Source organism: Dromiciops gliroides, chromosome 1 (assembly GCF_019393635.1).
Source record: "Dromiciops gliroides isolate mDroGli1 chromosome 1, mDroGli1.pri, whole genome shotgun sequence".
NCBI lineage: Eukaryota > Metazoa > Chordata > Mammalia > Microbiotheria > Microbiotheriidae > Dromiciops > Dromiciops gliroides.
This window is the reverse complement of record NC_057861.1, coordinates 502,177,756-502,321,934: the sequence shown is the minus strand read 5'-3', so window position 1 is coordinate 502,321,934 and position 144,179 is coordinate 502,177,756. Positions and strand designations below refer to the sequence as shown.

Sequence of the window (144,179 nt, the reverse complement as noted above, 5' to 3'; positions counted from 1 at the left end):
AGGTAGGGGTAGCTAGATGGTGCAGTGGATAAAGCACTGGCCTTGGATTCAGGAGGACCTGAGTTCAAATCCCCACACTTGACACTTAACTAGCTGTGTGATCCTGGGCAAGTCACTTAACCCTCATTGCCCTGAAAAAAAAAAAAAAGAAACTCAGGTAACAAACAGCTCAAATAGTGTTGTGCAGCTCAAGTGTTAGCAGCTCAAGTTTTGCTAGCAGCTCGAAGCTCAAAGAATCCAAGCAGGCAGCAGAGGGTGGGTGAAGGCTTCTTTATTCATCTTTGAGAAGATGGGCATTCTTTTTTTTTTTTTTTTGGTGAGGCAATTAGGGTTAACTGACTTGCCCAGGGTCATATAGCTAGTAAGTGTTAAATGTCTGAGGTAGAATTTGAACTCAGATCCTCCTGAATCCAGGGCCAGTTTATCCACTGTGCCACCTAGCCGCCCCGTAAGATGGGCATTCTTCTGAATGTGTCAAAGAGTACACTGAAGTGAGGTTCCAGACCTGTGATTTGTAGCCCCAAGGGGTCCCTCCTGACCAATCACATTACAGTATAATACCTTATTTACACCCAATAAACCAATCAGATTCTACCAAGTAGACCACTCACAGTGCTAAAAGCCAATCAGGTGGTAACAGTTGGCCAATCAGATTGCAACACTAGGCCTTGACCTTATTCTGGGCAAGAATGTCCACTCCTCACTAGAACAGTGCTATGTGAACATACATAAACATACATAACTTGTCAAGAAACAAAACTTAAATCAGGGTTTGAACACCGGAGTCATGTGGGAATCACCTCGGGCACCTCAAGGTGAACTCCCAGCTTAGCTCGGCTCCCACAAAGTGCAGGTCAGGTTCCAAGCCCTCCTTGGGCCTAGGTCCCAGGGACCTTGGCTTCTCAGAGCCTTGTGTGCTGGGGTGGCCCCCTGCTGGGAAGTTCCGGCAACAAAAGGGTGGGTCTTGAAACTAGACTCACTCTCCATCTTTAGGGCTCTGAGAAGAGTCCAAGTATGGTCTTTTCTCTCAACAGAAGAGCGCCCATCTTCTTGCAAAATTAGGAGGTTGAATTAGAAAGCTTCTAAGGTACCTCCCTGCTCTACATCTATGATGCTTTATCTAAAAGTTAAGTCATCACTCATCTTCCCATTATGATATTGTTAAAAGAGAGCTTCATAAATTATTACTAAGCTGCAACTCACACCAGACTTCTCAGATTCTAGAATATAAAGAGCCAGGAAGAAAGAAGAAGAGAGAAGGACAGAAACAATGACAGGGAGAGAAAAGAGAGAGTCTACAGCACTAGCAATTGCAAGAAGAGGAGCAAGTGTCTCTGCCTTCCTTCAAGTCTCAGATAAAATCCTACCTATTGCAAGAAGCCTTGGTGATTCCCCTGAATGCCAGTGCCTTCCCTTTGTTGATTCTCTCTAATTTATTTTAGGATTTATTTAAAACAAATTTTTTTTTAGTGAGGCAATTGGGGTTAAGTGACTTGCCCAGGGTCACACAGCTAGTTAAGTATTAAGTGTCTGAGGCCGGATTTGAACTCAGGTACTCCTGACTCCAGGGCCGGTGCTCTATCCACTGAGTCATCTAGCTGCCCCCTCTAATTTATTTTATATTTATCTCATTTGTATATCATTGTTTCTGTGTTGTCTCTTCCATTAGACTGTGAGCTTCTCAAGGGCAGGTCCTGTCTTTTATCTTTCTGTGTATCCTCAGCATTTAGCTTAGTGCTTGGCACAAAGCAGGTATTTAACAAATGCCTGTTGACTTGAGAGAGAGTCATAGAATCCTAGAGTTGGAAATTACCTTGCAGGTCATCTATTCTTCCCTCACTCAATGCAAGAATCATCTCTAATGCTAGGCATTACTGACATTTACGCAGTGCTGTAAGGGATAAACTATTATTTTATTCTAATTGGATTTCTGTGCTAGAGGGTGTAATTCTTTTTTTTTGGTGAGGCAATTGGGGTTAAGTGACTTGCCCAGGGTCACATAGCTAGTTAAGTGTCAAGTGTCTGAGGCCGCATTTGAACTCAGGTCCTCCTGAATCCAGGGCCGGTGCTCTATCCACTGTGCTACCTAGCTGTCCCTGTAACTATATCTGAATATATAAACTTTCTGTTTTATATATTTTGTTTTTATATATTTGTATATATATATATACATGTATATATATATAAATGTGTTTATATATAAATATATACATATAAATATATTTACATTACTTGGACTTCCAGCGAAACCTTCAGGATATTGCATGAATCTCTTTGAATTGGTGGAAAGAATGATGACCTAACATTGCCTGCCTGTGTGAGGGGTGAAGTTGGCATGAAAGCTTTGGAAAGGAAATAGTCTTCGTTTCTTCAAGAGAGAGAACGTATGTGGTTTCAGACTCTCTTCAGGACCAACTTCAGGGAGGAGGGGGAAAAAAAGACTTTGGAAGCAGCAAACATATAGGAGAAGATGATACCTCAACATGTCTCTGATTTCCAGTTTACCTCCCCAGAGACTTGGAGATTGGGGCCTCTCTCTTGGTTGAATGAGATATCATCTTGTTCCCATCTACTGAGCTCATTCACTCTTCTATATTTTCCAGTATATTCTAATCTGAGGGACTTCTCCAATTTCTATGTGCTATCAATTCAGATAAATGTGTTTTACTCATTATTCACTCTTTGTGATGGTTTTCTATGTAACTAGTATTTGTGGAAAGGGGCCAAGTTAGTGGATATAAGCTTGGGACACCCTCCCTTTTTAAGAGATAATTGCCTACAAAGTAGCCTGAACCTAAAAATTGTGTCCCTAGATTAGTGTGTGTGTGTGTGTGTGGTGGGGACCACAGATTCGATTTAATTCCAGTCTGGTACCATTCTCTCTCATTGGGGAACAAAGCAGCCAACCTCAAGGTTCTTTGTCCTCCAGGCAGAAATACAGTCTCCCTCAGAAAAGAGTGATTAAGATTCCAAAGATATCTGTGTACTCATGTCTCCCTTCATATCACCTCTCTATACATTTAGACATTCCATGTAGATGTACAAAATATAACCTAGAACAGCAACACACCTTACATAAAGAACTCCCTGAAATAATCTTTGCTGTCACCATCATCATAATAGCTAGCATTTAAATAGTGCTTTGAGTTTATAAAGTGTTTTACAAATATCTCATTCTATCATCACAACAATCCTGGAAGGTAGATGCTATTATTATCTCCATATTGCAGATCAGGAAACTGAGGCAGACAGAGATCAAAGTGACTTGTCCAGGGTTTGTTGTTGTCATTCAGTCATTTTTTTCAGTCATGTCTGATTCTTCATGACCCCATTTAGAGTTTTCTTGGCAAAGATACTGGAGTTGTTTGCTGTTTTCCTTTCCAGCTCATTTTACAGAAGAGCAAACTGAGGAATACGGGGTGTAAGGGGCTAAAATTCTAGCTAGTCTGTCTAAAATATCTAATGAGTGGCCGCCAATAATTTATAAGCTTTAGCAAGAGTTAGACTTTTAAGCATTTATTAAGGAGAATAAGAATTTGGTAAAGAGAGAGAGAAAGGCCTAGATTCATCTATCTATTAAAGGGAGAGAGCATTCCTAGCTCCACTCTCAACCAGAGTCCTGACGAAAGACAGTGAGAGTGCCAGCCTCACCTCCTCTTCCTCTCACAAGCAAACGTCACTTCCTGATGCCAAAGAGCCGCATGTCTTGCCCTCAGACACCTTCTTCTCATGGCAGAGCGTCCTGCAGTAAGTCTCCAGCAGGTGGCGTCATTCCAATCATTACAAGGGTTAAGTGACTTGCTCAGGGTCACACAGCTAGTGCCTGAAGCTGGATTTGAACTCAGGTTTTCCTGACTCTAGGCCCAGTTCTCTATCCACTGAGCCATCTAGCTGCCTCCGAACCACATACCAATAAGAGATTGATCATCATATGAACCTTCCTCTTATCTAAAATGGACAAAGGAGTTATATCACACATGCACACATATTTTGATGTAGAAATACATCATATTCAACAAATAAATAAGTGTGGATGGGGTGGGATGAGCTACCCAAGTCCAAAACTGAAAACCACTGGCTGCCTAGCAGATGATCCAACACATCCTGTACTTGTGGCATAGTATACCAGTTCACTTTAGTCTTTTTGTTCAAAATTTGATATTTTACACACATCTGTACCTTTCCATTTTTCATAGGCAGCACCACTGTGAGTGATGCATATTGGCTGCTATGGTTGGGTTCTGGGATGATGTCATCCATCTGAGATGTTCCATCTTAGAAGGAAGAATCCTCCCAGATGTTGCTCTGAATCATCAGTTCTTATGCTCACTTGACTGTTTTGTGTTATGTTCATGCTATAGCAATGCCTGTTAATTGTTTTGTATATATGCTACTGCTTATATTTGGATTTGCTTTATTGTGATTGGTTTCTCATAAAGTCACTAGCTTGCATTTGTTCAATCCTAATTCTTAGGCAATTATTTTCTGTAGAGAACTTTTGTATCTCTTTTTCCATTTGTCTTTTCAAGCTGTTGACTTTTTTCTCATGACCCTCCTTCATTACTCTCATTTCTCTTTCCATTTTTTCCTCTACCTCTCTTACTTTTCCCTCTACTTCTCTTACTTTATCTTCAAAGTCCTTTTTGAGCATCTCTATGGCCTGAGACCAATTCATATTTTTCTTGGAAGCTTTGGATGCCCTGACATTGCTATCCTCTTCTGGGGGTACACCTTGATCTTCCTTGTCACTAAAGAAACTTTCTATGGTTTGCACCTTTCTCTGTCTGCTTATCTTGCCTGTCTTTTACTTGACTTTTAACTCCTTCTTAAAGTGGGGCCCTGCTTCCAGGCTGCACTATCGCAAGTGGTACGATTTAAGGCTACTGCTCATATTTAAGTTATGTTTTACATATAGGCCCTATTGAAAGTGTTACTGTTGCAATTAGCTACCTTTGCTTCATTAGTCATCTTATTGCTTGATTGCATGGACTAGATATAGATGTACCTTTGAAATGTGCAAGTGTTATATCCTGTATGTAGTTAGGCAGATTGTCACTGTAGGATCCTCCCAAGTGATGCTCTATATAGTGCCATGTACTACTACATCTTCTGCTTTTTGTTTTTGTTTCTGTGGGGCAATGAGGGTTAAGTGACTTGCTCAGAATCACACAGCTAGTAAGTGTCAAGTATCTGAGGCCAGATTTGAACTCAGGTCCTCCTGAACCCAGGGCCAGTACTTTATCCACTGCGCCACCACATCTTCTGTTAATATGGATTTGTTTTATCTCAGTTTCAATGATATCAAAGATGTTACCAGGAAAATCACCCTTGTTTTAAAGTGCTATTTTGTGTTTATACCATATAGTTACAGGTTTTGAATTTGCCTCAGCTGATCTTTGCAAGGGACTACAAACAGTTTCAGCACAGGGGAGGCATGTAACCTGAGCTCCAAAGCCCATTGGTGGAGATCAATGTCCTATGCCTGTGAAGGGAAGGGCAAAGCAGGAGAGAGGAGAGATGTTTTCGATCTCTTTGGGGCCTCCAGTCTCTTCAGGGTTCTTCTGGCTTCCAGCTTTGAGGAAAAAAAGTAGATGATCCCAACCCCACTTTAAAAAGGGAGAGAAATAAAGAGGCAGAAAGGGGGAGGGAGAAAGAAAGGAAGAAAGAAAAAAGGAAGAGAGAAAAAAGAGGGAGAAAGAAAGAAAGGAGAAGAGGGAAAGAGGGAAGGAAGGAAAGATGGAAAGAAGGAAGGAAAGAAAAAGAGAGAAAGAACTCATCAGAATTCAAACAAAATGGATCCACACAGTACCCTTGTCCAAAAATGTATCTTTGCAACCTGAGTTCATTTCTTTGTCATGAAGTGAACAACATATTTCATCATAAATCCTCTTAGAATCATGGTTGGTAGGGGGCAGCTAGGTGGCCCAGTGGATAAAGCACTGGCCCTGGATTCAGGAGGACCTGAGTTCAAATCCGCCCCCAGACACTTGACACTTCCTAGCTGTGTCACCCTGGGCAAGTCATTTAACCCTCATTGCCCTACACAAAAAAAATATAAATTTAAAAAAATAGAATCATGGCCAGTCAGTGCATTGATCAGAGTTCTTAAGCCTTTTAAAGTTTCATTCTTTATGGTTTTATTGTCTGTATAAATTGTTTTCTTGGTTCTGATCACTCTGAATCAGCTCATAATCTCCAGGATTTTGTAAAGTTATCTCTTTTGTAATTTCTTGTGGCACAATGTTATTCCATTCCATTCATTCAATTTGTTCAGCCATTCACCAATTGTCTAAGAGGGAATCTAAAGCACTTGTTTAGGTTCTAGTTATTTTCTTTTCTGTCTTCTTCTCTTTTTAGACCTCTCTCTTCAGGATCATGAAGGCTGTGATGTTATTATCCTCCCTCCACTATAACACCGCCCCATCTCCAACTTGTTTCCTTGTTTCATCTGATGTACTTCTACACCATAATATGTGTGTGTGTATGTGTGTGTGTGATACTTAACTCTCCTTTGTCCATTTTAGATAAATGGAGGTTTGTCTGATGCTCACTCTTATTGTGAGAGGGTTTTAGATGCACTCACATGATCACACGATTGGTAACTCACAATGGGTTAAAAAACACTTCTCTACAGTTCAACAGTTTTAATTTTTTACCTGATCTGAGGGCTAATAGGAAGTGTCTGTTCTTCCATAAATAAGGAACTGACCTCAGGCAGATTTAGAAAGAAACCTGATAGGCCATTGTGTTCTGAAAATTCATTTGTAAGTTGGTTGTTTGGACAATATGACACATTTGCCCATAGAAACACCCGTCAGCCCACAAAAGCACTGGACAAGTAATTGGAATTTTATTTTGCAAGTCCTCTAGTAGATTATTTATAAATACTGGCCTAGTCAGGATTCCCACTTACATTTCTTTATTCAGAGAAGTACTTACTTATCCTTACCTTTTATTTCTTATACAATTCTTTATCAGAGACTCTTCTCCCCAGTTTAAGTAATTTGGAGATAATTAATTCTCCTCTTTGACACAATTTCATTATTTAATTCAGTTGGTTCCATTTGTTTTCAAAAAGGGAAAGAAGATGGATCCTTCCAGCTATAGGCTAGTGAGCTTGGCTTAATTTTGGCAAAACTGACTTAATTTCCAGTAAAATCCTAGAACATATTATTAAAAGGATTTTCCCAGAATGCTTAAAAAGGAAAGTCATCATAAAGTACCAATATGGCTCCATCAGTATACACAGGCTTGGTTGGCCCTGGAGATGAATTGAGAAAATGCACCTCTTTTTTCTCTTCAGAGGTGGGGAACTAGACATGTAAAACATTATATATACTGTCAGTTGATGTATTGGTTAATTTTGCTGAATTTATTTCTTTTTTCTTTTTTATTCTTTTTTTTTAAAATAAGGGGTGGCACTCTAGGGAAGGAAGAGATATTCATAATTTAAGGTGATATAAAAAAGATCTCAATAAAAAATAACACATCATGTCAAATTTACTTAATTTCCTATTTTTTATAAGGTTATTAGACAAGAAGATTGGGAGAATATGATAGTAGATAGATAGGATGGATAGATAGATAGATAGATAGATGATAGATAGATAGATAGATAAATAGATAGATAGATAGATAGATAGATAGATAGATAGATAGAGAGAGATAGATAGATAGATAGATAGATAGATAGATAGATAGATAGATAGATGGATGGATGGATGGATGGATAGATAGATGAGAGAGTGAGTGAGTGAGTGAGTGTGAGCGGGTGAGTGAGTGAGCATTTCTCAAGAACTTTCTATGTGTTAACATTGGAGCTTCAAATATAAAAAAAGCAAAACAGTCTCTGTGCTTGAGGAACTTAATTCTAATGGGGAAAGACTTGAAATAAAGGACACAAGGAAAGGGAGCCCTGGTGTAGAAATGTCTAGGAAGTAATATGGTAGCCTGGTTCTGGGCAAGATAAGTCAAAAGATCAGCTGACAGAACCAGGTGATCCAGGGGCAGTTAGGTGGATACATTGCCAGGCCTGGAGTGAGGAAGACTCATCTCTACCCTGCTCTGACATACCTGTGGTCATAGGATGGATAATCCCTACCCTCAAGGAGTTTTCAGTCTAACAAGGGGAGTGGCAGCAAAGTGACACAGTGGATAGAATGCTGGACCTGAAATCAGGAAGACTCATCTTCCTGAGTTCAAATTCAGCCTCAGACACTTCTTAGCTGTGTCGCCCTGGGTAAGTCACTTGCTCCTCAGTTTTCTCATCTGTAAAATGAGATGGAGAAGGAAGTAGCAAACCACTCTGGTATCTTTGGCAAGAAATAACCCTAAATGGGATCACCAAGAATCAGACATGACTCAACAACAACAACAACAACAACCAAGGGGAGATGAAAATGATAGTCATAAACTTGGAAGCTGGTCTCTAATAGAACTCCACAATGTCCTAATGTCCTCTACCTCACCTTGCCTATTTAAAATCTTTCTCAGTTACTCTGATGAAGGCTATAAATGGCATATTTATCAAATTTGTGGGTGATCTGAAGCTGAGTGACATAGCTAACATGTCATCAAAAAAGAATCAAAACCCTTTAATTGCCAGCAAAATCCTAAAACATTTTGTGCTCCTGCCTGACCTGGGACATCCACCCAAGACTTTGACCTGGATCCTAGTATGGGTGAAACAACAGAGTCCTGCGTCAGTGCTGGTAAAGAGTCCCCTGTAATCTCCTTCTGGCCAAGTGATCAACCCTCTTACTTTCTGTGGGCTGAGTTCCAGAAACAGTTGCTGCCCCTGCTGATTTAGAGGTTTCTGACATATACTAGCAGTGTGACCCTAGGCAAGTAACTTAACCTCTCAGTGACCCACATGACCCTCTTAAGTCCATTTTGGTAGGTTTCTTTTCTTATTCTTTTGGGCTGGGACTGACTTAGGCCAATCCCCTTATAGTTAAGGTTCTATATTGGAACAAAATTAAATACTTATAGGTTATCTGAGAGTTAACAAAAAGAGATTTATGTAACCATAGCAGGAAAAGGATATTCAACAAGGATGGGCATGGAGGATACTTAGAGTTAATTTAGCTGGGAGAAGATTCCCTTGCCTGTTGTCCACTTTGATCTACCAGCCAAGCATTAGAGCGTGCCCTTGGAGTTCCTGAGGGCTGCTTTGTACTCAGCTGATGAGGAAATGATCTCAACAGTCTAAACCTTTATTCTTTAAGCCAATTAAGTCTTGAGAAAGGTCTCTATATTATTTTTTAGGAAAAACTAGTTTAACTGGCATGGGACGGAGAGGTTTGTATATTGCTCCTCTCACCTTTACACTTAGGAAATCACAGGCCTGAATTAAACAAAAACATTTATATAATACCATTTATTCAGTCATTTTCCTCCCTTTCCCTCCAAATCAGTGGATACCCACTTTATTTCCAGTTCTGTGCCAACACAATAGTGCTTCCATAAATGTTGTATATATGGGACCTTTATTTTTTACTTTTCCCTCCCATAATTCAAAATTATTTTTCAGAATGATCGAACCAATCCACAGTTCAATCAAATAGAATTGTTTCGGGGTGGCTAGGTGGCGCAGTGGATAAAGCACCGGCCCTGGAGTCAGGAGTACCTGAGTTCAAATCCGGCCTCAGACACTTAACACTTACTAGCTGTGTGACCCTGGGCAAGTCACTTAACCCCAATTGCCTCACTAAAAAAAAAAAAAAATAGAGTTGTTTCCTCTGTCTCCTTCAGCTTTGACTACTTCTACCTCACTATCTTTGCCAGTTAGCTGGGTGTAAGGTAAAACTTCAGAGCTGTTCTTACTTATACTTCTTTTATTCCTGGTAAATTGGAATAATCTTTCATATGGTTGTTAATAGTTTGCAATTCTTTTGGAAACTATTTGTCCTTTTACCACTTATTAAGGAATTATATATTTGTGTTTATTTCTTATGTATTTTGGACATCAAAGCTATTTGATGCTAAGATTTTTTTTAGCCAGTTGAAATCTTCCTTTCTGATCCTATCTAAATTTTGTTTGTGCAAAAGCTTTTCAACTTCATGTAATTAAAATGATCCATTTTCTCTTTTATGATGTTTTGTCCTTTTTCCCTTTTGGTTGTGAATTTTCCCCTTAGCCATAGTTGTGAAAGGTACCTACTTTCATTTTCTTGTGATTTTAAAATTATGTGGCTGTTCATATTTAGGTAGAATATGTATTCAGAATTTATTGCAGTGTATGGTGTAAGTTGCTGGTCTAAAACCTTTTTTTGTTTTTTGGTCAAACTGTTTTCCCCAGCAGTTCTTGAGGAATGAGTTCTCCCCCAAGTAGTTGATGTTCTTAAACATGTTTAATGTTAAGAACATATATTCTCAGACATGTTTATGTTCTTAAAGTATTTCCCAAACAATACACTATTGAGTCTGATTGTTTATGATCCCAGTTCATCTTGTCTGTTCTATTGATCTACACTCTTTTTAACCAGTACCAAATCATTTTGACGCTTACTGGTTTTTTGTTGTTGTTGTTGTTGTTTACTTTGGGTTTTGGAAGTGCTATCCCACTTCCCTCCCTCCATTCTACTTCTTTTTTTCATTATTTCCCTTGAGAATCTAGACTCTTTTGTTTTTTCTCCAATGAATTTTGTTTTTATTTTGTCTATTTATATAAATTAGCTTCCTGGTAGTTTGATTGGTATAAGACTGAATCTATAAATTCTCAATTGATTATTTTTCTACTTTCAAAAAGGTACCCATTTTTTCCCCCTCTGGTGGCTTCTTTTTCTTGACTACATAGGGCTTTTCTTTTAGTAATACATCTTTTTTTGATCCATAGCATGTATTTTAGGATTTCCAGTAGTGGTTCAGGATTCCTGTTGCTTTACTCTAGAATCATAGAACTGAAAGGCACATTAGAGGTTCCCTAGATCAATCCCTGGCTTATCTTTTGTTTTGTTTTGGGTTTTTGGGAGGAAGTCAGGGTTAAATGACTTCCTCAGGGTCATACAGCTAGTAAGTATCTGAGGTCCTCCTGACTCCAGGCCTGGTGCTATAACCACTGCACCACCTGGCTGTCCCAACCCATAACCTATCAATCTCCACTATAACTTTCTTCTCTATTGCCATCCATTGTTTTTCCTAGTGAATAAATGCCTATGGTCAAAATTCCCTTTTTTTCAGTCAACTAAATAATTTATTTTGGCTTTTCTTTTCCTGCCAGAAATTGCGACTTAATTGTGGCTTATTACACAATGGTTTGCCTCTAACAGTTCCTACTCACTACCTAGAATTAAGATCATTGTGTTTTTTCCTTATGTGTTCTCAGACATCTTATTCTAGGAAGTACTCAGTCATGTTATCCACAAATTTTAACTAAACCTGATGGCCAGATGTGGAATTTCTCTAACTGAAATACACAACTGAAGTCTTTCATTCTTTTTTTTTTTTTTGGCTGGAGCAATGAGGGTTAACTGACTTGTCCAGGGTCACACAGCTAATGTGTCAAGTGTCTGAGGTCGGATTTGAACTCAGGTCCTCCTGAATCCAGGGCCAGTGCTTTATCCACTGCACCACCTAGCTGCCCCCAGTCTTTCATTCTTATACTTGTACTTTTAGCTTCCCCAATATTATTTCCTATTTCTTTCTCAATCACCTTATCATGATCAGGCACATAAGCTTTATATTTTTTATTCTTTAGATATGGAATTTCTATTATCACAATTACTATCATTTAATGGAGTGATACAATATAACAAATGTCATTTTACAAAGTTCTAATTGGTCAATGCTTCTCTTGTTTTCAAAAAGTCCTTCCCCAGGGGCAGCTAGGTGGTGCAATGGATAGAGTACTGGCCCTGGAGTCAGGAGTACCTGAGTTCAAATCCAACCTCAGACACTTAACACTTACTAGCTGTGTGATCCTGGGCAAGTCACTCAACCCCAATTGCCTCACCAAAAAAAAAAAAAAAGTCCTTCCCCAACACAAAAAACAATAAAGAAAAGAAGGAAAAGAAATTAAGCCTCTCTTCTCAGAGGGAAAGCTTGATCCCTTACAGAATTCCCTGAGTTTGTGGGGCTCTTCCCACAGGGATTAGGCACTGGGGGTTGACTGGAAATCACTCCCTCATCTTTTACGTGAAAAACTCAATCAGTTTGGTTTGGTACTTTGGTAACAACACTGGACCTTTTTTCGAATGAAGAGTATGTACTGTGGGAGAGGGATGAAATATAACAAAATTGGCCTTCAAGTAGTTAGGGGCTGGATAGTGAGTATCACATTGTAATTAACTGTGATTTCTTTTTTTTTTGGGGGGGGGGGGACAATGAGGGTTAAGTGACTTGCCCAGGGTCACATAGCTAGTAAGTGTCAAGTGTCTAAGGCCAGATTAGAACTCAGGTACTCCTGAATGCAGGACTGGTGCTTTATCCACTGCACCATCTAGTTGCCTACTGTGATTTCTAACTTTATAAAATTCTCTTCAAGTTCTTGACATTTTTCTTATATTTTATCACATTTGTCTGGGTCTGAAAGGAGCACATGAAGGTGCCCAACTATCATAGTGGTGCTATTTCTCCCCATTATTCTTTTTTTTCAATAACAAATATTTACTCAACATCTGTTGTGCATACAACAATGAAAAACATGAGGAAGATTTTCAGTCATTTTTCAGTAATATCTGAATTTTAGTGACCCCATTGGGTTTTTTTAATTTAGAATTTTATTTTATGCCAAATTACATGTAAAAACAAAATTTGACATCAATTTGTAAAATTTTCATGTTCCAATTTCTCTTCCTCCCTCCCCACCCCATCCCCCCGAAACTAAAGCAATTCAATATAAGTTCTCCCAATTATTTAATTAGCTTTCTGTTTAAGTGCTTAGATGCTATGCTATTTGTGATTATATATTATTTTATCTGGTGCCTTCAAGCATAATATAATTTAATTACTCATCTCTTTTAGCTATTTCCACTTTTACTATTTTCTCATCTGAGATTATGGCTGCTACTCTTGATATCTGATATTTGACTGAAGCATCATAAATTCTGCTCTAGATCTTCATTTTAATTCTGAATGAGTCCATATGTTGCAAATACGCATCTTGTAAATAACATATTATTGGATTCTGCTTGCTAACCCATTTTGCTCCCCTCTGTTTTCTGAGTGATACTCTCTCTCTCATGTTCATGGTATGATGGATAATTGTTGTATTTCCCTCAGTCATATCCTCTTCTACTTTTTATTCTCTATTCCTCCTGTTCTCCTCCTTGTAAAGAATAAGGAATGTTTCCTGGATATATTCTGGCTTGTTTTTCCAATGACACAGCACTGGAACAACATATAGCACCGCAGATGTGGTCGGACCAGGGCAATGTAGAGTGGAACTATTCTTCTCACTAGTCTTGGAAAATACATTTCTTATATTTCAGTCTAAGCTTCCAGTTGTTAAGAGGTTCCAGCCCACTAAAACCCACAGATCTTTGTCAAGCAAACCACTGAAACAATAGGATATTTGCCTCCCTCTAATCTTATAATACCTCTATAATTTTTCATCATTTACATATATATGGTGTTGTATAGAATATATAATTATTTATTATAGTATAATTATTATACTCATATGTATATACATACACACACATATACATTCTATATAGAGAGACAGAGAGAAACAGAGAGAGAGAGAGAGAGATGTTCATTGTTTCAGTTGTGTCCAACTATCTATGACCCTATTTAGGGGTTATCTTGGTAGAGATACCAAAGTGGTTCGACATTTCCTTCTCCAGTTAATTTTACAGATGAGAAACTGAGGCAAACAGGATTAAGTAACTTACCCAGGATCACACTGCTAGTAAGTGTCTGAGGCTAAATTTGAACTCAGGAAGTCTTTCACAAGCACTACCTAGCTGCCTTTCCAAATATATATTTATGTATATATGTATGTATGTGGATAGATGTACAATATGCATATACATACACATATATGCATATACACACATATATAGTTATTCTGAACTTGTCAAAAATTGACAAACATGAGGATTTCAGATACAAAGTATATTAAAAAATGCATATGAAGCCCTGCATCTCCACTATGTATGGTTTACATTTCTTTTCAAAATCATATAAGCTCGAAATGCTTCAAAGACATCCTGCTTGTTTGTCTCCTGAACCTCCTTCTACTGATTAAAAAAAAATGCTGAGTCTTTTTCCCCCTCTTTTTTTTTCCTCTTTATTTTTTTGTCCAGTTACATGTAAGGGTACTTTTCAACATTCATTTTCATAAGATTTAGAGTTCCACATTTTTCTCCCTCCCTTTCCTCCCCCCTCCACAAGATTGCAACCAGGTTATATTTGTACAATCCACAAGTGTTCTTTTTATCAGTTCTTTCTATGGGGGTGCATAGTAAGCTTAATCATTAGTTCCTTGGGATTGTCTTGGATCATTGCATTGCTGAGAGTAGTTAAGTCATTCAGAATTGCTCATTGAACAATACTGCTATCACTATGCACAATGTCCTCCCAGCTCTGCTCACATCACTATACATTGAGGTTCATTAGTCTTTCCAGGTTTTTCTGGGATCATCCTGTTTGTCATTTCCTGTAGCACAAGACCATTCCACTACAATCATATAGCACAGCTTTTCCCATCATTCCTCAATTGATGGACATTCCCTTGATTCTCAATTCTTAGCCTCCACCAAGAGTTGCTATAAATATTTCTTGTACAATTTTCCCCCTTTTCTCTTTTTCATGATTACTATTGTTAACTATTTCCCTTCCATCCTATTCCCTTCCCCATGATATTTATTTTATTATCCATCTCCTTTCATCCTATCACTCTTCAAAAGGGATTTGTTTCTGTCTGTCCCCTCCCCCACTCTGCCCTTCCTTCTTTTGCCCCTCTCTCTTTATCCCCTTCCCCTCCTATTTTCCTGCAGGGTTAGAGAGATTACTCCACCTAATTGAGTGTGTACATTATTCCCTCCCTGAGCCAATTCTAATGAGATTGAGGTCTTTGAGCCAATTCTGATGAGTATTAGGCTCATTTACTGCCCAGATTAAATGGATTACTCCACCCAGTTGGGTGTGTGTTAGTCCCTCCTTGAGGCAGCTGTGATGAGTTTAAGGTCTTTGAGCCTTTTCTGATGAGTGTAAAATTCATTTACTGCCCTGATCCTCTCCCATCTTTTCCCCCACTCTATAAGCCTTTTCCTGTTTCTTTCATGTAGGATTTCACCTCTGCCCTTCCCCCTCCCCCAGTGAATTCCCTTCGCCCCTCAATTTAACCCTAAAGATGTCATTACCTAGCTGAGTGACACAGTGGACAAAGCATCACCCCTGGACCCAGGGGGATCCCAGCCAAAACCCGGCCTCAGACATGACAGTCGCCTGCTGTATGACCCCAGGTATGTCTCCCAACTCCAATTTTTTATGGTTTTCTAGGGTATTGTATTTGAAAGTCAAATTTGCCATTCAGTTCAGGTCTTTTCATCACAAATATCTGAAAGTCTTCTTTTTCATTAAAGTCCCATTTTTTCTGCTGAAAGATTATGCTGAGTTTTGCTGGGTATGTGATTCTTGGTTGTAATTCCATTTCCTTTGCCCTTTGGAATATCATATTCCATGCCCTCCAGTCCTTTAATGTAGAAGCTGCTAGATCTTGTGCTATCCCAACTGGGGTTCCACAGTAATTGAATTCTTTCTTTTTGGCAGCTTGCAATATTTTCTCCTTGACCTGAGAGCTATGGAATTTGGCTATAATATTCCTAGGAGTTTTCTTTTTGGAATCTCTTTTTGGAGGTAATCGGTGGATTCTTTCAATTTCTATTTTAGCTTCTTCTTCTAGAATTTCAGGGCAATTTTCCCCGAGAATATCTTGGAAGATGGTTTCTAAGCTCTTTCCTTGATCATGGTTTTCAGGTAGGCCAATAATTTTCAAATTATCTCTCTTGAACCTATTTTCCAGGTCAGCAGTTTTTTCCAGAAGATATTTCACATTGCCCTCTATTTTTTTATTCATTTGGATTTGCTTTATTGTGTCTTGGTTTCTCATAAAGTCACTGGCTTCCATTTGTTCAATCCTCATTCTTAGGCAATTATTTTCATCAGAGAGCTTTTGTACCTCCTTTTCCATTTGGCTAATTTGACTTTTCAAACTGTTGACTTTTTTCTCATGTCTTTCCTGCATCACCCTCATTTCTCTTTCCATTTTTTCCTCTACCTCTCTAACTTTATCTTCAAAGTCCTTTTTGAGCACCTCTATGGCCTGAGATCAATTCATATTTTTCCTGGAAGCTTTAGATTTAGGGGCCCTGATGTTGACATCTTCCTCTGAGGGTGCCCCTTGGTCTTCCTTGTTACTGAAGAAACTGTCTATGGTCCTAACCTTTCTCTGTTGGCTCATCTTGCCTTTCTTTTACTAGACTTTTAGCTCCTTAAAGTGGGGCACTGTTTCCAGGCTGCAGTATCCCAAGCTTAAGAAGCCCCAGGTGGTATGATTTAAGGAGAATCAGGTTCTTCACTTGCCTGGCCTGTTCCCTGGTCCTAGATGACCCCAGACCAACTTGCTAATCAACCAGTTTTGTGTGTTGTGGTTGTCAGCTCCAAGGAGCCTGTGCCCCTCCCTCACCTGGGCCACTGCTACTCGAGCCTACCCCCTGGTGCTCAGCAGGGGTGTAAAATCCAAGTTCTGGCTCAGCACCAGCATAGACCCCTGTAGTCTCCCCCCTGCCCAGGGCTCAGCCCACTCACCAGACTGTGAGCTTAGTTCTAGACAACACTGGCACTTCAGCTGATTCAGAGGCTCTGGGGGTCTCCTTCTCTGGTGAGGCCTTCCTGGGACTGGATCTGTGTCAGGGTGACTGTGGGGTTGGACTTGACTCCTGTATCAGCACAGCAGCTCCCTCCTTCTGACCTTCCAAGCCGTTCTTGGTTAGAAGATAATTTCAGCACGTTCTTCTGTGAGTTTTGCTGCTCCAGGCATTTTCCTATGGCGTTATTTGGATTTTTTTGGAGCAATCATGTCATGAGTTTAGGCACTCACTGCCTTTCCTCTGCCATCTTGGCTCTGCCCCTTTCCCCCTCTTTTTTAAAGTATCATTATCATTACTATTCTGCTTCTCCTCAAAGTCTACTCCCTCTATCATTAAAGAAACAAAAAACCCTTATAAAAAACAAATACAGTCAAGCAAAACAAAGTCACATATTGGCAAAGTCTTTTTTTTTTTTTGGCTAAGTCTTAAATGTATGTTTCAATGCACACCTGAAGTCCCCCCAGATCTTTGTCAGGTGGTAGATAGCATACTTTATTATCATTTCTCTAGAGTCATGATCAGTCATTGCATTCATCAGAGTTCTTGTCTGTCCAATTTATTTTTCTTTACATTGTTCTAGTCATTTTATAAATTATGATTCTGGCTCTGCTCATTTTATTCTGTATCAGTTTGTCCATTTTAATTAATATTTGAGTTTTACTGGCCCATAAGTGGACAAAATAGTTTTAAATAATTTCTTTCATTTGTTGTGAGGTCTCTTTTTTCATTTTTGACCAAGGTAAAGTGTTTTTTCTCTATCCTCTTCACTAGTTAATGGTTTATCTGTTTTATTAGGTTTATGAGTTTAGTGGGATTTTTTTTTGCTTTCAACTATGTTCTTTTAGTGGTTAGTTGGACTTCTTGATTTGTTACTTTTCTAATTTTTTAAAAAGTTGGATGCTTAAATCATTTGTGTGTTTTTTTCTTTTGTTGATTTAAGTATTTAGAGATATGATTTTCCTCTAAGGACTGCTATGGCTGCCTTCCAAAAGTGTTGGCATGTCGTCTCACTGTTTTCATTTTCTTTGATGAAATTGTTTGTGGTTTCTTTGATTTATCCTTTGACCTAACAATTCTTTAGGGTTAAATTATTTAATCTTCATTTAAATGTAAGTTTTCATGGTCTCGTGGTCAATAAAGGATTTGGTGACTATTTCTGCTTTTTTGAATTTATTCATGAAGTTTTTATGTTTAGTTTTTGTAAAGGTGTCATGAACTGCTGAGAAATACATCTGCATAGTACAGACCCTGAGGTTTTCTCTCCTAATCCCCACTAGAACTGGCAGGTCAGGTACTCTGAGTGAGGCTGGCTACTTCTCCCCTCAGGGTTCTAGGGATAATCCTAAGGGGCTGGAGGAGGGTAGTTTCTAATATAATCTTTTATGAGCCTTCAACCTAACTCATTATCATTTAACTAATTCTCATTGATTAGCTCTTCCAAAAGGAAATTTACTGAAAAGGTACACCAAGTATTGAAGGACAACAACTTCCAAATGAAATACACTCTCTTCTACCACCTAAATACCCAGGAAGAGTGGGCTCAAATTGTCTTAAAAAACCAAAAACTGGGGCAGCTAGGTGGCACAATGGATAGAGCACCAACCCTGGATTCAGGAGGACCTGAGTTCAAATCTGGCCTCAGACACTTAACACTAGCTGCGTGACCCTGGGCAAGTCACTTAACCCCAATTGCCTCACCCCCCAAAAAAAAAAAGAATAAAAAAACCAAAAACCAAAAACATTCCCTTTACCAAATTCACTTCCAGATGTGGAAAAGCCTATGAATGAGAAGATCTCTTGCTTTCAAGAATTATGTTTCATCTGTCAGGCCAATTTGCTGCTAGGCTGGGTTAATAAGCAAGTCATTCCTCAAGACCAGCCTCCCTGGTTTCAGCTATTGCTTCTACCAGCTCTAGGGGCTAAGAGGCCCATTTATGGCTTATGCAATATTTCAAAGCTCACAAAGCTATAACCTAGTTTGTCCTATCTCTGATACTCATTCACCTAAGATCAGGAAAGAATGCAACACAAAAGTGACAGAAGACAGAAGCATCATGCATTCATAGACACATGGCAGCCAGATAAGGAGAAAAGGTGCAAAACTCCTCCCCAACCTAGAGACCAATAGTTTCTTATTTCGCATGCAGCCAGGGAAGAAAGAGATTTCATCTATTTAAGCTTTTAGTATGCACTCAATTTTGATTCAGCACACAATTAAAAGACCTTCTGTCATTACTCAATAAGCTGACAAGAAATACTCAAGAGACTAACTATGAATACTCAGAAATCAGGAGGGAAAGGGCCCCTCAAGTATGAATTTCTGGAAGCTGACTTAAACCTCCACATGAATGTGTTTTAAAGACTGGACTCTTATTGGGCAGACCCTCCAATATGTATATATTTTTTTCAATTCTCTCATTCAGTAATTGCCAGAGATTTATTTTTCTAACTTTTCTAAAATTCTCTGCAGGTCCTTAATTTTTAAAAAATTTCTTACCTTTTGCTAAATTTGTAGATGGCTGAATGGGATGCAATGAGATTCTTTTATTATAATTTTGTAGTCTATTTCTCTTTGTAATTCTAACTTTTCCTTTAAGTATGTAGGTGCTATGCCACTCAGTGCTTTTACATGAATTATTGACATAATTTCATTGTCTATGGCACCTTAAGGAATAATATAGTTTTACCATTTATCTCTCAACATTGTCTGCTTTTTTTTTTTGTTTGTTTGCAGGGCAATGAGGGTTAAGTGACTTGCCCAGGGTCACACAGCTAGTGTCAAGTGTCTGAGGCTGAATTTGAACTCAGGTCCTCCTGAATCCAGGGTCGGTGCTTTATCCACTGTGCCACCTAACTGCCCCAACATTGTCTGTTTTTACTCTTGCCTTATCTAAGGTTATGGTTGCTATACCTGCTTTGTTGAGTTCACCTGAGATATGAAAAGTTATCCTTCAATTCTTTATTTTAAGTCTGTGCAAATCTTTCTATTTCAAATATCTTTCTTGTAAATAACATATTGTTGGGCTCTGCCCACTCTGCTATGATCCTATATTTTATGAGTTCATCCCATTAAGATTCATGGTTATGGGCAGCTAGATGGCGCAGTGGTAAAGCACCGGCCCTGGATTCAGGAGTACCTGAGTTCAAATCCGGCCTCAGACACTCGACACTTACACTTGCTAGCTGTGTGACCCTGGGCAAGTCACTTAACCCTCATTGCCCTGCAAAAAAACAAAAAACCCCCAAAAAACCAAAACCAAAAAGATTCATGGTTATGATTGCTAATTATGTATTTACCTCTGAACTATTCTCTTGTATTTTATTTTCTCTTTACCTTTCACCAAGCACTCTATAAAGTGTTAAAGGGCTATAATTCTAGCAAGTCTGTCTAAAATATCTAATGAGTGGTCGCCAATAAATTATAAGCTTTAGCAAGAGTTATGCTTTTAAGCATTTATTAAGGAGAATAAGAATTTGGTAAAGGGAGAGAGAAAGGCCTACATTCATCTATCTATTAAAGGGAGAGCGCATTTCTAGCTCCCCTCTCCACCAGAGTCCACAAGAAAAGAGAGGGAGTCAGAGTGCCAGGATCCCCCTTTTTCCTCCCACAAGCAAATGTCACTTCCTGACGCCAAAGAAAAGATGCATGGTCTTGCCCTCAAAGACCTTCACCTCATGGGCAGAGCTCTTCTACAGTAAGTCTCCAGCAGGTGGCATCATTCCAATCGTTACAAAAGATGGTGACAGAATTGGAGTAATTTATTCAATTGTCCCTCTTCTCCTTCCCCAGACACCAATCACTGGTTCTTATCATCTGTTTTTCTTTTAATCCCTACTCCATGATTCATACTCTGAAGTTAAAGTTTGTTTTGCTTATTACTATTTCCTCTATAATTCTATCCTTTCCTCTTAAAATTCCTTCTTCCCTCTCCCTGTCTCTAGTTTCCATGTTGTTTAATGTATTTCTATGCAAAAATCATAATGTGTGTAATTCAGATAAGAGTGAATTTCTCATGGTGCCTACCATCCTGATTTCTTTTTGTGTGTGTGGAGGGCAATGAGGGTTATGTGACTTGCCCAGGGTCACACAGCTATCAAGTGTCAAGTGTCTGAGGCCGGATTTGAACCCAGGTCCTCCTGAATCCAGGGCCAGTGCTTTATCCACTGTGCCACCTAGCTGCCCCCTACCATCCTGATTTCTTCTGCCATGTTTTTCTATTATTCTGGCACACTTGATTATGAGAAATCTCCTTCTTCTTCCTTTATTCTGTAGTGCATTCCCTTTCCTCTTCTTTTTCTTTCCTCTCTGTCCACTATCAAGACAGAACATATCCATTCCTTAGTTTCTGTTTGTCTTAATTTTTTCTATGATCTTTGAAGACATTAAAGTCTTGAATGGATACTTTAATTTTTCCCACTATTAGAATATGACTACTTCATTATAGTAGCTCAAACATATTTGCCTTTCTCAGTTTCTCTTTATTTCTGTGATTTTATTTCAATGTTTCTATTCAGGTCTGATCTTTTCATGAGGAATTTTCAATACTATTCAACTCCATTAAAGGCCTTTTCCCCCTTCTATAGGATTAAAATGGCTTAACAGGATAAGTTATTCTTGGTTTCATGTTTTTTTTGCCTTTTGGAATGTCATATTCCCAGATCTTCTCTTCTTTAAGTGATAACTACCAAGTCTTGTGTGATCCTAACTGAAGTTCTTTGATACTTATACCTTTCTATCTGGCTGCTTTTTGAGTGACTGTATTTTTATTTGACCCCAAAGCTCTGGATTCCACTCCCTCCCCCATGATTTTCAGGTAGCCTGAAGAGTCTTAAATGATATCTCTTTGACCTATTTTCCAGGTGGGTTGTTTTTGATAGTAGATATCTTATACTTTTTTAATCTTTTGGTTTTGTTCTAATATTTCTTGCTGTTAGAATATGAGTTCTGTTTTGCCCATTCTAATTTTCAGGGAGTCTGTTGCTTGGGTCAAGTTTGCCATGGTTTGTTCTAAACTATATATTCTCCTGCCAAATCTTCCCTTCATAGCTCTCCTTTCATTTACATTCAAATTCTCTATCTTTTGCTTCATTTCATTCCGGTACTCCTGTAATCCTTGTGACCAAACCATTTTTTTTTTCTCTGAGGTTATGTTTGCAGTTGGGGGTATGAAATTATTCTTTTCTCCTGAGTTGGGCTCCTGGGCTTCTCTGGATTGATCTATGTATCTATCTATACATCTATCTATCTATGTATCTATTTATCTACCTACCTACGTACCTATCTTGGTCAGTGCTTTCTTCTATTTACTTTTATCTCCATCACAGTTCTTGAATTGGAACATTGTGACAGTGCTAGGCTCCGCCCCTATTCTTCACTCTTGAGTGGTGTGATTTTTGCCTACTTCATCTGGATCTAAATTACCTGGGCTCATTCTGCTAGCTTCCACTTCTTGCTATGTATATGCCCTTGTAGTCCCATTATATTTTATATATCATAAGCCCTTTGTCATCAGGATTCAGAGTAATGGATCTTCTCAGCTCATGTCAGTACCACAGACTTCAAGATCTCACAGGGACTGAGTATGACTGGCCCATTCCCAATAACATGCTCCACACCAACATGCCTTAATTTACCACTGCCAGCTCCCAAGTCCACATATAAGGCTATACCAATACACCATGACTCACAGGCATCAGTTCCTGACCCCTGTCCAAAGCCACACTGCCTCAGCTCTGTAACCACAGTGAACCTTCTTGCCTCAGCCTAATGGTCCCTTCATTCCTAGGCACAGAGTGCTACAGACTCTAAATGTTCCTGGAGGGTTCCTGGTCTCCAGGGGCAGGTTTATATATATATATATATATATATATATATATATATATATATATATTTGCTTCCCCTCATGATGGCTTTTCCTGTAGCTCCCTTTCTAGCTTATGGCTGACTTACTATATAGGATTGTACTAGATGAAGACACTTATAGTTTCCTTATTAGATTTATTGATTATTATTCATTTTAGTGTCATTTTAAAGTTTTTCCTGGGATACATGAATTACGGCTGAGTGGTTTTTCAGCAACTCACTCTGCTATTTTATCTAGATGTCCCTATAATCTTTCAAAGAATATCAGCTCATAAAACAAGAATAGGAAGAGATCTCAGAGATTATTTAGTTCAATGTCCTCATTTTATAGATGAAGGCACGAAGGTCCAAGTGAGCCAAATGACTACTCTGAGGTCACACAGATAAGAAGGGACAGAGGTAAGATTTGAATCCAGATCCTCTGATTATAGTCGGTGCTATTTTAACAGTACTATAATACCTTCTAATCATGCATAATGGCAAAATAATTACATCTATCACTTCTTTTAGTACTTTGTTTATGTCGCAATTCATCTGGGCCTAATGACAAACTCATCAATTATAACAGGTGTTCTTTTACCATGCCTCTATTTTGAGTATCTGCCTCATATTAGCCATTTTTTTCCTGCCCTTTCCAGTCCAAAGATCATTCTTTTGGGGGGGGGGTTGTTTTTGTGGGGCAATGAGGATTAAGTGACTTGCCCAGGGTCACACAGCTAGTAAGAGTCAAGTATCTGAGGCCAGATTTGAACTCAGATCCTCCTGAATCCAGGGCCAGTGCTTTATCCACTGCACCAGCTAGCTGCCCCCAAAGATCATTCTCTTTTGTCAGAAAAGACAGAAAATTAGAATTTAATAGCCATGGCTTCTTTCTGTCAGAAGTTGCTATTGTTCCATTCACCCTAATTAGTGATTTTGTCTTCAGATTTCTTTATCAGTCTTAGTTCATTCTAAGTTTTAGTCCTTCTGAACTTATTTTTTGTTTTGCTTAATATAATTAATTCATTATATAAAAATTTTTCTCTCCCTGATTCCCCTCTCTGTCTTGCCATTGAATAATAAAAACCCCAAAATATAAAAAACTTCAGAACAAATATGCATAATCCAGCTAAACAAAGTCCCCCATTAGCTATATCCAGCAATGTTGATTTCATTCTGCATTTTGGGTGGCATATTACATCTTTAGTCCTCTGGACTCATGATTTATTATTGCATTGACAAAAGTTCTAAAGTCTTTCACAATTTTTTCTTCATAATTAGAGTGAAGTGGGTTGAACTAGGAGAACAATTTGTACAATGTATAGTCAATGAAAACTAACTTCCACATTGTCCATCTAAAGAAAAATGGTCTCATTCTGTATTCTACTTCACCTCTCTCTCATGAAGTGGGTAGCGAGAAATTAGGGTTAGGGTTAGGGTTAGGGACTGCATCGTTTGTCCTCTGGAATCTTGACCGGTAATTATGCTGATGAGTTCCTAACTAATTCTTTCAAAGTTACATAGTATGTGTGTGTGTGTGTGTGTGTGTGTGTGTATACTATAGTATAGTAAAAGCTAGCTTTTACTATAACATTGTCAGACTATTCTTGATAGTTTCCCAGCTGTCCTGGATTCATATCTCTTGTGAAATTTTTAGGCTATGAGATCCCATTTTTTTCTGAGCCCTTTGAAATCTTCTTTCCCCAAACCTAAGATGGATACAAAAAACTCTTGCCCACTTTCCTTTCAATTATCACAAATTTTAAGAAGTGGTTTCTTTTTCCCAAGGCTCCCATTGTTTACACCCCAGTAATTACTTCTTATTTTGAGTCACATTCAGATGAGCATTTTCCCCTTGTTGGTTCCTTCGCTTTTTGAAAGATGAAATTATGATTAAGGCAAGGCAAGAAATGATTAGCTGGTCTGTTTTTGGCAGGGGAAGAGATCCAACAGATGTCTAAGTAACTGAATGGCTGTGGATCTCACTGAGGAAATTCTCTATTATTTGGGGATTTGATGGAATAAACACAGTGTCATCAGCCAACAGAACTATGTGAAGCACAGCATCTATGGGGAATTCCTTTTCCATTTGGACTCTGAGTAGAATATCCTTCATGAGATTGATGAAAACCTTTGGCAAGCATATGTTTCCATGTTTTATGCTTAGCTTGATGTTACAAATTGGAGGCTCACTGAATACAATTCTCTGCAGTTGCATCTATCAAGAAATCTTACATGGCCTTAACTTGTACATAGGAGGCACCTTGTTGAAGGAGACCCTTTAAAGGAGTTTTCCAAATGTCTTTGATTCAAGCTGCCTTAGGTTAAAAGAAATAGCTAACAGTTCTTTAGTTAGGTAGAATATTTAAAATGTGTGTGTGTGTGTGTGTGTGTGTGTGTGTGTGTGTGTGTGTGTGTGTAGCAATGAGGGCTAAATGACTTGCCCAAGGTCACACAGCTAGTAAGTGTCAAGTGTCTGAGGCTAGATTTGAACTCAGGTCCTCCTGAATCCAAGGCCAGTGCTTTATCCACTACGCCACCTAGCTGCCCCTAGGTCGAATATTTTAAATATTCTATGGCTGCCCTGTGAATTCACTGATAGGATGGTGCATAGTTTTGAGAATTGTGGCTTTCAGGTGCTACATTTTGTGAGTCAGATGGCTTTTAAAAATATAATAAAATAAGCAGAATCTTTTATTTACTATTTTCTTTCATGCATTTGTGTAACTTTTAAAATATGGTTTGCAGTGGGAAGTCTTTTCTGTAAAACTCTTTCAACATTTTCATAAAGACTTTATAAAGATTAAAAAGTAGGTATATGGTGCAGCTAGGTGGTTGTATAGAATTAATTGTTATTTGAGGTTTTTATGATCCCATCTTTTGGCTAGAATTTTAACGAAACATTTTATTTTTATTTTATTTTATTTTTGCAGGGCAATGGGGGTTAAGTGACTTGCCCAGGGTCACACAGCTAGTAAGTGTCAAAGGCTGGATTTGAACTCAGGTACTCCTGAATCCAGGGCTGGCGCTTTATCTACTGCGCCACCTAGCTGCCCCCTGGCTAGAATTAAAAAAACCCCAGTGTGCTCTCTGGCCTAGGGCTCAGGCCAGCTCCTTCGGAAAACGGAATGGTGCTCCACCCACTGGATGTAGCTGCCGCCATGGTGCTGGCACCTCATGCCATCACCACTTGCCGATGCCTACATGGGCCTGGCAAAATTATAATGACTGCAAGCCCAGTGAGGGCAGTCATGTGACTGTCAGTCAGAGCTGCCAGCTAATTGGCTTGGGGCTATGTGTGGTCAGCCTGGGGTCTGCTGGGAAGAAGGGAGGTTTTTTGCCATTCTAGCTTGAAGCTGGAAGGCGACAGGACGCTGTTGTGTATTCTTAGCTGATTCTTGGGCAGTAGTGTTATTCAGGTTGTATTATTTCCCTTTCCCCATTTTATTTCCTTTCCCTTACTCCTACTAATCCTGTTTGTGTTTTTTTAAGTTCATTCTTGTTAAATAAATTCTGCTAAAAAAAAAAAATTCTGCTGTTTTGAGGGAGGCTGTCGATCTCCTTCCGTGCCCCAATATTGCGGCGAGCCGCCTAGCTAACACTCCCCAATTATAATTGGTCCCTACATGGTATAGTGGATAGAGCATCAGCACTGAAGTGAGGAGGTCCTGGGTTCAAATCTGATCTTAGACACTTGACACTTGTTAGTTGTGTGACCCTGGGCAAGTCACTTAACCTCCATCGCCTTGCCAAAACAACAACAACAACAACAAAAGTTGGCATATGGTTCAATAGTTATTGATGTCATCCCAATTCTCCTCCCCTTTCTCCCCAAGATCATAGCAGACCTTTTCCAATAGCTGCCTCCACTATCATGCTCATTCTCTCTTTTATCTTTAGTCTCCATATACTTGCTGCTTATAAACATAACCAAGTAGTGCAGTAGATAGAGCACTGGCCCAGAAGTTGGGAGAACCTGAGTTCAAATCTCACTTCAGACACTAGCTGTGTGACCCCAGGCAAGTCACTTAACCCCAGTTGCCTTAAACATCCAGGGCCATCTGCAGTCGTCCTGATGTATATCTTGCCACTAGACCCAGATGGCTCTGGAGGAGAGAGTGAGGTTGGTGACCCTGCACAGCCCTCCCTCACTTAAACCCAATTTAGTGCAAGTCATGACATCACCTTCCCAAAGTAATGGTCCTATTTGAAAATGAAGGACAAGGGCAGTTAGGTGGCACAGTGGATAGAGCACTGGCCCTGGAGTCAGGAGGACCTGAATTCAAATCTGGCCTCAGACCCTTAACACTTACTAGCTGTGTGACCCTGGGCAAGTCACTTAACCCCAATTGCCTCACAAAAAAATAAAAGAAAATAAAAAGAAAATGAATGACAAACAACAATAACAAATGTAACCATATAGTTTCCCTCCTTCTTAAAAAACCCTCACTTGATCCAACCAAACCTGCTATTATTGTATAAATCTGCCTCCCTTTCTCAGCTAAGCTCCTTGAGAAAGCTGTCTTAGCTGCCTCTGCTTTTCTTCTCATTCTCTTCTAAATCCTCTGGTTTCCAGCCTCATAATTGGAGGTTGGATGAAGTGGTGAGATTACCCCTATCCAAAGTTACCAATGATTTCTCAGTTACCAGCCCTAATGGTCTTTTCTTTGTCTTCACCCTTTGTCTCTGTAGCATTTAACACTGTTGACCACCTCTCCCATTCTCTTCTCTCTGGGTTCTCATGACACTGCTCTCCTGATTTTCCTGCCTCCAATTGTACCTTAGTCTCTTATATTAGTTCTTCATCCATATCATGTCCACTAACTATAAGCGTTTTACAAGGCTTTATCTTGGGCCTTCTCACTCTATACTATTTCATTTATTGATCTCATTAGCTTCTATGGGTTCAGCTGTCATTTCTATGAATATGATTCCTACATTTATACATCTGTGATGTCTAAAATCTAAATTGTGGTCGCCTTGAATCAGAAGCTTCAGCTCCAGTCTAGTCTAGTCTAGAGTTCCAGCCTGGTTGGTTTCTTCCTGAAGTCCTCCTCCATGAGCCTGCCTTAATCAAGAACCCCTTAGCAAGCTGTTTGTGGAAGCTTTTTTATAGATCTGGAACAGAGGCGGTCCTTACACACTGCTTCAAGGTGATTGGTTGGCATCATCCAAATTCATTGTCTTTGAAGGTGTTCTCGAGTTCACAGTCTAGTTTCTGAGAATAATACCTTCTTAAGGGATAGCCAGGTGTGATTACAATTCAATTAACTTGAAGTAGGCTTAATCAGCAGTCAATCACTCTCACTTGATTCAATCAGTATAGATTAATCTTCAGGTGGGTCTTTGAGTATCTGCTAAATCCCATTATTTCATCACACATCTGGTTTTTGTCTCTCGATTGAGCATCATCATGCATCACCACCTGTCTTTTAGAAAAACTTGGGAAGACTTATATGACCTGATGCAAAATGAAATGAGCAGAACCAGGTGACTTTTGTACACAATAACAGCAATGTTGTACAATGATCAACTGTGAATGACTTACTATATTCTTAGCAATACAGCGATCCAAGACAATTTTGAAGGACTTATGATGAAAAAAGCTATCCACCTCTAGTGAAAGAACTGATGGAGTTTGAATGCAGATTGAAACATATTTTTTAAACTTTATTATTCTTGGGAGTTTTGTCTGTTTTCTTTTTTTAATAACATATTTATTAATTTCCCCCTGATTACGTGTTAAGACCACTTTTAAACATTTGTTTGTTTGTTTGTTTGTTTAAGTTTTGAGTCCCAAATTTTATCCCTCCTTCCCCTCTTTCCTCCCTGAGATGGTAAGCAATCTGATATGCGCAATTATGTAAAATATTTCCATATTAGTAATTTTGTACAAGACAAAGAAAGAAAGAAAGAAAAGAGAAGGAAAGAAAGAAAGAAAGGAAAGAGAGCATGCTTCAATCTATCTTCAGTCAATATCAGTTCTTTCTCTTGAGTCGGATAGTATGCTTCATCATGAGTCCTTGGTCTGTGTTTTCTTTTGCAACATGGCTAATGTGGAAATGTTTCACATGACTGTACATGTATAATCTGTATCAAATTGTTTGCCTTCCCAAGGAAGGGGGAGAAGAGGGAGAAGAGGGAGAAAGGGAGGGAGGGAGGGAGGGAGAGGATTTGGAATTCAAATTTTTTTAAAAAAAGGTCAAAAGTTTTTCTTTACATGTAATTGAGAAAAAAATAAATAAATAAAAAAGTACAAGTCTGATCACGTCACCTTCCTTCTCAACAAACTCCTGGATCCTTATTACCTCCAGGAGCCAATATGAAATCCTCTGTTATTTAAAGCTCTTCATGATCTGGCCCCTTCCTACCTTTCTGAATTTATACATGTTATAACTGAGCTATTCTGGCCTACTTGCTGTTCCTTATACACAATACTCCATCCCTGAGCTTGGTGCCTGTGCATTGATGACCAGGCATTCCTGAAATATTGTTCTTCCTCACCTTTGCCTCTTAGTTTCCCTGACTGTCTTAAGACTTAGCTCAAGTCCCAACTTCTACAGGAGGCGTTTGCTTTTCCTCTGAGATTACCTTTCATCTATTCTTTAAAAAAAAAATTTTTTTTTAGTGAGGCAATTGGGGTTAAGTGACTTGCCCAGGGTCACACAGCTAGTAAGTGTTAAGTGTCTGAGGCTGGATTTGAACTCAGGTGCTCCTGACTCCAGGGCCGGTGCTCTATCCACTGGGCCACCTAGCTGTATCTTTTTACATGTACTTAGTTATTTTCATAGTGAGAGAAAAGACTCTATTTGGACTCTTCTCAGAGCCCTAGGGACAGAGAGTGAGTCTGATTTCAGGCTCTACAGCTTTGTTGCCCAAACCTCCCAGTAGGGAGCCATCCAGCACATGAGGCTCTGAGGAGCCCAGGCTCCTGGGCCTTGGGCCTGAGCAGGGCCTGAAACAGGGCCTGGGTTTTGTGGGAGTCAGGCTGGGAGAGTTCACCTTGAAATGCCTGAGGTGATCCCCATGTGACTTGGAGCTCAAGCCCAGACTTGGGTTTTGTTTTGTTTTGAAAGGTTATGCTTACACAAATACTGTTTTAGTGAGGAATGGGGACATTCTTACTCCAGCATAGGGTTGGGGCCTAAGGCTGCAATCTGATTGGTCAAACCCTGAGTCAGGTTTTCTTTCTTGAAGAGTTATGCACATTAACACAGCATTGTTCTAAGGAAGAGCTGACATCCTTGCCCAGAATAGGTCAAGGCCTGGTATCATAGTTTATAAAATCTGATTGGTCTACTGGTACCACCTGACTAGTTTCTAGCACTGTGATTGGTCCACTTGGTACAATGTGATTGGTTGTTTTTGTTATGCTGTATGTTGATAGGGGGAAAGTATGTAAATAAGGACTTGTAAAATGCTGTAATGTGGTTAGTCGGAGGGGACCCCTTGAGGTGTATAAATAGAGGTGAGGGAGCTCACTTCAGTGTACTCTCCAGCACATTCAGAAGATTGCCCATCTTTGAGAAGATGAATAAAGAAGCCTTCACCCACCAACTGCTGCCTGCTTGAATTCTTTGAGTGTCAACCTGCTAGCAACACTCGAGCTGCACATTATTTGAGCTGTTAGCCACATTTCTTTTCTTTTTTTCTTTTGGGTGAGACAATTGGGGTTAAGTGACTTGCCCAGGGTCACACAGCTAGTAATTGTTAAGTGTCTGAGGCCGGATTTGAACTCAGGTCCTCCTGAATCCAGGGCCAGTTCTCTATCCACTGTGCCACCTAGCTGCCCCATTAGCCACATTTCTAACAATAGGGTTAGGGTTAGGATTAAGTGACTTACCCAGGATCACAAAATTAGTGTCCAAGGCTGGATTTAAACTCATGTCTTCCCAACTCGAGGTATGTCATTCTTTTCACTGCATCACATAGCAGTGAAAAAAAAAGTATAAAATAATTTTAGAAAGAGTTATAGGAGACCACTGTGATCTTAGAATATCAAGACAAATACTACCATTACTGTTAATATTTATGGCATGGGGTTTAGGATAAATTCGGCGAAGTTTCTTCTGTGAGAAGCAAAACCAAAGATGACCAGATAACAGGACAGACATATTGAGGATTCAAGGGACTATTAAAAGTTTAGATTGACCAACTAGATAACAAGACAGACACACCTAAGAAGTAAAGGGGAGATAAGATTCTGTAATAGGAAAATCAATTAGGCATGGCTACTACCTGACCTGAGCTAGGAGACAGAGGTAAGATAACTCCAAAAGTCTGGACCATCATTTTAAAAAATCCACCAGGAGTGGCTAGGTGGTGCAGTGGATAAAGCACTGGCCCTGGATTCAGGAGTACCTGAATTCAAATCTGGCCTCAGACACTTGACGCTTACTAGCTGTGTGACCCTAGCTGTGTGACCCTGGGAAAGTCACTTAACCCCCATTGCCCTGAAAAAAAAAAATCCACCTTTGTTCTCAGGAACATGATAAGCATCCAAGCTTTCCCCACCCTACACCAAAAGGGAAGTTTCAGTTTTCAAGTGGACACTCCATCTATCCTTTATATAAAAGTTTTTGCCTTTCCTCCGTTCTAGGAGGAGAATGTTTCTAAGCCCTCCTCCCTGAGGGGTGAAGTCTTTGACTTCCCACTTGGTCACTTTCTCTAGGGCCAAATAAAAGACCATGTTCTAAATGAACTGTGTTTGAGAATGTAATTCTTTATTGAGGAATACCTAAGGACCACCACAAACCCCCCCCCCCCCCCCGTGACAATTTATATGACAAATTCTTGTTGCAAATGGGTGATCAAAGCAATGGCTTAAGCCTTAATTAGGAGATCCTATGACTGTGGCACCATACCTAATACAGGTTGAATTCATCTGAAAATGCACACACTGCCCCTTATAAAAGGTTAACTCTGCAAGCTTTGTTGGATAAGATGACAGGGCTGAGGTCTTACAATTTAAGAGTCCCATTCCCCGCCCAATTGGGAGCTTGAATTATCTTTTATTTTATTTTTGGAGACTGGGTCTCCCTATCTTGTCCAGGCTGGAAGTACAGCAGCCACTGATGGCCCAACCTCATCAACACAGAAGCCTTGACCCACCCCATTTCTAACCTGGGCTGGTTTGTACCTTCTTAGGGCAGCTCAGTGATTGGCTCCTCATTCCCGGGGGTAGGGTGTTGCTGAGTCATTTCCATCATATCCAAATTTCTGTGACCATGTTTGCAATTTTCTTGGCAAAGATACTGGAGTGGTTTGTCATTTTCTTCAGCTCATTTTACAGATGAGAAATCTGAGGCAAACAGGGCTAAATGACTTTCCCAAGGTCACACAGCTAGTAAGTATCTGAGGGCAGATTTGAACTCAAGTCCTCCTGATTCAAGAACTGGTACTCTATCCATTTCGCCATCTAGGTATCACTCTATTGATGCTGGACTTAATGCAGACACTCATTCAGCTTTAGCCTTACTACAGTTTAGAACTCAATCAACTCCCAGTCTCAGCCTTCCCCAGCAGCAGGGATTAAATAAAGAGATGAATCTCTTTGTTTGCATTCTGTCCAGCACTCAATCGCCTCCCTCCTCTTCACCAATATTAGAAGCCCATCTCCTTTACTCCACCAGCCTCTTCCCCTTTCCTTCATCTAGTTCTGATCCTTCCCATCTTCTAGGACTAGGGCCTATTCACTAACACATGCACAAGCTTTATAAATGTGTCACTGTGTAAGAGATATTGGCATAACTGGATTGCCTCATTCTTTTTAAGTTCAGTGAGTGTCTGTTTATTGGTTATTTCTGGTGGTTCTCTGTTCAGCCACCCACAGCAGATGCACAAACTAGAAGGCTAGATGGAAGGTGGAAGATGGGAGGGACCCTTTCCAAAAGCAGTCCACTAATGTTTCTGTTACCATCTACACTAGAATTGGGCATCATAATAGGTGGCACAGTGGACACTTATACCCAGAGTCAAGAAGACCAGAGTTCAAATCTGTCCACAGACACATATTAGCCTGTCTGACCTTGGGCAAGTCACTTATCCTCCCTACCTCAGTTTCCTCATCTGCAAAATAGCACCTACTTCCCAGGGTTATAGTGAGGATCAAATGAGATGCTTGAAAAGCACTTTGACTTTGTGAAACCATAAAGTGCTATATAAATGTTAACTATTATTATTTATTGATTATTGATGTCTTACTGTATACTTAGGTCTTTTCCAAGGCATAGACTGATTATACCACCTCTTTAGCTATTTTATATATGACCAATCATTGCCTAAAGCAGCTAAGTGGCTTAGTGTATAGAGGGCTGGGCCTGGAGTCATGTTCAAATGAAGCCTCAAGATAGTTAATAACCCTGTGATCCTGGGCAAGTCATTTAACTTCTGTTTATCTCAATTTTCTTATCTGTAAATGGGGATAATCCTTTCCAGGACTGGTGTGAGGATAAAAATGAGATAATAATTGTAAAGTGTTTAGTACAATGCATGGCACACAGTAATAATCACAATATAAATTTAACTACTGGGGCAGCTAGTTGGCGCAGTGGATAGAGCACCAGCCCTGGATTCAGGAGGACCTGAGCTCAAATCTGACCTCAGACACTTAATTACTAGCTGTGTGACCCTGGGCAAGTCACTTAACTCTAATTGCCTCACCAAAAAAAAAAAAAAAGTAATTATTATTGTTAATTTTTCTTATAGCATTTAGAATAATGCCTAGAACATTGTAAGTGCCATATAAATGTTAGCTATTATTAAAGATGATACCAGAAAGGCATTAAACTCATAAACCAGTCCAATAATAATAATAATAATAATAGACCATACACAAAAAATTTATAAAGATAAGCTCATTTATTCAAGTCATTAATGAATTTAAAGACAAAAAAAATACAGTTCTCATTTGTTATGAATATCAAGGCTGGAATACCCATTCTCCCAGCTCTTACAATTGTATATATACACACATATACACGTGCACACACACAAAAGTTAACAAAAAAAGTGCAAAGCAGAATTAGGATTTGAAGACAAACCAAATGACCCCGTAAAAAGCTACCGTAATGTTTACAGTTCAAAATAACAGCATAACATACCTGACTCTGAGTACAGGCTCGAGAAAAAACAGGCACTTGTACTTTATGCTGAAATCATGTTGTGTGTATTTTTCATCAGTTTCTTAAAGACCTTTTCAGTTAGCAACGGAAGGGGTGAAATAATGGAAACACAAACGATAGTTTCACAGTCACAATTCACTTTTGGATAAAAAAAAAAAAGCTCATAGAAAACTAGACCCTGAAAGATCCCAGAGAGAGACAATAATGACTGCATTTCATGGACTGGTGGAGTCCAATAGGAATTTCACAGTCTGACAGATGCATCCCATGAACTGATTCAGCGACAGCTAACTCTCCTAATGAATCCCTAGAAGGCCAGGAAATGGGTAAGGACTGGAAAGATGTTTGTTTTCCCTTGTGCAGAGAATGATCCCCACACTCAAATGTTTCAAAGTGACATGAAGGAATAAGAAATAGACCATGAATAAGGTTTTAGGGTTTGGTATTTAAATTAAAATAGGCACCAGAGAAGTTGCTATTCTGGGTTTTTGTTCCTTTAAAAAAATTTTTTTTTAAATTAAGGCACTTTATAAAATAGCCCTGGTCATGATGTGACCTGAGAAAGAGAGAACATGAATTCTTAAGATTTACATCACCCTCTCTCCCAAAGCTAGCATTTCTGGCTCTGAGAACACAGCCATTAGGATTAAAAATCTCACAGAACAATTTCTTTGCATTACATAGCTGTTGTGGTAGTAGAAAACATTTTTTAAAAATAGTAATAAAAAAATAATAATAATAAAAGTTTCCTGGGGAGAAAAAAAGTTAAAACAACAAATTATTCCAGTTGGGTAAGTGAGAACCACAGCTATGATTTAAGAGACTGGGAGTAGGGTATCCACTGGTATTTGGGGGCCAGGCAATTGTTACACTTGAAAGGAAGTGGAAACAGTCTTTAGTTTTCCAGGCATAGCAAGATTTCCAATGGTTCTCCTCTGTTCAGTCACCGCAGCAGATGGGCAAGTTGGAAGGCCAGGATGTGGGAGATGGGAGGCACCCTAAAGACCACATCCCTCATTTTACACAGGAATAAACCATGGTCAATTTAAGGCTAGTGTTCTAAGGTCACACAGGGAGTAAAAAACAGAGAGCTGGGTCTAGAACTTGGGCCTCCTGACACCTAAGCCTCTGCTCTAGAGTTAGTCTTTGGGCAACAATTATACCTTTGAACCTAGTCTGTTTAACCAGTCTTAGCTCAGGCTGAATATTCAGGGATTTCTGGGTGGAAAATTTCTCATTTGACCTCCTGTTCTGATGTGCTAAAATCCCAAGGAACAGGTTTAGAGTAACAGCATAGTGCTAATAAGGCTTACAAAGTGATTAACAAACAATTATCTCAACCCTCACAACAACCCTGTGAGGTAGGTACGGTAGATATCATTTATCTCTATTTTACAAAGAGAAAAGTAAGGCTTAAATGACTTGCCTTGAAGGGTCACATAGCTTGGAGAGCCAGTACTGTTGGAATTTCCAAACCAGAATTCTTTCCCCCACACCAGACAACTACTATTGTGGGTTACCGGATCTTACAGATTATTTACACCATTATGAAAACCACTGTAGAAAAACTTGAGGGGTTGAAGAAAGTTTTAGGCACCTGAGTGAAGCTTGGGCTACAGTTTGTGAGGACAGGGGAGATGCTGAATGGCTGAAAGATACCATTAGCAATCTTAGGAAACAGGTCTGTGGCCAGAAGGAAAAACTGAGTTGGGGGGAGGGGGGGTGTAGAGAACGTGACGGGAAGAAAGATGACAACGGAAGAGGGAAGTTGGAGGGAGAAGAGTGCAAGAAACAAGAAAAAATTGGTCTGGTAGGGGCTGATCTTGACAATGCAATGCTGTAAACTTATTCCTAGATTACAAAGAAATTATGGGCCCTAAAAGGCTGTAAAGAAGTCTGGGGATATATACTAAAAACAGCATTACCATTAGCTTCTGTAATGGAACAGGGTACTCCTAGTTCTGGGAAAGAGCAGATTTGTGGAGACTGATGACTATCTCAGGACACTGTCTGCCCAGGTAGGTTTTCACTTCATAATTAAGAAGTGATTTCTCAAAGGGAAAAAAAAAAAGATGCTCTCATCTCTTTAACCATGAGGCAAATTTCAGACCTTCCTATGGCCTACTCTGAAAAGGGAAGTAAGTCCCTGTCTCAGAGGTTTAGCGACCTACCTGTGCTAACAAAGGGAAGGTGGTCGACTCTCCAACATGCCTGGCAAACCAAAGATGTGGATATAATAAAAGAGACATCCCATAGCCTCATTTGAAAGGTTTTTAAATTATCTTTTCTCTCAGTAAAATTAAAAGGCATTAATACTGAATACAGCATACACATATTTTTGCCCCAACAATTCTTAACCTCAATGACATTTAAAACATTACAATTAAAGTGTATATAGGAAATTCAAGTTTCTGTCACGCTACTAGAAGAGCACATCCTCTCCATGATCTAAAGAATACTAAGCATTTGTGTAAAACCTGAATCAAAACAGATCACTTTATCCCACAATTATAACCCGATTTGTTCATTTTAAACAATACAAACTGCTATTAAAACATATCTATCGGTCCTTAAAGAAATAAGGCAAGTTAGAGACTGAGCACTGAACAATCTAGCAACCACCATTTGCTTTGAGGGCTAAAATGCCTTAGAATTAAAATTTGGGGGAGATTAAAAAATATCTAATGCTACAATGATTGCTGTAGTTGAATTAAACTTTTGAACATTACTTGAAAAGAAAATTGAACAGGGTTATTTAAATTGCACTCATTCTCCATAAAATTTTGGTATCTGTAAATAATGTGAAAAACAAAATATTATCACCTACAATGTAGTCAAAGAAAAGACTTATAGCATCACCTGGGGGTACAGCTCTGGTATAGACAGGCCTAACTAGAGCTGAGGAGTTGGGAGGTTCATAGGTTTTTCTGGTACAATCAGAGGAGGCAGAGGCCCCTTCCATAAGGGCAGGGAATAAACCCAGTGCCTTGAGCAATACTGGGAGAAGCACCCAAGAGGCAGAGGAAGCACAAAGGTCAAGTACAAGGGAACAAGAAAGTAGCTCAATATAGTCAATGGGACAGAGAATGGTTTCTATTTACAATGGGGGGCTTGGTTGGGTTGGGGGGGCGGAGAGAAGAGGTACTTACAAATGGAATCGATGATGTAGACAGAATGATACAAGGCCAGAAGGGAATAAGATAGAGAACAGGAATAAGGACTAGGCCAAAGGTCAAGAGTTAAAGAAAGATGGACAAAAAGGGGCCAAGAAAGTTGGTTAGAGGCAAATTGCAGATATACAAGAATCAGCAGAAGTGAGCACCTTTTAATGAGTCTGGCAAATTTGTATCTCTTTGGTTCTTAAAGGATCTTGGGCCCTTCTTATATTTGCCCCCCTCAGACTTGAGCTTGGCAGAGAAGCCCTGTTAAGACTGCCTTTGCCTTCAGTAGTCTGAGTATCTCCATATACAAGTCAGTTCCTAGTTCTCTCTACCTCGTGTAGCTGCCATATTGGTCATGAGTCAAGGACGGTCTATATCACAAACTTTGCTTTTCCCAAGATCCACAGCAGTAGGTGTGTAGACAAGATAGTAATAGTAGGTGGAAGGATGAGCCCATTTAAACCCCATGAAGAAGAATGGTAGGAGAAGAAAAAGGCCAATGGTTTCATGATCCAGAGTAGGAGAATGGTTCAGTGTTTTGGGGAAGGACACACTGAATATAGGTGGTGGGTACTGAGCTATCCCTGGTCCTCCACTTATAAGGCCTCTCCATAATTTATATGCTATTTATAGTCTACCTTTGTTTACTGTCTGATAGTCTGAATAGCATCTAGTTCCCTCAAGTAATTATACACTAGGGGGAAAGGGGAGAGAGAGAAATTGTAGAAGAGGGGTAAAAGTCATACTTGGAGTGAATAATGAGGAGTTTGAGTGAGGACATCAATAGTGATTATGCAGTTAAAAAGGCTAGAGCAGGTGAGGAATCAGGCTATTTTTGTTAGGGTGACCTACACTGCTACAGTGATAGCACTAGAGCCTTAAAGATGATTTTCTTTTAAAAAGAAGAAAAAAAGATTCATCATGGGGCAGCTAGGTGGCGCAGTAGATAGAGCACTGGCCCTGGAGTCAGGAAGACCTGAGTTCAAATCCGGCCTCAGACACTTAACACTTACTAGCTGTGTGACCCTGGGTAAGTAAGTCACTTAACCCCAATTGCCTCACTAAAAAACAAAACAAAACAGATTCATCATAAGACCCAGGGATGTTATGGCCCATGGTCTGGGTAGGGGAGGCGGGGGAAGGAAAGGAAGCTTAATAGAAAGCAGAGCTATAGAAGACTGTTGAGTTTCCTAGTTCAATCTTTGGCAAGATGAAATTCAAAAGGGATAAACGCAAAGTTTTGTACTTGGGTTGCAAAAACAAAACCAACAAGCAACCAGGATAGTGAAGGATCTTGAGGAAATGATCAGTTGAAAGAACTGAGCATGTTCAACCTGGAAAAGACCTAGGGGGTGATACACCAGCTGACTTCAAGTAGACAGAGGATTATCCTGTGGAGAGGGGAATAGATATGTTGCTTGGTCCCAGAAGACTGAATCAGTGGCGATGGGCAGAAGCTGCGCAGGCAAATTTAGGCTCGATATCAGGAAAAATTTCCTATCAGTGAAAGTAGTCTAAAAGTGGAATAGGTACGATGCCCTGAGGTGATAGGTTTCCCCTCCTTGGAGGTCTTCAAGGTGAGCCTGAATGACCACTTGTTCAGTAGAATGAGGATTCCTTTCATGTATGAGGTTTTGTTTTTTAATTCTTTTTTTGGAGGGAGGGAGGGAGGACGGACGATCATGGTTATGTGACTTGCTCAGGGTAACACAACTAGTAAGTATCTGAGGCCATATTTGAACTGGGGTCCTCCTGACTCCAGGGCCAGTGCTCTCATGTACGAGGTTCTAGGATTCTGTGTTGATGTTGAGGCAGGATTATGGCCACTGGAAGTCCCCCTTGACCATGTGGATAGTTTTGAAGAAGCCAACGTGACCTTCAGGAAAGATTCTGTAGCAAAAGTCCTTTCCCTATCAAAACCATACTTTTGAAATTTAAAAACTCACATATTCTGCCAAAACCAAGAAGGTCTAGTTAAATGGTTTGCTTGATGGTCTGGGTCCTGGAAATAAATTTCAATGTTATCCAGATAAGATGATGGCCTTTATAGGTCTAATAACATTTAAGAAAATAAAGATAATCAAGTAGCTGGAAGATGCTAGAGACCCTGCAAAGGCTGCATGGTTTGACCATGCATTTTATGCTCAAACTGAAGTGAACTGTAAGGTACAGTTTTCAGCTCCTTTTCCTCTCTTACAGACAATTGGTTTGGAGGATTTCCACAGTCTGAGTTTTAAAAAACTCAAACGTATCTGAGCAAGTATGGAATTTAGAGGAGAGGATATGTCTCATACCACAATGGCATTTAAAGGCTTGGTGGGAAGGACTATGACATCATTTCTCCCATTAACATAGCCCAGTAAGTGTCTCATACAGATGAATTCCTAGTACATGATGGCTTCTGGGTGACACCGAGTATTTGAGACCCTCAGGTAAGACCTAGGATGGAGTTGAAGAGTTTGTGTTTCCTGAGAAATTGTCCTAGATATTAAAGACCACGTGTGTATGGCCTCTATTACTACGGAGATGGATCTGGGGCAAATGGAGAAGCTGCTCTCATTGGACTACAATTTAGGCAACCCAAAGGCTTGGGTCCAGGACCTCTTTTTGTCAGGCAGCTGAGTTTTAAGGGGAAAGAGGAGGTACCCAGTAGGGAAAGGATGGACACCTGAGAAATGGCTTCATTGGATTTTACTGAACAATATGTTCCTTTCCTTTGAAGTTTCCTCTTGCACTTAGTTTTTCTGGACCACTGGCCAGCCAGAGCAGTTTAATTTCAATTTAGATGCTAGCTCAACAACAAAAGGGATGGCACAACTCCCATAATGAACCTTGTTCTTTCTGTAGCTACTGGACTGATAGATGGGTGGAGGTTGGTCTGGGTCTAGGTTTGTTCAACTGTAGCCCACCCTCGTTGATGAAAAAGTTGAATGGATTCAGAGACAGGCAGGAAGACCACAGTATTATTGCAGGCAGAAAACAACCATCCATTGATGGCAGATGAATAAGGCAGCTGAGGAGAATCCCATTTAGAGATAGTCTATGGAATAGTTCATATGTTAAGAGGTGCATGGATAGCTACAGTAAAGCTTTAAAAAACTGGAAAGTTCCTCTGTCCTCCTGTTTAATCTTCCAGGAAGAATATCAGTACAGGAAGCTAGAAGGCTGGGAGGAAATGCAGAGTAGGTGACATCTGAAGCTGGAATCGGAGAACTTCAGGACTCTTTGGCAAAGAAGACAGCCTAGGACTGTTGGGCCAATTTATCCTCAAATCAGACCCACTGATGGCTAGAATTCTCCCTAGGTACAGTAACATTTTCAGGCCTGTAATGCATGAAGGGAATCTGTGAGATTCTCCATACCACCAACCAATCACCAGTCTACATCTACGCTAAACCATGTCGGAGCTCTGGGACAGACAGGTTTCACTGGTGCCAGGAGGGGGCAACGAAGACCCACTGGGGACTGCTGATGAGTCAACTAGGCTTACCTGTGGCCCAAGGAACAAAAAGAGGCATGTTCAATTCAAGTACTAGGGAATCTACCTATAGTGAGAGAAGATACAGAGACCAATCTGACAAGGCCAGCCAAGAAGATTCAATCAAGGCACAATTTGGGAGCCAGAGACCTAAGATCACAGCAGTAGAGGAAGGAATAAAGATGTGGAAGAGTCAGTAGAGAGGAGGTTCAGAGGTTGATGAATGACAGGATGATTACAGATGATGCCAACTAAAGTCTAAGGTAGGAACCTGCAAAAGGGGACTTTTTCTAATACCTCCTTTGGTTCTTAAAGGGCCATAGCCCTTACTAGCTGGTTGGGACCTGACAACTGATTTCCCAAAGTGTAAACTTGTAAACCAATTTTAGCAGCATTTTCCAGTCCTTCATAAAATTAAATATTACAACAAATTTAAAGCAAAATCCTTATATATTACATGAAAATTTGGCAGATTGATCCTTGGGAATTAACCAGTAATCACTGAAGCTAGAACGCAGTGATTTTTAGCTGTTCACAATTGTCAGCTTATTGTAGGGTGAGCTGTTAAGAAAGAACCATAATCAGATAGTCTCCAACAAGGGTATAAATAACCAACAATGCTTATATACAGTCTCTAAAACTTACAGCTAGAAAAGTCGTGTGCTGAGTCAAGTTGGGGGCAAGAAGTCCCGCTCGTCCTAGTGATTTGGAAAAGTTTTTGAATAATTACACGAGGCATTCCTGTTCATTCTGATTGTAGTAAAACAAAAGGCAAAAATGGAAAAAAATCCAGCAAGTTTACAAAGAGAGTCAACATAGGTCCTTGATTGTTTTCAGGTCTTTTATTGAGCTCACTGAGATGCTAACTTGGTGACCCAATATCCACTGTGATTTTAGTATACAGAGGGTATTTCTGAATTTCCAAACGTTGGTACTGAAGTGAATTCAAACCATCAGAGTTCATGGTCTGCCTAGTGTGTGCAATTCTGTCAAATCTATAAACAGAAAAACAAACAACGGTGTCAAAATCCGAGCTATGAAACTCTTCCTTCCCCTTTTCCTTCCCACATTTCCCTGTGCCTAGAATGACCTCCAGGAGCTGGTGTCTGAATTAGTCTAGCTAGAAGTAGAGGGAAAATATTCTTCTTAGTTCCCAGAGCTCAAGACAGACCAAAACATCTCAGATAAGAGTTACCTCATGCCATGAACATAGCAAACTGTCAAATTGTCTACCTAGGGTGTTATTCTAGTACTCCTCCCACTCTCTTCTCAAATAACCAGCTCTTGAATACCTAAATGCCATCAATTTAAACTATCTACATAAAAGGAATTGAAAACTAGGAACATACCTTTGTGGATTAGGTTCATTTTTTTGGTCTCTTGAATGGCGGATCATCCGACATTTTCCAATGAGAGCATTTGGGCGTGATATAGACATGCCTTTATAAACTAATCTGTAAGTGTTAAAAATAGGACATTCATTCTTATGAGGAAGTAGAAAACAATTAAAATAAGCATAATCTACACTAATCTCTTAAATACTGGTTAACATGGTGCAATGATTTGCTAAGTATTCCTTGTTAGGATTTAACTTCATATTACAGTACAATGTTTTGTAGTTAAATTAATTTATCAAACAGGAAGATGATCGAACTTAGTGTGACCAGTGAAAACTCTTTTTCCCCTTGCCAAGAGGCACTTCATGCTGTGAGTTGAAATTCTACTATTTTTATTTTTAAAATAAAAGTTTTCCGTTTAACTTGTGAAGCATGGTAATCTCTGTGTGATCAAAGATGACAAAAGTTATATCATGCCTTTTTCATTAAATTCTTCCTTTTTCTATTGTAACTCTTCCTACAAAGCCACCACACATTTAGCACTTACTCATGGTTTCTTGGAATCCAATGATTCAGTCAAGAGATGTTTATTTGGCATCTATTCTGTGCACAGGGCATTCTACTGTGTACAGCAGGAGACACAAAACTAAGATACTACTCTCCTCGTTTGCCATTTCAGGGAGGGGATGGGGGAGGGAGGGAAAAAGGGATAAAAATTGGAACCCAAAACTATAAATAAAAATGTTTATTACCAAAAAAAAAAAGGAAAGATGGGTAGGATTTCAATAAGCAGATGTTTGGACCATGAGCATAATCATTCTCGCCAAAGGAAATTGTGTTAGCAAAGGTAGATAAAAGGGGCAAGAGGGTATTTACATAAGAGATGGCTGGGGCACGAAACATGAAGGGGAGCATTTTGAGATAAGGTTGGCAATGTGGGCTGGAGGCAAACTGCCAGGGCCCTTGAATGCCCTGGCATTCAAAAAGTTTGATATCTCTCTCTCAGACACATTGATTCACTATATGACTGAGGATGACAAGTTAAATCTAAATTATGTATGTATAAATGTAAACATGACACATAGTAAGGCTGGATTTGAACTCAGGTCCTCCTGGATCCAGGGCCAGTGCTTTATCCACTGCACCACCTAGCTGCCCCCATGAGTGATGTTTTTTAAACCCACTCAAAATACCCACTATTCAACATTTCCGAAATTGCTATTAAAATAGACTTGGATCTTATGGACAAAGGTAAATTTCACTAGTGCATAACTGATGAGTTTTACTAAACTGTATGTGGTTCAATTGCAAATTTTCAGTTGCTAAAATAACAACAACCCTTTAGGATATCACTTTAAATCCACTAGAATGACAAAGAAATGTCAAAAGCCATTAAAATTCAATGTGGGGAAACAGAAACTCCACTACATTGTTAGTGGGACTAGAGACTGAAGCAAATATTTTGAAACAACCAACAAAATCACAAAACCAATCATACCATTTTATTTAAGAATTTCAATGCCAGCAAGGCCTCTATTTGAAAATAGGATTAAAAGGGGGGGAAAAAAGGACCTACTTGAATATAAATATTCAGTTGCTTTATTTTCTATAATTAAAAAAATAGAAAAACTTACATGTCTAAAAATTGGAAGACAGAGGAATAAATCATGGTCTACTGACAGAATGGAATCTCATGATGTCATATAAATGATATATGTGAGACTCATGAGGAAATATGGAATGATAAAGATGAAGTGTGAAATCAGCTCAACTATAATTTTTTATATAAGAAAATTAGAAAAAAAGGAAAATGAGGCTAAAGATGATTGACTTTCTGATGAGTCTAGAAGTAGATAAACTATAGAAAGCATTTTGTTTGCTTGTTTATTATTTGTTAGCTCTTTTGCTCCTGCTTCATTAAAGGCTATGGAATTTGGGTAAGATTTTGTCCCTTCTTTTGGATGCTTATTTGATTGCTTATAATAATTAATAGCATAATAATTTTAGAAGTTTTTTTTTAAGCTCTTTTAGGGTGACCCAGCACTGGAGATCCAAAATTTGGAAATGACCAAGTGAAGGAAGAAATGCACTTTCTAAGGGTGGCAGATATTTTTTTTCATGGCTATTTAACATAGAGAATAAATATTTACCTATTATAAATATCATCATCTTCGCCTCCCCAACCCCAGTAGTTATTAGGAAATCCATTTATTTTGAGGAATTGTTCTTTACTTAAAGCAGAGACACCTCCAAAATACTGGTTATAAGGTAAGCTAGAAGGGAGAAAAGTAAATAGATCATTAGTACAATTGACTTTACATCTCTGAAAGAAACTTAAGTGACCAGTAATCCATATACCTGAACAATGATTTTGTCACAGATTTTATAAACAATCCAATTCAACATAGATGTTTTGAGTCACTAAAATCTTTAAAGATATTACCTGAGACATCAGGCCTCACAACATGTAAGGATGTCAAATCAGAATTATCTTACTTTTAGAAAAGGTAACTTTTGAAGAAACTTATGAAAGGTTTTGTTAAGAGTTAGTGGTTGGGGTGGGATATAAACCCACTTTTCCCTCATTCCAAGGTTCAGGGATCTATCTCTCTCTCAAGATTGCTGTTTTCCTAGGGTAACTAGAAGTATGAAATTATTGTCTATGAGTTCCTACTACAAAAGATTTATGACAATGAGGATTGGGGAGAGAGATTCAGGACTAGCCACCCCACCTCCCCCAAGAAACTTCATAGAAAATGAAAATACACTTGGGGGTGGGGACGAGAGATGCAACCTGTGATTTCTTTGGGGCAAGGAATTCTGGAGTGGAACATCTTAACTTCTACCAACACAACTTATCTCTAGCAACTTAAGAGTATTACTGAAACGCCTGGAGGTACTGATGGTTAAGCAACTAACTGTAAAGTCAACATATCTTAAACATATCTTACTCCAAAGCCAGCCCCCTACCCACTACAACAACTGGCTTCTACATTTTTGTATTTTTTCATGTAAATCCTTGATCGGCTAGGCTATATCTTGATGACAAAAATTAAATGGCTGAAGGGGGTTGCATTAGCTCCTTTTATCTTAAATCTTTTAGAAGACATACCCATCTGACCCAGATGCCCTTCAAGGCCTGTGGCTATGTGATTATATTGCACACAAAACCCTGGCTGGGTAGATAGCTTCACTGCAGAGAGGAAGAGAGACAGAAATTCAAAATATAAAAACTAAAGAGAAAGAAAACCCACACACCTAAAATAGAATTTCAGTAAATGAAATCTTTTTTAAACCACACTTAATATTTTCACATATAGGAAGTCATCTTCTTAAAGTGTTGCAAAGTATCATCACCATTTTACAGATAAGGAAACTGGGGCTCAGAAGTGAAGTGCCATGCCTCTGATAACAGATTTAAAGCTTAGTACCCCCCCCCCCCCAAAAAGGCTTAGTACCTCTGGCCTCAATCTGTAAAATGTAGGAATTGAACTGGATGGTCTCTTGGGTTCCTTCCAGTTCTAAAACTATGAGCCTATCAGAGCTAGGCCTTCAAGTCCAGTGGTTTGTTATTTTTCTCCTACTAAACTACTTTATATTTGGGGGAAAAAACCACCAACAAAACACCATCTAATAAGGGTATTTTACTTCTATCTGTGAAAGTGACTTTTAAAAAAGTCACGAGGAATATTATTGACAGTCATAGTTACTATTTAAACAAAACCAATAAACAAGACAAGCATGGGGAAATTATTTGCAGAAAACCTTAAAAACAGATTCTAGTTAAATTGTTGTATGCTTATATTGGAAGAGGAAGGGAATAAGAACATATTAGTCAACATGGAACCCTTAAAATGATGAAATAAAATAATTACTACAAACACCACAAAGCATTTCAAGAACAACAACAAAATTAATCTTTTCATGTTCATTAGAGAAGGGCCATCATTCTTCTTTAATAATTGATTGGAGGGAAACTTAGCAGTATGATGCACTTCATATAGGACTTTATTTTCTTTAGCTAAAGTAGTTTACTATTAGATTCAAAGAAGTATTGGGTTTTTAAAAATAGTTTTTAAATGCCCTGCTTTTAAAAAAGATACATATTTTAGTAAATAAAGAAATAATATTAATCTCTACTTTGGGAAGTTGTCCAATCAATGATCCTATCAACTGTGTCTGAGAGAAGAGGTAATAAATAGTCCATACTCATAATCTCCATCCTTGATCATTATAATAAACATAATGGTATTCTTAAACATGTAATAAGATGGGAGACGAATGAATGAATACAATTCAGCCCTTTTTTGCCTGAAAGATATCTTACCTAAATCCAAATTTATCCATTGATACAGAGAGGTGCCGGGGCTGTTCGAAACACTTATAGGTATTCCGGTCATCCATAGGTATCAAATCTACATCACTAAATACAAAGCAGTCATAATCATAGTCTTTCAAGGCTTCTTGAAAGCCTATATTCAGAAGTTTAGCTCGATTGAATGTTTCTTCACCATCCTAGTTTAAAAATAAAATAAACAAGCACTCATTAAAACAACAAAAATTCCCCTTTGGCAGGGACATTCAGCAGCATGGGCCTATCTTATTGGTTCTCTGATCCATTTACCCCTGGCTAATAAGTATACTCACCTGGGTATTTTTACTACAAAATGGCATGACAGCTCAAAGGAAGGGCTAATTAGGAACACCTGTCGTTCAGTCCTCCAAGGTGACTGTTCTACATATTGCAACCACTTTCAGCAAAATGTTACAAAAGGATCTTTATTTTATTGAGCTAATGATCGTGATTCTGATCTACCAACAATCACAAAGATCATTCTGAGCATTCCTTTATCTTTGACTTTACAATGGCCCAGGGCAGAACTCTTAAAGACTAAATCTGAGATATAAAAAAGCATGGTGAAGATGTAATGTTCTTTTTTACATACCTCCAGCAAATGCTACTGAACAACTCCAGAGAGCTACTAAGAACAAAGCATATTAGTCTCAATGTAAAAAAAAAAAAATCTAGTGAAAGCAAAAGGAGGGGAAGCCCCTGAACATCTGTTAAAAAAAAAAAAAAGGATCCTACTAGCTACTCAAAAGGAGCTAATACTAGAATAGATTGGTTACAGTCCAATTATATACAATCTACTCTCTTCATCTAGTTTTTATTTGGTCAGGTAATCGCGCTTAATATAACTTGCCCTTGATATAACTTTAAAAATACAAACTGCCAAAATAACTAATGCTACATTATATTATCCAACCTCTTTATCTTTAAAACATGAGGAAAAACCCTAGCAGCTGCTCTGCCTATCTCACAAAGTGATAGTGTATAGAGATGGTATTTAAATGTTTGCCTTGGGATTCTGGAATTCCTTGGTATTTGCTAAGAGGGACCTGTGATGGATGGGGTTTCATTTTGAAATAGCACAAAGGCATTGGGTTTTTCCAGGCAAACTTTTCCTAGGCTTGACTGGGATATTCAAACACTCAAATCAATGAAGAGGTAGACTAACCCCCCCCCCCAACTTCCTGGAACCTCTGGGTATTCGCTGATATTATAAAAATGTCAGATAAACTTAATGGAAACTTCCTTAAGTGTAAAGGTCAGTATAACCTTTTTTAAAAAAATAATGTTAAAAAAAATAAGATTTCTACCCTGGGTATTTTTGCAATTTAAGTTATTTCTTTCTTGGCTTTGTGGGACCAAGTTGTTCCCTACCTTGGTAGAGCATAACTTCTGGACTTAGATTTGGGAAGACCTGGTCTGAATCCTAACTCGATACAACTCACTTGCCATATGACCATAGATGAGTCACTTAATTCACTGAACTCTCCTTTTTTTAAGCTGTAAAATCAGAATAGTAAGCAATACTCACCTTAATGAGCATCAAATAAAATAACCACCCAGGTTTGTAAATTTATAAATGGGAGTTATTATTGGTTTTAAAATTTTGAACAATATGATATGAACAGTTCTCAAAAGAATTGCAAACTATTAACCATTTCAAAGAATGCTCCAAATCACTAATAAGAGCAATGCAAATCAAAACAATTTGAGGTTACACCAGATTCTTGGCAAACTGGCAAAGATGACAAAAAGGACTAGTGAATGCTGGAGGGGCTGTAGAAAGTCAGGCACAATAATACATTACTGATAGAGCTGCGAACTGACTCAACCATTTTGGAAAGCAATCCAGAATTATGCAAACAATAAAAATGTCCCAGAGCCTTTGAAGGAGAGCTTCCACTGCTAGCAATATACCCAAAGGAGGTCTCTGACAAAAAGAAAGACTCTGTATGCCCCCAAATATTGATAGCAACACTTTTTTATAGTAGCAAAGAATGAGAAACCAAGTATCTAGTGAGGAAAGCCTAACAAAGAGTGGTAAGTGACTACCATGGAATATTACTGTTCTGTAAGAAAAAAATGAACATGATGAATGTATGGAAACATGGAAAGACTTACATGAACTGATACAGAGTGGAGTAATCAGAGTCAGGAAAACAATATATATCAAGACTACAACAATTAAAGACAAAGAACAAACCACTCCAACACAACTGAAAATTAATGCTCACAAGTGACAAAGAACAAACTTGACTTCAAAGACAAAATATGAGGAGACACTTCCCTCAATTCCTTTGCCTCTAGAGATGGGGAGGAGGGAGGAGTTTGTTCACAGGTGTGGAATATTACATATGTCAGATTCCCCCTCCATGATATTGATCTCTTTTGCTATTTTTTTCTTTTAAAAAAATTCTTTATTACAGGAGATGCCTCAGGGGAGGAGAGATGGGGAAATACAGGTGATATAAAAACAAAGGATTTCAATAAGAATCTACATTTTTTTTAAGTCACTTCACTTTCCCTGGGACTTAGTTTCATTCTCAGTAGAATGAAGGGAATAATATCCAAGGTCCCTCCCAGTTCTAAATCCCACGATGCAACATCATTGGAAAATAGCTTTACATGTGTTTTATGAGCTGTAAAGTATTATACAAATACAAATATAAGATATCATTCCTAGTTAAATAGGTTGATAAACATTATTAGTCATCTTTCCAATGCCAGGTGTACCAGTAAAAAGATTTTTCTAAAAAACCCCACTTTCTAAAGGCCAACAGTTAAGCCCTGGAACAAAGGATTCCTTTGGTCAATATTAGAAGTATTCAATTCCCAGCATGACCTCCTGTGTGAAATCAACCCATATAAATAAGCAAATATGCACATTTTTTGTTTTCCAAAGCAGTGGCTTTTTCATAACTCATGCCTACATACAGTGTTTTAAAACATTACAATCTAAAGTTCATGTATCTGGATTGGTTTCACTGAACTGAATTTTTTATCCCTTTCTTTGAAAAATTCTGTAATACAAAGAATAGTTTACTAGATGTGGCAGGTGACAGAGACATATTCAGAAACGAAGGTGAAGTACAAGTAAGAGATACCAACAGAAAACTAAATTTTTGCCTGATACCACAATCTAACCAGACTACTATGATTGCCAGGGCATGTTTAACATCTAGCAGGTGGCTTTATCCATGTACACCCTTCAAAACAGAGTTAACGAAGGCAGAAAGCAGCTAGCTGGCCAAGAGATTAACATTCACAGACTTTTTTTTTTTTTTTGCACCAATCTTATGATGAAATGATAAGTAATCTGTGTTGAGCACTAAAGGACACTCTGGGGAAACCCTCTCAGACTTCACAACAATTTGCCTATTGGTCTTATCACCTCCTCAGACAAGGATCCCAGGCTATTTGCTTGGAAAGCACATGACATACTGTGTCCCAGAAGCATGCTTCTCACTTACTCCTCTCCTAGATGTGACTTCAGGACAAAACACCTTTGGTCCTAGCACAGTGGCCCCAGTAATGGCAGACTTACTTAGTGGGGATTGCTTAAAGCCTAGATTATTAAACTGTGTATAATGACCCCATGTGGAGCCACATAACTGAATGTGGGGGTCTCAAAAACTTTGGCAATAGAATATCTATTTTTTATACCTATATACTGGGGTCACTTAAAAAAATTTCCCGGAAGAAAAGAGGTCAAGAGAGGAAAAAGTTTAAGAAGTCCTGTCTTAAGGGACCTGAAGACCTTTCAATGAAAAAGTAATTAGAGGGGTAGCTGGGTGGTGCAATGGATAGAGCACTGGCCCTGGAGTCAGGAGTACCCGAGTTCAAATCCGGCCTCAGACACTTAACACTTACTAGCTGTGTGACCCTGGGCAAGTCACTTAACCCCAACTGCCTCACTTAAAAAGGATGACCTCATGACTGGTAGTTCTCAAGGGCTACACCAAAGATCTAAAAAGGGCCCAAGGCTAAAAGAAATCCAAAGAGAAAATCCAAATAGCTTCATAATAGCCTAGCACTGAACAAAAAAGACAACCAGAAGCTTGAAGGCACAGGGAGAGGGGTTTGACAGAAAAGCTAGCAAGAGGAAAAGTAAGCCAGAAGACTTCATATAGACCAGAGATGCTAGGATTAGGATGCTCCAGGGAAGGAAGAAACAGCAGCAGGAGCAACAATAGCAGCAGCACTTTGACCTCACGGAACCCAGGGGTCAGAAAACCCTCAGACCACAGACAAGGAAAGTTCTCAGCATTCTGACCAGGGCTTAGAAAAGGAACAAGCATCTATTTATTATGTACCTACTATGTCCAAGCACTGTGCAAAATACTTTAAAAATATTTCACAACAACCCTGTGAAGAAGGTGCTGTTAATGAACCCCATTTTGTAACTGAGGAAAATGAGGTAGATGGAGGTGAAGAGACAAGCACAGGTTGGGGGGGAGGGGTCGGAGTTGTTCTGCTTTGATGGTCATAATATAGGAAAGAAAAGAGAGGGCCCAAGGAATACACTAAGTTATAAAAGAGGAAGAAAGGGATGGAACTTCCTATTTCTCATGATCAGGTATACAAAAGAATATACAAATATGAAGGAGGAGAAGAGATAGCACATATATCTCACTTTTATCTGAACCATAAAAGGAAGGTGACTGTGTGTGTGTATGTATGTGTGTATGTGTATCTGTCTGTCTGGCGCTCTCTCTCTCTCTCTCTCTCTCTCTCTCTCTCTCTCTCTCTCTCTCTCTCTCTCTCTCTCACACACACACACACACACACACACACACACACACACACACAGAGTTTGGTGTAGAAGTAACCAAACTCAACGAGGGAATAGCTGGATAAAAGGAGAGTGGGGTCTTAAAAGACAGGAGATATTCAGGGAGAGAAGTGTCACAAGGAAAACAAACTTAAATTTATGAGGATGGATGTTGAAAGGAAAAGTAAGGACCCGTTATCAGGGTCTAGCCAAGAAGAAAAGAGGAGAAGCAACAGAACAGAAGCAGATCATTTCAATTGTAGGTTATTACTAAAAATCATACTCAACTTTTATTCTTTGAAGGGAGGAGGGTGACTGGACAAAGAGATGAAAAAGTAGAACTACCATAATCATGAATGTGAATGGGATGAACTCATCCATAAAAGAGGAAAAGAGTAGAATGGAATAGAAAGCAGAACCCAGTAACATTTTTATTTACAAGAATTATACTTGAAATAAAGATTCCCAAAGTTGATCATGATGGGCTGGAGTAGAATTTATCCTGCCTAAGGTGAATTGAAAAAAGAAGAGATAGCAATCACAATTTCAGAAACAGCAATAAAAATATATGTAGTTGAAAGAAGTTAGTAGGAAAACTACATTATTCTTGGAGGCACTATAGATGATAAAATAACATCCATATATGCAACATATAAACTAGCACCTAAATATTTGAAGGAAAAAGTAAACTAAGTACAAAGAGAAAAAAAGTAAATATTTGGGGAACCCTTTTAGTCCAAACAAATTTAATAAGATTAAACAAGAAAGAAGTTCAGGTCTTTGGCAGAATTTTAGCAAAATTAGGTACGACAGATTTCCTGTAGTTACTGAATGGGAAGAAAAAGAAAAATACATATTTTCAGCTGTGCATGGCACCTTTATAAAAACTGAGTCAGGGCTTAAGACATACATAACAAATGAAGAAAAGATGAAGTATTAAACCAGCAGTGTCAAAGTCAAACTGAAACAGATCCTTGAAGGCTGCTGTTAACTTAGAAAACTACAAATAAAGATTATGTTGTACTGTGCTTTTATTTATTTTGCTAAACATTTTCCTATGGCATTTTAAGATGGTCCTGCAGTATTTGTTTTGCTAGCTCTAAGTTTGAGATCCTGTATTAAATACATCCTTTACTGACCATAATGCAATAAAAATTATAACCACTAAAGAATCTTTTTAAGAAAGGATTCAAATTTAAATAAAGGCCAAATAATTTAATCTTTAAAGAATTGGTGAATCAAAGAACAAATCAACAGATAATTTCAACAAAGAAAATGACAGCAATGAGTCAATACACCGAACATTTAGGATGAAGCCAAAGGTGTTTTTAGGAAAACAAGAAAAAGCGGTTCTGAACTGGAGGACAAATGTGCTGATTTTCAAAAAAGGTAAGAGAATAACAGAATCTGCAAACTACAATTCAATGAGCTTAATTTAGAGTCTTGATAAAATTCCAGGAATTATTAAAAGCCATCTGTCTAGAAAAGGAAGTAAGAGATTACAAAGTATCAGCATGACTTCATCTAGAACAGCTTACGTCAGACTTATTTCCTCTTTCTGACAACCTGGTAAATCAGCAAAATGCTACAGATATAGCCAGATTTTATTAGAGTCAGCTTGAACCACCAAAAGCCACTGATTATCAAATTTTCAGTGTGAGCATTCACACAATTGGAAACATTACAAACCAGGGCCTGGTTTATTGTTTTATTTAATGGTTTCCTAATAGGGGTTATTAGGTCCCTGCCACATAGAATTCTTTTTCCCTAAAAGGGCAATGACACTGTTCTTGAGATTTAACTGGTCCCAAGAACCAGGGCTTCACAGTCACCTAAGGCAGGGCTTCTTAAACTTTTTCCCCTCATGATCCCTTTTTGCCCAAGAAATTTTTAAGTAACCCGAGTATATAGGGATATAAAATAGGGGGTGGTGGTGGTGGACAGGGTGTGAAATTCATCACCTCCATTGCCTATGACCAGCCTGGTGGCAATTAGATCCTGCCTTCTGGGCAGAGCCTCACCTAAGTGGTGCCAAGCTTTAGCATCGGCTCCTCCATCACACCACCATGTGGGTTTGTGCAGACCAACTCATAAAATTAAAAGTGAGAGATCAGTAGAGACAAAGCACCTATCTGGGAATATAGGGCTTTATAAGTAAATGGCAGGATGAGGTGTGGCCCACTAATGTGAGATTTGTATATAGCTCTTGAAATGTGGCTTGGTATCCAAACAGGGCAGCTAGGTGACTCACTGAATAAAGTGTTGGGCCTGGAGTCAGGAAGTTTCATCTTCCTGCATTCAAATCTGGCCTCAGATAATTACTACCTGTGTAATCCTGGGCAAGTCATTTAACCTTGTGTGCCTCAGTTTTCTCTTCTGTGAAATGAGTTAGAGAAAGAAAAAGCTAACCGCTTCAGTATCTTTGCCAAGAAAAGTCAGACAAGACTGAAAGCAATTAAACAACAAAATGGTATTCAAGCCTAGGGAGGTGATAGTCCTGCTCTAAGCCACTTGGTGGGATATACGCCACACAGATGCAGCACTATGTTCTTTTTTAGGGGTTTACATTTTAAGAATCTTGTTAAGGGCAGCTAGGTGGCACAGTGGATAGAGCACTGGCCCTGGAGTCAGGAGCACCTGAGTTCAAATCCAGCCTCAGACACTTAACACTTACTAGCTGTGTGACCCTGGGCAAGTCACTTAACCCCAATTGCCTCACCACCACCCCTACCCAAAAAATCTTGTTAAGCTGGAAGTTGTCTAGAAAAAGGCCAAGATGGTGAAAGGCCTTGAGACCATACAACATCAGGCTCATTAAGAACTGGGCTTGTTTAGCCTGGGTAAGAGAAGATTGTGGAACTAGAATAGCTTGGGGGGGGGAAGGATTTGGAGACCTGTCATGTGGAAAGGAGATTAGATTTTCTTCTGTTTGGCTCCCTGAGAGAAGAACTAAAAGCAATGGAGGATAGAACCTGCAAAGATGATTGACGTAAAAATAGACTTCCTAACAAATAAAGTTCTCCTAAACCAGATTCAATGAACTTAGGAGGCATCAGGCTTCCCCCCTCACTGGAAGTTTTCCAAGCAAAAGCTGCATCTGTCATCCGGGTATACGATAGAAGAGTTTCTTTTTCAGATATGGTTTGAACTAGTTTCCCTCTGAGCCCCCTTCCAACTCTGTGATCACAGAATACTGCTGATATCACAGGAATTTATATAGCATCACACGGCTGGGTATGTGGGAAGGATGCCAGTGTCTAACTGGCATAACGGTGGTTTCGAAACAGCTGACAACAGAGGGTGGTGGCCCTATCAGTAGTGGCCCTATCAGAAGTCAAGGCTGGTAAACAGAGTCCTGGGGAAGAACAATGCTATTTCAGGCTATACATAATGGAAAGGAACACATGTTTTTCAGGGGCTCCAGTCATTGATTAAATGGTCACCATGGCCAAGGAAGGGGCAGACACGCTATTCCTTGTTTGGAAAAGTGTAGCTTACTCATGTATAACTTGTATTGAATTGCTTGAGTTCTTGGGGGGGGGGGAGGGTTGTGGAGGGAGGGAGAAAGAGAAGTTGGAACACAAAGTTTTAAAAAATTTATTTCAAAATTTGTTTTTACATGTAATTTGGAAAAACAAAATTCTAAATAAATATTTTTTTAAAAAAAAAGAAAGTGTAGCTTATAATTAGAGATTAAAGCTGTCAAATTAGACATTAAACAGATAACTCATGGTAGCAATGTGAGTTTATCTGTGCTATATAGACATATATGTGTGCATACATACACACGCTGTAATTTGATCCTCTTTTATAAATAAACCCTTCTAAAATTCATTCTGGTCATCGTCATAGCCAAATGGCTAGATCTGCATACTCTATCTAGGGTGTGGGAAGAATGCCAGGATCATGGTGGCATCCTGTGTATGTGTGAGGAGGCTAAGGGTGGGGACACAGGACTAAGGAGGAACAGATGCTGGTGTTCACTCAGTTCTGGCCCTGCCCTGGTCCAGGTCCTCACTGTATCATGCCTGGACTATTGCAAGAGCCATTTTGTTGGTCTCCCCATCTCAATTCAATCCCCACTCCAGTCAATCCACTCAACACTTAGCACAGTCCCTGGAACAAAGGAGAAGTTTAATAAATGTTTATTGAGTCATCTATCAGAATATTTTTTCTAAAGCACAAGTCTAACCATGTCACCCCCCTGTTCAATAAGTAGTTCCCTATTATTTCCAGATTCAGATTTTTAAAAAAAAATCCTGTTCAAATCTGGCCTAAGACACTTACTAGCTATGTGACCCTGGGTAAGTCATTTAACACTGTTTATCTGTTTCTTCATCTGTAAAATGAACTGGAGAAGGGCGTGGCAAACCACTCCAGTATCTCTGCCAAGCAAACCTCAAATGGGGTCATGAAGTGTTAGATTTGGACATGACTGAACAACAACAACTAGTCAAAGAATCCATCAATAAGCCTGTCTGTATTTACTGATACTGGGGCAATAGACACTGGGGTAGTTGAGAAAATGATCCTTTCCCAAAATCTGAATGGTAAGAAAGAGACAACTGCTTCTATACACGATAAGAAAGAAAAGGAAAAACACCAAGCTGCCTGGCTTCAAAATTCAAATTCTGAAGAGAGGAGAAATATGAGAAATCTCCTAAAAGATGAAGTATAATATGGGTCCCCAACCATGTCAGCTCTTAAGCCAGCATCTAAGATGATATGTGAAATCTGATAGTCTTCACAATATATGGAAATATGAAAAGGAAATAAATACCACACTCAGGAAAAGAAATAAGATTTGGGCTTGTAAACAGCACAAAAGGTGCATTCATATGCCAACAGGCACTGAATTTTGCTGTCAATGAACCCTGAAGAAGTAAGAGGATGATAAAAAAAAAATCCGGTAGTGTTATGGTATTTGTTTCGTTTTAAGGACAAGAGACAACCAACCAAAACCTTAAAAAAACAACAACAAACTTTTAAAGATTTTTACCACCCATACAAGCAGGCTTTTTTTTTTTTTTGGTGAGGCAATTGGGGTTAAGTGTCTGAGGTCGGACTTGAACTCAAGTCCTCCTGACTCCAGGGCCAGCGCTCTATCCACTGCGCCACTTAGCTGCCCCCTGCAAGCAGACTTTTTAACAGGTGTTTTTTGTTTGTTTGGGTGAGGCAATCTGGATAAAATGACTTGCCCAGGGTCACCCAGCTAGTAAGGTTGATGAACAAAAGCTAGAAATATAAAAAACACCACAAAATTATGGAAATCCCCACCAAATAGGAATTAATTAATTAATAGGGCTGACTGTCCACCAACAAACTGTCCATAGCGAGATTGAAAGGAAATTGTGGAAGATTTCAGGGCTAATACCAGACACAGATGAAGATGTTCTAATAGTCCATTAATTTCTGTTGAGGTAGGGGGAGAAGACTAAAAAGCATTACATGGCTCCAAAGGAAAAAATTTTAATGAATCTTCAGGCACAAAGAAGGTCTATAAAAAAGAAGATATCCAGAAATGTACATGTGTATTGCTCAGTATCTCTAAAAAATGGGGAAACAAATGCTTGAAAAGTCTTCAGGGAATAGTGGGAGTGGGGGAAACCCACCATATTATACATTGTTAAAAAAAAATCCTGCCCATTTATGTGTTGGATATATGTGAATATAAAACATACATAATTTTTTAATCATCTCCATCACTGAACCTCTCAAATAGGAGAGGCAGATAAGAATTAACCAGGCTAGATTTTTCCAAAGATCCTAGAAAACATTAGTATGACATGCACACATTAAAATCATAAATTTAAGAGACTAAGTGAAAATATCAACAGGAAGACAGGTTGCAGAGTGAACAGAATTTGACTTATAGCCCGGATGACCTGAGTTCACACCTTGCTTCAGACACTTAGTTATGGGACTACTAGGCAAAGTCACTTAACCACTATCTGCCTTGGTCTCCTCAGCTGTAATATGGAGATAATATTAGCAACTACCTCACAGGGTTGTTGTGAATACCAAATGAGATATGTAAAGCACTTTCCAAATCATAAAGTTATATAAATACTGTTATTCTTTTATCATTTTATTCTTTTTTTGTGTTTTGTTTTGTTTTTTGGGGTTTTTTTGCGGGGCAATGGGGGTTAAGTGACTTGCCCAGGGTCACACAGCTAGTAAGTGTCAAGTGTCTGAGGCTGGATTTGAACTCAGGTCCTCCTGAATCCAGAGCCGTTGCTTTATCCACTGCGCTACCTAGCCGCCCCCATTTTATTCTTTTAATATTCTATTGAAGATGGATACATTTTAGCATACTTTTCATATGCTGCAACAGTAGCTCTAATTTTATCTATGAAATCTCAAACATTTTAAGTCCTTGCACATTTACATATAATTACAACAAAGGAGTTGCCAAATATAAAGACAGAGGTAAAAACTGGGCCCAATTAGATATCTGAGTCCTTACCTCCCCCTCAATTTCCCACAAATGCTATATATATATATATATATATATTTTTTTTTTTTTTTGCCTCTTCCCCTACAGGGACAAGGCTAGTGGGGCAGGGCAGCACTCCTGGGTGTGATATTAAAGGTGTCACAAAGTAAAGAGAGACTTGATCTTTCTAGCAAACCAGGCTGGAATTAGTTCAGGGGAGGTAGAGGGGTAATCCTTAGAATTTGCTCAATAAAAGCTAGCTATTTATGCCTTTCTTCCTACTTGACATTTTTAATAACTCCTCATATACACAGTGATACTTGGTGCTGAGGACAGAAAGACATAAATGAAACAGGATCCTGTCCTGTCCCCTGGGAGTTCATATTCTAAGCTTCTTCCTGCCAACAAAATATAGTTTTTTAACATCAATATATTCTAGGTGGAAAAGTTGAAGTGTGCTGGTTTTGAAGGCACAGGTCCTGAGTTCAAATCTCAGCTCTGACTCTTAGTGGCCAAATGCCTTCGAGAAAGTAATGTGACCTGATTGAGCCCTGGCTCCACCTGTAAAATGAGGAAATAGAACTTATTGAATTGTGTAGATAGCTGGCTAGTTTTAACAGAAGAGGGAAGGAATATAGCCAAATATCTCTCCTAACTCACCCATTAGCAGAAGCAGCTTTCACTGTAGAAAACTAAGCTCCAAGGCCAATGGGTAAGAAATTGGTAGGAGAATAAAGAACCCAGTTCTCTGAGTGCAGTCATTAAACATTTTCTTAAAGCAGTACCTCACCAGAGTAAAAAAATCTGCATTCTCCATACAACTCAAATCTGTCTGTAGCTACATAATGTATGCTTGTAGCTATAAATATAAACTTATATACTTGTAAATATAAATTTTATTAGGTGCTGATCATGTGCCAGGAACAAACACAATTAAGCAAATTGTTGGACAAGGAAATAAGTGACGAGAGAGAGGAAGATGAGGCAGAGTTGGGGTATACTGATAAGAGACCATAAAGCCAGTCCTATTTTTAAAGCTTCGAGATTAATGTTGGTTTATTAAGAATGTTTCTATGGGGCAGTTAGGTGGTGCAGTGGATAAAGCACCAGCCCTGGATTCAGGAGGACCTGAGTTCAAATCCGGCCTCAGACACTTGACACTTACTAGCTGTTTGACCCTGGGCAAGTCACTTAACCCCCATTGCCCCACAAAACAAAACAAATTAAATTATTAAAAAAAAAAGAATGTTTTTATGCTATGTGACCCTGGGCAAATCACTTAACCCTTGGGCAGCTAGGTGGCGCAGTGGATAGAGCACTGGCCCTGGATTCAGGAGTACCTGAGTTCAAATCTAGCCTCAGACACTTGACACTTACTAGCTGTGTGACCCTGGGCAAGTCACTTAACCCCCATTTCCTCCCCCCACACAAAAAAAATCACTTAACCATCATTTCCCTGCCAAAAAAAACAAAAACAAAAACAAAACAGAAAAGAAAAGAAAAGAAAAAGAAAGAAAGAATGCTTCTGCTTACTAACATGAAGGGTCACTAAGCCAGGTTCTTAAGACTTCAGATTGAGATCTAGAAGGGACTTCCTAGGCCATCTAGCCCAAACCACCCATTTTATAGGCAAGGAAACGGGTCCAGGGAAGCCAAATGACTTGATATTAGCATGCCAACATAACATGAATTAATAGGGAAGCCAAATGACTTGATATTAGCATGCCAACATAACGTGAATTAAATTTTTTGGCAAAGCTATATAAGCAGGATGCAAGAGAGGGAAAAAATTGCTTTGGAAATAGATTTCCACTCATATTATGAGGAATCTAGGTATGTGTTCTGATTCTATCATGTCCCTTTTCTAATCAGCCATTGTATCTAAATAACCTTCCTGGACATAATTCAGCATATGCTAAATGTTCCTGTGCTTTCTAAATTTCAGTAACAAATGAGGATGATTTAATGGTATGACTTAATGTTCTTGGGGGCAGCTAGGTGGCACAGTGGATAGAGCATCAGCCCTGGATTCAGGAGGACCTGAGTTCAAATCCAACCTCAGACACTTGACACTTACTAGCTGTGTGACCCTGGGCAAGTCACTTAACCCTCATTGCCCTGCCCAAAAAAATAAAAAAATTAATTAAAAAAAATTAATGTTCTTTGCTCTTTAAAGAAAAACGTTTGTGGACATTACCAGGGCAGGAGCAGCAGCAGCAGCAGCAAGGACCAGGCACACCTTCTTTCTAGGAGATGGAGAGGACAGGAGAGAACGTGGGTGGAGAGTAAGAACCAGTTCACACACAGTAACTCTTTCTTCAGGTTTGCTTTGCTACACAGACAGGATTAACAAGTAAAAGCAACATTCCCCCGCTAAAAGGAAGGGGGGAAAACACAAAGAGGAAGGGCAGATGCAAGGAGAGAGAGAGACAAGAAAAAATTGTCAAGACAGCAAAGAAATAAGGTGCTTTCCTATCGAATCTCTGTCAAAATAGAAAACACATTTCAAATAATCCTTACTAGGTTGGGGATAAGAGGGGAAGAAAAAAAAACCCAAAACAAACCACTTATTTTAGTTAGGTTAGGTTAGTAGAATGGACAGCAAACATAAGTTTTTGTCAGAAGAACAAAATCTCTAGGGAAGCATTTTCTTTGGGTCTGTAAGTAAAGGGACATGTTTCCACTAAGAAATCAGAGCAAATATTAAAGACTGCTTAGGACATAGGGACTTGGTGGCTGAGATACAAAAGCATATTTGTGTCATATTCATTTGATTTTTTTTTCTTTCTTTCTTTTTTTTTTTTTAGTGAGGCAATGGGGGTTAAGTGACTTGCCCAGGGTCACACAGCTAGTAAGTGTTAAGTGTCTGAGGCCATATTTGAACTCAGGTACTCCTGACTCCAGGGCCTGTGCTCTATCCACTGTGCCACCTAGCTGCCCCGTTCATTCGCTTTTTGATCTGTTATCTATGTCAACTGCCTGCCACTTCTAGGGCACTAAAGAAGAAGGCTGGCCTTCTCCCGGAAGAGAAGTCTGAAAAAAATAATGATTCTCTTCTTCCTTTCTACACGTCTTTATCACACAACAGTGTCTGTGTTAGGGATGGGGGGAAAACGATTGGGAAATAATTGGTCGCCTCTCTCTGCTTAAGAGATGGGAAACCTGAGGGTTCCTTAGAAACAACAACAAATGGTACTGGAAACAGTATCAGGCCATCTGTAGGAAGATCTGAGGTGGGCCCAAGGTGGAAGGGAGCATCTAACCCAAGGGGGAAACAGAGATTACTTTGAATGACCAAGTTTGTAAATAAGCATAGCTCACGACCTGTTTTAATTCATAGTATCTGCTGAACGTATATCATCAAGGGTGGTATCTGAGAAAGGTCACTGTTAAGAGTGGAAACACCTTCCCAAAAGAAATATCAAGTACCATGAAGACAGCTAGGGGAAATGGGAGGTGGGAAAAAGTGGACAGGGAGAAAGGGGAGGGGGAATACCAACCAACCAACAGCTTACAGGTTTAGCCAAAACTTATCAAGTGACTTTATCTTGTCTTCATGAAGGCTGTCCCTTATTTCTGAAGGAAAAGTTACTTCCCCGGCTAGACAAGTACTGGTGAAAAGGCAAAATCGGAAAAAAAAAAATGAAAACAAGACAAAAAACTTCTCAGAAAAATCCAAGGAGGTAAGGATATTTCTAAAGTTAATGAACGAAGAGTTCTGTATCACAAACCTGGATTGGTGTGGCAATGTGGAATCATGAATAGAGAGTGGCTTCAGAGTCAGGAAGAGCAAAGTTCAAATCCAGCCTCTGACAAAGGACTAGTATTCACAAGAAAAACTCACTTAACCTCTTGATGCCCTGGGCATCTAGCATTCTAAGTGGTGGAAGGGTTACCAATCTGCACTGGTACAAAGAGATTCCTGAACTGGGAATTTCCTTCACCAATGAAATCATAGGGTCAAGTTAAAAAAACAAAACAAAAACAATAAAATGTCCAATCATGGGGGTGGAAAGGAATTAGCCCAGAACTGCGCTATTAACCTGTTTTTCCTCCCACCCCTTTCCCAGTGTTCTTCCAAACACAACAATACATACCTTACCTTTTTGATGTTTAAATCCAAAGCACTGAACAATATGAACTTATTAATAAAGTTGTATTTTACTTTCTTACATTCTAGGACAGGTTTTTGATTAAAACAAAAAACACAGTAACCTCAAATAGAGCAACTGCTTGAAATAAGGATTAAGAATGAGATTAAGAAATACTGTATAACTTTAAGATAACAGTAACAAAAAAAATGTGCAGTGTTGCAAAATTACAAAAAACAAACATGACTCCAAAGAAGAGATGAGAAGGCAGCCTCACCCCATTCCTGTGTGTGTGTGTGTGTGTGTGTGTGTGTGTGTGTGTGTGTGCATGGGATGGGTGTGTCCAGTATAGAACATTGCTTATATTCAGATTTTAAAAAATGTATTCATTAGTTTTGCTGATTTTTTTTTCTTCCTCTTTTTCCTTTAAAAATATTATTTATTATATGAGATGGCTCTGGCAAGGGCTGATGGGGGAGAGAGGGAAGGATGTTTGGAGAAATTCTGGTGGTATAAAAAACAAAAGATATCAATAACATTTTATTTTTAAAAATTTCAAACATTTTAGGGTATCATCTAGGCTCTATGTTTCTTTAGAAGGGAAAAATCGATTCCCACACTTTCTTTCTTTTTTTTTTTTGGGCAGGGCAATGGGGGTTAAGTGACTTGCCCAGGGTCACACAGCTAGTAAGTGTCAAGTGTCTGAGGCCGGATTTGAACTCAGGTACTTCTGAATCCAGGGCCGGTGCTTTATCCACTGCGCCACCTAGCCGCCCCCCACACTTTCACCTAGCTCCTACCAGGTGCTCAGAGTAGGCTCAGATTTGTTGGAAAATACTGAATGTACTACAGTCATCCCTTCCATATCTTGGGGGCCGGGGCGAGGCTCCGCACAATCTGGAAAATCCAGGTAAAATTTTCTCTGACCTTACCTTTATACCAGAGAAGTCTGAATTTTTTCTTTCTCTTTTATGGGGTGTTTACAGTACCTTATTGTAAACTTTGGGTTGGTATTATACAATACTATACATGTCTTTTATGAATTTCTGAATTTTCTGTGTCGTTGGCTGGCCTTTATATGTCATCTGTGGCTTCTGCAAAACTCCCCCAAAATTCCCATTTAATTTTTTATGCTGATCCACAATACATGGAAACCTCAATGGGGAAAATCACAACGTGGAAGGGATGACTATGTAAAGCATGGTCCCCGGCATCCTGGACAAGTGCTTAAGACAGACCATAACACAAAGAAAAATTAAACGGCTAAACTGTATATTTTAACGCTGATTAAAAGGACAGATACAAATCTGGAGCAGAATGATCCAGCAGAAGATGGTGTTCTTCGTCAAATATGGATTGCCTTGTATGAATTCTTAGCTTCCTTCTAACTGGGGAGGTGATGAGCATTATTTGTCAAGATAATTTCTGTCCAAGAAAGTACACCTATTGTGCATGAGGCACCATGCTAGACACTGGGGGTGGGGGGAAAATAAAGTAATCTTTTGACTTCTCTCTGGTCCCCCACCATCCAGTCAGTCACCAAGTTTGGTTCATTGCATCTCTACAATGTCTATCCTTCACTCCTTCCTCACCATCTGTGTCAATGGAAGGCTGTGTGGTATAGTGGAAAGAGCACTGGTCTGGGAGCCAGGAGAGACCTGTTCAAATGCCATCTCTGATACTTAGTAGCTGTACAATGCTGAGCAAGTCACTTAATTTCTCTTAGTCTCAGTTTCCTTATCTGTAAAATGGGGGAGGGGGGGAGGAGAGGGGGAGAGGTACAACAAACACACAATACATGTAATCACCGTAAAGCCTAAATGAGAAAGTGTATTTAAAGTGAGTTGTAAACATTAAGCTATCAGTGAATAGAATACCAGCTGCTATTATTCCCACCTCCACTATTAAAGTTCAGGCGTTCATTAGCTCTCATCCAGGCTATTGCAGCAGTCCCCTAACTAGTCTCCTTCACCTGCAGTTTCTCTCTAGGGCACCTTGCATGGCTGTCATATCAACTTTACTAATAAAACCTAACTTTCCATTGTCCCCCAAATCATAGTCCCAATTCTCCTTGGCCTGGCATTCTGTATCCTCCACAGCTGGACTCCCAATATATCTTTTTTAGCCCTGTCTCCTCCATCATGTCTGCCCTAAGCTAGTCTACACTCGGACAAAATTGGAGTGTAGAGCAACCAACTCACCATCCTAGAATAATCTATGTTTTCTTCCCTCCACACCACTGTTACTGCTGACCCTGGGCTTGGATTTCCTCCCCATCTTCCAGGCACAAGTCAATTACTACCTCCCTTATTAAACAATGCTTAATCGACTCAACCAGAAGTAGTTTCCCTCCTAAAGTAGCTCCTCTCAGAGTACCTTATTCATGCCTTACATCCTTTTTTTTTTTTTAAACATCTTAAGTTGTATAGAAGTTTTATTGGTCTCAGGCTCCCCCCTCCCCCGCCAACTCTTAAAATTTTGTTGTTGTTGTTGTTAAGTCATTTCAGGCACATATCGCTCTTCATAACACCACTTTGGATTTTCTTGGCAGAGAAACTGGAGTGCTCTATCATTTCCTTCTCCAACTCATTTTACAGATGAAGAACTGAAGCAAACAGAGTGAAGTGACTTGCCAAGGACCACACAGCTAGAAAGTGTCTGAGGCCAGATTAGACTCAGGTCTTCCTGATTCCAGGCTGGGCGCTCTATCCTATGACCTAGCTGTTCAAAATTACTGAGGATCAAAATGTAACTGGAAAATATTTAACAAATAAAAAAAATTTTTTTTTAAATTACTAAGGATCCCTCCTCCCCTAAGAGTTTTTATGTGGGTTATATCTATCATTGTTTGCTGCATCAGAAATCTAAATATCTTATTATTATGAAAATAGTTTTGACCTTATAGGCCCTCTGAAAGGATTCTTGCGGGCCCCCAGACCACACCTTGAGAACACTTGCTACAAGCAGTAGGGAGCCAGAGTAGATGTTTGGGCAAATCAGTAACATGATACAGATGGTGTTTTAGGAAAATAGATTAATCTGACAATGGTATTCTGGACACTCTGGAGGAAGCAGGAATCTTTAGGCTGAGAAGGCTTTTGCAGTTATCCGGTGAGAGGTAACAAGACCCTAAAGAAAGTGGTGGCAGTTAGAAACAGAGAGGAGGGAATAAAAATTTAAGAGAGACATTTTGATAGAACAATCTGTAGCAATTGGTAACAAGCTGAATGTAGCTGATGAGGGGAAAAAGCTAAGAGTGCCATGGTTTCTAACCTCAGACACTGGGAAACTGATGGATCCACAGACAGAATTAGGGAGGTTGAGAAGCGATACCCTTAATAAGAGCTAATAGCCCATGATATTTAATTTAAAATATTATGCACAAATGTCAAAGATGCTACAATTGATTAAAGAATATCATTTTAGTGGTCAAAGGAAACTTAAAGGACACCCACAATTTACAAATTAGAAACTCTTCTATACACCTGATGGACTTTGGTGTTATTGAATGTTTATAACTAGGATGCCTATCTCCCAACAGGCATCTGTAACAAAAGTGGATGTTTCACTATCTGCTCAAACTGAAAAAAAAAATCATATTCCCTTCAAAGGTAGTTTCCCTTCTAATTCATCTAGTTTTATCAATAAAACCACTATGGTTATCACTGCTGATATTTTAATAATACTTCAGCCAGGTACTGAGTGACACATCAGAAAACTCTGAGATTAGGTACTAAGTGTTATTCTCCTCTTTTTAGAGACAAGGAAATTGGGGCTCAAAGATTTTTAGGGGCTTTCCAGTTGTCACACAGCTTGTATGAGAAGTAGGATTTGAACCCAGGACTTTCCTGACTCCATCTTCTAACCATCATGTCAAGTGGCCTCTCCCAATTTATTCAATCCATTTATTCTCCCAGTAATCTATTCTTAAACTTTTGGGCCTAAAAATCTCTGTCCCCCATTATGTATTCATCAAGTTTTTGATTCTTCCACTTTTTTCAGACTCTTCTAATTAGATAATTACTTTAGATCAGGGGCCTAACACCTCTTATGTAAACTGTATCAAGAACCTTTGAGTTCTTTCCTCTGCCTCCAGTCTATTTCCTCCTACCAAGTCCTTTTACATACTACCACAAAACTGATTGTCCTAAATTTTCATCATGTTACTTCCTTTCTCAAAAACCTTATATTGGGGGCAGCTAGGTGGTGCAGTAGATAAAGTACTGGCCCTGGATTCAGGAGGACCTGAGTTCAAATCTGGCCTCAGACACTTGACACTTACTGTGTGACCTCGGGCAAGTCACTTAACCCTCATCGCCCAGCAAAAACCAACCAACCAACCAAAAAACAACTTTACATGGCTCCCTACTGCCTGATGCACAAAGTCTAACTCCTCTGCCTGGCACAGGCGTTTCTCTACCACCTACCCCATCCCCCCTCAGTTCTCTTCCCTGCCTCCCCCCCCCCCCAGCTACCCCTCTCACTTCATTCTTTCATTACTCTATAATGTCAGGCTGAGGCCTTTCTTAACCATCCAAAGCTACACTGACATCTTCCATTTCTGAACTTGCCCAATCTATTATTCGATTCCATCATATACTAACTTGGGGTGTGATTTTGATAAAATTATAAAACTTCAGAGTTAGAGAGACTTTACACAGTCTATAGTTCAATCCTTTTACTTTTACAAATAAGGAAACTGGAGTATATATAGGGAGGTTAAGCGATACCATAACTAGGTGACCCAGCAAATTATTTTTTGTCTCAATGTCTTATCTTGGAGGTTGGATTATAAATACCCCACAGAAGAACTTAGTGCAATGCATGTATATAACAGAAGCTCAACTGAAGTCACTCAGCCATATGTATTTGTCTACTTGTGTCTTGATAACTTTGTTGATATTCACTGGTTTTGATTAAGGCTTTTACACTATAAAATGGCACTAAGATGCTATAAGTTCAAAAGAAAATGGTGGCCAATACATCTTAAAAAGAACATTTCTGTTGTTTCTAAGAAATTCCAATGAAAATGGCATACAGGCAGAGATCAGACCTATGACTGCACTGAGTTAGGTCACAACTTACTAGTAATTTATATAAAGAAAAAAATCAAGCATAAATAAACTAAAAAGAAAATTACATTCATCCACCAAGAGACAAGAAATAAGCAACCATTTATAAATAAATGTCTTCATGATCAACCTTTTCCTCTAAGTCAAATGAATTATGAGAGGGTAAAAAGCAAAAGGTGAGTTTTCTCTTAAGCATTAATATCACAAGCAGGAATAATGCTTAATGTCACCCATATGGGAGAGATATTCAACATTAAAATTTATTTTTTCCATCCATTTAATGGATATAAATTTCAACCCATTCATCGGCCTGTGACAAATAAATTCCCCAAAGATATTAAGAGTGCTTCTGACATTAAATCTAAATTCCAGGATAGCTTACAAATACAAGAAATACATTTCCCCTTTATTATCACTTAACTTTAGTACTAAAGTCTAAATTCAAAGTAACTAAGTCTGGTTCAAATTCAACCTCAGACACTTAACACTTACTAGCTGTGTGACCCTGGGCAAGTCACTTAACCCTCATTGCCCTGCAACCCCCAAAAAAGATGACCTGGTTCCAGCTCTGTGTGCAGTTGGGCAATTGACAGTTTCCCTTTTCTAGGCCTTAACCTTCCTCCTCTACAAAGTTCAATCTCTGATTAAACAATTTCAAAGGTCCCTTCCACCTACAAGCTCTGTGATCCTAAACAAGAAAATGAATGAGCTAGGCTAAAATGGTTAAAGAAGTAAAAGCCACTTTTGAATAGAAAAACAGTTCAGTGAATGTGGGTTTGCATTTCTGCTTCCAATTTATGAATTTCCTCCTCTTTACCCACTCTTTTTTCTGCAACACTAAGAGTATCAAAGCTCCTTTCCCAATTAATTTGGTAAATACCTTATTGCACTTTTAATCTCCTTGAAGCAGCAGCCAATAACATCTTTTCTCTCTTACCTGATTTATGACATATATCCCATAATCTAGTTGCTGACGCTGAAGGAAGGGATGGAGGTAATAGAGCCAATAACGTAGATGTTCCTCCCGGTTCCTGAAGGGGATAATAACAGCCACTTTTTGAAGCGCTGTACAGTCCTCTGGGGAAAATCGGCCTCCTTTCCTCAATTTAGGGTTTTCCTTCTGTATGCTTTCCAGATTCACGGGGCGCACAAATTCCACATTTAATGGACCAACTGAAAAAATGTAACAAAGACAGAACCTATTAGCAGATTGAAGAATGGCATGGGTTCATTTATGAAATATTTACTAGCACCATTCAAATAAAAATGCATTCTTTTCCCCAGCTTATTTGAAATATACTCCAAATGATCAATGTCAAGACATGGGTGGCAATTCTCTCCCCTTCATCTTTGTTCAGTTCAACAAAGGCACACCATGAAACTATTCTACACCTGAAAGTGTATTTGATATTTGGATCTGGGGGTTGGAGACAAAAACCTTTGGAATAGTCTACTCTTTTAAGTATACTGGAGAATGAAGGCTGGTTGTATTCATTAACCATGAGAAAAAGGACTGTACATGAAACCTGGAACAAGTAAGACGTTTGGCAAGTGTTCGATTAAATATAATAACCTGTCAAGCATATGAGGCAATAAATGCCATGGACTGTCTGGAGGATAGGAAATTGGTATCATCTGGAATATAGGAGAAAAGGCTTCCTGGACAGGGTGAGAAGAGGGGAAGTGAACATTATGGAACAAAAAAAGAACAGTATGTTGAACATGGAGGCCAGGAAAGAGAGAGATTGAGTTCAACTTAAGCTTAACTCAACAAATATTTACTGTTTTCCCAGCTAAGAAAACAGTAAGCACTTAATAGATGTTTTCTTCCTTCCCTCCTTTTCCTTCTTAAGGACCCACTATGTAGAAGACACTGTGATAGGAGCTGATGATACAAAGATAAAAATAAAAGGAATCCCTGTCCTTGAGGACCTCACATTCTACTGGTTTCATCAAATCGTTTATATTATGGAATAAGACAAAGTGACATATTGAAAGATGTCTATGTGAGCATATCTATGTGAGCATGTGCATACATATGTGGACCAGGGTATAGAGGGCCTTAAATGACAAAACAGAACATAAGAATACAAGCCATTCCCCAATTGATAAATGATCAAAGGATATGAACAGGCAATTTTCAGATGAAGAAACCAAAGCTATCTATCTATAATGATATTTTTTAAATGCTCTAAATTACTAATGATTAAAGACACTAATGCATTTTTAGTGGAGTTGTGAACTGATCCAACATCTGGAGAGCCATTTGGAACTATGCCCGAAGGGCTATAAATGTGTGCATTCCCTTTTACCCAGCAATACCACTACTAGGTCTGTATCCCAAAGGGATTAAAGTAAAAATTAAAGGACCTAAATGTACACAAATATTTATAGCAGCTCTTTTAGTAGTGGCAAAGAATTGGAAATTGAGGGGATGCCCACCAATTGGGTAATGGTTAAATAAATTGTGGCATGATTGTGACAGAATTACTATTGTGTTCTAAGAAATGATGAACAGGAAGCTTTTGGGAAAACCTGGAAAGACTTACATGAATTGATGCATTGAAATAAGCAGAACCAGGGGCATTGTATACAGTAATAGCAATACTGTACGATGATAAATTGTGAATGACTTAGTTATTCTCAGCAATACAAAGATCCAAGACAATTTGAAAGACTCTTTCTTTCTTTCTTTCTTTCTTTCTTTCTTTCTTTCTTTCTTTCTTTCTTTCTTTCTTTCTTTCTTTCTTTCTTTCTTTCTTTCTTCCTTTTTGGTGAGGCAATTGGGGTTAAGTTACTTGCCCAGGATCACACAGCTAGTAAGTGTTAAGTGTCTGAGGCCAGATTTGAACTCAGGTACTCCTGAATCCAGGGCCAGTGCTCTATCCACTGTGCCACCTAGCTGCCCCCCCAAAATTTTGGCTGCATTGCTTCTGTTTGTACAAAAACTTTTTACTTTAATGTAATCAAAGTCTTCCATCTTGCATTTCATAATATTCTCTATCTCTTGGACATAAATTGTTTTCCTCTCCATAGATCTGAGAGGTAAACTAATTTATCTATGGTATCTCCCTTTATGTCTAAATCTTGTTCCCATTTTGACCTTATTTTGGTATATCGTGTAAGATCTTGGTCTATGCCTGGTTTCTGCCATACTATCTTCCTAATTACATGTAATTAGAAAAAAAAAAATCAAATGCCAAGGGAGAGAGGGATAGACTTTGGAACTCAAATTATTATTTTTAAATGTCAACATATAATGGGGGGGGGAAATAAAATATTATTTTTAAAAATTTGAATGCCAAAATAAGGAATCTGGATATAACAATAAGAGAAAATAAAAGTGGTCTTTCAAGAAGATTTTTCTATTAAAGAAATGCATAATTGATGACGGAAAATGAAAACTGAAATCAGGTAAAATGGTGATATATATCTGGACTAATGAAATAATTTCCCAGGCAGGTCTTCTCACTTCCATTCTGCTCACTCCAATCTAGCCTTAAGATTAATCCCTACAATAATAACAACCTTCATGGTATTTTATTGTGTAATTCTCCAAAGCACCATACATTGCATGTTACAGCTGTTTGTGTTTATGAATGAACAAAAAAACATTAAGTACTAAGCTGGAAATGCAAGACAGTCCCTGATCTCAAGGAACTCATAGTCTAATGGGGAGAGAAAATAAGAGATTTCAACCATAAGTTGGATGGAAAGGCCTCATTAATGACCCTTAGGATGCAGTGGCAAAGCAGAGTTAACCTATTTTCTTTAATGTCATTTCCATCAATAAAATGGTTTGGTTTGACAGGGTCAAAGATTTTGGTGGTAAAAACGTTCTTTTCTGGGTCTTTTAGTAGCAGTGGCTGCTGAGGAGGAAGGGGCTCCATCCAGCACCTGCAGAGGGAGTTGTCATGTCCTATTTCTACAAGGGTTGTTTATGTCCCTCTTACCCCCTAATCCCCAGGGACTAAGCCTTGAATCACCTGCTCTACTTCCTCATCCTGCCAAGCACCTGGTCCAGTGCTGTGCAGATGGTAGAAACTTTAAAAGTGTTTGTTTCATTGAATAAGACCTCCAGGAACCAAAGACTATAGATATGGAAGTGGGAATGAAGAGGAAAGAGGGGGAAAAAAAAGATCATTTCAAAGGAAGAATGAATAGGATGTGACAGATAAAATGTAAGGGATGGAGAAAAGGTAGGACTCCAATATGAAGTTTCCTAATCTAAAATACCTGGATTCAAGCCCCAACCTCACCTTTTACTAGCTATATAACTGTGGGAAAAAGCTGTTAATCTCTGAGTCCCAGTATCCTCAGCTATAAAATACTAATGAGACTAACTCACAGCACCTACCTCTATGAGATTGTTGTGAGAAAAGGGCTTTGTAAACCATAAAACACCATCAATGGAAAGAAATGGGGAAATTTGAGAACAGGAGCTGGCTTGGGAGGAAAAACGGTTTTATTTTTCAGATGTGCTGAGTTTGAAATATCAACAAGACAACCAGGTAGATAAGTATTTGGAGTCAGAGATTCCAGGAGCACAGAGCATGAAAATGGAAGCACAGAGAAAAGACAGTAGAGTTACCGTGTCTAAGCCCCTCTTTTTACAGATGATGTTAAATGATTCTTCTAAGAACAAGCAGCAAGTTAGTGACAGCACCATGGCTAACACTCAAATATCCCAATTCCTTCAGGGCATTCTTTGTATCTAGTCTGATCAAATCTACAGCTCCAACAATATATTTGGAGCAAGTACCTTCGGTTTCTTTTTGCGTGTGCTGTTTTCATTCTGAATTTTAACACCAAATAAAATAAGTATTTCCATATGCCTAGTAGAATAGAAAAAAAGGACTGTACATGAAACTTGGAGCAAATAAAAGATTATCACTATTGTGCTATTATAAGAGCAGGATACTCTCAGAAAAACCTGGAAAAGTTTACATTAACTGACGCAAAGTGAAATGAACAAAACCAGGAGAATACTGTACACAATCACAGCAATATTATATGACAATCTACTGTGAATAATTTAGCTATTCTCAGCAATACAATGATCTGGGACAATTCTGAAGGACTTATGATGAAAGGCGCTGTCCATCTCGAGAGAAAGAGCTGGTGGAGCCTTAATGCAGATTTTGAAGATACTTTTTCTTCACTTTATTTTTCTTGGGTTTTTTTTTTTTGGTTCTGTTTTCTTTCTTTCACAGCATGACTTACAGTAACAAGAAACTGACAGATGGTATGGAATGAGAGTGTGGTCCTTGATCACAAATGCCCTCTCTCATTCTAATGTCCATGGGTATGTGTGTGGAGGGGAAGGGAGGGGAGGGCAAAGAGGAAAGTCACATTTCAAAGTTCTGTCCTAAAGATCTGGAAGGATGTAGACTCATGATTTACCCACTCTCTATCCCACCAGCTGAAGTATATATTATTATGTACCATAATATACAATACAAAACTAAAACTGCAACTACTCAGGGAAACAGAAGAAGTACTGTCCTATGTCAGTGTCAAAACGCACTTTTTCTATAGCATTTAAAAGTAAAAGTTACAAACTAAACTGGGCCTTAGATAAAAACTGAACTTATCAATTAATAATTCCTATTTTTCTTTTCTATGTCCTCATCTGTCTACTTCCTTCCCAGGCCATTCCCTTTCCCCTTCACCTCTTCACTGCCAATCTTGGCTTCTTTCGACCACCTCCCTCCTCATTTTACCTTCTACTTTCTATTTCTCTCCAAGGTCACAAGCTCCATTTATCCTCATTTGCCCTCAACCAATCATCAATGAAGTAAGGAAATCAAGGATTTGATTAAAAACTCTAAGGGCACTCAGGATAAGAGGTCATTAACAGACTACTGAGTCAATCCATGGTTGTGGCTTTAATAGCTAATCTTAATTCCAGGAAATATGTTCAAAGGTTTCAGGAGGGTTAGTATTAACTCTTTTTTTTTTTTTTAAGTGAGGCAATTGGGGTTAAGTGACTTGCCCAGGGTCACACAGCCAGTAAGTGTTAAGTGTCTGAGGCTGGATTTGAACTCAGGTCTTCCTGACTCCAGGGCCAGTGCTCTATCCACTGCGCCACCTAGCTGCCCCTCCCACTTTATTATTATGAATTTGAAAAACATCAAGCAACATGACCATTTCTCATTCGCACAAAGAAATAGAAAAAGAAAACTGCACATGAGACCATGAATCTCTATAATAGCTAACATTTATATAGAGCTCACTCTATGCCAGGCACTCTGTTAAATGATCTTCACAACAATCCTGTGACAAGGTAGGTGCTGTTATTGCCCCCGTTTTACAGAGGAGGAAACCAAGGCAGGGGTGAAGTGACTTGCCCAGATCAAAGGTTAATAAGTGGATTTGAACTTGGGTCTCCCTGACTCCAGGCCTGGTTCTCTTTCCATTGTACTGCTGGTTGACTTGCATTTTTTAGGAAATGTAATACCCTTTCTTAGCTCAGTCTCCCTACTCACATTAGACTCTAAGGTCCCAGAGGGCAAAGATTATTTCCTTAGAAGGATACTAGGGAGTCTGTCACCCTTGAGGGGCTGAGATTTTTGGTATTCTTGTTCTCAAACTCCCTCCCCACCCCGCTTGGCTCTGTCAGCTAGCCAACATTATTTATTCTTTACACCCTTTTTTGCACATTTATTTATATATTTTAAAGATTTTAACTTCATTTTTCTTTTCAGTCCCAAGACACAGTCACCACGGTTATGAAAGGAAAAGCAGAATAACTAAGGGTGGGGGTATCATGAAGGTTAACATGACATGTGAATGTGGGCCAAGCCTTAAAGAAAAGCAGGGACTCAATAGTTGTTAAGTGAGAAAGAAATGCATTCCCTGAATGGAGAACAGCCAGTGTAACCATTTGGAGATGGAGTAGGTGGAACCTCTCTTGTTAGGCCAATATGACTAGTCTACAAAGTAAGGAATGGGAATATATATAAGAAGACTGGGAAGTAGGAAGGAGCTGTGTTATAAAGAACTTATATTTAACAATATAAACAATAGGAAGCCACTGGATTTTGGAGGAGCTGGAGATGGGGAAGAGGTGGCACAGTGGATAGAGTGTCAGGCCTGAGTTAGGAAGATTCAACATCTTTGTGAGTTCAAATCCAGTCTCAGACATTTCATAGCTATGTACACTTGGGGAAGTCATATAACCCTGTTTGACTCAGTTTCCTCATCTGTAAAATGAGCCAAAAAAGGAGATGACAGACCACTCCAGTATCTTTGCCAAGAAAACCCCAAAAGGAGTCATGAAGAGTTGGACATGACTGAAAATGACCAAACAATGAAAGTCACAATACACCTAGATTTTAGGAGAATTATTTATATGGCTATTTGAAGGATAGACTAGAGTCGGGGAGACCTCATAGGAAGTGATTACAATAGTCCAGACCAGGGCGATATGGGTGGCAGATGTGTGAATGGAGATGAAATGATGTATAAGCAAGGGATCTCATGGAGAAGGAAGTGACAAGGTTTGACTACTAATTAATTGGATATGTAGGGTGAGGGTAAGTGAAGAGTTAGGGATTCATGCCTGAGTTGCAAACGTGGGTTACTTCTACTTTGTTCTATAATAATGGGAAAGTGGGGAAGAAAGAGGGGATTTGGGGTGAAAGATAATGAGTTCTATTTTGAACGTGTTGTGTTCAGATGCCTCTAGGACATACTATTCAAAATGGCCAATTAAACAGTTGGTTATGCATGACTGGATCCCAGGAAAGAGCTTAAGGCAGGATGTCTAGATCTGAGTCATCTGCACAGAGATGGTAATTGAATCTATGTGTCTCACATGAGTTCACCAGGTGAGAAAAAGAAAACAGGACCCCAAACAGATCCGTGGGCTACCTCTAAGAAGAAACTCGAAAAGGAGCAATCAGATAGATTTGAGGAGAAAGCTGAAAACCCAGTTAGGAGACCATAGTCAGCAGTGCCAAATGCAGCAGAGAGAGATGAAGGAGGTCAAGGTCAAGGAGGATGAGAATAAAGAAGAGGCCAATGATCTGATAAGGATTGTGGATGACTTTCAAGAATGGTTCCAGTTGAAATTGTTAGGGAGTTCTTTTGAGTTGTCTTCTTGAGCTGTCCAACTCAGAATTTTCTTTGTTTCCTTTGTTCTGTTAACTGCAGTTACCCCTTCCACATCGAAGGGGGTTAGTACACAGTGCCCCTTAGATCTGGAAAATGCTCATAAAATTTTTTTGGCCCTCTCTTTGTACCAGAGAAGAAGTCTGATTTTTTTTCTTTTTCTTTTGGGGGGCATTTACAATACCTTATTGTAAGATTTGGGTTAAGTATTTGGTCATATTTTAACTTTGAAAAAGAAATTGTATATATTTATGGTATTAAATGACAAAAATATATTGATAATATACTATACATATAGTTTATGCATTTCTGAGTTTCTAAACTTTTTCTGTGTCATCTGCTGGCCTTCGAATGTCTTGATGGCTTCTAAGGTTCCTTCCAACTGATTGGGAACAGCTGTTCTAAAAGTATGTATGGTCTAGGGACCGCTGTGGCTTCTGCAACCTTCCATGTCATTCTCTTAACCAAAATCTAGAGGGAGTTCTACTCAGCTGTAGGTTGGACTGGATGACCTCTTTTGAATTCTCTTCCAATGCTTAGGTTAAGTGTCTACTGTGTGTCAGTAAAGGCAGCTGGTGGCTCAATGGATAGGGTGCTGGGCTTGGAGTGAGGAAGACCTGAGTTCATATCCAGCCTCAGACCCTTGACACTTACTAGCTGTGTGACCCTGGGCAAGTCACTACCTCATTGCTCCACAAAAATAAATGAATGAATGAATAAATAAATGGGTGGATAACTAAATATACATTTAACATTCGAGGATTCAAAAACCTCATCAGAATTTGATGCAACTAATATCCTGTGCCTTTTAAACATAAAATTCACTTCCAGTTATGGGAAAACAACTTTTTTACAATTAAATATAGCCTGCTTATGGTGGTACTGTTATCTCCATATGATAAACTTGTTTTTTTTTTTTTAAAAACAAGTGCAAAAAAAAAAAACATTAAAAAATTAAAAACCAAAAAAAAAAAAAAAACCAACCAACCAAGTACTTTAAGTAGAAGTTGTGAATAAGACCTCAACAATACATTGGCTTGTTTATTATCTGAAAAACTTCACTTCTTGGAGCATGATGTTACTGTTCCCTACTGGCCATAGAGTCTGTGGATTATATTGCCTATGGGATTTTAAGAATTAGCTGGTTTTTATGAGTATAATTGTGAAATAATTCAGTTTCTGCTGTTTCCTGATTTCTTCCAAGCTATACTCAAAAAGAACTGCCTAAGCCTGTATAATAGCAAGCATTGAAGATAATGAATCATATATTTAGCAGCTTTGAAAGTAATTATTTTCTTCTTCTTCCTTTTTTTTTTTCAGGGCAATGAGGGTAAAATGACTTGCCCAGGGACACACAGCTAGTAAGTATCAAGTGTCTGAGGCCGGATTTGAACTCAGGTCCTCCTGAATTCAGGGCCAATGCTTTATTCACTGCACCACCTAGCTGTCCCTGAAAGTAATTATTTTCAATATTTGATTTTTTAAAAATTATTTTGGTTTTTTACCTTTTTTTGGTGTCAATCCTGCACTGTGTCAACTTTGGGTAGAAAGTCACAAGAACCAAAGCTTCTATTCACATTCAAGACCGTTTCTTTAAAAAATTGAGCTCTGGAATATCACAGAATTTGATGCAACTCACCATCCTGGATCCCTTATGCTTCCATGCATTTATCCTTCCAACTACCAAAAAATAGAAACATTTTTATTAACTTTGTTTGTTTGGGTTTTTTGTTGTTTTTTTTTGGGGGGGGGTTGTTTTTTGTTTGTTTTGCTTGGGCAATTGGGGTTAAGTGACTTGCCCAGGGTCTCACAGCTAGTAAGTGTTAAGTGTCCGAGGCTGGATTTGAACTCAGGTCCTCCTAAATCCAGGGCAGGTGCTCTATCCACTGCGCCATCTAGCTGCCCCATTTTTATTAACTTTTACAAAGCAGTTTACATGTTTTTTATTTGATCCCCTCTATAACCCACAAGTATTGTCCCTGTTTTCAGATGAAGAAACTGGGGCACAGTTTTTGACTCTGGAGTAAACACTGGTAGGTAAAATCAAGATCTAAGATAAAACCATTCTTAGCACCGGCCCAGGAGTCAGGAGGACCTGAGTTCAAATCTGGCCTCAGATACTTGCCAACTTACTAGCTGTGTGACTCTGGGCAAGTCACTTAACCCCAATTGCCTCACCAAAAAAAAAAGAAAAAAAAATATGAGACCATTTTTATGTGTAGCTGTGGTGAAGGAGATCACAGAAGCTGAAGAACAAGTCACCACCTCTACCTTCACTATAAAATGGAGATAATAAGAGCGTTTGTCTCCTCATAGGATTGTAGTGAAGATCACATCGCACAGTGGCTGCCACATAGTAAGCACTATGTAAATGTTGGCTACTGTAGAGACTCCTGGTCTCACGTTCAATCCTTTTTCCTACTTTGTGAGTGTGTGAGTGTGTGTGTGAGTGTGGAAATGGTCATATTGGTTGATATCTTTCAAGTTCATAATAATAATAAAGTTAGGGTAAAAATCTCCTCTACAAAGCAATTGAGCAAGCTAATTCACTATCCCTCATGGTCCTTAGTTAGCCTAAGGTAGGGCCCCAAAAGTACTCTGTGAGGTGATACCGTTTGAGGGGACCTCAATTGTATATTGAAGTGTAGTACAAGAGAAGGAGTGTGTGAGCCAGAAACTGAGAGGGAAAAAAAATCTTAAGGGCTGATGTCCAACTGCCCCGGGGATCTGGATTGGGTGGGAACAGACTAAATCACAGTTATGTTGAATGACTGCAGGGAAAGGAGATCTGAAAATTAATCTGGGGAGCAAGGAGTACCCCATCTCCAAGGAGGTAGGAGAGAAAGTACTGGAGAGGATGACCGGGGGGCCAGTGCCATCCAGAGGATGTCAGGTCTTTGTGAGTGCCAAAAGATGGAAAGTCTACAAGAGGAAAAAGTCTAAATGAAGGAAAGGTTTTTTAAAAATAAGTGATTCCAAAGGACACAATGAAGGAGAGTAACTCAGGAGTAACCATTTCAAATCTGTTACTCAAAGGAAAGAGGGGTGGGGGTTGTACTTTTAGAGGTTTTACTCTGGTGAAGAAAACAGGAAGAGAAAAACTCTTGGGGACTTTTCATTTTGAAGCATACCCAAAATACCTGAAACTAATTCATCTTTTAGATCTTCAGTTCTAAAGAAGAGGCTAAACATAGCCCCATTTTCAGGAATCCAACTGGCATATGGACCGGCCATGTGCCTACCCATTAAAAAAAATATATTTTTTAACTGCATTAATAGTCAGACCCAGCCATGGAGTCAGCCTTACTTTTTTCTTCGTTACAAGGGAGGGCAAATCCGGAAATGAATGATATAAAAACAAAAGACAAAGATTTAAAAAAAAAATTTCTAAACTGAACTTAAAACAAAAAAAAACCCGCAAAACACCACCAAATTTTGGTGCCAATTTCCTTTGCTTCATATTGTTTTGTGGTAGGGTTTTGTTTGTTCCAATTTCCTTTATCACTTTTGTTAAAACCTCTATTCAAAAGGGCCACCAACTCCACCAAACCATTACTGTGGAGTACGTGGGAAAAAATGTGATAAAATGATTATTGAAAACTTTCCACCTTAAAAATAGCAAACTTTGTAACCATTTCAGACCTTCTCCATGTTAATGATTAAAATCTCTTCAAAATGCAGGTAGAAAAATCACCTTTTCTTTTTGACAATGCTATAAGTGAAGTCACAGCTTCAATAAAATCCTAGTGAAAAGGAGGAAAAAAAAGAGGGTCCACTGAAGTATGTTTTTAAATGGATAGAAGTTATATTTTATGTGAATGTACATATATAACCTATATCAGATTGTTTTCTGTCTTGGGGAGGGGGGAGGGAAGGGAGGGAGAAAAATTTGGAACTCAAAATCTTATAAAACCAAATGTTGAAAAAATGAATAGAAGAGGGGAAAAGGCCAGAAACAATGAGAGACAAGCAGCAGAGCTTTGAGAGTTACACGCTGATTTTATTGTGTATTTAAAAAGAAAAGCAAGCTGTACGTAATAAAGATCATATACAATCCTCTTTTTCTCTTCTACTATGTCTATGGAAATGCTTGCGTTATTTGGTGCTTGTTAAGCTCAGACTTAAAAAAAATGTTTTGAATAAAATCCCAGTAAAATCCTCATTCTTAATTCCAAGTAACTAAAATGGGAAGTTAAATGAAAACAAATGGAAACTAATAAGAATCCCTAGTTTTCCACACTCCCCCCCCTTCAGCAAAGAGTAAGAAAGTGCCCACTATGAGTGATGCTGTTGGCATTTCACCCCTCACCCCAACTCAAGTCACCTTCCTCGTTAATCCATACCCAGCACTCTTTACCATACCTACTACCTTTCTACTCTCATGTCAACCCACCCCAAATTACTCTTGTTCTTGCCCTCCTCCGAGTTCTCCTGTGCCCCAAAGAACTTACTCCTTCCACATACTGACTTTTATGTTAACCCTAAGACTCTCTTCTTTCTTCCACTCCTAGTAGGTATCACATCACAGTGGACAAGAATACTGGGCCTCGAGTCAGGAAGACCTAAGCTCAAATCCAGCCTCAGATATTAACTAACTGTGTGACATTGGGCAAGTGACTTGACTTGTCTGCCTCCATTTCCTCAAACTGTAAATTATAGAAAACAGCAACTACCTCCCAGGGTTGTTGTGAGGGTCAAATGAAAAGTACTTAGCACAGTGCGGGCATTTAGTTGATGTTTAATAAATGATTATCCATTGCCCCTACCCCTTCCATCCCCTAAAATGAAACTTAGCTTATTTTAGATGATTTTTTATCCTGAACAAAAAGATTGCTTATTCTCAAATCTTTGCTCATCTGGGAACTAGAACAAAAAAATTAAGTGGGTCTGTTATTTTTCAAAGTGACTAATTTGAAATTATGACTGACAAATCAAATTTCAATCACAACTACTGTTATCTATCTTCTAGGCTTTAGGTTTTCCTCAACCATAAAAATAAGGGAATATAAAAATGAAGGGAGGAAGGGAGGGGAGTAAAATACTTCTAATTCTAAAACTGTAATTCTATGAATCAGAAGTTGAGACAATCTTAAAACATCGTACTATACTCACATATCTGTAATTTGCATGACTTCCCCCTGCCTATTTATCTGCTCTCATTCATTTTAAATTTTACTTACCAATCTTTTCCTCCTCAAATCCATCTAATTTTCATTCCTTTGACCAGTCCCTCTTACCCTTGTCCAGACTACCATGTTCTCCACCTCAGAGCCCATTATCTTTCCCTTAACCATACCCTTTGATATTCCCCAGCTTCTAAGGAGGGCATCGCCATCCTTCCAATCACCCAGGTTCCCAACCTAGGAGACCTCAGTTCTTCACTTGCCCTCATCTTTCCTATTCTGTCAGCAGCAGAAGCATGTAATTCCATCTCCATAGAAATCTACCCCCTTTCCCATAATCCATCTCTACTCCCAGGCCACCCACCCTACCTCAATCCCTTATCTCCTTTTCTCATGAGAATTACTTCAACAGTTTCCTCCACTTTGTCCCTTCTCTAAGGGATGCCGAAGTAACCTTAAAAGCAAAAGCCTGACAGCCTTACTCCACTGCTTAAAGGACTTCAGGGGCTGCCTGGAGGTCAAGATACAAATTCTTCAGCCTGATCATTTAAAGCCCTTCCTTATGTGGTTCCACAGCCTACCTACCAGCCCCTCCCCCCCAATTCTGCTTCTTTCAAGGATTCTATATTCTAGCAAAATTGTTCTGTTTGCTTTGCCCCATGCCCAAGAATATGGACCCTCCTCAATTTCTGCCACCCAATTTTCAGCTTTCTTCAAATCTCAGTTCAGGGGTCTTCTAGGGGATCCTTTCCTGATTCCTTAAGAGTCTGAGCTCCTTGAGGGCAGAGAATGGAGTTTTTTTGTCTTTGGATCCTCGTCCCTAAGAACAGTCCCTTGCACTCAAACAGGTGTTTAATAAAGAATTGCCCTGAAAACAACAACTACCCATCTGCAAAGACAAAAAAAAAAAAACCTCCTAGAATTGCATCCATTTTGAGATTCAAAATTATTTTCGCATAGATTTCACTTAAATGGATGGTTATTTTTGCCCCAGCTGAATCTTTAGGCTACCGGATGTGATATTCCTCTGTCAGCTTTGTAATTTAAGGGCAGGCTTACATCGTCCACACTCTGACAAGCATGACCTGTCTTTATTTGGTGGCTTGGTTTGCTCCTAATTGTGTTTTAAATGAGCTCCCCATGCTTGATTATAATCAAGTGAGATTTTAGGATCCCAGATCTAGAACCAGAAGGGAAACCAGAGACCACTGGATTTGACTTCCTCTGGAGAAACCAAGGCACAGATAATTAGTTAAGTGAAGTGATTTGCCTAGGGTCACATAACTGGTTTATATATGAGGTGGCATTTGAATCCAGGTCTTCCTGACTCTAGTTGTTGTTCAGGAGTGTCTAACTTTTTGTGATCTCATTTGGGTTTTTCTTGGCAAAAATACTGGAGTAGTTTAGCCATTTCTTTCTTCAGCTCATTTTTACAGATAAGGAAACTGAGGCAAACAGGGTTAAGTAATTTGCCCAGGGTGACACAGCTACTAAGTGTCTGAGGATGGATCCAAACTCAGGTCCTCCTGACTCTAGGGCCAGAGCTCTGTCCACTGCATTATCAACTAGGCTCCAAGTCCAGCCTTCTATTTACACCACCCTGCCTCTCCTTTCTGGTTCCCTAAGTTTTATAAATAGAGGGCAGATTCCTAGAATGTTCCAAGAATGAGGTTAAATGTCTTGTTTTGTTTTGCGGGACAATGAGGGTTAAGTGACTTGCCCAGGGTCACACAGCTAGTAAGTGTCAAGTGTCTGAGGCCAGATTTGAACTCAGGTCCTCCTGAATCCAGGGCCGGTACTTTATCCACTGTGCCACCTAGCTGCCCCTGAATATCAATTTAATTGACAATGTATCAAGAGCACCTCTGTCAAGCTTCAAAAATCCCTTTGTGGGGTGGCTAGGTGGCACAGTGGATAAAGTACTGGCGCTGGATTCAGGAAGACCTGAGTTCAAATCTGGCCTCAGACAGTTACTAGATATGTGACCCTGGGCAAGTCACTTAACACTGACTGCCTCAAAAAAAACCCCAACCAAACAAAAAACCCACAACCCTTTTGTGAGGTGCTGAGTGGCCAGACATTGAGCACAGCTGATGATTCATACAGATGTTATGACTTTGTTGAATATCTAAAATTATAGTGACTTGACTGTAGTGGTCCATGACTCGAAGTCATATAACAGCATGGGAATAATACTGGCATTAATTAGGTGGCCCTATACTTCAGGCAGCTGCTTGCAGTCTCTTAACACTGCAATTTACTTCCCAAAGACAACCAAGGCTGCCCTTTTCCTTCTGTTCACACTCCTAGATGGGGAAACAAAATGCTAAGTGCCAAATGAGCTTCACAGATGTTGTTGTCATTGTTCAGTCTTTTCAGTTGTGTCTAAACTTTTATGGCCTCATTTGGGGTTTCCTTGGCACAGATACTGGAGCGGTTTTGCCATTTCCTTCTCCGGCTTATTTTACAGATGAGGAAACTGAGGCAAACAGCCTCAGGGTCACACAGCCAGTAAGTGTCTGAGGCTGGATTTGAACTCAGGTCTTTCTGCCTCCAGGCCTGGTGCTTTATCCAGTGGGCCACCCAGCTGTCCCCAGCTTTATAGTGGATGAGGGAAGGAGGAGAGAGGAAGGGAGGGAAGGAGAGGAAAGGGGATTTTTTTTTTCTCCTGCAAAACACAAGGGAAAAAATACTACAAGGGCAAGGTCATGGAGACATGGGCAAGGTTCTTTTGAATATTGCCTTGAAAGAAGCACAAGATAAGCTACAAAACTAGGAGAGAGAATATTCAAGATAAAGAGAACAGAGAGTTGGTAATATGACTGGTATGTTGAAACACCAACAAACAGACCTGAGGTTTGGGAGAAGATTCTTGGGATTAGGAGGCTCTTGGAATAGAGAGAAAGTTGGAGGAATAAACAGGAACCAGTCTGTGGATAGTCTTAATTCCAGGTTAAGATGCTAAGAATAGGTTCTTATAGGTAATGGGGAGCTACTGAAGGTTAGAATACAATCCTCATTCTTTGGAAGATAAGTCTGCAAGCTGTGTAGATTTGAGAGGAGAGGACTGAGGCAGAGAGACCAAAAATGGGGGTTTTTATAGTCCCTGATTAAACTGAGGAGGGCCAAGAACGTGGGCTAAGGAAAGTGGAAGGGAATAAAACCAAGACAACATGAGAGGGAGAAAAATTTGGAACTCAAAATCTTGTAAGAATGAATGCTAAAAATTATCTTGACATAGAGAAGATAATACTTATTTTAAATTTAAAATAAAATTTAAAAAACTTAAAAAAAAGATGCTTATTTGAATGAATTTTTAAAAAGAAAAGAAAACCGAGACAACATGAAAGAAGAATCAATCCAATTTGACGACTGACTGGATTCCGGAAGAAGAGTCAGGGATAACTCATGTTTTGAGTCTGAATGGCAGAGGTAAAATGAAGCTGGAAGACAGACAGCTAACAATAATAGATTTTAGTCTAGATCCAAAAAGATCCTGACAGTTTAAAGATCTGAGGACGACAGTGGACAGCAAGCTCAATATGAGTCAGTATAGTAAATAAGGTAGCCAGGAAAATAAATGGAAGCTTGGGTTGCATCAAGAGAAACACAAGCGTGCAGGAGAGATGGGACAATGAGGCCTCCCTCAGCCTAAGTCAGAACCCACAGGGAATACTGTATTCCATTTTGGCCAATATATTTTCCAAAGGACAAGGATAATTTGAAGAGCATCAATTAATAGGGAAACTGGGAATGATGAAAGGACTTAATCTCATACTATAAGGAAGGTTTATTATCCTGGAGAAGAGAAAACTTAGTAGGGTAATGACAGCTGTCACCTAGGTCTCTCCTGTGGAATATGATTCAAAAATGGAATATGGTTCAAATGACTTTTTTTTTTTATAATTTGTTTTTTTTTTTTTTTGCAGGCAACGGGGGTAAAGTGACTTGCCCACAGTCACACGGCTAGTAAGTGTCAAGTGTCTGAGGCCGGATTTGAATTCAGGTACTCCTGAATCCAGGGCCGGTGCTTAACCACTGCGCCATCTAGCTGCCCCAAATGACTTCTTAGTCCTAAAAGGCAGAACTAAGACAAAATGAGTGGATGGTATAGAAAAGTAGATCACAGATCAACATCTGCATCCCCAGAATTTAGCATAGTGCATGACACATAAGAATTTTTAAAATGCTTGTTGACTTGATGAAAGAGGACTTAAGAGAAAGTTAATTGACTTGCCACACAGCTAGTGTGTAGTCCCTACATCCAGCCTGGTGAGGCTGGATTAGAACTCAGGCTTTTCTGACACCAAAGCCCAGCATGTAGCTAGGTGGCACAATGGGTTAAGTGTTTTATAATAAGAGTCCTTGAAACTGTCTAGTAAAAGCCAGGCCTGAGTGGGGGACAGTCCCTGCCCTCAAGGACTTTACATTCTACTGGGGAAGGACAACACATAAAGAAGGACTGAAAGGAGTGTTGGGAGGGGAAGGGGGGAGAAGGTACCCGGCATTAGGGCCTGGCATCAAAGTGCAGAGAGTAAAGCTCCCTTGGTTTGGGCTCTTCTTCAAAATGAAGGCTCTGGGGAGGAACTCAACAGCAGAACAAGGGAGCTAGTGGAGAAAGAGGCAGCCAAAGCATATTGGCAAAGTCTGTAGAGCCTCTGTATTCTCATCTTTAAAATGGGGATAGTAGGGGGCAGCTAGGTGGTGCAGTGGATAGAGCACTGGCCCTTGGATTCAGGAGGACCTGAGTTCAAATCCAGCCTCAGACACTTGACACTAGCTATGTGACCCTGGGCAAGTCACTTTACCCTCATTGCCCTGCAAAAAAAAAAAAAATATATATATATATATATATATATATATAAATATATAATAAAATGGGGGTAGTAATAGAACCCACCTTAAAAGTTGTGAGAATCAAATGAGAGAACCTACATAAAAGGCTTGGCAAACTTTTAAAATTCTACATAAATAACAGCTATTCTTTTTTTTTAATGTTCTTTTTTTCTTTTTTTTTTAGTAAGGCAATTGGGGTTAAGTGACTTGCCCAGGATCACACAGCTAGTAATTGTTAAGTGTCTGAGGCCGGATTTGAACTCAGGTACTCCTGACTCCAGGGCCGGTGCTCTATCCACTGAGCCACCTAGCTGCCCCAATAACAGCTATTCTTAAGCTACATATAGTTGGCCAGTTTGGGGGATTCAGACTGTAGCTATGCAGTAGCAAACATTTCATAGAAAGATGTGAGCCTGTGACTTGGCTCCATTAACTTATCCCATTACCAGTTGTGCTAACTTTGCTCGGCTCCATGACATATTTTATCTAAGGCATTAAGAAATTACTCGGTACGATGCCCTTATTTTAAAGATTAGGTAAAAGAGTTCCAGGAAGTGGAAGTCAATGGCCCTAAATGATCCAACTAGTAAGTGGGAGAGCGGGGACCCCATTTTTAGACGACTGGCTCAGACTTCATTATCTGATGTTTTCACATATGACTGGGTTCTCCTGTTTACTAGTCTGTAGTACTTTTGCTAGTGTTATAACGACAAGCAGAAGGCTGTGCTCTTTGCTTATGCTTTTTGAAAGTCCAGAGTTCAAGGGGGCAAAGATTTCTTTGGCAGAATTCCACATGCAGGCCCATCCACACCAAGGGCTACACTCTGTCCTGCTACAACTGTCCTGACATTCTTGAAGCAAAGCCATGCTTGGGGCCTGATAATGTCTGGGTTTTGAGGGGAGGGGTGGTGAATAAAGACAAAAGGAATTATGGGTTACAGAAGACTTGCCAAGGTATAAATCACATGGGGGGGTGGGGGTGAAGAGAAGGGGCAACTGAACTCCAGTCAGGAAAATCACCACATCCCTGTCACAAGACCCTCTAAATAGTAGCAGCAGCTTCAGCTTGTACATAACAAGACATTTCCATATTTATCTTCACCTACTTTCCCGGCTTGGAATAGAACTCCTATTTTGTAATAATAGCTGATTTGGGCAAGGGGGGGGGGGGAGTTGTTAACATATGGAATTTGCTTCAGAGTCAAGGGGGCTGAGGGGTGGAGTGTACTGATTGCATTTAGATAGGGCACCAGAGTTGGAATCCAGAAGACCCCAGTTTAAATCTTACTTCAGATATGTATTAGCTTTGTGATTCTGATCAAGTCACTTAACCACATTGGCCCTCAGTTTCCTAATCTATAAAATGAGGGAATTAAAACTAGAGGGCTTCTGTGATTCCTTCCAGCTCTGATCTGGAGCAACTGTTTTAAAAGTATGTATGGTCTAGGGACCCCTGAAGCCCCCAAGGCCCTTTCAAGGGGTCCACAAGAGATCAAAACTGTTTTCATAATAATGCTTAGATTTTAAATTTTACATAACACAAACTGGTGGTTCTCAATAATTTTAAAGAATGTAAAGGGGTCCTGAGACCAAAAGGTTTGAGAAGCACTAATCTAGAAATACTGGCATACCTCTTTTTATTGTGCTTTGCTCTACTGAGCTTCACAGATGTTGAAGGTCTGTGGCAATCCTGCTCTGAGAAAGTCTACTGGTGTCATTTTCCCAACAGCATGTGCCCACATTGTGTCTCTGTGTCACATTTTGATAACCTTCACAATAGTTTAAATGTTTTAATTATATATTTTATGGTGCTCTGTGATCAGTGATCTCTGATATTACTATTATAATTGTTTTTGGGGCCCCAGGAATCACACCCATATAAAATGGTGAACTCAATAAATGTTGTGTGTGCTGTGATTGCTCCACTAACCAGCTGCTCCCCTCTCTCCCCTCAGGCTTTCCTCTTCCCAATATTGATAAGCCAATTAATAACACCACAATGACCTCTAAGTGTTCAAGTGAAAGGAAGAGTTAATCGATGGGGCAAACTTCACTGTTGTCTTAGTTTATGAAATTGCCACAGTCACCCCAATCTTCAGCAATGACCACCCTGATCAATCAGCAGCTGTCAACATCAAGACAGGACCCTCCAGCAAAAAGATTATGACTCACTGAAGGCTCAAATGATGGTTAGCATTTTTTAAAGCAATAAAGTATTTTTAATTGCGGCATATACATTTTTTAAAGACATAATACTATCATACATTTAGGAGAATACAGTATGGTATAAACATTACTTTTACATGCACTGGGAAACCAAAAAAATTCATGTGACTTGCTTTATTGCTATATTGGCTTTATTGCAGTGGTCTGGAACAGAACCTGCAATATCTCTGAGGTATGCCTGTAGTCAGAATAGCGACAAGGAATGAAAGGATCCAGCAAGTTTGTATATATACTTCTTAGAAATGCATACTTCCCCATAGCCTTATATAACCCATTTCCCCTCATTCTCCTTCCAATATTTTTTTTTTGTTTTTATTTCCCAGTCTTCAGACTTATTTTTGGTCTTCTGTTTAAAGTCATATAACATACAGTTCTTAACCCATTCCTAGAACTCTATTAATATCAATGATAGCACCAAGCATTGAGTAGAATGCTGGCCTTGAAGTCAAGGAGATGTGGTTTTAAGTCTGCTTCTTTATACAGTGCACGACGATGGATGGGTCAGTTTCCTCTCTACAAAACTCAAATGATCACCTTGGTAGTTCAATTTTTTTTTGGGGGGGGGGCGGCGGCGGGGAGAGGCAGGGCAATGAGTTAAGTGACTTGCCCAGGGTCACACAGCTAGTAAGTGTCAAGTGTCTGAGGCCAGATTTGAACTCAGGTCCTCCTGAATCCAGGGCCAGTGCTTTATCCACTGTGCCACCTAGCTGCCCCGGGTAGTTCAAATTTTGCTATGCAAATGAATCCCTGATTTCCATGTCTGGCCCTAGTCTCTCTCCTGAGAGTCAGTAAATGAATCTCCAACAACTTATTGGCCAATCCTAACACCATCTTGTAGGCCCCTTGATTTCAACGGGCCCAAACAGAACTCATTATCTTTCCCCAAAAAACCAACTCCCCTCTATTTCTGTCCAAGGCACCCCCATTCTTTCTGTGACACAGGTTTGCAATATCAGTGTCTTTCTCTACTCTTCACTCTCCCTCAGCCCACAAATCCAATAATCAGTGGCTAAATCTCACCTTCTCTGCCCCTACAACCCCCCCTCCCAAACATCTCCTCACACACCCACCTCTCAGGTTCAGGCCTTCATTATCTGTTAGGAGACTATTGTAAAAACTCCCATCCTTCAGATAACAATCAGAATTATTTTCCTCAAACACAAGCCTGCCCAAATCAGCTCCTGCTCAAACTCCAGCAATTAACCTTTGCTCCACTGTCAACTATATGTATGTGTCATTGAATGCCTTTCACAACCTGGCCCATTCCATCTTTCCAGGCCGATGGTAACATTCCTCCCCTCTATACAACCTGAGTTTCTTCTTTCTCACACACAACCCTCAACCATCTCCCTTCTCTCTATGACCCTCTGCAACCTCATTCTCTTTCTCTTTCTCTCCTCTTCCCCCCACCCCCACCCCATGCAACAGATCGTGGTAAGGCTAGCCCCTAAAAGCACATCTGATAACAAATGAACCTAGTAGAGAATAATAACTAGCATTTATAGAGCTAGCTGTTAGTTTTGCAAAGTGCTTTATACATGTTAACTGATTTGAGCCTCACAACAGTGAGAATATTACGCTCCAGGGCCCTCTGCATGAGGTGACCTTTCTGAGGTTTCTAAGGTCGAATTGGTGTCCAGGAAGTTATCTCAAAATTCATGGACCGCCTTTAAGTCATGTCATTCAATGGACTTAAATGCTACCAGCCAATTAGCTTGGAGCTCTGTATGGGGACCACCCCTCTTCTCCTCCCACATGGAACTTCTGCTTGAACTGACTGAGGCCTTTTCTCTTTGAGTGACCTGCTAGATGAAGAAGGCGGCTTTCCTGCTCTCTCTTTGCTAACCCCTGATATACTTTAATAAATGCTTAATGCCTAAACTGTTGCTGAAGTTTATAATTTATAAGTAAATCCTAGCTAGTTTCCTCACCACACTGGGGACAGGAAAAGGGGACCACACATTAGATTTTAAACGTCACACAACAATTTAGTGGGGTAGGGTGCCATTATTATCCCCATTTTGCAGATATGGAAACTGAGGCAGTTAAGTGACTTGCAGAAGAAAAGGATTGCTTTGGTTGATGAGGTCTAAAAAAGGCCAGGCTTTCTGAATGGAAAAATATAAATGATAATAAATAAAAGGAGTAATGTGGTTTTTAAAAAATAATTCCACTCTCCAAATCAGAGACAGCTAGATGACACAGTGGATAGAGCACCAGGCCTGGAGTCGGGAAGATCTGAATTCAAATTCAGCCTCAAACACTGTGACCATGACAAGTTACATTTATAGAGCTAGCTATTACGTTTGCAAAGCACTTTTACATGTTATCTCATTTAATCCTCACAACAACCTTGGGAGGTGGGCGCTATTATTATGCCCATTTTATAGATGAGGAAACTGAGGCACAGGCAGGTAATCAAGTTACTTGCCCAAGATCATACAGCTAATGAATGATTGGGTCTGGATTTGAACTCAAGTCCTCCCTGACTCCAAGACCATCACTCTATCCATTCAACTGCCCATTACAAAATAGGATCTCTATCCCAAGGGGAGGTATAGGGATGATGACATGAAAAGGTAGGGGAGTGTCTTGCTGCGTACAAACTGTATCTGCTGATGCCACAGAGAAATTCTGATGATGGAGATCTGGACCAAAAATGTGCTTAATAAATGTTTTGATTCCCCCCCACCCCACCCCATTCTAAACATCATTGAAACTTGATGACTGACAATAAGAGCATCATGTAATAAAAAAACCTATCTGGGCTGCCTGACTGCTCATGTGGCTTGGAGATAGGAGTTACCAATTCTATTCCTTCCTATGAAGGATCATCTACTCTGCCTCCGTCCTCTAAGGTCTTCTAGGCCATAGGCTATTCTGGCCTCTACTGACCGACTGCACACCCCTCCCTGGCTTCTTCATCTGACTTTACTTACATATAACCTAAAGATCCCTAGACTTAGCCACTGGCCAGACCACTGAACGCCTCATGATCTTCAGACCTTTCCCATCCTTGAAGATGAACTTCCCTGTATTCCTGTCTCTTACAATTTATTGTGAGCTCCTTGACTGGGGCTAGCCTTTTCTACTTTTCATCCTTAAGGGTAAGGCATAATGCTTAGCACCTACTAAGGGCCTAAAAGTGCTTTTTTTGTTTGTTTGTTTGTTTTTTAGTGAGGCAATTGGGGTTAAGTGACTTGCCCAGGGTCACACAGCTAGTAAATGTTAAGTGTCTGAGGCCAGATTTGAACTCAGGTACACCTAACTCCAGGGCTGGTGCTCTATCCACTGTGCCACCTAGCTGCCCCTAAAAGTGCTTTTTGTCATCTACTCATTAATCAATCTCTAGAGGTAATGCAGATGAAGGCCTCTCCTATAACATAGGCTCAAGGGTTAGAATAAAATGAGCCATAAAAGGCAATAAAAACAGTTCTAGTGTACTTTTTAAAAAGAAAAAAGAAAATTCTTTAGATAAGCCTGCTATTTTCAAATACAACCTGCTACATAAAGTTGGGAAGGTGTTCTCCCCCCCCCCCCCAAGGCAGGAGTCATGGGTCACAAGAAAGGCTTCACCAAAGCCCCTTAAAAGAAAACCTGCCAGGGACAGCTAGGTGGTGCACTGGATAAAGCACTGGCCCCAGATTCAGGAAGACCTGAGTTCACAACCAGCCTCAGACACTTGACACCAGCCTTGTGACTCTGGGCAAGTCACTTAACCCTCATTACCCAGCAAAAAAAAAAAAAAGAAAAAAAGAAAACCTGCCCATGCCACATAAAATAGAACAACTGGCACTTCAGTGCCTTCAAGGACATCAGTGTTGGGGAACATCACAAGTGGTTATTTACAAAGCTATGTTAACCATCTCCCATGCAATACTGGTCTTGCCCTTTATCATCTCCTCCTTGTATGCTGTTGGTCCCTCACTATTCCATTTATTGTTGTTCAGTTGTGTCCAACTCTTCGTGACCCCACGGACCAACTGTGAGAGGGGTTTTCTTGGCAAAGATACTGGAGTGGTTTGCCATTTCTTTCTCCAGCTCATTTTACAGATGAGGAAACTGAGGCAAATGGAGTTACATGACTTTCCCAGATTGATAGATTGTAAGTGTCTGATTCCAGGGTACCACCCAGCTGACCCCAATATTCCATTACTGTATTCTGTCCCACTTTTTTTCTCTTATCTCTTGTTAACTCTATTTTCTAGAACTCATTAGCCAGAGCAATCTTTTCCTTTTGCACACAAATGATTAATTTCAGCCTAGTAGATCTTTGACTCCTCTGTACTGGTTTCATTTGTTACCAGGTGTGCTTAAGGACTGCAAAAGGTTATGGCTCCTTCTCCCTCCTACTATGTTTCCAGACAGTCAAAAGTCTACTATAATAATTCCTAAAGGCTCTCAATAGTCTTATATTATTTATTCACTTATTTATTCCATCTATTATCAGTATTTATTTTTTTCCTACTGAGTTCCAAATTCTCTCCCTCTCCCCAGCCCCTTTGAGTTGACAAGCAATATGCTATCAATTATACATGTGAAGTCATGTAAAGCATATTAGTCATGTTGCCCACCCCCCAATTTCTAAAACAATACTTCAATCTGTTTATCAGTTCTCTCTCTCTCTCTCTCTCTCTCTCTCTCTCTCTCTCTCTCTCTCTCTCTCTCTCCCCGAAGACAGATAGCTGATTTCATCATGAGTTCTTTGGACTTCTGAGTAATCTTCAAAAACCTCAAGTCACACCAGACTCCTTGGTGTCTACATAACAGCCCGTTCTGTTCCTGTTTCTGGTTCTTATTCTTGCAATTCCACCTTCCTGAAAAACCTTCTCCTTTACCTGCCTATCTATTCAATTGAATACTTCTTCCATGAAGTGACACCCCCCCCCCCAAAGCTTTTCTATTGTTGTCCAGTTGTTGTTTTTTTTCAGTCATGTCTGACTCTTCATGACCCCATTTGGGGTTTTCTTGGCAAAGATAATGGAGTGGTTTGCCATTTCCTTTTCTACCTCATTTTACAGATGAAGAAACCAAGGCAAATATGAGTTAAGTGACTCGCCCAGGTCACAGAACTACTAAGTGTCTGAGGCCAGATTTGAACTTGGGAAGTCCAGGCTTGGCACTCTATCCACTGTACCATCTAGCTGTCCAAAGGTGGTCCACCTTCCCCCTAACACTACCTCATTATTACAATGGATCAGGAAGTTGATTGGGAATTTCAAGGTGTATTATTTGCATGTGTAAATATTTGCGTGGTCAATTGCAACTTTGGATACAGACAAGAACTTGACACTGAGAGATTTCTGGAAGTCATATAATGTTTACCATGCAAGCTGTAATATTGTTCAGGCATGGGCAGATAAACAGAAACATGTATGAAGAAAGTGTGGGGAAAAAAGTGTGCCCACAGTCTGTTCTAGAGGATTTGACAAAGATGAAAAGTTTGAAGCGTCTAATGAGGATCTGATTGAGCTTCTAGGTGCAAAGATTGCCCAAAGAAGGAGATGCTTCAGAACCCATGGTTGAACCGAAAAGATTCAATCACAAAAAGTCAGCAGAAACATTTCATTATTTGAGTGACTTTTATTCTTATACTGAAAGTATGGATCCAAATCCTCTAAGATTTTTTAAAGTTCAAAGATGGCTGAGGATAATATTGGTCATTATCATCATCAGATGTGCAGAGGGGAAAAGTGAGCCAATGTCCAAACTTCTCCCAATAGCTTCATTTAAAAAAGCTGTTCATCAGACCACCTGTGATAAAGGTGACAAAAGCTGGGTATAGGGTGGGTGGGGAAGGGGGCACATACTGTACATCTATGTTCCCTTTACTGTACAGTACTGTGCATACTTTATCATTTATTTTTCATTTCCTAACTATTATCATTGAATTGTAGGTAATATGACTACATTTTAGTATAATTTATGACTTGGATAAAGATATTGTTTTGTGTATGGCTTTTTTTTTTTTTTTTTAGTGAGGCAATTGGGGTTAAGTGACTTGCCCAGGGTCACACAGCTAGTAAGTGTTAAGTTTCTGAGGCCGGATTTGAACTCAGGTACTCCTGACTTCAGGGCCGGTGCTTTATCCACTGCGCCACCTAGCTGCCCCTGTATGGCTTTTTTATATAGGCCAAGTGGGTAGGCGTGGGCAAATTCATATTACAAAAAAAAATTGCTTTATATGTAATGTCCACTTACATAAAGTAAGAACTGTCTGCAACAGGTCTGATTCTATCCATTTCACAATCCCACTTCATTCCCTCTAAAAAAGTAGTAGGGAAAGTAAATTATTTCTCACACTCACACACTCACACACACACGCACGCACGCACGCACACACGATGTTAAAAGTAAAATGGGGGCAACTAGGTGGCACAGTGGATAGAGCACTGGCCTGGAGTCAGGAGTACCTGAGTTCAAATCCGCCCTCAGACACTTAACACTTACTAGCTGTGCGACCCTGGGCAAGTCACTTAAGCCCAATTGCCTCACTTTAAAAAAAAAAAAAAGTAAAATGGGCTAATTTTGTTAGAAGTGGTTTCACAAGAAAGAATTATATTTAATCCAAAGTATACATTAAAACATTTTGGGAAAAAGTTCAATGGATAAGGTAGACTCTTCCTCAAGAAAATAAAGGAAAGGAGCAGCTAGATGGCGCAGTGGATAGAGCACCGGCCCTGGAGTCAGGAGTACCTGAGTTCAAATCTGGCCTAAGACACTTAACACTTACTAGCTGTGTGACCCTGGGCAAGTCACTTAACCCCAATTGCCTCACTGGAAAAAAAAAAACACACACACACAAAAAATCAAAACAAAACAAAAAAAAAAGAAAATAAAGGAAAGTCAGTGGTATTTTTAAAATGCATCTAAAAGAAGAAAGGCCAGAAAGAATCACAAATAAGGCAGCCTTAAAAGTTACATGTTGAATTGATTATTTTTAAAGCTAAACAAGCTGTATGTAAACAGATTCCACAATCCTCTTTTGTGTGTGTGTGTGTGCTATTTGGTAAAAATGATCATTTTATTTGCTCTTAAGATTAGAATTTTAAAAATAAAATTCTAAAAACAAAATAGTTCAGTTACAATTGAATTAGTAATAGTTCAATGAAAAGGAATGAAATTCATGAGATGCTTTACATCCCTCTTTCAACTCAACCAAACACAAGTCTCCAGAAATAATAGGAAACAACATATGAATACTAAAATGTCTTGAGGTTAATTATAAGGCCGAAGCTTCAACTCAGGGAAGTGGTAAGAGCATGTATCTGCTCCCTATCCCACAACCTGGCTTTACAGAGATACCAGGGACTATTAGCTAGTTTTTACTTAATTCCTGATTCTCCTTTTTTTTTTTTGGTGGGGCAATGAGGGTTAAGTGACTTGCCCAGGGTCACACAACTAGTAAGTGTCAAGTGTCCAAGGCTGGATTTGAACTCAGGTACTCCTGAATCCAGGGCTGGTGCTTTATCCACTGTACCACCTAGCTTGCCCTCCTTATCCTCCTTTCTTTTAAAATGGCTCACTGGATGGAGGGTGAGGAGGGATATATTTGGAAATGAAGGTGATGTATAAAAAACAAAGATATCACAAAGAGATTTTAAAATGGGGGGTGAGGTGGAGATTGACAACTTCCAAGGTTAATACAAGGAGTTTTCTCTATTCCCTTTTCCTTTAACCCACTAAACATCTCAGTTTAATTTTCACTTTTGTTTCCTGGTCTTCATAACCTTTCAAAACTTGATTTTTTTTTTTATTTCTCCCTTTATTCAATCATATAGCAACTCCCTTTGCCCAACTTAGGAAATGTTATTACTTTGCTAGACTGACCACAATCTTCTTTAAACCAAAATGAGGCTCATGGAGAAATGCTTATAAAAACTCGGGGGGGGGGGGGGAAGAAACCACAACAGCATCACATTTTAGGATAAAATTCATTTTGGCAAAAACTATTTGTTCATTGGCTTGTTTTGTATGCTTGGAGACAGTTACTGATTATCTCCAAGGGCATATGTAATGATACAGTTCCAATAGTCTGAAATGTTTTTTTCCCCTGGATTGGAGTATATAGATGTTCAATTATCCTTCAAAGAACCACATAGGTTTTATCCTTGTGACCTCTACAGGCTTTTAGGGAAATAAATCACTATTTCTCATAGTTTGATGGTGCCAAAAATACCATTGTGTTTTTGGTGGAGAGGAGAAAAATACATTAAACTGGTAAAATAACTTCTAAAACTCTAAAGGAGGGGTTCTTGGCCATAAAGTTTTAAAAAAACACATCTTCTATTAGTTCCATGTCAATATAATTGTACATTCCACATATAGTATACATAATATTATGTATTTTATTTTTTTTATTTAAAAATGTGATCCTGAGAAGGGGGTCCATAGACTTCGCCCAAGTGACAAGGAGGTCTGTGACACACACACACAAACATTAAGAACTTTTGCTATAAGTCAACTTTTACTATCTTTTATATATATTGGGTTTTTTCATCTTTTAGATTCTTCCAGTAGCCCTCCCTCCTCCCATATGGCTATCCCTTGAGAACAAAGATTTTTTTTAACATTTGGCATTATTTCCAATATTGCATAACCACAGACACAACTCCTATCCACTCCAATCTTTGCAAAAGAGTGGGAGTGGGAGTCTTCTCAGCTTTCTTCTTTGGAGTCAAGTTTGTTCTTTGTAATTTTACAACATTCATTCCTGACTGCTTTGTGGTGACTATTCTTTCCATTTACACCACTGTAGTCATCATGTTCACGTATGTCTTCCTGGATCTATTTCATAAAATAAATATTTAAAACTGATAGATGAAAACTTTCAGGTTTGGGGGAAGTGAAGATATGTGGTTTCGTTGAAACTTGTACCTCTAAATTCATGTTTTACTATTAATGAATAAAATACTAAGCAATATAAGCAACCTGGCATCTAGAACCTTTTTGAGAACTGGGCTAATAATATTCATGTCATAAATTCATTCAACATTCCATAATATTTGCAAAGCACTGTGCAGGGAACCAGAAGAGAATGAGAGATGGAGCTAGTTGGTCTTGGGCCTCAAGAAACTTACAATCTGTGTTGACAGGAGTGGAAGGAGAGAGGGAGAAAAAAATCACAATGATGTGTTGGTAGAAACTGAAATTTCTGTAGGCGGGTAGAAATTTTCTTAAGCTCAGATATTTTTCTCCAAGTCTAAACTTGCAAATAGTAAACTGACTTATGGAAAGGGCATCTAATGATTGTATCTATGAGGTTTTTCTTCAGAAGCCCAAAACTGGAAAGGATTTTTTTTCCTGCCCAAGGTAAACAGTGCTAGTTTCATTAGATTTAGGAGCTAGAAGCATTGGATCCAGAAAAGGTGAGAGGAACAAAAAAATGAGGCACAAAGAATTTAAATAACTTGCCTAAGGTTATACAGGTAATTAGATGCTAGGAACTGATATTTCCCCAACCCCCTCCAACCTTCATGCCTCATATATTGTTGCTTGTTCACTCACTTCAGTTATGTCCAACTCTTCATGACCCCATTTTGGGTTTTCATGGCAAAGATCCTGGATTGATTTACCATTTCCTTCTCCAGCTCATTTTAGAAATGAGGAAACTGAGGCAAACAGGGTTAAGTGACTCACCCAGGATCGCACAGCTAGTAAGTATCTGAGGATGGATACGAACACAGGAAGATGGGTCTTCCTGACTCCAGGCCTGGCATTATATCCACTATACCTCCTAGCTGCCTTATGCCTCATAGTGACAGGTACTTAAAGGGAAGGGAATCAGCATTTATTAAGTGCCTACTAACTATGAGGCACTGTGCTAAGTGTTTATATCTCTCTATATAAATAGATATAGATGTGTGTATGTATATGTGTGTGTGTATATTATATATATATATATATATGTAAGAATCCCATATGATCCCCATTTTACAACTAAGGAAATTGAACAGTTAAGTGACTTGTCCAAGATCACACACAAACAAGTAAGTATATGAGACCATAGCTGAATTTAGGCCTTCCTGAATCCAGACCATCAGAAGATGACTTCCTATCTGGAGGATGGGGGGGTAGAGAGGGGAAGAGGAGACAGCAACCCTAGTATACAGTAAATACTTTGTAAGGCGCTAAATTCTAGCTATCCTGTCTAAAATATCTAAAGAGTGGTCGCCAAAGCTTTAGCAAGAGTTTATACTTTTAAGCATTTCTTAAGGAGAATAAGAATTTGGTGAAGAGAGAAAAGCCTAGATTCATCTATCTATTAAAGGGAGAGCGCATTTCTAGCTCCACTCTCCACCAGAGTCCTGATGAAAGAGGACAAAAGAGCCAGCCTTGCCCCTTCTTCCTCCCACAAGCAAATATCACTTCCTGACACCAAAGAAAAGCTGCATGGCCTTCCCCTCAGACGCCTTCTCTTCATGGTGGAGCTTTCCTACAGTAGATCTCCAGCAGGTGGCATCATTCTGATCGTTACAACTTGATAAATAGTTGATTCTGAGGTATTCAGAATTAAGGTTAGTTACTTAACCCCATTTGCCTCCATTTCCTTATCTGTAAAATGAGTTGAAAAAGGAAATGGCAAACTACTCCAGTACCATTACCAAGAAAACTCCCTGTGGGATCATGAAGACTGGGATACAACTCAACAACAACAACAACAACAACAACAACAACAACAACAACAACAAAATGCTTGATTCATTAAAACTGTCTATTGGAAGGGTCAATGAAATAAAAGTCTTTGGAACTGCAGAACTTAATGAGTATATACCAACAGAAAAGGGAACACAAACACCAGTACTGCCACTTAATACAGTTAGGTTTTTCTGCCAGGTTTAGGTTATTTCCCCAGCCCTTTGCATAAGTAGGCACTTAATAAAGCTTGTTGGATTGGATTATGCTTCAGATATGGACTTTCATGGATTAGGTCAAACATTTTTGATCCTTTATCATTGAGGTATGGGATAGTGGACAGAGAGGTAGCTGGTCTCAAAACTAGCAAAGACCCAGGCTCAAGTCTAGCCTCTGACTATAAATGGCAAAGATGCCAATGACGTAGTAGCCGAGGCAGTTACCCATACCCATAAAATTATGAATCTCCAAGTCATAAAGCCAGTTATGGATAATGGACTAGTAATATGTTTAACTAAAATGAATTCCTTCATAAATATAGTGAATGCCATAAAACTACATTTCTCTATTCTGGTTTCCCACACAAGACACCTATGCTTACCCTACCCTGCCTAGATCAACAAATCATAGGTGTACTGCCTCTCTTCAGAAGATGAACAAACACCGCTTGTTCTGAATAGAATTCAAGGACGTGCGGAGTTATTCTACTGAGAAAACCACAAAGGGGCTGCAATTAATTCTTTATCCCTTGCCAAAAATAAAAGGGGGGGGGGAGAATCGTTTACCTTTGGGATCCCTCCATACCTTTCAGAGAACTGAACTTGGAGCCATCAGGACTAGGTTCAAAGGTGACCTTGGGCAAATTAACTTAATCTCCATGAGTCTCAACTTTATTGACAAAACCAGAAGGTTGAATTAGATTATCTCTAAGGCCCCTTCTAGCTCTAAATGTACAGTGAGGTGGTACAGAGGACAGAACCCTGGCCCTGGAGTCTGGAGCACCTGAGTTCCTATCTGGCCTCAGATAGTTACTAGCCTGAGCAAATCACTTAACTCTGATTGTCTCCCCACCTCCACCTCCCCCCTGTAAGGGGCTAAAATTCTAGGTAGTCTGTCTAAAATATCTAATGAGTGGTCACCAATAAATTATAAGCTTTAGCAAGAGTTAGACTTTTAAACATTTGTTAAGAATAAGAATTTGGTGAAGAGAGAAAGGCCTAGATTCATCTATCTATTAAAGGGAGAAGGCATTTCTAGCTCCACTCTCCACCAGAGTCCTGATGAAAGAGGGCAAGAGAGCCAGCTTCGCCCTCTCTTCCTCCCAACAAGTGAACTTCACTTCCTGATGCCAAAGAAAAGCCGCATGGCTTGCCCTCAGACACCTTCTCATTATGGTGGAGCTTTCCTACAGTGTCTCCAGCAGGTGGCGTCATTCCAATCATTACATCCCAAAACAAAGAAAAACTACAATCCTTACCACTTTTATTTCCAATTTATCTTCACCAACTCCTGCTTCTACCTTCCAGAACTACCCTGAAGCATTAGGGCAAGACATTCAAAGCCAAACCTTTCCTCTTCCCAACTTCCCCCCACCCCCACCTCATTCATTCCTTATGTGCCTAATATCAGATTGACCTATTATCAGGGATTAATTTGCACTTTGCTAGCCAATCTCTAATCCCCTATGGATAATAAAATGCTTTCCTGACTGGTATCTTATGCTGAGTGTATCTTATAATTTCTCCCATAACAGAAAATCCAAGTTTGGATTCAGTTTAAAAACAACTGCAACTTCTAAAATGCTAATAACTCTGTTAATGAGAACTGACTTGTCCAGACTTTGTATCTTCTCAAGCATCATAGTGCTCTAAATTCTTAATAAGGGTTAGTAGTGCCCTTTAGTAGTTAGTAAAGATGGAAACCCAGGTCAGTTTCATTTCTGAGATGAACCCCTCTTTCCTCCGGCTTGGTGCTTGTGGGTGAAGTTAAGTGAGGAAGGGTATATCCTTTGCAAAGGTATGTCAAGTGATGCAAGAGCTACCCAGGGCTCTGTGGATCTGTGGTTAGTCCAACAAGTGATTCACTGGGTTTTTATGGCAGAGCTAAATTATGAGCTCCTTAACCTTTAGTATTTCTTAAGTTTACCAGAGGTATCAATAGTCTATTTCAAAACTGCCTCTTTAACTGAACCACCCCACCCCAAACTACCCAACCATTTTAGCCCTTATCAAGTTAGAGAAGAGGATGGATTTTCCCCTCACACTAATTTTCCTGAGTTCCAATCTAGTCTCAGATACTTACTGTGTTGACCTTGGACAAGTCACTTAACTCTGTTTGCCTCAGTTTCCTCATCTCTAAAATGAACTGGAGAAATGGCAACTACTTCAGTATCTTTGCCAAGAAAACCCCACAGACAAGTCTATGGGGTCACAAAGAGTTGGACTGAACGACGACAACAAGGCATCTTTTCAATAAACAGAGGATAACAGAAGGCAGATGACCAGAAAGGCTCATAAACAAGTAGAACAGTTTTGAAAGCTACACATTGAACTTATATAATTTAAAAGAAAATAACTATTCATAAGAGAAATCAGTTTTATGTACAAATCCACTTTCTGTGTTCGTTCTCTCTCTCTTTCTCTCTAATATATATATATATATATATATATATATATATATATGTAGAAATGGAAATTCCTATTTTATCTCTCTCTCTATATATATATATATATATGTGTAAAAATGGAAAGTCCTATTTTATTTAATGTTAAGTTCAAAACAGCAAATTTTTTGTAAAGGATTTAACACCCCCTTTCACAGAAGAGCTAGCAGCCCTCTATTGTTTCTATGTTTATTCCTTTTCTTCTTCCTCTTTTTTCTTTTCCTTTTATTGCACCCTTCTTCTTCTGGCCTCAGGATCTCCCCTTGGGTCTGTACAGGGCTGTAAAAGTTACCTGTACTAAAAGCAGGAATGTCATCTACAATCTTTAGTTTATTTGGTGATAAAGTCTTCCTTCTTCCTCACATTGGAAAATAATGTTTAACAAATATTGAAAGAGAGGCAATAATTATCAGTCAGGCAAAGGTAAGAATTGACCCTCCTCTTCCTTCCGGCTTGCCAGCACTCTTTGAATTATATCCAATTATACAATCCCCTTCATGGGGCACCGAGCTACGAATACAAACATAAAACTTCAATCTCTCTCCGTTCCTCCTCCACCAAGAGCATATATCTCATTGCATATAGTCATATGGAGGTGTGAAGCGTTCAGCCCAAGGACTACATGGGCCCACAACATTCCCTACTGCAGCCCAAACCAGATTAAACAGTAGTTGGGAAATAACAAAAATGTTTAAATTACAATAAAACATAGATAATTTTACATTTTAAACTGAGCCATACATAGCCAACAGGGATTTCTTATGTATAGTTTAGTGGTCCCTGTTTTGATTTGAGTTTCACACCACTGGTGTAAGCCACAAACCGGGTGGCACAGTGGATAGAGAGCAGGGCCTGGAGTCAGGAAAATCTGCGTTCAACTTGGCCTCAGACATTTACTAGCTGTGTGATCTTGGGCAAGTCATTTAACCTGTTTGCCTCAGTTCTTCCATCTGTAAAACAGGGACAAACTAGAGAAGGAAATGGCAAACAACTCCAATATCTTTGTCCAGGAAACTCCACAGACAAGTCCATGAGGTCAACCACAAAGCAAAAACAAGGGAGAGATCTGGAAAGACCTCATGTAAAAGGTGGAACTTAAGGAAGCTAAGGGCACCAAGAGACCAGAGGTGAGAAGAATCCATTAAGGATATGGACAGGAGATAGAATATCCATTTACACAGAACCTCAGTGAAAGATTCTCAGTTTTGTGAAAGGACCCATGATCTTGTCAATCCAGAAGGACATGGATCATAAACCACTGATATTCTCCTAAGAGTTCACTATGGAAATCTACCCAATGTGCTGGGGTCCTTCATCACTTTCTTCAGACATTTTCCCTGGATTTTCACCTGTCAGGACAGGTTCTTGCCACAGGATCAGTCCATCTTCCTGTCAAATAGCCCCCTTACTCCTTCAGAGTTCCTCGCTGGCTATCTATCATAGCCTATAAACCACGCACCCCTCCTCCATCTTCCATGATACTGCTATCTTAATGCTGCATGTTTCCCTGCCATGTAGACATATGACAAAATGTTAACATTGCAAAGATGGGCCTCTGCTTCCATGGGAAGCTTGGGGGTCAGTAAAAGAGCTTTGCATATGATTTCTTTTTTTTTTCTTTCTTTTTTTTTTTTCGTGTGTGAGGCAATTGGGATTAAGTGACTTGCCCAGGGTCACACAGCTAGTAAGTATTAAGTGTCTGAGGCCAGATTTGAACTCAGGTACTCCTGACTCCAGGGCCCGTGCTCTATCCACTGCGCCACCTAGCTGCCCCTTGCCTATGATTTCTTAAAAGTAATCCAGCTGCTTCAAGGAGGGACTAACACACACACCCGACTGGGTGGAGTAATCTATTTAATCTGGGCAGTAAATGAGCCTAACACTCATCAAAATTGGCTCAAAAACCTCAATCTCGTGAGAATTGGCTCAAGGAGGGAATAATGTACACTTAATTGGGTGGAGTAATCTCTATAGCCCTGCAGGAAAATAGGAGGGGAAGGGGATAAAAGAGAGAGGGGCAAAAGAAGGAAGGGCAGAGTGGGGGAGAGGACAGACAGAAGCAAATCCCTTTTGAAGAGTGATAGGATGAAAGAAGATGGATAATAGAATAAATATCATGGGGAAGGGAATAGGATGGAAGGGAAACAGTTTACAATAGTAATCATGAAAAAGAGAAAAGGAGGAAAAATGTATAAAAAATATTTATAGCAACTCTTGGTGGAGGCTAAGAATTGAGAATCATGGGAATGTCCCAATTGAGGAATGATGGAAGAAGCTGTGCCATATGATTGTGGTGGAATGGTCTTGTGCTATAGGAAATGACAAACAGGATGATCCCAGAAAAACCTGGAAAGACTAATGAACATCAATATATAGTGAAGTGAGCAGAGCTGGGAGGACAGTGTGCATAGTGACAGCAGTTCAATGAGCAATTGTGAATAACTTAACTACTCTAAGCAATGCAATGATCCAATACAATCCCAAGGAACTAATGAGGAAGCTTACTATCTAAAAAGAACACTTGTGGATTGTACATATATAACCTGGTTGTAATCTTGTGGAGGTGGGAGGAAAGGGAAGGAAGGAGAAAAATTTAGAACTCTAAATGTTATGAAAATGAATGTTGAAAACTACCCTTACATGTAACTGGAAAAAATAAAATAAATAATAATAAAAGTAATCCAGATCAATCTCTTGCTCCTATTCAACTTTAAGTCCAGCTCATTGTCTACATATGTCTGTTCCAGATACACACACACACACACACACACACACACACACACACACATAAATGCATTTAACAATCTGGACATGGAGTCATGTATGTTGAAGGTCACCTTTTTTAGGCATTAATGAAATCCACATCTTTGGTATCTTCCCCTCTTCTTCAGACATCAGTATATTAGTTACTCAGTGACCTCACAATTTTATAATGCAGAAAACGACATGTACAAGACATTTAAAAGCTTACTAAAAAGGGGCAGCTAGGTGGCGCAGTGGATAGAGCACCGGCCCTGGAGTCAGGAGTACCTGAGTTCAAATCCGGCCTCAGACACTTAACACTTACTAGCTGTGTGACCCTGGGCAAGTCACTTAACCCCAATTGCCTCACTAAAAAGAAAAAAGCTTACTAAAAGAAAACAGATTTGGCACCTGTGAACAATCAGTAAAGTATAAAGCTAAGCTTGGTCTAGAGTGATAGACATATCTAGTCAAATAGACAAGGTGATAATCTTTGGAAGAAGGCTCACAAAAATTGAAGGTAATATTTCCATATGGGGAAGTAAAGTAGGGAGCAGCTACATGGCACAGTGGATAGAGTACCTGCCCAGGAGTCCAGAAGACCTAAGTTCAAGTCTAGCCTCAGACTATTACTAGCTATGTAACCCTAGGCAAGTCACTTAACCCCAATTGCCTCCAGGCCCCCCCCCCCAATCCCCCCAACCCCCACCCCGCCCCCAAAAAAGCCAGTCCTACCCTATAGTCAGGAAGAGCTGCATTCAACTCCTGCTGGTCTAACACTGTGACCACAAGCATTTCATTTAACCTCAGTGCTTTAGGCCAGTGGTGTGAAATTCCAACAGAAACAGGGACCACTTAACCATACATAAGGATATCTGTGGGACATATATGGACTTTGTAGTCAAATTTCTAAGAATATCAATTTCAAAACTGAATTACTGCAAATTCTACATGGTGAGAGAGACAACTTGGACAAAATTGGTCCAGAAAAAAAACCCAAAACACTTTGCTTCTTTGCCTAACTTTTTTTCAAATTAAAAAAAAAAATCCTACCGAAATAAGGATCCTAGATAATGGGAAAGTTAAGAATGGAAAAGAAAAGTAAAGGGGATTTGCTCATGGTCACACAGCTAGTTTGTGACAGGTCATCTAACTCCAAATGAAGAGCAACCTTTGTTTTCAAAAGCCTCATTGTTTAATGGGGCAAATATTTGGACCCCAATAAATAGAACATCATACAAATTACAAGGAGAAAAGGCTACACTATAACTTGTATTGTCAATATAGTTGTCATTTTCATTTGCAAGGTACTTTTATGTTTACAAAGCACGATTTTATATGCATTTTCATATGACTTATACAAAAACTCTCTTGAGGTAATGTCAAGGAAGATATCATCAAATCTATTTACAGAAGATAAAACTCAAGTCATGAGGGTTGGATGCTGAGCATAACATTATATACCTAGTAAGAGGTTGGGTCATGATTGTCAAAATTCAAGACTATTAACTTTATCCACTGCTCTTTCCACTTCCCTTTAAATTCCCCAAATAAGGCAACCTTCCAGCTAAGCTGCCACACAGAGTTTCCACAAGTGGCAGAGACCAGGGCATCAACCTTACGCTGCCAAAATCAGCCAGGGGAAAATTTCAAGCTGCCTTGTGACAGACAGTCCCAGACAATTTATGAAGCCGAGGTCCAGAAGAGGTATATATACATTTGAGAGTAACACTAGTTAAGACTAATTTAACCTTACATTGATGTCTTATCATGGTAAACAAGGTGATCCAGATGTCTCAAAGGGTTACATGCTTGAGGAGACACAATCTTCTTCTTATTCCACCAATCTAGAAAGGTTTCAGATGTGGTCCCAGCAACAAAATGAATCTGCAATTCAAGAGTAAGCTCAAGTGCAGAGTTATCTTGTTATGGCAGGGTAGCCACAGTGGTCTATAAAACATATAACAAAAACACACAAAAAAAAGACCCTCCACAGATGTGGAAAAATAGAGACACTGTTGGTGGAATAGTGAACTGGTCCAGCCCTTCCAGACGACAATTTGGAACCATGTCCAAAGTGCCATAAAACTATGCATACCCTTTGACTCAACAATATAACTACTATGTCTGTATCACAAAGAGATCAAAGAAAAATGAAAGGACCAATATGTACACAAATATTTATAGCAGCTCTCTTTGTGGTGACAAAGAATTGGAAATCAAGGGAATGCCCATCAATTGGGGAATAGCTGTGGTATTTGATTGTGATGAAATACTATTGTGCTGTAAAGAATGCCGAGATCGGGGCAGCTAGGTGGCACAGTGGATAGAGCACTGGCCCTGGAGTCAGGACCCGAGTTCAAATCCTCAGACACTTAACACTAATTGTGTGACCCTGGGCAAGTCACTTAATCCCAATTGCCTCACCAAAAGAAAAAAAAAAAGAATGCTGAGTATGGTTTCAGAAAAAACAGGGAAGACTTCTATGAACTGACGGAAAGAGAAGTGAGCAGAACCAGAACACTGTATACAGTAAGAGCACTATTGTAAACAATGATCAATCGTTAAAGGCTTAGCTCTTCTAATCAACAGAATGATCCAAGATAATTTCAAAGGACCTTATGATAAAAGTTGCTATCCACCTCCATAGAGAGAACTGATGATCTGTGAGTGTAGACTGAAGCATATTTTTTTCACTTTATGTTTCTTGCCTTTTTTTGGGTAACATGGCTTACATGGAAAAGTTCTGCAAGACTTCATACTTATAATTGATATCATATTGCCTTCTAAATGAGTGGGGGAGGGGATAGCAGGGAGAGAATTTGGAACTCAATTTTTTTTAAGTTAAAAAAAAACCCCTCAATTTTATAGAGCCCTTTCTTCTGCAGAGAAGGTGGTAGAGTGAGATAGTGGCTGCTCATGGCTCTTTAGACTAATTTCAGTGTTGGCACTTTAAATATGAACCTTGTTTCCCAAGCAAGAGTCAATATGCTATTTAGAGGAACTGAGCCGCATATACACTGACATTCCTGCTATAAATAAAATCAGAAAACATAAAGAAGTTGTAGTTAAAGAGAAGAATAGCTCGCAGATTATCTCCAGAGAGGTGAATAATGAGATGGTTTCATCATGTACCCAAAGGCAACATGAAACAGCCTATCTACGGTCCTGTGGCCTAGCAGTGTTCATAATGAACAGAAATAGAAAGACCACTAGAAATACAATTGCAGCTTATGTACAAGTATCTTATTTCAAAGGCTAGAAGAGCATTTTAAAAATAAGATCCTAGAAACAAAGTCTTCATATGCTTCAATGTTCAATTAATAGGCTGGAAAACATAGGTCAGGTTTAAGAAATTGTGTGTGTAAAAAAAAAAGAAGAAAGTGTGTGTGTGTGTGTGTGTATGTGTGTTCATTTCAGTGTTCAGTCTTTGTGACCCTTTTTTTCTTAGCAGATACTGGACTAGTTTGCCATTTCCTTCTTCAGTTTTCTTTACAGATAAGGAAACTGAAGCAAACAGGGTGAAGTGACTTGCCCAGGGTCACACAAGTAGTAAGTGTCTGAAATTAGAAATTAAGAAATTAGAGACCAACAGCCTATAGATTACCACAAGAGTTTTGCAAGCATCAAATGACATCACAACAAAATTAACACCTATGTCAACAGACAGGAAATAACTTGTCATGGTAGCATGAACAACAAGATTAAGGACTATATAATTTCTCTGAACCTCATGACCTCTCAAAAACAGAATTTATGCACTAAAGATAAAGCAACTTCAGCCGTTTCTGTGGTCTAGGATACCCCTGAATCCAAAAGAAAGATAAAAATAAAAACAAAAAACAAAGCCTATGAACTGAGTCTCACTGACTCTGAGCTGATTCAGCACCCCTCCCCCACCTCCCACCCTACTAGCGTCAAGGCAGCACTAGTAAACCCAAGGTCACAACACAGTCTTACAACAAAACCTTCTTTTTCCAGTGCTGTGGTGACCCCAACTTCAGGCTGCAGCCCTTCAGGAGCAAGAGCCTACATGAGGCTATAACCCCACACCAGTATGGCAAAGCTCTGAAGTGCTAGTGTTGGGCCAAGGAACTAAGAAACAGAGGGAGAGGGGCAGCTGGATGGCACAATGGATAGAGCACCGGCCCTGGATTCAGGAGTGCCCGAGTTCAAATCCAGCCTCAGACACTTGACACTTACTAGCTGTGTGACCCTGGGCAAGTCACTTAACCCCACTTGCCTTACTTAAAAAGAAAAAAAAAAAGAAACAGAGGGAGAAGGTGAGGGCAGCAGGAAAGGTCACTCTGTGTATGGGAAACTGTGGGCCACCCAACCTATGCCTGAGGCAAAGAGCACAGCTTCCAGTTGGGGCCAGTTCAGACCTCCTCAAAGTCAAATAGGGCAAAGACCTAAGTGGGTGAACCTGTGGGAGGAGAGGCTGAGATCCAACCCTGAATGAAACCATTTCAGAGAGGTAGGAATCAAAGAGGGAAGTAAGGAGAAAGGGGCGGGGAGACTAAAATTACCAAAGATTTTAGGAAGGTAAGTCAAAGACCTTGAACATAAGGAGATAAATCAACAGGGAAAAGAGTAAAAACAAAAGGAAATGTGGTCTCCAGATCTAGTAAATGTGTTTGGCTTCTAGAAATAAATATTCAAAAAAAAAAAAAAAAGGAAAAATGATCCAACTCTTGATGAGATAGGGCTGCTCAAACACATTCAGTGTCTACCTCTCTCACCCCAACTCTCACCTTGGGCTCTGACAAGCAGTGTCCACAGGCCACACACTCCAGTAAAACGGTCTCAGCAGATGGGCTAAACCAGGTTGAGGGTAAATGAGGGACCTCAAACCCATCGATGAATTGGCGGGGGGGGGGGGGGGGGGGGGGGGGGGGGGGGGGGGGGGGGGGATGTCTACCCCAAGCATGTGAAGACTTCCCCTGGTGGAATGGGTTGAGAACAATTTAAACCAGCTTTACAAAACTCTTAGAGCTTGGGCAGATATCCAAGATGCCACAGTCATTCACCCCATGCTGGGTGTCTTGACTTTTGACTTCAATGATTCACTGTCGACTTTGTGCAACTCTGCCTCAGTGAAATCCAATTCACACAAAAAGTCAACACATCATCTTTGATGCCACTGGTTGTCTTCAAAAAGAGAACCACAACTGCTCTTAAGGCAATTTTTTTAATAGACCACCTTGATTATGTTGATTTCATATATAATCTGATCTCTTAATGGTCTGTTGTTCATCCTTCATTTTGTTTTTTTTGGTGGGGCAGTGAGGGTTAAGTGACTTGCCCAGGGTCACACAGCTAGTAAGTGTCAAGTGTCTGAGGCCGGATTTGAACTCAGGTCCTCCTGAATCCAAGGCCGGTGCTTTATCCACTGCTCCACCTAGCTGCCCCCTCATCCTTCATTTTCAAAGAAGACCAATGACATCACATTGGAACAAGGGTACACAGGGGTGTGTTTGGCTGTGACTGATCAGTCAGTCACAACTTTGGAAGACACACCACAGATCAGGTATAAGTGATCCATTAAAACTAAATTTAGAGTGGAAATGGCTCTGGATTTTCATGGCTCCCATTTCCTTTGTGTTTCTACAATTCTGCTTTGCTCATGGAGTAAGAAAGTATACCATGTACCAGTGTTTCCCATGTCTCAGTCAAAATTAAAGTTCTTCAGAGAGAACTGATCTCCATGTGAGAGCTTACCATATGTGAGTTCTCTGTAAAATAGTCTTTTGGTGGAGCAGCTAAGTGGTACAGTGGATAAAGCACTGGCCCTGGATTCAGGAGGACCTGAGTTCAAATCCGACCTCAGACACTTGACACTTACTAGCTGTGTGACCCTGGGCAAGTCACTTAACCCCAACTGCCTCACCAAAAAAACAAAGAAACAAAGTCTTTTGGCTATGCAAGCATTTGACATCCAAACCATGTGGCCAGCCCATTGGAGTTGTGCTCTCTGCAACAGAGTTTGAATGTTTGGGGCAATTCAGATCTAGAGAGGACCTCAGTGTCCGGTACCTTATCTTGCCAGGTAATAATCTTCAGGGTCTTCCTGAGACAATTCAAATGGAAGCAGTTCAGTTTTCCCACATATCACAGGCATACAACATTGAAGTGAATATGAAGACTCTGAAGACTTTTAGTCTGTAATGCAGTCTGGTGGATACAAGGCCACACCTTGGGGTCAGACAAACCAGCTTTCCAGTTTTGCTTGACATCTATTAGCTGCACAGGGTGAGAGCAGGGACCTTGGGCAAATCACTTAACCTCTGAAACTCATTTTCTTCAATCTATGAAATGAGGAAAATAGCTTACTAGTTACCTTATCACTTATAGCTCTTTGGATCTCCCAATCTATAAAGCAAGGTGAAGGGAAAATAGGAATACAGTATGTGGCATACCCTGTTATAGCTGACATCACCATTTGCTGTCCTTCTACCAATGCTGAGAGGAGGCTCATAGGATTACGGAGCAGAGATGGAGAAAGGGACCTTAAAGCTGATCTAGTCCAACCACCTCACTTTATGGAAAACCTTTTTGTCATAAGGGAATAAAAGGGGGCAGGGGGGAGGAATCTCCAAAAATTACTTTTGTATTTAAATAAAAAGTATGAACAGAGCTTACTTTTAAAAAATTAAGTGCTCTGCAAACTTGTAAAGTCCTTCGGGCTTCAGGGCTTGTATTTTATACATCTTTCTATCAACCACACGGCTTTGAACAGAGGAGGCACTGAAACACACAAACCTTCAGGATTGAAACCATCTGCCTATAGGGCTTGTTGGCGGCCATGAATTTGTATCATATGGCTGACTCTTTGTGCCCATCATTAGTAAGGACAAAAAGTCCTGAAAGAAGATCTGTGTCTACTCATTGTTCAGATTATAAACTGGTGATGGAGTGATAAGGGAGGGGAGGGTAAGGACTGAAAGCAGATTCATGCAACTTGTGCTCCATCTGCCACCAGTGAGTACAAGACTCCACAAAGAAATGAATGCCTTTCCATCATCTGAAACCAGGTCTTGCACAGGGGACCTCTGAGAAAAAGGTTTGTCTCACAGACCTGACAGATCTCATCCATCTATGGATACTCTGGGATCAGATCCTTATAAAGAAAGAATGCCTATGGCCTGGCTATTTATTCCATATTGTATCACATCAGATACAAAATGTAAAGTTAATTATTCAGCAGAACTATGTAGTAGCCTAAGGCAAACTACAACCAGCATTTTTGGTCAGCAGCTAAAAATGGTGATAACTATTTAAAGATGTAAAAAAACATTCTTATCTTGCTGGCATAGCTCCCCCGCCCCCCCCCCCAAACTAACCAAAAAAACCCCAACAACCGGCTGAAGAGCTTAGGTTGCTTACTCTTGGCCTAAAGGTACTCCTTCACCCAAACATGGGTATAATTGTTCAAAATAAAATAATTTCAAGTATGCCTAGGTATACACCAGGTTTTCGTTAAAAAGATATATACAGGGCAGCTAGGTGGCTCAGTGGATAAAGCACTGACCTTGGAGTCAGGAGTACCTGAGTTCAAATCCAGCCTGAGACACTTGACACTTACTAGCTGTGTGACCCTGGGCAAGTCACTTAAGCCCAATTGCCTCACTTAAAAAAAAAAGATATATACAAAGCACAAGTAAATAGTGTTACATTAATGTGGATGATTCTCACTTAATAAATCAGGTGGCTGGGGCAGCTAGGTGGCACAGTGGATAAAGCACCAGCCCTGGATTCAGGAGGACCTGAGTTCAAATCCGGCCTCAGACACTTGACACTTACTAGCTGTGTGACCTTGGGCAAGTCACTTAACCCCCACTGCCCTGCAAAAACAAAAACAAAAACAAAAAAATCGGGTGGCTTGGGTAGCTTGGTGGTACAGTGGATAGAACAGCGGCCCTGGATTCAGGAGGACCTGAGTTCAAATCCAGCCTCAGACATTTGACACTTACTAGCTGTGTGACCTTGGGCAAGTCACTTAACCCTCACTGCCCAACCAAAAAAAAAAAAAAGATAGGAAATAAATTAGGTGTCATTTAATACCTAATCTGCCATTTAATTCTCACATTATACTTGTTTTATCTAACACGATTTGAGAAACCCACTTATTCCCACTGATCAACTTTTACCTTTATATAATAGTGCACACAAAAGACAAACTGTCTTAATGTATTGAGCAATGGCCTTGGAATCAGGAACACCTGAGGGCCAGGTTTCATTTAACATATACTACTTACTATTGATGTGACCTAAGAGAGTCTCAATGCCTGAAATGCCTATCAAAGACTATGAATTACTCAACACACTGACCTGCATGGGTATGGGAGTTTTCTCCATGGAAGAGTTCCCACACCCTTGAAAACACAGTTTCAGATTAAAAAAATTAAATAAATAAATCCACAGATAACTTTAGGAACAGCAAAGTAATAATTAAATAGTACCATAAGGTCTGTTCTATCACTCTGGGCAATTTTTTTTAAAGAGAGAGGATTGGGACATATATGTAATCTAGGTCCTGGGATACAGATCAACAACTCTAATTTCATTAATAGAAAGTGCCCTAAGGTCCTTCTAGGTTAAGTGACTGTTCCAAGGGTAATACCAAGTCCAGCACAATTATAAGAGTACCTAAAGCCTGCCCTGCCTTCCACATTTATTGGACATGTAGTCCCACCCAAGTCCTTTATGTCTCTCACCGTCAGATTACTTATCTATAAAAAGGGCCATCTACCAAAGGGTTAGAGTGAGGATCAAATGAGAATGTTTAGAAAGTTTTGAAAACTTTCTTCATGTCAAAACCACCAACACCAGTTCCTCTCTTCTGTCCTTCTTTTTTCCAATCTAAAAATGAAGAGGCCTTTTTTTTTTTTTTTCGGGGCAATGGGGGTTAAGTGACTTGCCCAAGGTCACACAGCTAGTAAGTGTCAAGTGTCTGAGGCCAGATTTGAACTCAGGAACTCCTGAATCCAGGGCCAGTGCTCTATCCACTGCGCCACCTAGCTGCCCCCATGAAGAGGCCTTTTGAGGCAAAAATGAGGCAACAAAGCCAACAGGGGTGTGCTGGTGGTGAATGCTGAACAACCAGGTTAGGGGAAAGAGAAGTTATGAGAATAAGTACACTTTTAAGTTTAATCTGCATTAGTAATATTTTTTATTACTTTCTTAAATGTAGACAATTTTTAAAAATACCAATAAATCAAGCCCTGGTTTAGTAGTAGTCTTAAAAGATGTTGTGAGATGTAAATATGCTCAAAGTAGAATTGGTTCTCCCAAGCACAATCCGGAGGTCACCCCTTCTACTTATTCCCTAGATATCACTCCCTCCCATACTCTCCCCAAGTAGACTGTCCCTTAGAATCACCCCTCTCTGTTAGAACTAAGTAAAATAATTGAATTTATTGATACAGAATATAACATGCAATATGTCCTTTTGCTACAATCACTACTTTTATACAATTTTATGCTTGAGTTCACAAGATTCTGACACACTTTAATTCATCCTGAAACCACATTTATCACATGAATTATTAAGTATATCTTTGTACATTTTTAAAATTCTAACCTTGATTACAGCTTTGTCCCAGTCCAATGAAGCAGATTTCTCTCCATTACTTGGGCAAATTTCTTAATCTTTTGTGGCATGTAATGTTATAGTATTGCATCTCCATTGGGGATTTCTGGTAACTCCAGAGTATGCTTCTCAATACATCAATATATTTATCAAGCAGCAGCTGGTGGTTCAGTGGATGGAACACTGGACCTGGAGTCAGGAAGACCTGAGATCAAATCCAGCATCAAACACGGTCTAGCTGTGTGACCCTGGGCAAGTCATTTGACCTCTGATTGCCTGACAAAATGGATCCACTGAATCCACTGGAGAAGGAAATGGCAAACCACTCTGATATCTTTGCCAAGGAAACTCCAAATGAGGTCGGGAAGGCCTAGGCGTGACTGAAATGACTGAGCAATAAAATTTACCTGTGTCCATCCTTCTCAAAAACATTTCGGGAAGGAACAGATTGGTTTTTAAACAATCTGATGAAGAGATCTAAATCTTAAAATTTCAAACAAATTTCTCATAATGCTTCTGGTATAGCCTTGAATGAAGTTTCTTTTGTAAAAATTGCCTTTTCCCCACTCAGTCTTCAGTACTCCAATTTTAATACTGACTTGCTCACAAGCTGTTTTTTTTTTCCTTCAAAACAATGATCAGTAGCTGTCTTTTAAACAGGTTCTCCCACTTAAAGAAACCTCCAACATACTGGAGGAACCAATAATAATCCCTTCTGCTGCCAGGTCCCTCTGAAGAGCTCTGCTTGTTTTCTGAGGCTGTTTCACAGAAATAGTTTGTCAGTTCTTTGAATTACTTTTCCTTTTTGATAGCACTTTCCTCTGAGCTTCTGGGAAATGGTTTTGTTTCATTGTGGGCATGAATAATCCTTTCAACCTTCCTCAAGCCAGTATCTGCCATAATATCTCTAACAGCCATTGGAGTATACTTTTTAAGAGTTACAAGATTTTTGCCTGTTTCCTTGGAGTGGCTCACAACAATTCTTAAAAACCACCACAGTTAAAAACAAACTAAAGACAGCAAACACATGTACACTATTATGGTAGAAAATCTAGCACTTGGCTGACAGAATCAAAGGTGGGAAAACCAGTTTAATCTTTCACATCTGGTCAAGGTCAGACATACTGGCCTAGTGGCAATAGGAGCATACAGGCCCGAACACTGATAGAACAAAATTCAAACCGTATCAAAATTGTTTGTTCCAAGTAATTTGCTCAGCACTGTAACATCTCGTCATCTAAACTCAGGGTCCTCCAATTCCTTTCTTTTCATTCACCTCTCAATGCTCTGCAATTGGCTCCTGACATTATTAATGAATTAATGTGCCATTCTCTCCAAACCCACCAATGATCTCAAAATTGGCAAATCCAGTGGTCTTTTCTCAATCTTCATTCTCAACCTCTCTGCAGCATAGGAGACCTTTGACAATTTTCTTCTCCTGGATATTCTCTTCTTTCTAGATTTTAACAGTATGGAATTCTTTCGGTTCTCCACCAGGCACCTGTTTGACTGATCCTTCTCAGTGTCTTTTTTTTTTTTTCAGTGAGGCAATTGAGGTTAAGTGACTTGCCCAGGGTCACACAGCTAGTAAGTGTTAAGTGTCTGAAGCTGGATTTGAACTCAGGTACTCCTGACTCAAGGGCCAGTGCTCTATCTACTGCGCCACCTAGCTGCCCCCTCTCAGTGTCTTTTGCTGATTCACTCTTCATGTCATGTTCACTAAATGGGAGTAGACCCCCAACCCCACAAGTCTCTGTTATGGGTTTTTTTTTTTCTCTACACCCTTTCTCATTTAGCAAGCTTATCAACCCCTGTGCCTATAATTATCATCTCTATGCAGATGACTCCCAGATATATAAATCCAGTCCCAGGCTCTCTCCCAAACTCTAGCCCAACATCATTAAGCATTTTGAAGTGAATGTCCTATAAGCAACCCAAACTCAACATGTTAAAAACAGAACTCATTATCTATCTTCACTGCACCCTTAGTCAGTGGTCAATAATCATTTATTAAATGCCTACTACGTGCCAGGGAAGCCAGGTGTCCAAGTGGAAAGAGCACCAGGCCTGGAGTCAGGAAGACTCATCTTCATGAGTTCAAATCTGGTCTCAGACACTAGCTTCATAACCCTGGGCAAGTCACTTAATCTTGTTTACCTCAATTTCCTCATCTGTAAAATGAGCTGGAAAAGGAAATGGCAAACCACTCCAGTATCTCTGCCAAGATAAAAACCCAAATGGGGTCATGAAGAGTAGGTCAAGGCTGGACAATAACAACAATGTGCCAGGTAGCATTCCAATCACTAGTGAACCAAAGAAAGGCAAAAGATAGTGCCTGACCCAAAGGAGCTCATAGTCTAAGGGAGGAGACAATATGCAAATAAATATGTATAAATATACTATACACAGGATTAATGGGAAATAAACAGCAGAGGGAATGCACTCGAATTAAGAGGGATTGCAAAAAAAACCTTTAGAAGGTAGATTTTACTGGGATTTGAAAGAAGCCCCTGAAGTGGGGGTGATGAGGAGGGAATGCATTCAGGTATGGGGAATCAGTCAGAGAAAATGACCAGAGCATAGAGCTGGAATGTCTTGTTAAGGGAACAGCATTTGATCTTGTGTCACTGGATCAAAGTGTGAGAAGGGAGGGGTGGGTGTAACATAAGATGGGAAAAATAAGAGGCGACTAGCTTATTATAAAGGGCTTTGAAATGCCAAACCATCCATCCATCATACTCAAATCTTTGCTCTCCCTCACCCCACAAAGCTAATTAGTTGACCTTAGTACAGTGCCAGACAAATAGCAGGCATTTAATAAATGTTTGTTGACTGATTGAATCTTGTTCGTTCTCTTTTTCTTTCTTTCTTTCTTACTTGATCATTCTTTCTTTCTTTCTTCCTTCCTTCCTATCTATAGAAAAACTCTTGCACCTTTTCCCTACTCACACCCTGACACTACTCTAAAAGGCTCTCTGCCTCAAGTCTCTATCCAAAGCTGTCAAAATTATTTTCCTAAAATCATAGATCTGACTGACTCCCCTACTCAAAAAAACTCCAGTCTTGGGGGCAGCTAAGTGGCACAGTGGATAAAACACTGGCCCTTGATTCAGGAGGATCTGAGTTCAAATCCAGCCTCAGACACTTGACACTTACTAGCTATGTGACCCTGGGCAAGTCACTTAACCCTCACTGCCCTGAAAAAAACAAAACAAAAACAACTCCAGTCTTGCCCTATTGCTCCCAGGAAAAAAGATCATTTGGCCTTTAGGGCCCTTCATAAACAGATCCCAACCTGCTTTTCTAGGTTTACTATTTTTCTATTCTAAGCCAATTGGCCTTCTTGTTGTTCCTTACACAGACATTATGTCTTTTCCACATCTTTGTACACTTGGCTCCCTATAACTGGAATACACTAATTCCTCCCCTCTAGCTTTACTCCATTCAAGACTCAGCTCAGGGGGCAGCTAGGTGGTGCAGTGGATAGAGCACTGGCCCTGGAATCAGGACCACCTGAGTTCAAATCCAACCTCAGACACTTGACACTTACTAGCTGTGTGGCTCTGGGCAAGTCACTTAACCCTCACTGCCACCCAAAAAAACCCAAACAAACAAAAAAAAGACAGCTCAAACACCCCCTTTTATCCATGAAGCTTTTCCTGCTGTGTATAATTATTCCTGTATATATCATCTCCTCTGCTAGACTGTCAACTCCCCAAAGGAAATCCTTCTATATTTCTATCTTTGTAGCCCCAGGGCCTAGCATGATATTTGGAGCATAGAAGAGGCTAAGTAAATGTTGAGTAATTTGGTATACTCAGCTTAAAACTCATTTACTGAGTCAGTTGTCTGCTTAGATACTTGGTTTCAAGTAAGGGTTTAATTGGGGGCGGAGAGCATGGGGAGGTGAAATGAGGAAATGACAAATCTAAAAATAAAATGGCAATAATATAATATTTTTAAAGATCCTGTAAAACAAAAAAAGGAAAAAGTAGGAAATGGGTAAGTTACTCTTCATTGAAGGGTTTAATAAGTCATGAGATGGCAATGTGAAATTAACCAGTAGACTGAAGCTTTGGGCAGACAGGACATGATAGAACAGGCCGTACTGGCCATCTTATCAGGGAAAGGAATTGTAAGAAGTGAAAAAAACCACAACAAACCCCATGTACGGTTTCTCCCACCAACCTCAAAACCACCCCACAAGGTATCAACTAGCATCTGCCTTACTTCACAACTACAGGTACCCACGACTGTCTTTTAGTACAAAAACAAGATGAATTTTTATTAGCTCGAAGCATAAAAGCAAACATCTGAAACCACATGAAAGTTAACTAAATCCTTCAAATGGATAAAGTTGAGAAACAAAAGTTCCTCAGCAGACACTTAATAACATTTCCATCCCCTTATCTGAGAATGCTCAGTGACCTCCACACTGTGAGCCTAAATGAAACAATTGCATAAATTTTGAACAAGTTCATGTTTGTCACACAAAGGCAACTTAATGAAGTTCATACAATCTTTCCAAAGAAACATCAAGTTTTCAAATGCACTAAGTTAGAAAATAAGTAAAAACTGATCACAAGAAATGCGATAATAGAAAAAAAACCCAAATCAATTTCTTAGGGAAATTTTTTTTAAACTAAACCATCTAGCCTAAAATAGCATTTTAACACTAATGTTCTAACTTCAATGAAAATCATGACACTAATCTCCTCCCTTGTTTCCAACTGCTTATTTTGGCAATAATATTTCTAGATAACCCTCACAACTGAATTTTTTAAAAGGTATGCACCATTCACTCAAAAATCCTGGCTTCTTTTTGTCTTTCTCCTCCCCATCCACTCTCCCTTTAAAAGTTACTGTTCAAAAATCTTCCTAACTGGAATTCAGTGCCTCAAAAGAAGTACCTGATTGTATGGGTTTCTTTGGCACATCAATCTAGCAATTAAGTTCTAAAGTTCTCAATTACGCCTCAAGATGACCTCTCTCTACCACAATAACAGCTGACACGTCTATTGCGTCAGGCCTAACATTCTCATTTGATCCACGTCACCATCCCCGTGAGGTATTTTTATTCCTAAATTTAAGCTTGGGGAAACTGAGGTCCATCAGGGTGAATTGGGAAAACTCACAAGCAAGAAAAGTTATCCAAACCAGGATTGGACACTTAGTAAGTACTACACCTGCCTCTTTCCGATTTTTCCGATGTAAAATAATCAGGACAGAATCCTCCCTAGACACACATAAAAGTATCACAGCAATTACAGAAAAAAAGTTGAGCAACAGCTTTCTGGCAGCCTGTTATGAAGTAACAAGTTTCCGGAAGGTCTTTTGGAATGTGGCTCATAAGATGCCCCAGAAACTCTATTACCAAAAAAAATAATTAATTAATTAAGAATTAAAAATCTGAATGGAGAAAATGAAAGCTGTAGAAAAACACACCCAAAGCTAAGCACCCTTACTCGGCTGCCTTCTTTCCCCCTCTGGGGAGCAATCAATGAAAAGCCTGGGTAAGGCAAAAGAATTTCAACTTATTTTTACTTAACTCCTTTATGAGAGTGATTTCTGCACAAAAATTAATGTCCAGGTGATTCAAACTTCAACCTTAGGCGGGTTTGGACTGCTAGATATTCCATTTAAAAAATAAAACCACTCAAGATCTTTGAAATGCCTTTCTTCCTTTCTTAAAGATTCAACATCCACTCGGGTTCTAGGTAGAGGAAGAGAGACAGAGAAGGAGAGACAAGACACAGAGAGAGAATGTGTGTGCGTGTGTGTGTCTGTCTGTCCCTCCCACACCGGCCTGAGCCGGTGCTTTACTAGCACATCACGTAGCTGATTTATACCATCCTTGGGGAAGGGCACTGGGATTTTCGGGGGGGAGGAGGGGGGGTAGGCCAAAAAAAAAAAAAGTGAAAAAACAACTTTAAAAACCTAAACCACCTGCCTTGAGATGTCACGCTTAACAGAAGAAACAAAAAAACCGACGGAAAAGAAGCTCGGTGTGAAGAAAACAGGGCTATATCGGGGAGCCTTGCGGCCAGGATTGAAGGGATGTCTGTTTGCACACTGCCGCCCCGCACTCCACACACGTAAGCACCCGAAACTTGAAAACGGAGGGAGATGAATTGGAATGGGCAGCAAAAGCAAGACTATAGAGGGAAACCTCGAAGCCCGGATTTAACCTATTTCAGCACATCGCCCCCAACACACACACACACACACACACACACACACACACACACACACACACCCCCAAGAAACTCCAACCGACGAAGAAATGGGATGGGTAGACAACAAGGTTACAGACGGGAGTTTTACAGCCAGGATTTAAGTGAGGTCTGCACTGCCCCCCACCCCCCCACCCCCAGCTCCCCCAACCTGGGCAAACGGATAGACAGATAACAGGACTACAGAGGGAAGCCTTGCGGCCAGTATTTAAGTTGTCTACATATTTCCCCACTACACTTTCTTTTTCTTCTGTCTCTGTCTGTCTCTGTCTGTCTCTCTCTCTCTCTCTCTCTCTCTCTCTCTCTCTCTCTCTCTCACTCACACACACACACACACACACACACACACACACACCCTAAAGAAACTTGACAACGGAAGAAATGGGATGGGCAGACAGCTAGGCTGTAGAATGGAGTTTTGCAGCCAAGTTCTGTCGGCAAAATCCTCGCACACACACACACACACAACACCCCACCCCCGACCCGGGTCTGTCTGTCCGTCAGTCTGTCTGTCACACACTCACACACAGGAGAAAAACTCGAGAACCAACGGAAAAGAAAAGGGGTGGGCAGAAAACAAGGTTAGAAGGGAGCCTCGCAGCCGGAATAAAGTGAAGTCTGCACATTGCCCCTATCACGCGCGCGTGTGCACACACGCACACACACACACACACACACACACACACACACACACACACACACACACAAACGCCCCGCCCGCTCCCAGACTACGGAGCCGAGCCTCCTTCCCTTCCAGCCCGGCCAAGCACAGCAGGTCAGGTCAAGCTGGGCCCCCGCTCTGGACTCGCAGCCCGTCCTCGCTCCTCACTGCGCCGGTCTCCACGCCCCCCGCCGGGACTTCCCCCGGACCGTGGCTTCCCGCTGGGGCTCCAGCGCCCAGGGCCCGCCGCTCAGCTAGATAAGCCCGGGGTAAAGGAAGAGAAAGACGCGGGAGACGGGGTTGGGGGAGCGGCTTACCCAGCAGCGGCGAGGGGTCCGGGCAGCTGGGCAGCGGCTGGACTTGGACGGGCGGCCCGGTCTCCGTGGTCTCCGTGGCCTCCTCGGGCTGCCGCGCCTGGTCTCCCGCCGGCTTCTCTAACCCCGTCGCCGAGGCTGCCAGCGCCTCTCTGGCGACCTCGGTCACGAGCACTGACACCGAGGGGCGCCCCTCCTGGCTCTGCTGGTGCTTGGAGAAGAGCTGCAGGACGTCGAAATCCCGGCCCGACAAGTAGTAGAAGAGCGTGACGAGGAGGTGCAGGGCGCAGAAGACCACGAGCAGCCGGCAAGCCTTCTGCAGGGACTTGCCCGGCATGGCCATGCTCCCGAGCAGCGGCTCCTTCATCCTGACGCGACCCCCTCCCCTCCCCCCTTCTTAAAAGCGGGGTGGGCAGCGTGGAGCCGCCGGCGAGGGCTGGCCAGGAGGGGCGGGAGCGCCGCGGCCGCCAGGCTCGCTAGGGAGGAGGTTCCCGCTCTCTGCCTCCGGGGCCCCGGGAGCACCCGAAGGGAGGGAGGGGGGAGGAGGAGGAGGAGGAGCCGCCGCGGGGAGCGGGGGAGGGGAGCGGCAACTCCGGAGCTGGGCGCTTCCTCAGGGGGAGGGGAGGAGGCGGGGCCCGAACTGGGGCTGGTGGGGAGGGCGGGGCTGAGTTGGAGGGGCGGAGCAGGGGAGTGGAAGGGGCCGGGAGGCCTCTTGCCCCCACCTCCTCCGAAGTTAAACCTTCAACTCTTGAGCAGCAATGCCCTTGCTGCCTTCCCGACTCCCCGCGGCGTGCGGTGACTCTGTGTGCTTCGTCCACGAGTCACTAAACACTTATTAAGCGCCTGCTATTTGCCAGACACTGCGCTGAGTGTCGTGGGGAATGCAACGGCTAAGTCCTGTTGATTATTTACAGTTTTAGCCTGTATATAGCTTGTTCGTATCCAGTTGTTTGCATGGTGTCTCCCCCCATTGGACTGTGAGCAGGGACTATCTTTTACAAGTCTTTGTATCCCCAGTGCTTAGTACTGTCCCTCACATGTTTGTTGACAAAAGCAAGAGAAGATCCCTGACCTCAGAGAGCTCACAGTCTAGCAAAGAGACGGCATGCACAAACCATGTACAAACAAGATAAATAAATACAGGATAAATTGGATATATTCAACAGGGGGGAGGAACTAGACATTAAGGGGGAATCCGGGAAGTCTTCCTATAGAAGATGGGATTTTGGCTTGGACGTGAGGGAAGTCAGGAGATAGAGATGAGGAGGGCTAACATGCTAGGCATGGGGGAGAACAAGTGAAAATGCACTGAAGGGCTGGAGTGCGGGGTTCGACGGCTAACAAAGGTGTCACTGGATGGGGAGGGGTGGAGCTGGAGGGGGGGGCTAAGAAGACTGGAAAGTGGGGCAGGTTGTGAAGGGCTTTGAATACGAAGCAGAAGGTTGTATATGTGATCCTCTAGGTTATAGGGAGGCACTTAAGTGTTTTGAGGTGGAGGGCAAGGGAGACGTGCTCGGACGTGGTTCTGCGATTTAGGAAAATCTCTTTGGTGCATTGGAATGGGGAGACACTTGAGGCATTGAAGCCAACGACGGGCTCTGGCAGTAGTCTAGGTGTGAGATGAAGAGGACCTGCTAGAGAGGGGGGGGCCGAAGAGAAGGGGGCGTCGGGTGAGCTCGTGGGTACGCCCCGCTGGCCCTGGCTCTAAAGCTGTGGGCGGGGTGTGTGTGAGTGTGCCGGCGTGCCTGGCCGGCCACTCCTCTTCTGCTAGAGCTCTGCCTCCCGACTCGGCCTCCTTTCCCCTCGCCCGCCCCGTCTTTGCTTTTTTCCTCTGTCTCCCTGGCCCAGCAGCACCCTCCGCTATGTCTCCCTCGCTTGCTCGTGCTCCGGGAGCCCAGGTACAACTTCAGCCGCCCCATGCTCAGGCCGGGCTGTGGCGGGCTCAGGCTTGAACCTTGGCAGCAGCTATCCGGGACTTCTTCCCTCCCTCCTCCTCCTCTTTACTGGCCCCTGTCCATCCTCCCGCCTGCCTACAGCAGACTCTGCGGAAGGAGCGTGCCTTCCCTGAAGTGAAAAAAAAAACAAAACAAAACCCAACAACCCAAACAGCTTGAGCTCGATTAGTTTCCTTCCTCTAGTCGGGGCGGAGAGAGGAAGGAGGTATCAAGCTAGAGGGGAGAGAGAGTTTGGGCCGAGCTGCACTGGGGAAAAGCAGAAGGAGGGGCCCCATGCTAAGCAGCCAGGAAGCTTGCAAAGCAGCAGCGAGGCCGTCCTGTTTCAGGGGGGCAAAAATAGTAGCCAAGGCCGCTCCCCAATCCCCCCCTAGAACTTTACCACGCTTGGGTCCTAAAGAGAAAAACCAAGCTGAGTTTAGGCCGGGCCCAGGAAATCCCTCGGAAACTCTGCGTCCTGCTGGAAGATAACCCCTACCTCCTCGCCTGTAAATCCTGTGTTTTGATGTTCAGGGTGGATCATTAACCCTTGGGAAACCCTCTCAAAAGTGAGAGTGGGGTAGAGGAGCGTTATTATTACTGCCACTATGATATAGCATTCATATAGCACTCTATGGTTTCCAAACTTGTCTGATCATATTCTCTTGACGTGGGCAGAATTGGACCTGAATCTGACTTCCTCGGTACCCCTCAGAAGTCCGGCCAGGAAGAAGAGAATTCTAAAGTCCTTGGCGAGAATTGGGAAAATACCCCTATTTCCTCTTCTGGCTTCCCAGTGGATAATTCATCCTAGAGCTAGATAACCTCGGGGTATGTTCCCTATAAAACTTCAAATAAATCTCTAGAGTTTTGGCTTGCTTAAAAAAGGCGGGGGTGGGGGGGTGGGGGGGTGGGGGGTAGAAAACCGAATAAGTCCTCTAAATTCCTTTCGCTTAAGCTCCCTGGAGGCAACACCAGTTTCCCCCAGGTGGAGAGCAGCCCCGATCCAGATGAATAACAGACAGCTTCTGTCTCTGAGGTTTCGCTGTTCTCAGTCTCAGTCCTTTGCACTATGCAAAAAGCTCACCAGAAGAGCTGAAGAAGAAAGGTTGCCTTAGAAACCAGCAAGACCCACCCACCCTAAGTTATTTCCTTATGGGGGAAGGGAGAGAAACCTGCTCTTACCAGAGATAAGATGCCCAGAGCTAACTAATAAAGGCAGGTCTTTGCCTACAACATTTAGCTATTGGAGATAGTTCCTTGCTAACTTCCCACCAAAGCTGTTGGATCTGAAAATACTGAGTTTCAAGAAGGTTTTAGGTAACTTCACAGATAGAGTTCTTTGTATGACTTTTTTTTATGAGTTTGTTATCACAATTCCGGAAAAGAAATAATTTTCCTGTTCCTAAACTATCCAACCTTCCATGTACAGCATGTCTTAATGCAGTTAAAGCTTAAAACTGTACCCTAAGACTTTGGGACACCTTGGGTATGTATTTGTGTATGCATGGGTGCATATGTGTATGTATGTATACAAATGTGTATGCATGAGGGGCAGCTAGGTGGCACAGTGGATAGAGCACCGGCCCTGGAGTCAGGAGGACCTGAGTTCAAATCTGGCTTCAGACACTTAACACTTACTAGCTGTGTGACCCTGGGCAAGTCACTTAACCCCAATTGCCTCACTAAAAAAATAAAATAAAAATAAAACCACAAATGTGTATGCATTCGCATATGTATGTAAGTATGAACATATCTGAATGCATATTTATACTAATGTACATACAGGCCATGTTTTAATAACTTTTTGAAAATTATTTTTCTTTATTTTTCATCATTTACAAGATTTTATTTTCCCCATGTAATATCTATATATACTGTATATGATGCTATGGTATTATAAATTTAAACCAAAAAATAAAGGCGATATTAAATATTGAAACCCCTTTGTGACTTTCAGCCTACCCTGTATGCGTAGAAATCATCCAAAGACAAAATTATTAATTGTGTTGAGCCATCTAACTGAAAAGCCTTAAAAAAGGTGCACTTTACCTTGGAAGTTTTAATATTGATGATGTGGCATAAAGAATTTAATCCTTCCCTCTTCTAGGATTGTAAATAGCTTAAATTCTGGTTTAATTATCCCTCAGGGGCCTCCCCACTACCAGGAAAAAGCAGAGGTGCTCTGTGAATTGAATTTATTGAACCATAGCTTCTTGTTACAGATGACTAAGTTTTTGTTTTATTAAATTTATCTTTCAATGGACAGTTGACAATAAAAAGGACTGTGCTACTGAGCCATTTTCCCCCTAATCCTTTTACCCATTCTCCCAATGTAGTTTTCTTCTGTCCAGACAATTCCAGTTCTCTCCAATCATTATCCTGTAGAGTTTGTAATTGTTCATAGAGTCAGTTAATAAGCATTGTTAAGTGCCTAATATGTGCCAGGCACAGGGAGCTGGGTATTGAAGTGGATTGAGCCCTAGGCATTTGGAGTCAGGAAGACTCTTCTTCCTGAGTTCAAATCTGGCCTCAGATACTTACTAGTTGTGTGACCCTGGGCAAGTCACTCAACCCTGTTTGCCTCAGTTTCCTCATCTGTAAAATGAGTTGGAGAAGGAAATGGCAAAATACTCCAGTATCTTTGCTGAGAATACCCCAAATAGGGTCGCAAAGAGTAAGACATGACTCAACAACAACAACAACAACAAATGTGCACTGTGTTAAATGCTCAGGATACAAAGAAATTCTGGAAAGACGAAAGGAGCTAAAATTGCCTGTCAGTTTAAATTTAAATAATTATAATATTGTTTATTTCTTAGTTGTACAACTTTTTTGTCTCAATGGTTATCTATTCCATAATTATTTCTCCAAACCATAGGAATTAGGGATTCCTAATTCCCTTTCACCAAAAACCCCAATTTCTCCCAAATTTTCTATTGCTTGCTTGCTCTCTGTAAGCCTTGTGTATGAACTTTTTTCTTTCTCCGTACTCTTCAGGTTTTCGAAAAGGCTGAGGAAGCCAAAAGAGCCTTGGAAACAGCCTTTATTGCTTCATGTTATTACCTTCATTTCTTTCACTATTTCCAGGGTACCAAGAGTTTTGGGCCCAGACCCCAAAATACTCCTGAGTAAGCTCATGGAAGGCCATACACACAAGCAACAACAGCATTGATAAAAGATTCCTAATCTTGTTGCTAATGAGTAGACACAAAGCCAAATAAGGCTAGGAACTGCTTCTTTTTCATGATAATTAGCACCACCTGGTGGATATCTGGTTATTGCAACTAATTTTTAGTGGGTCTGGGAGGTTTTTTTGTAGTCAATGGAGTTAAGTGACCTGCCCAGGGTCACACAGCTAGTAAGTGTCTAAGGTCCCCCTAACTCCAGGATGGATGCTCTATCCACTGTGCCACCTAGCTGTCCCTTTGTTTTGTTTTGTTCTTAGCTGTTGTTGTTTTTTTTTAATTGGTTTAACCTGTATTTATAATTCAGTTCAAATATTGATTAAATTTCTACTGTACACAAAGAACCATACCAGGCACTGATTAAGATGCAAATTTTAGATTTGAAAAAAAAAATTCCTGCCCATTTGGATCATATAGTTTAGTAGAGAGAGATGACAGATATATACTGCCCTATAGAGTATATGACACAAGTATATCATACCAAGGATACAAAGAAAGTGCCACCAGCAGTCTGAAGAAAGGAAAGGTTATGGAGAGGGGAGGGAAAGAAGAGAAAATAGTCCTTCAACTTTCTCGACTTACTCAGCTTACATATCCCACGAGCTATTCCTCCATCCCATATCAGCCACGCATACAGATGGTCAAACCCTTATCTTGCCATCATCTACCAATGTAGATGGCTTTGCAGCTTAGCCGTGGCAGCAGGTTTTGGTGTTCCGTGCTCATTCCCAGCCTGGCAGGCAGTTTGGGATTCAGTGAGTTTTATAAAGGAATATAGACTAAGCTTAGATCTAAGATTATTCATTTGTATTTCTACTGTCCTATTTCTCTTATTGGTACCACCTTTTGTTGTCTAATTAATTCCCAAACAATAAAAACTAATCCCTCACTGATTAAAGCTCAGAGGCTTCTTTTTCTTAGTGGTCTAGGGAAAAGTTAAAGGGGGAGTTTAATGCTTCTATATTCCAATTTTAAATCCCCCTACCAATGTAGCACCTTCATGTTCATGAACTTTGAAATTCCCTCATCTGATCTCAATCCATTAGCATTCCATATTTCTCTATGTCTTACTTTGGCAAAAACCCTACTCTTCAACTGCACCATGACCTCCAATCCCTTGACCCTTCACTTCTCTCCCAGACCATTACTCCTAAAACAACTACACTCTCCTCCTCTCCCTATCTTGACCTCTTGGTGAACCAGAGCTATACATATTCCACTCTACAAAACTTCTCTTGAGTCTTTTGCCCTCCCCCTACCTCAAAATATCATTGATTATGCCCTACCAACTTGATTCTTAGATTATACCACCATCTACTGCCTTTGTTCCTATATACATGCTGCTAAATAAAGATAGAGGAAATCATGCGACCACCCCAACTGGGTCAACTACAAATTTGTTATATAGCCTCAATTGGGCCCTCACTGCTGCTAGGCAATCCTTTTATATGTCCTTAATTAACTAACTATCCCACTCCCCATAGCAGCTCTTTCAAAACTTCTCATCTCTTGTTCAAAGTCCCCATTGCTCACCCTACTCCCCTCACTCTCTCAACTGAAAACCTTGCCTCAGGTTTTACTGAAAAAGTCATCTCTACTCTCATACTTATCTCAATTTCTCCCTGTTTACTGGCTGATTCTCCCCCATCCTTAAAAAACCCTCACTTGACCCATAAAGTTCTGCTAACATCCACCCCTGTACTACATTTTTCCTGCCCTATTTTGGGGGGTAGAGGGGAGTTTTTTGAAACAGCCATCTATAATAGGTACCTCCACTTCCTCTCCTCTCACGCTATACAGTCAGGCTTCCAACCTCATCAAGCAAAGCTACTCACTCCAAAGTTACCAGTGATCTCTTAATTGCCAAACCCAATAACCTTTTCTAAATTCTCATCCTACTTGACCTTTCTGTAGGCTTTGACACTGTCCACCATCCTCTTCTCCTTGATACTATCTTCTCTCTGAATTTTCAGGAAACCATTCTTTCCTGCTTCTTCTCCTACCTTTCTGACCACTCCTTCTCAATCACCTTTCCTAAGTCACTAACTCATTAGCTTACTAACCATGGGTATCCTAAAATACTCTGTACTGGGCCTCCTTTTCTTCTCCTTCTATACTAATTCACTCAGTGCTTCTATGGATTCCAGTATCATTTCTATGCTCATTCTCTCTCTCTCTCTTTTTTTTTGGTAAGGAAATTGGGGTTAAGTGACTTGCCCAGGGTCACACAGCTAGTACGTGTCAAGTGTCTGAGGTCGGATTTGAACTCAGGTCCTCCTGAATCCAGGGCTGGTGCTCTATCCACTGTACCACCTAGCTGCCCCTACAGTTCATTCTCTACTCAGCCAACAAAGTAATTTTCCAACCATGTCAACTCCTGTTGAATAAACCCAAGTGATACCCTGTTGCCTCCATGATCCAATATAAAATTTTCTGTTTGATGTTCAAAGCCCTTCATAACCTAGCCCTGCCCTATCTTTCTGATCTTCCTATATCTTGTACCCTCCTATGTACTCTTTGATCCAGTGACATTGACACTGTCATGGCATGTCAAGACATGACACTCCATCCCCCAACTTTTGGTATTTTCACTGTCTGTCCCTCTAATGCCCAGAATGTTCTCCTTCCTGGCTTTCCTAGCTACTTTCATTTCCCAACTAAAATCCTACCTTCTACAGGAAACCTTTCCCACTCCCTCTTAATTCTAATGCAGTTCCTCTGTTGATTATTTCCAACTGATCCTGTATATATTTGTGAGTTTCTCAAAAGCAAGGACTTTGTATCTTTTGCTTTTCTTTGTATCTTCAGGTCATAGCATGATGCCTAGCACACTGTAGATACTCAATAAATGTTTATTGGCTGACTGGAGGAGGAAGTATTTCATTTGAATTTTTGATGAACAAACATTAAACACCAATAGATGGGGGCAGCTAGGTGGCGCAGTGGATAGAGCACTGGCCCTGGATTTAGGAGGACCTGAGTTCAAATCCGGCCTCAGACACTTAACACTTACTAGCTGTGTGACCCTGGGCAAGTCACTTCACCCCAATTGCCTCACCAAAAAATAATAATAATAATAATAAACACCAATAGATGGTTTAACAATATCAATCCAGGGGGCAGCTAGGTGGCGCAGTGGATAAAGCACCGGCCCTGGATTCAGGAGGACCTGAGTTCAAATCCGGCCTCAGACAATTGACACTTATTAGCTGTGTGACCCTGGGCAAGTCACTTAACCCCCATAGCCCTGCAAAAAACAAACAAAAATAATAATTTAAAAAAAAACAACCAATATCAATCCACAAATTTTTACTAACCATCTACTATGTGCTAAACACTGTGCTCCTGCTAGGGATACAAAGACAAAAATATTCCCAGCTTACATTTGCAGGAGTTAGCATGCATGCATGCATGTGTGTATGTGTATGCATGTGCATGTACATATGCATGTATTTGTGTATGTACACGTGTTTATGTGTATGCACACTTATAATAGGTGTCAAATAAATTGAGGAGCAGTGGCACCAGCTGCTAGAAAGAATCAGGAAAGACATCATGTAAAAAAAAAGTGGCCATTTGGGTAGAGTTTTGAAGAAAACAAGGGATCCTAAGAAGCAAAGGAGAGAAGGCATGGGGGATATAGCCAGAGAAAGGGCATAGGGACAGGAGATGGAATGTCATGCCTTAGGAACAGCAAGAAGGATGATTCGTTTGGCCTATTGCATGCAAGAAAGGAAGGGTAATGTAGAATAAGGTTGGGAAGATAGGTTGGAGCCAGGTTGCAAAAGACTAACAGAAGGGTTTATGTTTTGATTGTAGAAGCAATAGGGAGCTATCAGAGTTTATTGAGTGAAGGAAAGACCAGGTTAAATCTGTATTTTTGGTAAATCACTTTGAAAGCCTATATGGAGAATGTATGGAGTGGGAAGAGACTGGTCAGTCTCTAATTGGAAAACTAGGAAGGAATAAATAGAGAAAGGGATCAGACCTGTGCTTTCTTTGGTTTAGAGAACTCTCTGGTGAGGAAATTTCCAATGCAGATTGGTACCTTCTCTCAAATTCATAGTATTAGAGAGTGGCCTAAAATGCAGATAAAGTTAAGTGACTGGGGCAGCTAGGTGGTGCAGTGGATAGAGCACCAGCCCTGGATTCAGGAGGACCTGAGTTCAAATCCTGCCTCAGACATTTAACACTTACTAGCTGTGTAACCCTGGGCAAGTTACTTAACTCCAATTGCTTGGCCAAAAAAAAAAAAAAGTTAAGTGACTTCAATTAATCAACAAACATATTAAGCACTGTGCTAAGCACTGGAGATACAAAAAGAGACAAAAGACATTGCCTGCCCTCAAGGAGCTTACAGTCTAATGGGGAAGACAACATGCAAACATATATATATATATATATATATATATATATATATATATATATATATATACAAAGCAAGCTCTATACAGAAGAGGAAATAATGAACAGAGAAGGCACTAGAATTAAAAGAGATTAGGAAAGGTTTTCTGTAAAAGATGGGATTTTGGATGGAACTTAAAGGAAGCCAGGGAAGTCAGTAGATGGAATTGAGAAGGAGGAACATTGCAGGAATGGGGGACAGTCAGAGAAAATGCCGGAAAGCCTGTCCAGGATCATACAGTCACTTTGTTTCAAAGGCCGAACTTGAACCCAGGTCTTCTTGGATTTGAGGATGGCTTTATATCCCCTCACCACAACCTGCTACCTATAGGAATAGGAAGATGACACAATCCCTACCTTCATGGAGTATATACTCTAATGGAGACCAGATGATAGATAGATAGATAGATAGATAGATAGATAGATAGATAGATAGATAGATAGATAGATAGATAGATGGATGGATGGATGGATATGGATGGATGGATGGATAGACAGATATCAATGGCCAAAAAAAGTTATGAAAAAAAATGAAATAAGTACAAAGGAAGAAGCAATGACGTAAAAGAGAAAGAACTCTGGCTAGGGAATTAAAAGACCTATGACGTGAATGACCTCAGGCAAGTCACTCACTCTTTTTTTTCTTTCTATTTTTATTCCTGTTACTTAAAAATGGACATGTGGTAACCCATGTAAAATGTCGTCTTCTCTAAAGTCCTCATCTGTAAAATGAAAGGATTGAACTAGATGAATGCCAACCAACTCTTCAAGCTCTGAATCTATAATCCTATGTGATGGAAGAAATCTATAAATCTTTTTTTTTTTTTTTTGGTGAGACAATTGGGGTTAAGTGACTTGCCTAGGGTCACACAGCTAGTAAGTGTTGAGTGTCTGAGGCTGGATTTGAACTCAGGTCCTCCTGACTCCAGGGCCGGTGCTCTATCAACTGTGCCACCTAGCTGCCCCAAGAAATCTATAAATCTTAAAAGCTATGAGAAATATGAGGATGGAAAGATGACTCATCTCTCAGACCTTGTGGAGGAAATGGTGGCGGAAGTTGGGCCTTGATAAGCAAGGAGGTAACTTATAGATAGCTAGCCTCCTAAGGTTTACTCTGCAACATTCCTCACAGCAACCTAATAGGGGCAGATCTTTATTTTGCTTTGCATTTAGTTGTTTGTTCATTTTGGGGGTAGGTGGGTAGGATATGGCATAATGATTTCACTGGAATCAGGGAGTTCTCTCCAGTAAACTCTCCCCTAAATCAGCTTAGCAAATTGTAATTTATAGTCTTAGAAAGTTGCCTAGAGCACTGTGGTTAAGTAAATACCTTTCTCAGAATCATACAGCTAGTGCATGTCAGAGGAGGGGCTTAAACTCAGGCCTTCCTGACCTCCAGGCCCTCTCTATCCACTATGCTACACTGCCTGAAGTAGATCAAGGATTGGCTTATTATCCCATTTTTACAAATGAGGAAACTGAGGCTCTGTTCAAGGGCCATCTGCTACATACAGAACATCTATCTTAATCCCTCCAGTTTCTAGTGACCTCCCTTGAAATTATTTTGTATATCATTTGTATTTAATTTTCTGTTCATAAAATGTAAATTCCTTGAAGGTAAGGAACTATTTCTGTTTTGTTTTAATCAACAAACATTTATTAAGGACCTACTGTGAACCAAGCATTCTGCTGAACCTAGTCCCAGTGCCTAGCAAATAGTAGTCACTAAATGAATGCTTCTTGAGTCAATATTTGGGGTGGTACAAAACCAATCACAAGGAACAATCCTGCTGCCTTAGTCCATTCAAGTCTTATGTGGATACTATGAAGTATATCTATTTCTTAGTGCGGCTCTTTCTGGTGAGTTGACTCATTTGTGTCTCTGAGTCAGTGGTCTGGCTTCCTTGGTCTCTGTCAGTGGATTAGATTTGATAACTTTTCTGATGTTTCTTCTCTCCTAGAATCCACTTCTAAGACCCATCATTCTGGTTTCAGAAATCATTTGGCAAGGCCAAATGAGTCAGATTTTGATAGTTCACTTTCAGGTGAGTATTCTCTATTGTCTGAAATGAGGACCTACTATGTGCAAAGCAGGAAAATTCAGTGTCATAGTGGATAAAGTGCCAGGCCTGAAGTCAGGAAAACTCATCTTCCTGAGTTCAACTCTGACCTCTGCCACTGGTCTCTCCCTCTACCACACTAACCTAAACAGATGATCCACTTAGACCCAACTTCTCTTTCTATTTGAAACTCTGGGGTTTTTTCTCTTGAGGTTTCCTGTTCCTACGCAACTTTCACCTAGCTCACTGGTAGAATTTTTTAAATAGATAGGCCATGGGACCAATCAACATTGGATCTGTTTCCCTTTTTTTTTTTTTAATCTGTTTCCCTAATACTCTCTCTCATTAGTCTCCACTCCCTCCCCCAGCCTCTGGCTATGCTCTCTACTGGGGAATGGCTTCCTGAATTTAGATTTCATAATAATTAAAGATACACTGTACATGATACTCTTCCTCTGAGGCACCAAAGTGTTCTGGAAAATGTTTTAAAAAACAATACCATAATGTAATGTTTATGCCATTAAATAGACCATAACTATCCCTCTTCTTCAAGCCACAAAGGATAAAAGGATACATTAATGTAATTCAATTTTATAAAGATATGCTAAATGTATACTATATGGTTAAAAAAAAAACCTGTCCTAGGTGCTGGAGATAGAAAAACACAAGTAAAATCATCCCTGCCATGGAGGAACTTGTTTTCCTGGATGGGGAGAAAGTATGTATGAAGATAAGTAAATTCAAGGTAATATGTGTAGGGGGAAAGTACTCAGAACTGAGAAAGGGGGAATAGTCAAGTGAAGTGTCCTCAAAAACAATGGTACCTATGAGGGAAGAAAACATCCTCTTCCCAATAATTCTCAGGAACTCAACAGGGATATGACAAAGGCTCTTTATTTCCTTCTCATGAGAAGGAGGCACCCTAGTTTGCACCTAGTGGGTGCCCAGAAAGGGGGCTCACAGGCCCTGTTTTATACCCTAGTCCCTAACACGAATGGACCCTCTCTTTTTTCATCACTGGTCCAATTACTCAAGGGTTACAATTTACATGCAAAAACTAGCTAATCGGAATGCAGTATTCCCACCTCTCTTCCTTGTATGGGCATAACTCAGGAGTGGACCTTATACTTCCTTATATGGGCACAACTTTGGAGTGGATCTTATTGAGACCCGGGCTCCTTGAACTATGTAATTTTGTTAACCTGAGGGGGAGGAGGGGATCTGAGACCTTTGTCCTACAAACAGGTCAGGAAGAGTATGACTGACTGTTATATCCACATTGAGAGGAGACAACTACCCATTTTCTCACAGTACCTATGAAAATATGTTTTGTATGATTGTTCATGTATAACCTATATCATATTGCTTACTGTCTCAGGGAAGGGTTAGGGGAAGGAGGGAGAGAAAATTTGGAATGAAAAAAAATTTAATAAATGTTAAAAATTATCTTTACATGTAATTGGGAAAAATAAAATACTATAAAACAAAACCAAAAAACAGTGGTACCTGAGCTGACCCTTGAAAAAATACATTGATTTTAAGAGGTGCAAATGAGGGGAAAAAATAAGTGTATTTCAGACATAGGCAGTCAGATGGTTCAATAGATGGAGCATTGGGCCTTCCTGAGGTCAAATCCAGCTTTAGACGTTTACTAGCTGTGTGACTCTGGGTGAGCCACTTAACCTCTGTTTGCCTTAATCTACTGAAGAAGGGACTGACAAACCACTCCAGCAATCTTTGCCAAGAAAATCCCGTGGATAGCACTGCAGTGCTATGGTCCACAGGGGCATGAAGAGTCCAACCTGATTCAACAACATTGCAAGCATAGATAATAGTCTGAGAAAATGCAAGAAGGCAAGAAATGAAATCTTGAGTTCATGGGACATCTAGTGGTCCAGTTTGGTTGCAACATACCGTGTGTGAATGAGGGAAGAAGTATGAAATAAAGCTGGAAAAGTAAGTTGATGTCAGATTTTAGGAGGGCTTAAAGGAGAGGATGAGAATCTATTTTATCTGAGACAATAGGAAACAACTAAAGGTTTTTGAGCTGGACAATGACATGGGGGAGGGTGGGTAGAAGAAATTCATTAGGAAACTATTAGGGTTGACACCTGGTTCGTTCAGGTTTGATATAGGGACAAATTGAGGCACTAATAGGTCATTCAACAGTTAACAAAGGTTTACTTAGTTATAACATAGAAAGAATATCATTGTTGATGTTCCTCCTTCCTTCTTGAAGAGAACCAATGACATCAGGAGTGTGATGTCTTGACTTAAAAGTGAATTAGTTTTAAATGAGGCAGAGTTGTGCAAAGTCATCAGGCTCCTTCTCTTTTCCAGAGTCATCTTTGCCTCGATAGAAAGGATATTCTACAAGGAGACTCCAGCACTTAGCTTGGGTAGATGCTGACCCCTATGTCTTCATAAAGCAGCATATCTGGTCAGCAGGGGATAGTGTGGTAACCTGCATGGTCTCAGGTCTGTAGGGCCTTGACCCTGTATGGGTGGGCCCCTTTTATGATCTTCAATGACCAGGCCTTGCTTCCTGGGTCAATCAAGTCTGAGGACACTCTTCTTGTATTTTAGAGGGAAACTAGCCTAACCCATATTTCAGAGTGAGGAGAGAGGAACCTTGGTAGATAGTGGTGCTATCACCACCCCATGAAGGCTAGATCTGAAAGATATTCTGGAGCAGCAGTGTCAAACACAAATAGAAACTGATCCATGCTGGGCTGCATATTGACTTAGAAAACCACAAATTACTATTATCTATGTAGCATTGCACTTTTATTTATCGTTAAATATTTCTCAATTTCATTAGCCCCATAGGAGTTTTGCTGAGGGCTTGCAGCAGCAAGTTTGTAACTCTCCCAATGGAAGATGACGACCAAAGAGCCAGCCAGAGCAGATCTTGGCAAAGATGATGACATCTCCAACACAGACAATGATTCTTCATTACACATTAGGATCATTACTCATTAGAGGTCACAAACTTCTCGCATGCAACCTGCCCTGGGATTTGAGCTGATACCAGAGCTATGCCTATATTACCAACCATATTCTATTCACTGGCCCACCTGAAAAAACCTTCCCCTTCCTTCCTCAGAGCCCCATCAGGGGGATGATTCTAAATCTTTATCCCTCTTAGATGCCTCTGTGGAGGGATGACTGCTGTCTTCTTCCACAAGGGCTAAATAAGAACTATCCCTCATCCTCATCTTCATCAAGAGAACTCAGGATTGTCACCAAGTTGGCAAAGGGATCTTATTCTTCTCTTCCATGTATATTCACAATCATTATAGCACCTCTCCCGTGTCATTAGAAAGTAGGGCCCCTGGGGCAGCTAGGTGGCACAGTGGATAGAGCACCGGCCCTGGAATCAGGAGTACCTGAGTTCAAATCTGGCCTCAGATGCTTGACACTTACTAGCTGTGTGACCCTGGGCAAGTCACTTAACCCCAATTGCCTCACAAAAAAAAAAAAAAAGAAAGAAAGAAAGTAGTGCTCCTGAGAAAATTCCACTCTACTCCATGGTCCCCCCAGCTCTCTATGGGAATGAGTTGTCCAGACTATCCTGAGGGAAAGGAGATTTGCCAATTGAGGGGAACTTGAGGTATTCTTCCCCATCCTATGGAGCCCCTTGAGGGAGTAGGGACCTTGAGGCCCAGGTCACTCCAAGCAGGGAGCTAGATGGCACAGTGAATAGAGGGATGGACTAAGAGTAGGAAGACTGAGTTAAAATCCCACCTCAGACAGTATTTGTATGACTCCAGCAAGCAAGCCACTTAACCTCTCTGTGCCTCAGTTTCTTCATCTATAAAAATGAGGATCATTAATAGTACCTGCTTCTCAGGGTTATTATGAAGATGAAACGAGATAATATTTGTAAAGCACTTTGAAAACCTTAAAGATAGCCATTATTATTATCACTATCAAGTAGAACAAGGAAAGATCTAAGAGAGTCAACTGAACTGTGTCTAAAAGCAATCCATCCAAAGAATTGGAAATTGAAGGGATGCCCATCAGTTGGGGAATGGCTAGACAAGTTGTGGTATATAATTGTGATGGAATACTGTTGTGCTATAAGAAATGATGAGGGAGGGGGGCAGCTAGGTGGCATAGTGGATAAAGCACCGGCCTTGGATTCAGGACATGGGAAGACCTATATGAACTGATATAGAAAGAAGTGAGGCAGAACCAGGAGATCATTGTTCATGGTAAGAGCAATTGTAATTGTAATTGTAATGATGATCAACTGTAAAGACTTGATCAGTACAATCATCTAAGACAATTCCAAAGGACTCATGATGAAAAGTACTACCTGCCTCCAGAGAGAGAACTTAGGAACCCTGAATGCAAATTGAAGTATAATTTTGTTCACTTTCTTTTTCTTTTCTTTTTTTGTAATATGGCTAATATGGAAATACATTTTGCATGATTCCACATGTATAATTGCTATCATATTGCTTGCCTTCTCAATGGATCAGGGAGGGTCAGGAGGGAGAAAGGGAATTTAGAACTAATTTTTTTTTTGCAAGAATGCTAAAAAAATACATTTTAAAAAATAAATAAAAGCAGTCTATCTTTATCAGGTCAGTCTTCTTGAAGCCTGACTCTAAGAAACTGCTGTTCAGAGAGCCCAGCCCCTTCCTAGGGTGGCACTGAATTTATCATAGACATGGCCTTTTAGAGGTTAGATGTAGTCAGCTGTTGATTAGTAAGGGCAAACCACTTGTTCTAAGATGGGGTAAGAGGGTCATTTTGCCCTCTGGGGACAGGCTGAGGATCACTGGGGAAAGAGAATAAATATTTATATAATGTTTACTATGTGCCTGCACTGTGCTGAGTACTCTAGAAATATTATCTCATCTGTTCCTGACAACAAACCTGCAAGGTAGATACTATTATTATCCCCATTTTACAGTTGAGGAAACTGAGGCAAACAGCAGATAAATTACTTCCCCAGGGTCAGACAGCTAGAAAGTGTCTGAGGCCAAATTTGAGCTCGGATGTTCCTGACTCCAGGCCCTATCCAGTGCTCTATCCACTGCATCACCTAGCTGGGTTAGGTACTCTGCCACAAGAAGCCGAGCTGGAGAGGAATAGTTTCTTCATCCTTATTTGGACAACTAGGTGGTACAGTAGATAGAGTGCCAGACCTGGAATCAGGAAGATCTGAGTTCAAATCCAGCCTTGGACACTATGACCCTAGGCAAATCACTTAACCCTGTTTGCCTCAGTTTACTCATCTGTAAAATGAGCTGGAGAAAGAAATGGTGAAACACTTTATTATCTTTGCCGAGAAAACCCCAAATAGGATCATGAAGAGTCAGACATGACTGAAAAATGACTCAACAACAACAATGTTACTAATAAATTATGGTATTACCACCCCAATCTCTGATTCAGCCTCTGCTGTTCTTGAAATAGCTTAGCTCCAACCTGGTTGTTTAATTCAACAGAGAGCATATGGTGTCTCTCATGGGTGCTGATATGCCCCACAAAGAACTGTATGCAGTAGGAGGCATCAGCAAGAATTCCTCCCTTGGGGCAGCTAGGTGGTGCAGTGGATAAAGCACCTGCCCTGGATTCAGGAGCACCTGAGTTCAAATCTGCCTTCAGACACTTGACACTTACTAGCTGTGTGACCCTGGGCAAGTCACTTAACCCTCATTACCCTGAAAAACAAAAACAAACCCCCCCCAAAAAAAGAATTCTTCCCTTGATCTTAACCCCCCAAAAGAGAGCTTTGGGTTATCCAGGCCTGTTTTCTCCAAGCCCCAGGGAACGTGGCCAGACCCATAGCCACTGTTCAGGAATCAGTATAGATAAAGACGACCTCTGCCCCATCCTTCAATGCTTTCTTATATGCTTGCCCATGAGCTCAGTCCACTGGGAGGAATTGTCAGAACCCCCATTCCTCTATTACCCAAATAATAACTGCTGAAGACTAGCTGCCTGTTCCTCTCGTGAAGCAAAATGGCTTCCTCAGGAGCTAGATTCTCATAGGCGTGGGCCCACTGGGCTAACAGAGGGGAAGGTTTCCAGGCCCTGGACTGGAGAGCTCAGTCTCTGACATAGCTGCTGCTGCTTATGAAGAGTCCTCACATCAGAGGGACCCAAGCTTGATGCTTAATGTATTGTTTCCATTTAGCAACAGAAGCCTCTTGTGTCTTACGCATCTTCTTAGCAGATCCCACATGGCTTCACTTAATTCATAATCTTCAACTCTGGATAAAGGGTGATTGTATGACCTGAATCATTTGTTCAATAGCCACCTAGGACCTAGTAAATGGTAAGCGACTGCTTCTCCAAAGTGGTGACAGGAAGCTTAGGGCAGGACAGACATATCAAGGAATTAAGAGACTATTCGGGGCAGCTAGATGGCGCAGTGGATAGAGCACAGGCCCTGGAGTCAGGAGTACCTGAGTTCAAATCTGGCCTCAGACACTTAACACTTACTAGCTGTGTGACCCTGGGCAAGTCACTTAACCCCAATTGCCTCACTAAAAAAAAAAAAAGAGAGAGACTAGGACAGGCACCCCTAAGAAGTAAGGGGAAATGAAATTCTATAGCAGGAAAGTCAGTTAGGTGAGGCTAGTACCTGAGGTAAGAGAGATAAATCCAGAGGTTAGGATTATCATTCCAAAAGAAAAATCCCCCTGACTCTGAGGAATCTTTCCCCACCCCACCCCCATAAGGAACTTGACATTGTCAGGTGGTTTCCCCATCTATTCTCTAAGCCTTCTCCTCCCCTCAAGGCGAAGTCTTTGACTTCCCTCTCCTTTCTCTAGCACCCCAATAAAAGACCATTTCAATTCTAATTGGACTGTGTGTGAAAGTGTAATTCTTTACAGAGAAATACCTAAGGACCCCTTCCCACCCATTTCCGGAAACAGTGGTATTGTGAGTGGTCACTTTGGAGAACTTGCAGCTCCAAAAATCTAACAGTCATCTACTAGTCTGACCAACCCTTGCTGACTGCCAAAGGCTCCACTCAGACTGCTCTTAATGGACAGAGACCTCCAGAAACATGGGTTTGCAGAGTCATCATGGTCCAAGGAAAAGAGGCAGCCTCTCAGGTGACTCCCTAAGTCGGGTTCATCAGAACACCAATATGGAGAATGTGGGTTTTCAAAAATCTGAAGAGTCCAATAAGTCTCTTAGCTTCTTTCTTAGATTATACAAATCGAGTGCCAGTAGCTTACTGCCAACTGAGTCTGGAATCCTGAGTTTTCCATACAGGCTGCATTGCCCCAAATTTGACTGAGTAGACTCTTTTGCCTCTTTTTGTATATCCAGCACTTAGTTAGTCACATAGTAGGTACTTTTTCAGTTGTTGTTCAGTCATGTCCAACTTTTCATGGCTCCATTTGGAGTTTTCTTGGTAAAGATACTGCAGGGGCGGCTAGGTGGCGCAGTGGATAAAGCACCAGCCCTGGATTCAGGAGTTCCTGAGTTCAAATCTGGCCTCAGACACTTGATACTTACTGACTGTGTGACCCTGGGCAAGTCACTTAACCCTCATTGCCCTGCAAAAAAAAAACAACAAAAAAAAAAAAAGAAAGAAAGCATCCTTGGTAGGATAGAAAAGCTATTTCTTTGAATAGATCTTCAAATGTACATAGCCCTTTATCCACTGTGCCACCTAGTTGTCCCCAAGGATGCTTTCTTAAGATCATTTTCCAATCATACAAGTATTGATTAAGCATCTATTATGTACCAGAAGCATGTCCTCAAGGAACTTGCAGTGGGGATTGGGGGGAGGGTGACTGAGGAGAAGAAGGCTATGACATATTCACAGATAATAAGCAAATACAGGATATGTACAAAATAACAAAAAATGCTTAGGGAAAGTAGACAAATCAGAAAAGGAGGTGGTACTTTGAAGAAAGTGAGGGGTTCAAAGAGATAGAAGTAAGGAGGGAGAGCATTCTTTCCAGGAATGGAGGAATTGCCCAGACAAAGACATGGAAGCTGGAAAGTCTTGTTCAAGGAATAGCAACTGGATAGGCTTGGCTGGATTATAGAATGCTTAAGAGGGGCAGGTGGCACAGTAGATAAAGCACCAGCCCTGGATTCAGGAGGACCTGAGTTCAAATCTGACCTCAGACACTTGACACTAGCTGTGTGACCCTGGGCAAGTCACTTAACCCCCATTGCCCTGCAAATAATTTTTTTTTTTTTTAAAGAGGGAATGATACAAAATCACCCTGGAAAGACTGGCTAGAGCCCGATTGTTGAAGGGCTTTAAATATCAAACAGTAATTTGCATTTTATCCAAAAGGCAATTGGGACTCACTGAAGTTTCTCACTAGAAAATGAAGTTTCAAGTACTCTTTAGAAATTTCCACTTGGCAACTATGTGCAGAATGAATTGCGTGCAAAGAGACCAATTAAGAGTATTTTTATAGGGGCAGCTAGATGACACAGTGGATAGAGCACTGGCCCCGGAGTCAGGAAGAATGAGTCCAAATCCACTTAACACTTTCTAGCTGTGTGACCCTGGGCAAGTCACTTAACCCCAATTGCCTCACCAAAAAAAAGAATATTTTTATAGGGTCAGTTAGGTGGTGCAGTGGATAAAACACCAGCCCTAGATTCAGGAGGACTTGAGTTCAAATTCGACCTCAGACACTTGACACTTACTAGCTGTGTGACCCTGGGCAAATCACTTGACCTTTAGTGTCCCTCAAAAAAAAAAAGCTTTTCTTATAAAAACAAATGTTGAAAACTATTTCTGCATGTACCTAGAAAATAATAAAATACTTTTATGATTAAAAAAGATTGTTTTTATAACATAGCTATGCTACATGTGCATCTTATGCTTGCTAGTAATTTTATTTTTGATTTTTTAAAAATCCCGTGATTTCTGAGCCATTTAGGAAAAAGAAGTGGGAGTAGCTGGAGTAGCTGGAGTAGCTGGAGTACCTTCATGCAGCTCACAGGAGGAAAAGGCAGGCTTGCTATGAATAGGCTTTTGTGAAAGTCCTTTTTTCATGTCTTTCTCCAGCTTGATAAATATTCTCCTGTTAGATCATCTGGGTTTATCAGATAAGCAATTTGTGTCTGTCTGAAAAAAAAATCACATTTAAATAATATTTGGCACGAGCTGGTGAAATGGGATCTGATTGTGTTGTCCTGGCTGGATTTTTTCTGGTGCCTGCTTTCTATGTGCATCTGTCATTGAGTCTGAACTATTTGCTCCAAAGAAGTGATTTGAGATGAGAAAGGCTGGATAAAGATCAAGGACACAAGAATTTTCCCGCATACCCAAAATGTCTATTTCAGGCCTATATCAGCCTTTACTGAAAACCTGAGTGCTTGGAGATCATTGTGATTTGGCATCTTATGCCTTCAAAATGGAAACCTCGAGAATCAAGATATGGAGAGAGAAAGGAAATTGCCTCAGACCTTCCAGTGCTATTAGGAGATAAAGCATTAAATCATTAACAGTTCTCCACTATTCCTCCTTATCACTCTGCCTTCCAACCAAATTGAAGTCTTTTTTGGGGGGGTGGGGCAATGAGGGTTAAGTGACTTGTCCAGGGTCACACAGCTAGTAAATGTCAAGTGTCTGAGGTCAAATTTGAACTCAGGTCCTCCTGAATCCAGGGCCGGTGCTTTATCCACTGTACCACCTAGCTGCCCCCCCAATTGAAGTCTTAATGTTTTGAGTTTTTCTACCTCCAAGTCTAATGAGCTTTCTGGACTCTTTCTACTTGCTGAAACCATGGCCATTCTATAAGATTTAGCTTAACTGCCAAGTTTCCCTTGTGTCTTTTTTTTTTTAAATCATTCATTCATTCATTCATTAGTTTGTTTATTTATGCCAAGTATTCTTTTATCCACTCTCATACTCCCTTCTCCAAAATAGATCATAGAATTTTATTTGCCCTTCTAACCCCAAGAGGTAGGGGTTTGGTTCCTTTGATGGACATATCAAAGTTCTTTTGGGCAAATGCTTAGACTAGAAGACCTTTTAGAGTTCTTGGAACTCCAGAATTCTCTGGGAAAAATCAAGTTCCTAACAACAGTATCCAAGGAACTTTGGTGCTATTATTAGTTTCTAATAACTAACATTTATATAGAACTTTGAGGTTTATAAAATACTTTCACAGAGGTTACCAGTGATCTCACAATCTCCATATCCAAAGACTTCATTCTCCTTGATCTTTTTACTCAGTGAATAGAGTGCTGAGTTTAGAATCAGCAAGACTCAAGTTCAAATCTAATCTCAGACATTTACTAGCTGTGTAACTCATTTACCCTTTGTTTGCCTCAGTTTCCTCAACTATAACGCGGGGATCATAACAGCACCTACCTCATGAAGTTGTTGTAAGGACCAAATGAGATATTTACAATAGTAGGTACAATATAAATGCTTACCCCTTTCTCCCCTCTTACCTTCCCCACTCCTAAAGGTTTCTTGAAAAATCTCTCCTCCATTATGCCCAAAGGGTATTCAAATTGTGCATACCCTTTGATCCAGCAATACCACCATTAGGTCTGTATTCCAAAGAGATCATAAAAAAGGGAAAAGGGACTACATATACAAAAATATTTGAAGCGGTTCTTTTTGTGGTGGCAAAGAATTGAAAACTTGAGGGGATACTCATAAATTGGGCAATGAGTGAATAAGTTGTGGTATATGAGTGTAATGGAATACTATTGTGCTATAAGAAATGATGAGCAGGCAGATTTCAGAAAGACCTGGAAAGACTTACATGAACTGATGTAAAGTGAAATGAGCAGAACCAGGAGAACATTGTACACAGTAACAGCAATATTATTTGATGATCAACTATGATTGACTTCACTCTTCTCAGCAATACAATGATCCAAGACAATTCTAAAAGATTTGTGATGGAAAATGCTCTCCACATCCAGAGAGAGATCTGATGGAGGCTGAATGCTGATCAAGGCATGTTATTTCCACTTTTTTTTTTTTTCAGGCAATGGGGGTTAAGTGACTTGCCCAGGTTCACACATCTAGTAAGTGTCAAGTGTCTGAGGCTGGATTTGAACTCAGGTCCTCCTGAATCCAGGGCTGGTGTTTTAACCACTGCGCCATCTAGCTGCCCCATTTCCATTTTCTTCATTTTTTATGTGCCTTTTTCCTTTTCCTTTTTTTTTTTTTTAATTAATTAATTTTTTTTTTTGGTGAGGCAATTGGGGTTGTGACTTGCCTAGGGTCACACAGCTAGTAAGTGTTAAGTGTCTGAGGCTGGATTTGAACTCAGGTCCTCCTGACTCCAGGGCCGGTGCTCTATCCACTGCGCCACCTAGCTGCCCCTCCTTTTCCTTTTGTTTTATCAACTGTTTCTTCGTTTACAACATGTCTAAGGTTTTGCATGCTTGCACATATATAACCTATATCAGGGAAGGAAGGGAGAGCAAAAATTTGGAACTCAAAATTTTATAAAAAATAAATGTTAGGGGCAGCTAGGTGGCGCAGTGGATAGAGCACCGGCCCTGGAGTCAGGAGTACCTGAGTTCAAATCCAGCCTCAGACACTTAACACTTACTAGCTGTGTGACCCTGGGCAAGTCACTTAACCCCAATTGCCTCACTAAAAAAAAAATTAAATTAAAAAAATAAATGTTAAAAGTTGTCTTTACATGTAATTGTAAAAGATAAAATACTATTAAAAAAAAAGAAAAGAAAAATCTCTCCTTCCTTGACTGCTGTGATAAAACATGATCCTGGTTCTCTTCCTACCTTTCTTTCTTTCTTTCTGGGGCAATGAGGGTTAAGTACCCAGGGTCAAGCCCAGCTAGTTAAGTGTCAAATTCTGAGGCCGAATTTGAACTCAGGTCCTCCTGAATCCAGAGCTGGTGCTTTATCCACTGCTCCACCTAGCTGCCCCACAATTTTCTTTCATAATACTTTTCACATTCATTCCTTTGGCTTCCCTCCTTCCCATTGTTACCACACTAATTCAGATCAATGCCTAGACAAGTTATAGGCAAAGGAAGAACAAGCTTTTAGATGGCTATACATTCTTGCTATACAACTGTCTTTGGATATCTTTACTCTAGAAATCACTGCAGTATGCTACAGTGGGGTTAAAACCAAACAGGAAGGGGCAGCTAGGTAGCTCGCTGGATAAAGCACCGGCCCTGGATTTAGGAGTACCTGAGTTCAAATCTGGCCTCAGACACTTGACACTTACTAGCTGTGTGACCCTGGGCAAGTCACTTAACCCCCATTGCCCCACAACCCCCCCCCAAAACAGGAAATTATAAAGAAACAATTTCTAGTTAATATGGTAGCATAAAAACTTAGAGAAGCAGGCAGCTAGGTGGCGCAGTGCATAGAACACCGGCCCTGGATTCAGGAGGTTCTGAGTTCGAATCCAGAATCAGGCACTTAACACTTACTAGCTGTGTAACCCTGGGCAAGTCACTTAACCCCAATTGCCTCACCAAAAAAAAAAAAGTTAGAGAAGCAAATTTCTCCCTCATAAACTGAGGAAGGGGACCAAGGATCATGCGGTCTACTAATGGGATTCTGAAGTCAGATCCCAACCCTGTCATATCAGAATAGAATCAAGGATAGAACCAACCACCATGGATTTACTATGCAAAGAGATAGGGAATGGCTATGAGCTCTTCAGGGCAGTGGGAACATCGATAGGAAATAGGTTAAACTTAGTACTTTGGGTACCAGTGTCAGGGGTCCTTACTAAACGCCTGTGGCCAGTGTTCTCTTCAGCATCTCACTGGGATCTGTCAGAACCACAATACTGGATTGAACCATGAGAAGATGACAGTTTCCAGTCAAGGCCAAAATATACAGAAGGCTAAGACAGAAGCCAAGGATTGAGGCAAGAAGTGGGTTCTAATACTGGTCACACTATCCGTATCAGCTAGAGCAAAAACATCCATACAGCAGAAGAGACAGCATCAAATAAGGCCCACCCAACCCATCCAAGAGGACCAGAAGGGATTGGCCAAAGCATGAAATCCCAAACCA

At 40.2% G+C, this 144,179-nt stretch overlaps 1 protein-coding gene across 1 annotated transcript; it reads right to left on the bottom strand.

Annotated features, from left to right (window-relative positions):
- Nucleotides 1-41,251: 41,251 nt before the first annotated feature.
- Nucleotides 41,252-120,126, bottom strand: B4GALT1 (beta-1,4-galactosyltransferase 1). The gene is made up of 6 exons (XM_043975803.1): nucleotides 119,622-120,126; nucleotides 67,417-67,652; nucleotides 46,086-46,273; nucleotides 43,909-44,031; nucleotides 41,771-41,875; nucleotides 41,252-41,416 (listed from the first exon to the last, which is right to left on the bottom strand). The coding sequence occupies exons 1-6, from the start codon at nucleotides 119,983-119,985 to the stop codon at nucleotides 41,284-41,286; spliced, it is 1,149 nt and encodes a 382-aa protein (XP_043831738.1). The 5' UTR covers nucleotides 119,986-120,126; the 3' UTR covers nucleotides 41,252-41,283.
- Nucleotides 120,127-144,179: the final 24,053 nt, after the last annotated feature.

Excerpts from the sequence above, each read along its gene's own strand:
- B4GALT1 (XM_043975803.1), bottom strand. The coding sequence starts at position 119,985 with ATGAAGGAGCCGCTGCTCGGGAGCATGGCCATGCCGGGCAAGTCCCTG. Across the intron at positions 46,274-67,416 it reads GGATATATGTCATAAATCAG|GATGGTGAAGAAACATTCAA; the intron begins GTAAGAGAGAAA and ends TTTTTAAACTAG. Across the intron at positions 41,876-43,908 it reads GATGATGATATTTATAATAG|ATTAGTTTATAAAGGCATGT; the intron begins GTAAATATTTAT and ends TAACACTTACAG.